General features: G+C 41.5%; 2 protein-coding genes, 2 long non-coding RNA genes, 1 other non-coding gene and 1 pseudogene across 12 annotated transcripts; 4 read left to right on the top strand and 2 right to left on the bottom strand.

Moving 5' to 3' along the window:
• The first annotated feature begins 6,126 nt into the window (after nucleotides 1–6,126).
• IL6 (interleukin 6) lies at nucleotides 6,127–10,494 on the top strand. Of its 2 annotated transcripts, XM_087860977.1 has the most exons (5): nucleotides 6,127–6,292; nucleotides 6,473–6,645; nucleotides 7,752–7,865; nucleotides 8,582–8,728; nucleotides 9,919–10,494. In XM_087860977.1, the coding sequence occupies exons 1-5, from the start codon at nucleotides 6,187–6,189 to the stop codon at nucleotides 10,084–10,086; spliced, it is 708 nt and encodes a 235-aa protein (XP_087717103.1). In that variant the 5' UTR covers nucleotides 6,127–6,186; the 3' UTR covers nucleotides 10,087–10,494. The 2 variants fall into 2 exon arrangements, with proteins under 2 accessions (XP_087717103.1, XP_045648127.2); XM_045792171.2 differs by lacking the exon at nucleotides 6,127–6,292 and having other exon boundaries at nucleotides 6,420–6,645.
• A 56,142-nt stretch (nucleotides 10,495–66,636) lies between these two features.
• On the bottom strand, nucleotides 66,637–74,238 carry TOMM7 (translocase of outer mitochondrial membrane 7). Its single transcript, XM_045793051.2, has 4 exons — nucleotides 74,047–74,238; nucleotides 71,070–71,118; nucleotides 69,816–69,863; nucleotides 66,637–66,856 (listed from the first exon to the last, which is right to left on the bottom strand). Exons 1-4 carry the CDS (start codon nucleotides 74,147–74,149, stop codon nucleotides 66,841–66,843), a joined length of 216 nt encoding a protein of 71 aa, XP_045649007.1. The 5' UTR covers nucleotides 74,150–74,238; the 3' UTR covers nucleotides 66,637–66,840.
• Nucleotides 74,239–81,330: 7,092 nt separating this feature from the next.
• Nucleotides 81,331–82,551, top strand: LOC123788680 (heterogeneous nuclear ribonucleoprotein A1-like; annotated as a pseudogene).
• A 6,039-nt stretch (nucleotides 82,552–88,590) lies between these two features.
• On the bottom strand, nucleotides 88,591–134,182 carry LOC123789180 (uncharacterized). 2 transcript variants are annotated; one of them, XR_015723943.1, is made up of 8 exons: nucleotides 133,689–134,182; nucleotides 131,625–132,128; nucleotides 129,188–129,292; nucleotides 104,861–109,327; nucleotides 104,297–104,470; nucleotides 92,185–92,416; nucleotides 91,474–91,575; nucleotides 88,591–88,768 (listed from the first exon to the last, which is right to left on the bottom strand). It is a non-coding gene; the product is annotated as an uncharacterized LOC123789180 (long non-coding RNA). The 2 variants fall into 2 exon arrangements; XR_015723942.1 differs by having other exon boundaries at nucleotides 131,625–134,182.
• On the top strand, nucleotides 96,430–102,539 carry LOC148110389 (uncharacterized). Of its 6 annotated transcripts, none has more exons than XR_015723938.1 (3): nucleotides 96,430–96,520; nucleotides 98,398–98,431; nucleotides 99,012–99,620. It is a non-coding gene; the product is annotated as an uncharacterized LOC148110389 (long non-coding RNA). The 6 variants fall into 6 exon arrangements; XR_015723936.1 differs by lacking the exon at nucleotides 96,430–96,520 and adding an exon at nucleotides 96,527–97,166 and having other exon boundaries at nucleotides 99,012–102,539; XR_015723941.1 differs by lacking the exon at nucleotides 96,430–96,520 and adding an exon at nucleotides 96,527–97,074.
• Nucleotides 98,489–98,559, top strand: LOC123789694 (small nucleolar RNA SNORD93). The gene has a single exon (XR_006778865.1). It is a non-coding gene; the product is annotated as a small nucleolar RNA SNORD93 (small nucleolar RNA).
• Nucleotides 134,183–144,179: the final 9,997 nt, after the last annotated feature.

Genomic DNA, 144,179 nt, shown 5'->3' with positions numbered 1-144,179 from the left:
AGCTACACGTCCAGCAGACCAAAATGACAGTGGACCACCAGCCCAGCTTCCTGGGAACCCAGGCCTCGAAGGCCACCCCTACAAGTGAGGGCAGCACCTCCTGGAGCCATGGCTATGATCTTCTGGTCAAGGATTCTGCTCTGCCCTGCATACAACCACACCCATACATAGTTATGTAGAACTCAATAGCTCAATAGAAATTACTTACGATTCTTTGACTTGCTTACCTGGATCTGAATTCTTCTGTAATATTTTTAATTAATCCAGGTTATCCTTCTTCAGGAATAATAAGCCCCAACATCTCAGAATCACAGAGTGTGCAATACGTCCAAGGTGTATCATGGAAATTATTCTACCATAAGGACTAGAGAGACTTTCCCTACCTTCGTAGATTCAGCTTGCTAAGTAGAACATACATGAGGCTTAGTTCAGAAAGACAAAGACACTCTCTTTTCAGCAAATAAGTAGGCAAAAGGGCAGAGAAAGGGGGTGAAATACGTCATAGCCAGCCCAGCAGAATCCCCTGATCTTACCATTACACGTGATGCTTTCAAATGGGTTCTTAGTACCTTAATTTTGAGGGAAAGAGTGGAAGGAACCAGCCAATGCTTTTGCATGCTTAGTTTCTCCCTATGACACTGAACTCAAGAGAACTGAGACCTTTGGAGAAACCAAAGATGGTTCAAATGACTCGTGAGAATAAATTAACTCAGTGCTCCTTGCTGACAATTTGACGTTTCCTAATTATAAAGCAGAACCATAAGCCACCGACACAGAAGGCCTACCCCACAGATGGAGAAGAGATGAAGCACTGAAACTGAGCCTGAGTGACCTCCCCAGCCCCAGGGCACAGGGCCAATGGGGCTCCTTCAGAATCAGCAAAGCAAGTTCTCATCACCAAACCAATCGGCTTCAGAGCAGCTGGTTTATTAACATCAGGAAATCCAACCACTCTCTTCTAGGCTTGGAGACCAGAGGAAAGGGGACGTGAGAAGGGGGGCGGTCCCCAAGGCAAGGGGAGTCTACATTGTGGCCCCAAGAGAGGCCACTTCCCTCCTAAAATGCCTGGGATTTTCCAATTCAGTAGGGGAAGGTATCAAGGCAAAACACCCATAGCAAAACAATGAGGGCCTCCTCATTGACCTCCATGTGCAGTTTGGGATCAGCACCGGGCAGGCCGATGTGCCCCCTTCCTGGGTTAGGGAGAGCTAGGCACAACCCCAGCACAGTTTTGCCCTCAGAAAAGCTGAGGCCAAACCAAGAAGTCACCAGGAGCAACAATCGGGCATCAGAGTTGAAACTGTGACGGCCAGGACTGGGATTGGGCCAGGCTGGGAACTGTCCAGAGCTCTGGTCTCTAGGTGGGGCTGTCCTCCAAGATCCGCCAGCCCTTTCCAAGTAGACATACCAAATGTCCCTCATATTCTCTCTCAGCGTAATACCACCGCTTTTCCCAAAGCAGACATTTCCCAGAGACTTACAGGCCTGGTGTCTACTTAGCAGGAGCCAACCTCAGAAGGAGCTGTTAACTAACCAACTGTTTCAGTCTGTAAACTTCTTATGACTTAGTGACAAGTGAAACTACATTCTGACAGCAACTGCAAGTTCCCTAGTACCCAGTGACTTCTCTTTTGTTCTTGGGATACTCCCTCTCACTAGATCACAGACCCACCCATCCCCAGTCCTTGGAATAAAGACAGAGAGGACAGGGGTGCCTTGGTGGCTCAGTCGGTTAAGCGTCTGCCTTTGGATCAGGTCATGATCCCAGAGTCCTGGGATCAAGCCCCAAGTCGGGCTCCCTGCTCAGTGGAAAACCTGCTTCTCCCTCTCCCTCTGCCTGCCACTCCCCCTGCTTGTGCTCTCTGTCAAATAAATTTTAAAAATCTAAATAAATAAATAAAGACAGAGAGCACAACACCATATTTTAACCTGTGAGATGTGGAGAACACCTCTTCTCCTGAGAGCCTAAGGCCAAATAGAAGTTACTTTTTCTCCTTCACCTTGAATGCATTGATGAACTTTCTGAATTGGTCCCCACTAACATGTAGGAAAGTAGTCATGCTTTCTGAGGGGCACAGAGAGGACCAGACAGCCTAGATAAGGTGGTAAACGATGCAAAGCTACTTGGTTTCTCTTCTTCCTGCCCATAGGTTCCCATTTGTCCTGCCTCTCTTGGTCTCAGCTGCCAGTCACTTCAAATCAGCTATGGTGCAATCCAGCAATTGAGGTTATTAATTAATAAATGCTGACAGCATTACCTTTCCTGGTCATTTGTACATATTAAAATATGATGCATAAGTTCTCCAAGTGGAAGATCTGGTGAGATCCAGAGAAAGGAAGCTGTCATGGTGGAGTTACAGATGTTGCATTAGTGCTTTGGAGCAAAAAAGAGCCCATTTCTCCCACAAGCAAATGCCAGCCCAAGGCATTGATACTAACATAGATCTTAGAGGCTCGCAATGTGCAAGGTGGCAGACAGTATCCTCCAATCTCCCCATACATGTGCATTCCCATCCCCACAAGTCAGACCCCCTCACCCTAAAGGGCCACTTTCAAGACTTTGAACAATGATGATGGCCACGGACAGGCAAGGCTGGGGGCTTCTGTCATAAAAACACTTGGCAGAAAGCCTTGGAAATAGTGTAGGAGAAAAATACAAGCTGGGATCAGTATCCAGATTGAGAGACCAGGCTTGGGGATCTTAATGTTCTCAAAAAAGAGGAGAAACCACTTTTTCTCTTCATTTTCCACATTTGCCAAAAGGCATTTTCAACAAAACACAGAATCTCATTTCTTCAGAGGAAAAATAACTGGGAGACCAGCTGATCACTGGAACAGCGGCCTGGCTCATTCATAGCAGGCAGGACCACATTTGGGATGAGAGAGCTGAGCTGAAGGAGCTCTCCAAGGCAGGGACCCTGAGTTCAGAATGTTAAAAGATCAAGTGTTTCCTGCGGCGTTACTGATGAAGGATAGTTGGAAGGCAGGCAGGCAGGGACAAGGGGCCCCGCCCTAAGAGGAAACCACCCTTAAAAGGATCTAATACTATCCTGGAAGGAGCTTTCCACCCTTTCCCATGTGATAAGTACATGACAAAAACCTGATAGGATGACAGGCACAGGGAGGGTTAATCAGATTAAAACAGCCTGCTAACAAGCCCATAAAAACCCCTACACTTAGAAACTCCAGGGGCAACTCTCTCGGGTCCCCTCCCTCTTTGGGAGCTTTGTGCCATCACTCCATAGACCTTGCTTTGCTGCCCACCACTCTGCCTGGTCTACCTCTTCATTCTTTGAAGCGGCGTGACCAAGAATAGTAGGCACCGGAGAAAATCCTGTAACATTACTATGTACCAGGGATTTTTCACACTTCATCTTTCAGTCTTCACAACAGCGATATGGGAAAAACTGCTATTATCCCAGTTTTATTAGATGAGCAAACAAGGGCACAGATCCTTGGGCGAACTTAGCCAAGATCATACAGCCAGTGTCAGAGCTGGGCTTTAAACTCATGCTGTACAACTCAAAAGCCTGTGCTCTAAGATGTAGAGAACTGCCCGCGTGGCATCCACGCAGTGGGAAATTATAGTGTGTGTATATTTATGTACAAATGTGAATGCATGTGGGTACAGTATATAAACCAATCATGTAAATCCAGAGGTGCGTACCTAGGTAGCCAAGAAAATCTTACCCAGATTAGGGTAATGGAGATTTAGTTGAAAATACTGTGGGTCAGGGACGCTTGGGTGACAAAGTTGTTTAAGCATCTGACTCTTGATTTCAGCTCAGTCATGATCTCAGCATCCTGAGATCAAGCCCCATGTGGGGCTCCCCACTCAGTGGGGAGTCTGCTTGAGATTCTCCCTCTCCCTTTCTCTCTGCCCCTCCCCCTGCTCTCTCTCAATCACACAAGGGCGCACACACGCTCTCGCTTCTATCTCTCAAATAAAATAAGTAACATCTTAAAAAAAAAAGAAGAAGAAGAAAAAGAAAATACTGTGGGTCAGGGGCTACCTCTAAGGATAGGAGCTGGAAAGGAAGGAGATTTACTTTTCCCTGTATGTCTTGATGTCCTATTTGAACATTTTATCATGATACGTGTACTTCCTACTTTAAAACCTTTTATCTTTTCAAAGATTTTGTTAATTAATTAATTTGACAGAGAAAGAGAGCACAAGCAGGGGGAGTGGGACAGGGAGAAGCAGGCTCCCCACTAAGTAGGAACCCAACACGGGGCTCAATCCAGGACCCTGAGATTATGACCTGAGCCAAAGGCAGATACTTAACCAACTGAGCCACCTAGGAGCCCCTTTAAAAATTTTTAATTGGAAAGAAAAATCTGTATGTTGTTGAGTCACTAAGTATTTGAAATTTACTGAGTAATATTTTCTAAAACATAGATATCTGAGAACAAGCAATCCCACACCACAGAGGCCTATTGCATGCATCACAGTGGGGGCGAGCAGAGGTGGCTTCATTCAGTTCAGGAGAGAGGACTCGGCTGGGGGTGTCTAGGTTGCTCAAGACCTAAGAAGAGTAAGAGCGAAAACATTCACCCATCCTCTCCCATTTTCATTTTCAAACAAAAAACCCCACTTCAGCCACAGGACCTGCCTCCATTTAGAAAGTCAGTGAAAGAATGGATGACCTCACTTTCCCCAACAGGCAAGTCCTAAAGTGTTGTTCACAAAACAAAACTTGAGCAAATCAGTTCATATTTTAAATACCCTAGCAGAGGTCCTTGTTTTCACAATCCTGATGAGATCTTTGCAAACCAAAGGAGCTGATCATGATAACACAGTGTTTCGTAAATCTTTCTTCTTTCTTTTCTTTTTTCTTTTCTTTTCTTTTCTTTTTTTTTTTTTTTTTTTTTTTCTGATGCTGTACAAGGGTCCTAGTTTCAGCCTGGAGCCAATCTTCTGAGCTGCCTGGGTGTCTGGGAGACTGGTAGGGCAGCTTGGTCTAGAGCCCATTTGCATGAGACCAAGGACCCTCCTGCAGGAGACGTCATTATAAGGGCAGAGGGAACTGTACAAGCTGTGCAGGCTCAACCCAATAAGAAAACCTGGGGCAGGCGTGATTCAGAACCTCAGAGCCTTGTCTGTGTTAGCAAATTTCTTCCCAGCTGCCTCTGAACTCAAGACAAGTCATACAGCAGAAGGGAGCTATGAACACAAGCTCTAGAAAATGTCACAAGGTCCTTCTTTGACATCCCATCAAAGAGGTAAGCGGTATTCTCTCCACTTCTGCCCTGAACCAAGTGGGTGTCACTAACTGGAGGTCTCCAGCAGAGACAATACCCTGGGCGCCTCAGGGTTCCCCCTCAGGAGCAAGATCATCCTGTGGCCAGCAGTGGGGACAGTGCCAGCAGCACAAGGCAAACCCCTTGGCACAGAGATCCAAGTCTTCAGTGGGGGCCCCAGGAAGAGAGCAGGGCTGAGGCTGACCTGGCTGAAGTGGGCTGGAAGAGGTGGGAAAGAAATTGGCAGATGCCACATAGTGGCACAAAGGAGTCGTGCACGTGAGCATGGCACACGGTGCCTGGAGGCTCCCGGGGACAACTGTGCGAGATTTGGGGGGCAGTCAGGCCGTCTGCAACAGCTGGGCGCGGAGACAGCCAGGAAAGGGAAGTCCTGCAGATGGCTCCTAGTGGCATCTTACTTGTAACCCCAGCCGAGTGGGCTGTGTTGCGGTCTGAGGAAGCTCAGGTCAAAACATCTTAGGTTTTTACAAATATGAATTAACTGGAATACTAAACCCTAGCCTGTTAAACTGGTAATTAAAGTATTTTTTTAATCATAGTCAGCCTTAGCTTCTCGCCCTGCCTGCCCCCCCCAAACTTCGTGCTTGACTTCAGCTTTACTTTCCCTCTTAAGACATGCCAAAATGCTGAGTCACTAAAAAATAAATAAATAAATAAGTAGATTTAAAAAAATAAAAAAGCAGAAAAGAAAGTAAAGGAAGAGTGATCCTGCTTCTTAGCGCTAGCCGTCGTAATGACCTAAGCGGCACTTTTTCCCCCTGGTTGTGATTCCTGTGATGCTAAAGGACGTCACATTGCACAATCTTAATAAGGTTTCCAATCAGCCCCACCCGCTCTGGCCCCACCCCCACCCTCCAACAAAGATTTATCAAATGTGGGATTTTCCCATGAGTCTCAATATTAGAGTCTCAACCCCCAATAAATATGAGACTGGGGATGTCTGAGGCTCATTCTGCCCTCGAGCCCACCAGGAACGAAAGAGAGCTCCATCTGCCCTCCAGGACCCCAGCTATGAACTCCCTCTCCACAAGTAAGTGAAGGAAATCCCTAGCCCTGGAGACGCCTGGCAGCCGGGCCTGGCCAAGGGAGGGGTGTGTGTTGGCTGGGAGGGCTGGCAGGCGGCCAGCCGCCAGAAGCACAGCTCCCCCAGCTGTGCAGTTTGCTCACTGGCTGCTCTCCCTCGCCTCCGGCACAGGCGCCTTCAGTCCAGTTGCCTTCTCCCTGGGGCTGCTCCTGGTGATGGCTACTGCTTTCCCTACCCCGGGACACCTGGGAAGAGATCCCAAAGATGAGGCCACCTCAAATAGACCACCACTCATCTCTGCAGACAAAATGGAAATCATTAAATACATCCTCGGCAGAATCTCTGCACTGAAAAAGGAGGTGGGTAGGCTCAACTGAGGGGGATAAAGGGCCTGTGTGGGCATTCATCTCCTGGCCCCTGGATGTGGACAAGGGCTCCTGCACTGGGAGGTCTTTGCTGGGTTCCGGGGCAGTACAGATTTCAGACCGAAGGGGCAGACTCTGCTGTACTTCTCTTCTGCTGCTGGTCTCAGGGAGTTCCTTTCCCTCCTGGAAATTATACAATGGGGCTGAAATCCATGCCCCCTGGCCCATTCCCAGCTCCATACTTGGCATGAGCTGGACCTCACTGTCTCTCAGGACTTCCTTATCCCTAACCAAAAAAATAGGGTCTATCAATCTTCTTTGTGTCTTTTGGACTTTGGAAGGATTAACCAAGTGCCACCTGAAATAAATGTTGAGCTTCTCAGGACAGTCACAGGACTTTTAGGTTATGGAAGTTCAGTGGTTAGGGACTCCCTAGAGTCCTTCCAGCATATAAGATGCATATGTGATAGCCCACCCAAATGGCAAAATCATAGGTAGGTTGCAGCAGCTCCAAAGCTTTAAAGGTAAGATAGTTTGGCTCTGTTTGGTGGAAAGGAAATAACACAGGAGAGAGTATTGGGAGCCCTGAACCAAATCTCGTTCTGGTTCTGCTGAACCAGCTTTGTGATCTTTGACAAATTCCCTACCATCTCTGGGCCTCCTCTGTAAAATCATGAAATTGAACTAGATGATCTCATAGGTCCTTCTAGCTGGAACATTATATAGCTCAAATTATGTTCACCCAATTATCGTCAAAATTGCTGTTACTTATCAAGTACCTACTATGAGCCACACATTTTACATAAATATTATGTCTCATCTTCACAGAAAAAAAAACTTATAAGGGAGGAGTTTCATTATCCCCAATTTGAAGAGATAGAGACACAGACTCAGGATAGGTAACAGGTGTGAAGTCATAGGTGAGCCCAGCATTGAACCCAAGTGTGCCCACCTTCACTAGACCTTGCCTGCCTGGATGCTAATGCAGTGTGACTTCACTTTCCTAGAGAACTTCCTGCCGTGGTAAAACACGAATCGGCCCTCTAGTGGTGTTAGCTTTAGGGGCACTTATATGTAACAGTTCGGGTATTCCTTCCCAGATGTGTGACAAGTATAACAAGTGTGAAGACAGCAAGGAGGCACTGGCAGAAAACAACTTACATCTTCCAAAACTGGCAGAAAAGGACGGATGCTTCCAATCTGGGTTCAATCAGGTATGAACATATCACATTTACTTTTAGCTACTCCTTTGTCAAAAGTTCTCCCTCTTACATGCAGTGTCTGTATACATATAGACAAGTCAGAAAACAAAGAAGGGGATCAATGTAAAGAACATATGTAAATTTCATGAGGAGTCCAACTTAAATCTTTCTAAAGGCAACTTATTTTTCAATGGCATGGTTAGAGATAGCCCTTCAGTGTTGGGATTTTCACAACTGCCAAACATTAGAAGCCTCAGGTTTAGCTAATTCACCCTGGATAAGGTGGTCCTTTTCCTCCTTGGCTGCCCTTAACAGGATCCAGGTCTGCCCTCCCCGTAGAGGTCATTCTCTACGCCCTTCTCCTTCCAGACAGTGGGATACGCTGAACTGACTTCAGAACAGTCCATAAAAAGAGGTTTCAGCCCAACATTGACAAGGGCAGAAGTACAGCCAGAAGGGAGAATATTAAGGGGAGAATCAGAGAAGGACCGCCTTGCCAAATTCCAGCATCTATCAGGCTTCGGGTAAAACTGATTAAGTGATGTCTCTGTCCAGATATTTAAAAAGGGGCCATCTGAGACTGTCTGATTTCTCAAAATATAATGCTCAGAAGTGTTTGAAGTTCCCTGGAAGGGCAGGGGGAGAAGTTGCTGACTTGCAGCAATTTTAACTTTTAAAATTGATTATATTTTCCTAGTAATAACTGATTTTCCCATCTTTCCTCTTAGGACACCTGCCTGACAAGAATCGCTACCGGTCTTCTGGAGTTTCAGGTACACCTGAAATACCTCCAGGCCAACTATGAAGGTGATAAGGAAAATGCCAACTCTGTGTACTTCAGTACCAAAGTCCTGCTCCAGATGCTGATGGAAAAGGTGGGCATTTCCTCATCCCCTCCCTTGGTGTGAGGAAGAGAGGCTCAAAGAAAGGAACCTAGACGACTTGAGTGCAAAGCCAATTCAAGAGATAGCCACATGTAAAGGAAAGGATCGAAGAAATATTTCCTGATAGCTGAAACCGTTTTGTTTTTTTTTTTAACCTTTTGGCTCCCTTCTGCAAAAGACATCATTAACTGTATTTAAAATTATACTAAATGAGGTGGATTTTAACACCAACTTCTACTAGAATAGCTTAAGAAATAGGAAAACAAATCTGCAGAGCCCGAATGAAGCACACCCAATCCTGCTCAGTGATCCATAATAAAAAAGAACAGAGAGCACAAAGATGATTTTAATATTTTAATTATTGCCAAATGATACTCTTGTCATTGTGGTCATTTCAACTCTTTCCCCCTACTTTTTGCCAGAAGAGTTAGTGCAGAGAAATGGTGAAAGGCTGGAAGAGCAGGTACCAAAGGCTTTGGTCACTACCAGCTAGCCATTCAAATGCCACAGAATGGAGGCCTGAGGGCAACAGTGTGTGGATGAGCTGACCAAAGCACAATGAGAAGGTCCCTAGATAGAGAAGCAGGCTGCCACTGCCTTTCCTGGCTGTTTGCCTTAAACCTGTGCTCTCCCCCCTTTAAAATGCACACAGAACCTCCAGAGATCTTGTCACAGGGCACAGTCTGATCAGCAGGTCTGGGGTGAGACCTGATTCACATCCCTAATAAGCTTCAGGTGCTGCAGTGCTCTAGAAGCACACTTTGGAGGTGCGAGGCCTCCCACAATTACCTAGACTCATGTCAGTGGGTCTGTGGAAAGGTGTTTCCTGTCCTCCTTATACCATTAGATCAGTGGGCCCTCAGCAGACGCCAGCTGGATGGGGCTATGTTCCAGGCACTGTTTAGCATAAGGGGAGACAAGATACCACGGCTGCCCTCGATGCTCGTGGTCTAACAGAGATAGAGCAACGAAGGGGTGATTAGAATTCAGTTGCCATGAAAGGCCTGCACACAGGGTGGGCTCGGGTGGGCTCAGAGGAGAGGCACCTCACCCTACCAGGCAGCTGCAGGTAGTCTCCTTCAACCCGAATTTGAATGTCTTCCCACAGCCCAGAGCATCCCTCCACTGCAGAGGACCCGTTCGATATTTAAATAGTTCTTTTTGTTTTCTTTTTGCCTCAGGTAAAGAATCAGGATGAAGTGACCACCCCAGACCCCACCACAGACACCGGCCTGCAGGCTATCCTGAAGTCGCAGGACAAGTGGCTGAAGCAAACAACAATTCACCTCATCCTGCGGAACCTTGAGGATTTCCTGCAGTTCAGCCTGCGGGCTGTGCGGGTCATGTAGCCTGGGGAATCTGAGATTGCTGTAGTTCATGGGCATTCCTTTCTCTGGTCAGAAACCTGTCCACTGGGCACATAACTTATGTTGTTCTCTGTGAAGAACTAAAAGTATGAGCGTTAGGACACTATTTTAATTATTTTTAATTTATTGATATTTAAATATGTGATGTTGAGTTAATTTATATAATAGATATTTATATTTTTATGAAGTGCCACTTGAAAAAATATTTTATGTATTCATCTTGAAAAAGTTAACGTAAAATGCTATGCAGCTTGGATATCCTCGATGTTTTGGAGCCAGGTCATTTCTTGGAATGTGTAGGTTTACCTCAAATACATGGCTAACTTATGCATATTTTTAAAAGAAATATTTATATTGTATTTATATAATGTTTAAATTGTTTTTATACCAATAAACACCTTTCTAAAAAAAAAATCAGCCAACTAAGCCTCTGTGTATCCCGTGAAGTTTTTAACATAAACAACTTTCTGTCCCCAGCACCACTACGAGTCAAAAAGAGCTACAAGCCTCCGGGGAAAGATAGAATGGAGCTCCTACTGCATGGCAGGCACGTGCTGTACACATTGCATCTATGATATTTAATCCCCGCCTTCGTACACTCTTTTATGGAGGTGGGAGAGTAAGGGATTTCCCCAAGTCACCCAGGTGGAAGGTCAGGCATAGGCCCAGATTTTAAATCCGGGTCTAATTGCCGCCGGGGTCCCTACTCTCAACCTTTAGGTCCCACTGCTTCCCAGGAAACCTTTTCAAAGATGTAGAAAATTCCAACATGTTAATACAGGGAACACATTTAAAGATGTGATCAGAAGCCTTTGAAATGACATAACCACTTGTATAAGACCTAGCAATGTGCACTTCCAAACAATAACTGGAAGTTCTTCCTCCCCCACTTGGTTCCTTCAACATTACACATACCTGTCTATCATAGCACCTACCACATTGCACCACGTGGCATTTCTTTCCAGTCAGCCTTCTTTCTTCAAGAAGGCAGACTCTACTATATTCATCTTTGCATCCGGAGCCCATTGCCTAGAACTTGAATGTAGGAGGCCCCAGTAAACATTTTGTTAAATGAAGAAACCATATACATAGATGATCAAACATAAGACACTTCAATTTGGGGGGGACATATACTGTTGGTCAATGAATGGAGAAATTACAAATACTGTGTCTCTATGTATCTTCATCTTCAAGAAAAATAGCAAGTTAGGAAGAAACATTCTAAGAGCTAGAGGAGGCAATGAATAGTCAATATATACATATCTACATCCATTTCCTTTCCCACCAGCAATATTCTTCGTGGTAAGAGAGGCAATCTGAGTAACCACACGCAGCCCCTCTATCCCACCTCAACACTGTGCTCAGAATTTGGTAAAGATCTCCTTTCGGCCCCAGCAATATGAAAGTTCTGTCCTCAGTCTGGTCACCATACACTTCGTCCTCCAGGGGAAGAATTCTGCTGAGCAAGAGAATGTCCACCGAAGTAAGAGCTGTGAGGAGCCCAGCAAGAAAAGAGCCACATATTCTGATTTCCAGGAACCATGCATCAACGACAATGGGTTTCCCAAAGTGGGAGCCAAATCAAAGAACAAAGAGAAATAGCAGTTGACCAATGCATCCATTCCTCAAACAAAAATGTGTTGAGCCCATATATAAGTCAGGCAATGCTGGGATGCAGAGATGAACGAGCTAGACACAGCCCCAGCCCTCACATGGCATGGAAGAGAGATATTGAACAAAGAATGCAAAGTGTGAGGAGATTTACAAAAGAGAAATGTGAGATCTACTGAGAACCTATACGGGGACAAGGGGGGCACCAATAGCAGGGAAACCTAAGCCTGGGGAGGGTACTCATGGAGTCTTAATTGAGGGAGAGGTTTGGACTGAGATGTAGAAGATATGTAGGAGTTAGGCTAAGATGGGTGGGAAGAGCACTCCTGACAAAGGGAACAGCATGTGCAAAAGGCTGAATCAACAAAGAATTGGTTAAGACAATGAGAATTACATTATGTCCAGTGCATAAAAAACAAGAAGGAGGGTAGTTGAGAGGTTGGGGAGGGAGGCTGGGACCAGATCATGGACGGCATCAGAAGCAATATGTGAGGAGAAGGTATTGACACATTTTAAGTAGTAGAAGGACATATGAGATTTACATTTTAATATGATCATTCAAGTTGCAGTATGGAGAATGGATAGGAAAGGGTCTGAAAGAGGATTCTGGAAGAACATCATTAGTCCAGGGGAGAGATGACAATATCCTGAATTAGGCTGGTGTTAATGGCTAGAAAAGAGAAGATGGTGGCAGCCATCCGCAAAGGATAGCTAGGAGCTAGTTCAGTAGGATTTGGTGATTGCTGACCAAGATTCAGGAATCACAGAGGCCACCAAGGCTTTGAGAAAGGAAAGAAGTAGGGATTAGATGGAGGAGTCAGACACAAAGAATTTTGTATTTCAGAGTTTTCATTTATTCATTTATTCAAATGCTCTCTGAGCATTTGTGATGTGCCAGACTCTCTGCTAGACCCTGAGGATATAATGATAAATCAAACAGACTAGGTTTCTGTTCTCAAGAAGCTTACAGTCTAGAGAAAATAATTCAAAGAAATAACTGCCATATGCTAAGTGCTAAGAAATAACTGCTGTATGCTAAGAGACGAATTGTGTCCCCTAAAAAGATTTGTTGAGGCCTTAACCCCTAGTACCTGTAAATGTGAGCTTACTTGGAAATAAGATTTTTGCAGATGTAATCAAGATAAGATGAGGTCATTAGGGTGGGCCTTATAAGAAGAGAAGAGACACACAGGTGAGAAGTCCATGCAAAGGGAAGCAGATATTGGAGGGATGAATCTGCAAACCAAGGATTACCGAAATCAGAAGGCAGGAAAAGACAAGAAGCTCTCCTAAAGTCTTCAGAAAGAGCATGGCCCTACTCAGACCTTGATTTTTAGACATCTGGCCTCCAGAACAGTGAAAGAATAAATTCCTGTTGTTTCAAGCCACCCAGTTTGTGATAATTTGTTATAAAAGCCCTAGGAAACTAACACAGCTACCAGGGGCAGCACACAGTCAACAGGAGAGCCGAAAGTAGAGGGTTTGGGAAAGCTTCCCAGAAGAAAATGACATTTAAGCTTTATTCACCCACATAAAGCCCAGCTCTGAAGGATGCAGGGAGGTTCATGTTCACCATTGGGGGAAAATGGACAATGGGAGATTGAAAATACAAGAAGATTCAGAGAAGTGATGAAGGTGAAACTGAAGGTAAGAGTTCAAAGCAAGAAGTGACAGGCAACAATCCATAAGAGGGAGAGCCAAGAGGAAGGCAGTGGTCCAGAGTCCACTTCTAATAAAACTTCTAAGTTTCCGATGGGTTAAGAATGGAAAGGATAGGATGAACCAATCCACATGCTTGAAGAATAGACTAATATTAATAATGATAATAGAAGTGTCACTGAGCCAACTTACTGTGTGCCACGCATGGTTCAATGTATCTACTACTTCAGAGACACACACGTTAACCAAAGGAGCAGGGGTCTAAGCAACTTGTGTAAAGTCGCGAAGTGTGTAAATTCCATAGCAGACTTTCCATTATCCTTTCAAATCTATTCTCCACTTCTCCAGAGTAACAGAGTTTGAATTGGACTTGTGGCTCCCCATCCAGGGGCTACATTTTCCATTCTCCTTTGCAGGAAGGTGTGACTATGCTGGGAAATCACACGGCTCATTAGAAAAGCCTGCTTGTAAGCTTGGCCCTTGGCTGGCATCTGGAAACTTGACTGGTAAACACTTCCCTACATCAATCTAAAACTTTCCCTAATGGTAAGAGTGTCTAAACTGTACAAACCATATGGTTTATACTAACCACCTGCTTTCCTTCTGAGAATATGAAATTTTAATATGTGCAAAGCAGAGGATACCCCAATAAAAACTATGGGCATTGACTTGTTAATCAATTTCCCCGGTAGACACGTGTTGTCACAACTCATTGCTGGAGGAATTAAGCACAGCCTGTGTGACTCCCCTGGGAGAAGACTCTTGGAAGTCTGTGCCTGATTTCCTCCGAAATTCACCCCATGTGTCTCTTCCCTTTGCTGAGTTTGCATTACATCCTTTTGCTGTAATAAATCACAACCATGAGTATGAGTCCTGTGACTCATTCACACTGAGTCCTGTGAGCCCTCCCTAGTAAATCACTGAACCCGAGGGTAGCGCTGGGAAACCCCGACAGAGTGGCTAAGTTTTTATCAAGGAAACGTAAGTAGAATTGATGTTGTAATTTTACTTTCACTTGCCAAAAAATATATTACTTGCCCTCCATTTCTAGTGTTTCGCCTTTCTGTGGATTAGAAACAAACGTTGTAGTGAATCAGCTTCAATCTTGCTGAACAGAGTAATATCCATAGCTGTAATGTCCAATGTGGTAGACAGTAACCACCAGTGTGCATTTAATTTTAATTTTAAATTCTCTAAAATTATATAAAGTTAAAAATTAAGGCCTCCAACTTCACACTATGATAATATGTGTGAAGTAGTAGATATAATGATAACTTCACATACATGCTAATGGCTATGATATTGGACAGTGCAAATTTCCATCATTGCAGACATTTCTACTGGACCGTCCTGCCTTAGAGGGTTAGTGCAGCAAAGAGATGAACGGAACCTTGATCACTAAATGACCTCACAGAGCTCAATAGACTCACCTACCTGGACCAAAAATTACTGGACTGTTAAGATGATAAGGAAACATATATCTATTTTAAGCAACTATATTTTAGGATATCTTGTTACAGCAGCTTACCCTATACTCTAACGTAGCTCCTGATTTATTCTTTTTTTTTTTAAGATTATATTTATTTATTTATTTGACAGAGAGAGAAGCAGTGAGAGAGGGAACACAAGCAGGGGGAGTGGGAGAGGGAGAAGCAGGCTTCCTGCTGAGGAGGGAGCCCGGTGTGGGGCTCAATCCCAGGACCCTGAGCAGGAAGCCCAACATGGGGCTCGATCCCAGGACCCAGGATGATCCTGACCCGAGCTGAAGGCAGACGCTTAACGACTGAGCCACCCGGGCGCCCCTCCTGATTTATTCTTAACCAAGGATGAAAAACAGTATGAAGCAAAGTAACTGTGCAGGACAGGAGCAGATTCAGAATACCTAAGTAGCACAGCTTCCCTTGGTACCCAGGTCCTTAATCAGTTAACATGCCAGTTGGTAACATTGTCCATATGGGATAGAGTCTGGATCCCAAAAGCTCAGTTCTTGCTCTATCATTGCCCTTTTGTATTACCATTCGGGAAGAACTTAGACAAACAATCTATGTACTTCCTTCTAATGTAAGCATATAGTGCTATAAATTTCCCTGTCAGTACTGCTTTAACTTTGTCCCACAAAATTTCATATGCTGTATTTCCATTTTCATTCAGTTCAGTGTATTTTTTTATTTCTCTTGAGAGTTCTTTGACCCACGGATTATTCAAAAGTGTATTGTTTAGTTTCCCAATGTTTGGAGATTTTTAAATCATCTTTGTGATACCCATTTCTAATCTGGTTACACTGTGGTCAGAGAACATACTTTATATGATTTCAATTCTTTAAAATTTGTTGAGGTTTGTTTTATGGCCCAGGATATGATCTATCTTGGCATATGTTCCATGGGTTCTTGAAAAAGAATACATATCCCGTTGCTATTAGGTGAAGTGTTTTATATGTCAATTAGCATCTGTTAGTTGAGAGCTTCTGTATCTTTGATGATTTTCTCTCTAGGTGTTCTATTGAGTGTTGAAAGGAGTATTGATGTTGCCAACTACAACTGTGAATTTGTCTATTTTTCCTTTCAGTTCTCTTAGTTTTTACTTCATATATTTCACAGTTCTGTGATATGGTTAACACATGGTTGAGATTACTAGGTTTTCCTAGTAGCTTGACCCTTTAATCATTATGTAATAACTCTCTCTGTCCTTGGTAATTTTCTTTGCTCTAAGTCTACTTTATCTGATATTAATACACCTACTTCTGTTCTCTTTTGCTTAAGATCTGCGTGGTATGTATTTTTCCATCCTTTTACTTTTAACCCACATATATCATTTGAACTATTTGAAGTGAGTTTCTCGTATAACACGTCATTGGGTCACATTTTAAAATACACAGTGTGAATCTCTGTCTTTAACTGGTATGTTTAAATCATTTATATTGAATGTAATTGTTGATATGTTAAGCCTCAAATCTGCCATTTTATTATTTTTTTTACTTTGATCTCTATTTTCTTTTTCCTGCCTTCCAGTAGGTTACTTGAGCATTTTTAGAATTCCATTTTGATTTACCTGTAGTGTTTTTGAGTGTATCTCTTTGTAGAGCTCTTCTAGTGTTTCCTCTAGGCATTTATTACATTATTTATCCATAATTGATCAGAGTCACTGGTGTCAACATTTTACCGATTTGAGTGAAACAGAAACTTTCTCTTTATACCCCTTTACTCACTTTCATTTATAATTGCCTTAATTATTTCCTCTCCATACATTGAGAACCACATTAGACATTAGTTTAACATTTTTCCTTCAATAATCCAACATAATTTAAAAAACTCTACAGGTATAAAATCTTAAAAAAGAAAATAAATTCTAGAGGGAAAATCTACTGTATTCAACCATTTCTCTTGTTTCTTTTGCTCTTTCCATGTTCTTTCTTCCTTTTTGATGTTTTAAGATTCCTTCTTTTACCATTTCTGTTTTGTTTTTTGTTTATAGGGTACATATATGAGCAACAAGTTTTCTTAGCTTTCCATCATCTGAGAACGTCTTCATTTCCCCTTCATTCTTGAAGGATATTTTCACTGAATTTAACAGTTCTTTTCTTTCAGCACTTGAAAAATGTCTGTCACTCCCTTCCAGTGTTTTATGGTTTCTGATGAAAAATCTGCTTGTCATTTAAATTGTTTTGTTTTGTTTTGTTTTCCTATAGGCAATCATAGTGTGTCATTTCTTTCTGGCTGCTTTCAATAATTTTTCTTTGTCTTTAGTTTTCAGGTGGGAAAAGAAATCTAAGTCCTTCATTTGTCCTTGATTAACACAAGAGTGGAAGGTGGCCTTTGTTACTATTAGGCAGGGATGGGAGTTCAGCCATCCCACTAGGCCTTCACTGATGCCATGCTGGCTGAAGAGGGGTGCCTCATTACTACTGCCCATTTTGATACCACTAACACAGGGAGGGAAGGAGGTGGCCTCATTACCACTGAGTGTTCGGGAAAGTTCTGATTCTCCATTAAGCCCCCTCTTACATCATGCTAGTGGGGCAGAGAAGGGCCACCTCCTTACCATCCAGTGGGAGAAGAAGTCCTGGCTCTGCTTGTGATCCACTGACACCGCAAGGGCTGGGAGAGGGGAGGTGGGGAGGAGTGTTCATTACTGCCTAGCAGGGATGGAAATCCCAGATCCCTACTTAGCCTTCTCTGACACCACCCATGTGGGGGTGTTGGGATGCCTCATTACAGTCTCATGAGGGTAGAAGCCTGGGCTCCTCACTTGCTCTCAGCTAGAGAAGGTATAGTAGGACCATAGATATTTCTGTGGTATTTGACTGGAGTCTAGTGGCCATTATCTAAAAGTTTTCTGCCTTATGAGACTGTCCCTTCCCTAGTCATTTGGCTAGAAAGATCAAGCCTTTCTCAAGACATTTTTTTTTTTAATCTGCACCCTTTGGCATTTTATGAGTTGCTGGTTTCTTCACTATTGAGTCTGAAATATATGAGGCAGAAAGAAAACCCAAGGAACTCATTATCATGTCATTCCCCAGGTCCTAAGGTCCCTAGGCAATTTGCCTCTTCTCTCTACAGAGTCTTCTTGTATTTGTTTTATACATAATATCTAGAGTTTTAGTTATACCTAGTAGGAGGAACAGGGGACAGAATGTCTATTCCATCTTCCTGGAAGCAGAATATGTGTACTAATATCAGGTACTCCCAGTTCCTAATCCAAACTCAAATTTCAAGGCCACATCTTCATCATGACGAGTCCATGCCAGTGAGCCATCTCTCACTGATGAAAAAAGCCTTCCATTTCTTCACAGTAAAAAAAAAATACCAAACTAAAATTAAAAATCTATAATGTACAATAGGTATTAATCATATGTTACAAGTTCCAATATAATTATTATGGATACTATTTAATATATTAAGCTGGTTTTCTTTCCATTTCTAGTAATTCCTTTTTGTCCCATGACCTTTCCCCAACTCAAACTGAAGATTAAGGCATTTACTACTTCCAAAGAGAAGAAAAGATGTGTAGAAAAGCAGATCATTTTTTTCAGTTGTCATAGCCTGATCTTTTGAGGATATGGCAAAAAAGGATGCATTACCAAATGGATTGGAGAAAATGCATGATTATATAAAATCCAGTTTTTCCTATCCTAGAGGAGAAACAGACTCCCTTAGCTGTGGAAGATAGGGAGTCATAAGATGGAAAAACAGGAGAGTTACTTGTTAATAAATCTCTGAGAAGAGCATCCAAATGTAGTATGTGTGTCTGAAGGTCACAAATAAGAATAGCCTGGAGAGCCCTTCGGTCAGGACAGAGCAGAGATAAGGATAATGTGACTGATGAATGAAGACCAATTTATATTCAATACCTTGGGAACAGAGACAACCACCTGAGGGCAGATAGCTTGTCCCCATCCCCATCTTATGCACTAGGAAGTCTCCACACTCCTGGGACTGACTTTCAATCCTGAAGGTATACAGGCAGTAGGGGAAGCAAGGGCCTGAACTGACTGAAGAAACCTTGATCTGGTTTTGTGAAATTCTATAAAACGAGGGCTTGACACAGAACTTATGTTCAATTAAAAAAAATAATAAAAAGACAGGGCTTACATACCTGTGTTGAGAGCCTAAGATTCATGCCCACTATAAAATAATGAAATAATAAAGAAATGTTGGCAAATTACCAGAAATATTCCAGTAAGAGAGTTCGGCTTTCTAGTAGAGTTGGTAGACGAAGTACATTTTAATAAATAAATTAATTTTGTTTAGTATATCCACAAATGTTTCAATTGCTAATTAAGTTCTATCCCAGTGTAATAATAATTAACTACAAAATGCCATAAAGACTAAGAGGTAGTTCTGACATCATAACAAATCAGGTTTTAGAAATCTCCATCCTTTGAAAAAGAACCCCAAAGAAAAATGAAAATTAAGAGTTTTATAGCAAAAGTCAAATACTCTGTTTAGAAAATGGCAGTAATAACCGTCAAGGGCCCAACACATGATTCGTTTTATGCTTAAAGACGCTGATTAAATTTAATGAGGTAGTAACTGAACCACTGCAGATAAAGTGGTTACAGGAATTTTTACATTTCTCTGTGAAATGCTATAGACCAAAAAAGGAACTACAGACATACCTTGCTTTATTGCACTTCACAGACACTGAATTGTTTTACAGTGAAAATTTGTGGCAACCCTGCACTGATCGAGTCTATTGGCACTATTTTTCCAACAGCATTTGCTCACTTCATGTCTCTGTGTCCTATCGACAAATGTTGTGTGTGTGTTCTGACTGCTCCAGTGCCCAGCCGTTCCCCTGTCTCTCCCTCTCCTCGAGCCTCCCTATTCCCTGAGATACAACAATATTGAAATTAGGCCAATTAATAACCCTATTATGGTCTCTTAAGTGTTCAAGTGAAAGGAAATGTTGCATGTCTCTCATGTTAAATCAAAAGCTAGAAATGATTACGCTTAGTGAGGAAGCATGTCAAAAGCCAAGATAAGCTAAATCTAAGCCTCTTATGTCAAACTGTTAGCCAAGTTGTGAATGCAAAGGAAAAGTTCTTGAAGGAAATTAAAAGTGCTACTCCAGTGAACACGCAAGTGGTAAGAAAGTAAAACAGCCTTGTTGCCAGTATGGAGGAAGTTTTAATGGTCTAGATGGAAGCCACAACACTCCCTCAAACCAAAGCCCAATCCAGAGCAAGGCTCTAACTCTCTTCAATTCTGTGAAGGCTGAGAGAGGTGAGGAAGCTGCAGAAGAAGAGGGTGAAGCTAGCAGAGGCTGGTTCGTGAGGTTGAAGGACAGAGGCCATCTCCAGAACATGAAAGTGCAAGGGGGAGTAGCAGGTGCTAATGTGGAAGCTGCAGCAAGTTATCTAGGAGATCGGGCTAAGTTCATCATTGAAGGTGGCTGCCCTAAACAACAGATTTTCTTTCTTTCTTTTTTTTTTTTAAAAATTTTATTTATTTATTTGACACAGAGAGAGAAAGCACACAAGCAGGGGGAGAGGCAGAGGGAGAGGAAGAAGCAGACTCCCTGCAGAGCAGGGAGCCTGATGTGGGGCTCAATCCCAGGACCCCAAGATCATGACCTGAGCCGAAGGCAGATGCTTAACCTGAGCCACCCAGGTGCCCCAACAGATTTTCAACACAGGTGAAACAGCATTATATTGGGAGAAGATGCCTTTCAGGACTTTCATAGCTGGAGAGGAAAAATCAATGCTTGGTCTCAAAGCTTCAAAGGACAGGCTGAGACCCTCTTGTTAGGGGCCAGGGTACCTGGTGACTTTAAGCTGAAGCCAATGCTCATTCCAAAAATTCTAGGGCCCTTAAGAATTACACTAAATACTCTGCCTGAGCTCTAAAATGGTATAACAAACCCTGGCTGACAGTACATCTGTCTATAACATAGTTTACTGAATATTTTAAGCCACTGTTGAGACCTACTGCTCAAAAAGAAACATTCCTTTCAAAATATGACTGCTCATGGAGTGCCTGGGTGGGTCAGTTGGTTGAGCAATGAACTCTTGATTTGGGCTCAGGTCATGATCTCAGGATCATGAATCTGACCCTGAGTTGGGCTCTGCTTTCAGCGGGGGGTCTGCCTGAGATTCTCTCTCCCTGTGCTCCTTGACTCCATACTCTCTCTCTCTCTTTCTCTAAAATAAATAAATAACATCGAGCCTTACATCGAAAACCGGGGATGTACTGTATGGTGACTAACATAATATAATAAAAAATTATTATTAATAAAAAATAAATAAATAAATAAATAAATAAATAAATAAATAAATAAATCTTTTTAAAAAATATGACTGCTCATTGACAGTGTACCTGGTCACCCAAGAGCTCTGATGGAGATGGACAATGAGATGAATGTTGTTTTCATGCCTGCTAACAGATTCATTCTGCAGGCCATGGATCAAAAAGTATTTTTTACTTTCAAGTCTTACCACTAAAGAAAAAAATTTTGTAAGGCTGTGGCTGCCGTAGATAGTGATTTCTCTGATGGGTCTCGGCAGTGTAAATTTAAAATCTTCTGGAAAGGTTGCACCACTCTAGACGCCATTGAGAACATTGTGATTCATGGGAAGAGGTTGAAATATCACCATTCACGGTGGTTTGGAAGAAGTTGATTCCAGCCCCCATTGAGGACTGTTAGGGGTTCAAGACTTCAGGAAGTAACTACAGATGTGGTGGAAATAGCAAAAGAACTAGAACCAGATGTGCAGCCTGAAGATGGGACTGAATGGCTGCAACCTTTTGATCAAACTTAAATGGATGCGGAGTTGTGTCTTATGAATGAGCAAAGAAAGTGGTTTCTTCACATGGAATCTACTCCTAGTGAAGATGCTGTGAAGACTGTTGAAAGGACAACAAAGGATTTAGAATATTCCATAAACTTAGTTGATAAAGCAGCAGCAGGGTTTCTGAGGACTCACTCTTAATTTAGAAAGAACTTCTACTGAGGGTAAAATGCTCTCAAACAGCACTGCATGCCACAGAGAAATGGCTCATGAAAGGAAGAGCCCACTGATGAAGCAAACCCGATTTTTGTCTTGTCTTAAGTAATTGCCTCAGCCACCCCAACCTTTAGCAACCACCACCCGACCAGTCAGCAGCCACCAACATCCAGGCAGGACCCTCCGCCAGCAAAAAGATTACAAAAAATCGCTGAAAGCTCAGATGATAGTTAGCATTTTTTAGCAAAAGATTTTTTTTAATGAGGTATGTACATTGTTTTATATACTGAGAAGCCAAAAAATTCATTTAACTTGCTTTATTGTCACCCTTTGTTGCAGCAGTCTGGAACCAGACCTGCAGGATCTCGGAGGTGTACCTGTATATGCACCTTTACACATGAAATGCCACATTACAATCATGTGCTAGCTTGCTTTTCCCTTCTTTTCCCAGCCAGCATTTCCCAGAGTGGGCCCTCATGAATGATGCCCAGGAATCTGCTTTTTCACAAGTTCTTAGGGGATTCTGATGATTCAAAAGATAGAAAACAAGAGAGTACTCTAAAAAGACCCTAACTCAGGCCCAATTAAACAGATCAAGGGCCACAGCCCCTGCTGTTTCTGGGAAAGCTTCCTTCCCTTCTCCCCCCTCTAACTCACCCTGTCCTAACAGCTTCTATTTCCTCACAAGTCTCTGCGGCCAAAGCAGACTTCTCAACCTGTAACATTCTAGCCAATTTTGACTTCACCTTCCTTGAAAACTACCGTTCCTGTGGAACTTCTGGGTAAAGGTGGAGTAATATATTCTATTCCACTGGCCTTTCTCAAATTTTCCTGAAAACAACAAAAATGAAAAAACGATGGGGAAAAAACCCAATACCACCAGGGAAGCAGAGAAACAAACACAGCCCCAGGCTGCAAGTACACTGCCCCAAATCTGGGGAGTTTGGATGGAGATGTCGGAGGAATGGATCTCCCACACAGTACATATTCTCCTAAAGGAATTGCCAGCATTCTGAAGGGTCTCTGGGTCAGAGCAACAGTCCTGGGGGTAAACATGGCCCACAGAAGTGAGGTATACAGTCTGTTCAGATATAATATGTGTTTCTTTCCTGAGAACAAATTCAAACACAACTGGTAATTAGGGAGGTGATAGAACACAGTGCAGAAATTGTGTGGGTTCATATATGACCTTTCCCAGTTGCTTTGCAGCCACCAGGAGCAGGATTTCTCACAATTAAAGAGAAAGACTTAATAGTATATAAAATCCTAAACAGTATATAAAATCCAAAAATTAAAAAAATACAAAAGGGAGGACCCAAATTCAGTTTAGTGACTGGTGTAGGGACTTCAAAGACCTCTATATTTTCTACTCCATTAAGTTTTTAAGGGAATTGAGAGTGCAGATGTCAAAACTGCAAAGGCATTTGCCCTGTGTTAAAAAGAAAAAACAAAAACAAAAAACAAACAAACAAAAAATACACAGGAGTGCCTGGGTGGCTCAGTCGGTCAAGTGTCTGCCTTTGATTCAGGTCATGATCCCAGGGTCTTGGGATCAAGTCCCACATCAGGCTTCTTGCTCAGCAGGGAGCCTGCTTCTCCCTCTGCTTGCTGCTCCCCCTGCTGTGCTCTCTCTTTCTGTCAAATAAATAAATAAAATCTTTTTTAAAAAATCAATGAAAAGATACGTGGGTCAGATCAGATTTTTTATTTGGAGACTAATCTCTGTTAGAAGAAAAAGCTCGTAAGGACCTGAACCTCAGTTTAAAGCTGCAAGGATCTACTGAATGATGCCAGATGCAAATGCACACGGAGATTTACCTGTGCTACTGGTTTTTTGTTTTTGTTTTTAAATAGAATTGTTATGGGTTTTGTGTTGCACTGAATACAAAATCACAAAATTGTGAGTAATGTTCTCCTAACTCATCTTTCCCAGAAACCCTATTTTTAGAGTACAACTTTGCAGAACACAAGGTTTTTCAGTAATGTATAAATGGTGCTATAGCAGAAATGCCTTTAGACCTATGAAGAGGTCTAGTTCAACTCCACGGAAAGGCAGAGAAGAAATGATAAAGCTGAAGGGAGAAACCAGGTACACTGTTGACTCCCAGCATCCTAACCAAGGGAACTGCGGCAAAGGGGATCTCCAAATACGACAGAGTGGGTGAATATTGTCTGAGAAGCTGAACACTAAGTCCCTTAGGCCTCATCCTAACTCAGGCTTCAGAATACTGGAAGCCAGGCAGGAAGAATCTTCTCTGGGGAATCTGATAAAAGTGTAAAAATGTAAAAATGCTAATTTCAGGAGCTTCCCCACAAACGGTCCACCCATCATTTTGGCAAGTTTAAGAATGACAAGCCCTGCACACACATGCTCAAAGTTTCCAATCAGCTTTTTAGTTCTTAACTCTTTAACATGAGTAAACAACCAAATTAGACATCTAAGGAAATCTCTAATATAGAAGACAAAAAAAAAAAAGCAATTTTCAGGAAACAGATGCTTTGTAGTGAAGAAAACTTCAAAAGTATCATTAATCTCCTCAGAGAGATACAAGAGGATATTGCATCCATGAAACAAGAATTGGAGGCTATAGGGGCGCCTAGGTGGCACAGTCGGTTAAGCATCTGCCTTTGGCTCAGGTCATGATCCCAGGGTCCTGGGATGGAGTCTGTATGGGGCTCTTTGATCAGCGGGGAGCCTACTTCTCCCTCTACCTGTTGCACCCCCTGCTTGTGTTCTCTTTCTCTCACGCAAATAAATAAATAAAATCGTAAAAAAAAAAAAAAGAGAGAGAGAGAATTGGAGGCTATAAAAAAGGAAACATTCCAAGAACAAAAAGGAGCTAAAACACACAAAAAAATTTAAAAGGCAAGCAGCCTAGGAGATACAACTTCTAAAACAAACAAATAAACAGAAATTACAGAAAGAGAAGGCAGAGAAAATGGAAAGAAGGGAATCAACAAAAATAATTCAAGGTAATTTTTCAGAATGAAAACATACAAGTCCAAATTGGAAGGGTCACACACGATTAATTTTTTTAAGATACCCTACATTTAAAAAAATTATCAAGGCATATTCTTGTGAAATTTCAGAACTGTGGGGACAAATAGAAGATTCTGCATGCTTCAGAGGGGAAAAAAAAAGTCACACTTAAAAAAAAAAACAGGTATCGGAGGCACCAGGGTGGCTCAGTCAGTTAAGCATCTGACTATTGATTTCAGCTCAGATCATGATCTCAGGGTTTTGAGATCGAGCCCTGCGGCAGGCTCTGCACTCAGCTCTTTCTCTCTCTCTCAAATAAATAAAATCTTAAAAAATAAAAAAAAAGGTATCAGACTGCTTTAGACTTCTCAACAGCAATACTAGAAGCAAGAAGACTGAAGAATAAGAAGCAATGGAGCAATGTCTTCAGCATTCCTCTAAATTCAGCCAAATAATCAAGTAGGAAAAAAGAATGAAGACATTTTTAGATACTCCAGGACTCCAAAAATTTATATCCCATGCATTCTTTTGGAAGAAACTACTGCATGTTGAGCTTCACCAAAGAAAGAGAGTAAACCAAGGAAAAGGAAGATATGGAACAGAAGAAAGAGGACAGAAATGAAGGTAATCTCAAGGTAGATTGATGAAGGAAGATCCTGGGTTAATAAATGTGCACCAGGTTTAGAGGATAGCAGTCTGGATTGAAGCAGTATCACCAAAAGAAGCCAAGTTGAGGGCTGTCATCCCACAAATACCAGCTGCCTTGTATTACCTTTTTGATCCATGACAGAATACCTAGTGAGCCTGGCTCATATTATTATCTATACTCAGCCTATCTTGACCATATGCTAATTAACTGAGTTCCTTCTTTCCTTTCCATGCCCTACAACCTGGATCAACTGAGGATATATGCAGAGTATATACTTCTATCCAAAGCATCGCAGTCTTTAACATGTATCGAATCACTGATGGAACATAGATTGCTGGGCTCCAGCCCCAGAGATGTCTATTCCATAGGTCTGTGCTAGGACCTAGGAATTTCTAACAAGTACTCACACCATACTGATGCCACTGGCCAAGGAACCATACTTTGAGAACCACTGCTTTTTACCTATCCTTGAGTGCTGGGGTTGATCATGGTGAGCTGGGAAGCAACAAACACAAAAATCCCATTCTCTCTACCCATTTTTCCTCTGGACATCCCCAGCCCACACTCCTGGCCTGCCAGATGTTTTGACTTTCCCAGGACTCCTTTGAGCCTTTGCCCAAAGACTTCTCCAGAAGGGTCTCTTGTAAATCACGGTCAAGAAACTCTATCCAGCTTATTTTCTCTCAGGAGACTTTTTCTAACAATAGCAATATAGCTCTTTCCCTATTCAGATAGGTTTGTACTAACTAACTGTGTTTTTATGTATGCTTAGACATACATACATACATAGGTGATTTTAAAAATTGTTTTCAAGTGAGAATATAATGAACACAAAAGTCAGCAAATGGTCACCACCAGGGGAAGAATGGTGTGAGCAGGGCAGGGCACACAGAAGATTTCTAAGACACTGGAATCTTCTATTTATATGTGAATGTTCCTTTTATTATTAGCTTGTAGAGACTAATAATCATATATCTTATTTATTCTTCTCTATGAATTATACAGTCCATAATCTCTTAAAAAGAGGAAATAACACCTTCCTCTGGAACAGTCTCTCTCAATAAAAAGGTCTGGGGGAGGGAAGACAACTGACGGAAAATGTTCCTCTAAGATGAAGATGGTAACCAATTTGACGAGAGGATGTTGAGACAATAAACCCAAGCTGGGGTACAGACTACCACAGTTCACTACTCTACCCACTCCCTTCATTGGTGGCCAACCCATTCAAAGATGTGTAATAATCAGATATCAATCAACATAGAACTATATACACTAAAAACTACAAAAACATCAATATAGGAAAAAAGAAATGTAAGCAAAGAATTGATGAAGAACACATGTCACAAAAGGAACTACCCAAAGACTGCTGTTACTGGATAGACTAAGTAGAATTGCTGACGCTGACAGAGCTTCTTGAAAATCATTGACCAAGAGTCCAGGAATAGGGGCAGGGACTCACTTAACTTCCCCAAGCAAAGAGTGGAACAAAAATTCACCAGTGTCTTTAAAGGAAGGAGGAAAAAGAAAGCAGCTCAAAGCTGAAATACCCTGTGGTAGGTACTCTGTGGGGGCTGCCTGCCTCGCTTCTCCAGGGGCTGCCAGGGTTGTGTGAGTTGGGTGCCCAGCAGCACTGTCTGGACTCGAAGATGCTACCCTGGGCCATAGTTGACTGGTCCAAGGATAAACTCAAACAACGGCTCAAGGCAGGTCTATGAAATTCTCCAGAAATGAACTGAGACTGTAGTTTGCTGAAGCAGAGCATGCTGATAGCAAAATTCCACCAACTCCTGCTACTGAACCCTCAGTCCCTGTTCTCACCAAGTTTGCCTGGTCAGTGACTTCTTAGATGAGTGAGAGAATTCTGTGTCTATCCAACGCATTTCCTTTTTGCTTAAGCTAGCCAGAGACTATTTTCTGTTTCTTACAACCAAATAATCTTAATTCATGCAGCCTTGTAACTATTTTCAGGAGAAGCCTCCCAGAGCTTGACTTCTGAATACTTGTGTTAATTTATTTTTTTAAAAAAATATTGTAAGCCAAACACTTGGGATTCCTGGAAACTGTATGACACATACTGTTCTCTTTGTAATGAACTCATTTTCCCCTAAAGAGAAAGCAAATCAGCCTGCACAGCTGGCCTCCTGGGTAATGTGATAACTCAGCTTGGACAACCTCACTAGAGTCTGACCACCTGAATCACTCAGAGGCACACTGGAAATGGCATGCAAACAAGTATCATTATTTATGCCATGAAAATATTCCCTGAAATTCGGTAAACCACTCAATCCAACTTGCTTGTTTTTATTAATTTTATCTTCACTATTAATATTTTCTTTTTATTATAGGGGTGGAATGGATTAAGTAAGATACAGTAGTGTTTACAATTAGCTGGTTGAATAATTTGTTTTCAGATATTATAGTCTATTGATATACTCACATAACTCACAAATGAACCATGTCAAAGAAGCCACAAATTCAATAGTTGATAGAGTAGTCCTTCGTATTTCAGCATTTGAGCAGTTTGGAAGTCTTAATCTAAGAATCATTCCTCCAAACCCTTAAGTCCCCAGTCTAGATTGACCAGTGATTCAGGGATTAGTGTATATTAAACCACACCCCATCACCCCCCACAACACACACAGAAACACATACCATACCCCCCACGCACACAAATACCTTTCTCCCTACTAGACTTCAAGGGCACTTCAAATGTAGAACAGGTTACGGATCAAACATACTGGAAAAAAAATATTTCACACACGTAAGCCACTGTTGCAGCTCACTCTTCTGTTACACCTCTCAAAATGGGTACCCTTAATAAGAGGAAACTGAAGACAATATATACTTTATTAATGATGACAGAGATGCTTCCTGAGTGCTCATTCTAAAGTCCAGCACCATGCTAAGCATTTCTCATGCTTACTTTAGTCTTTCCAATACTCTATGAGGTAAATATTACCACCTGTATGAGAAACTGAAACTTAAAGGTCAGTAACTTGCCACACAGCTTGTTAGTGGTGAAGCTGAACCTCAGGCCTAGGCCCCACAGCTAGTAAGTCTCGATGCTAGAATTCTATCTGACTTTGTCCTAGTTCCAAGGTCACCTCTTTCCCTGTCATAGGATTAACTACTCCCAGGATGACTGAGAGAGAATTATAGTTGGCTTCAGAGAAAATGCCACCCTATCACTTGAAAACCCCATCTAAATCCTTTTCTTGTCTTTTAAGTTAAAAATCTTCATTCTTGATGTTAGAAAATTATAATAATGTTATTGTTCAAAAAAAAGTTAGGAAAGCCTATATTGTTATAAAAGATACAAAAATTTACATCCATGGGGGCTTCTGCCAACTTTTCCAGCTCCATGGCCTGTGTGGCCAGTAAAGCAGGATTGGCACACTCAGAACTACCATCAGGGAGCAGTTGATGGCTCTGTCACCAGCACATCCAGAGATCGATCCAGTGAACTAGCCATGTGTGAAGACCTAAATAGTATTTATTTCAGGTAGAGACACAGCTTTCACTTCATCTTAAAAATACAATTTCCTACAGTTCTCATGGTATTTTACAGAAATGTAAATGTTACATTTTATATATACAAAGAGAGAGAGACTTATTAAGTACGGCCTCCTAAACTGAAACTACATCAGCAAGGGCACTTGAAACGTGATGTTCAAAGTCACCTGGGGCACCTGGGTGGCTCGGTTGCTTAAGCAACTGCCTTCAGCTCAGGTCATGATCTCAGGGTCCTGGGACTGAGCCCCCCATCAGGCTCTCTGCTCAGTGGGAAGCCTGTTTCTCCCCCTCCCTCTGCCCCTCCTCCAGCCTGTGCACTCTCTCTCACTCTCTGTCTCTCAAATAAATAAATAAATAAATCTTCAAAAAAAAAAAAAAAAGTCACCTGAGGTCTGAAGCCTTGGTTCATTCCTGCTGCCCCACCTAGAAATTGGAGCATAAACCAGCAGACTGGGATAACCTACATTCCTAGTACCATTCATGCTCCAAAGCTATGCTACAACTGGCTCAGAAACTTACAAACACAGAAATGAAATATACATGTGCAGTTGGGAGGATGAGGTTGCCAATGAATGAGCTGGAAAACCTACAGGAGAAATAATTTTCAGGGGAAGATCAGGAGTCCAGTGCTGAACATGACAAATTTGAGATGCCCATTAGATACCTGTGTGGCGATACTGCGGAGATAACTAGTATAAAATTATTACACTTAATAATCTGCTAACTTCATTTCCACTGTCATGAATTACTCATTCAGTTACCATTCATCTACCTGCTATCCAGCTTCTAAAATATGATTGTTGTTTTCTCTCTCCCTGTTCTTCCTGATCTTGTGGGTCTATGATTATTTTTAAATACCTTTATGTTAGGTCTGGTGAGGTTTTAGGACAGAGAAAATTAAATAGATGTAATAGATGTATTAAAGCTGCTATCATAACACTGAAATTCTCTTTCCTTTCTTTTTTACATGAAATAAAGTTACTTTAGGAAGAGTTAAGATGGCGGAGGAGTAGGAGACACCTTTTTCAGCCTGTCCCCCGAGTTGAGCTGGATAGGTACCAGACCAGCCTAAACAACCACGGAACCAGCCTGAGACGCAGGAAGATGCATCTGGATCTCTACAAATGAACATCTCCAGCGCTGAGTATTGAGGTACGAGGCGGGGAGCCATGAAACCGTGCACAGATATCGGAAGATAAACGGAAGGGGGAGGGAGCCGCCGCGTTCGGGCGCCGGGAAGCGGTAGCCACTTGCAGGGGGAGCGGGCGGGGCTCACGGACGGCACCCGCAAAACAGCAGACTGAGACCGTGAGCCGGGTGCGCGCGCCACCAGGCATCTCACGGAACCCCGGAATCCTGGTGCGCTCACTGGATCCAGACTGAGACCGGGAGCTTCCGGAGCGCGCGGGGCGGCTGGCGGCGTTAGAAACACAAAGGACAGAGACGCGCCGGCCCTGGAAGTGAGGGCTGGGACGCCGGGTGTGGGGCGCACATCCCGGGACGCTGCAGGGTTGAGCAGCACCAACAGTAACAGAGTTAAAGTGGCCAGAACATTAGTAGAGAACAGGCCGCAATCCCTCTGTTCTGTGACAGAGGCTGAAATTCGGCCGCCGCTGCTCTGACTCTCAGAAGAGGCACAGCAAACCGCCAGGGAAAGCCGCCAGAGAACAAAAGCCTGGAAACACCAGCTCAGAGAGTGCCCATCCCCATCCCCCCTCGCAGGGGACACGGAGACTCTACCCAAACAGGGTTGCCTGAGTATCGGCGTGGCAGGCCCCTCCCCCAGAAGGCAGGCTGAAAAATCAAGAAGCCCACAACCCAGGCGCCTGGGTGGCGCAGTCATTGAGCGCCTGTCTCCGGCTTAGGGCGTGATCCCGGCGTTCCGGAAAGGAGTCCCTCATCGGGCTCCTCCGCTGGGAGCCTGCTTCTTCCTCTCCCACTCCCCTGCTTCTGTTCCCTCTCTCGCTGGTTGGCTGCCACATAAATAAATAAATAAAATCTTTAAAGAAGAAGCCCACATCCCTAAGATCCCTATAAAACAAGGGGCACGGCCTGGGACCCAGTCAATAATTTGGGATCTGGACAACCCCGCAACCTCCCCTCATCAGAATGACAAGAAGGAGAAGCCCCCCCCCAGCAAAGAAAAGACAGTGAGTCTGTGGCCTCTGCCACAGAAATAATGGATATGGATGTAACCAAAGTATCAGAAATGGAATTCAGAGTAACGATGGTCAAAATGATGAGTAGAATTGAAAAAAACTATTAACGAAAAGGTTACTGAGAATATAGAATCCCTAAGGACAGAAATGAGAGCGAATCTGACAGAAATTAAAAATTCTATGAGCCAAATGCAGGCAAAACTAGAGGCTCTGACGGCCAGGGTCACAGAAGCAGAGGAACGAGTTAGTGAATTGGAGGATGGGTTAATAGAGGAAAAAACCAAAAGAGAAGCTGCTCTTAAAAAAATCCAAGGCCACGAATGTAGGTTACGGGAGATTACTGACTCAATGAAATGATCCAATGTTAGAATCATCGGCATCCCCGAGGGGGTGGAGAAAAACAGAGGTCTAGAAGAGATATTTGAACAAATTGTAGCTGAAAACTTCCCTAATCTAGCAAGGGAAACAAACATTCGTGTCCAAGAGGCAGAGAGGACCCCTCCCAGGCTCAACCACGACAAACCTACGCCACGTCACGTCATAGTGCAATTCGCAAATATTAGATCCAAGGATACAGTATTGAAAGCGGCCAGGGCAAAGAAATTTCTCACGTACCAAGGCAAAGGCATCAGAATTACGTCAGACCTGTCTACACAGACCTGGAATGAGAGAAAGGGTTGGGGGAGCATATTTAAACCTCTTTCAGAGAAAAACATGCAGCCAAGGATCCTTTATCCAGCAAGGCTGTCATTCAGAATTGATGGAGAAATAAAGACATTTCAGATTCGCCAGTCACTAACCAATTTCGTAACCACGAAACCAGCCCTACAGGAGATATTACGGGGGGTTCTATAAAAGTAAAAAGGCCCCAAGAGTGATACAGAACAGAAAGTCACGGCCAATACAAACAAAGACTTTACTGGCAACATGGCATCATTAAAATCATATCTCTCAGTACTCAGTCTTAATGTGAATGGTTTGAACCTTCCCATAAAACGCCACAGGGTTGCAGATTGGATAAAAAGAAATGACCCATCCATTTGCTGTCTACAAGAGACTCATTTCGAACCCAAAGATGCATTCAGACTGAGAGTAAGGGGATGGAGTACCATCTTTCACGCAAATGGACCTCAAAAGAAAGCTGGGGTAGCAATTCTCATATCAGATAAATTGGATTTTAAACTACAGACTATAGTTAGAGACGCAGAAGGGCACTATATTATTCTTAAAGGAAGTATTCAACAAGTGGATATGACAATTATAAATATATATGCCCCCAACAGGGGAGCAGAAAGATACACAAGCTAACTCTTAACCAGAATAAAGAGACATATAAATAAAAATACATTAATAGTAGGGGACCTCAACACTCCACTATCAGAAATAGACAGAACACCCTGGCAAAAACTAAGCAAAGAATCAAAGGCTTTGAATGCCATACTCGATGAGTTGGACCTCATGGATATATATAGAACACTACACCCCAGAACCAAAGAATACTCATTCTATTCTAATGCCCATGGAACATTCTCAAGAATAGACCATGTTCTGGGACACAAAACAGGTCTCAACCGATACCAAAAGATTGAAATTATCCCCTGCATATTCTCAGACCACAACGCTCTGAAATTGGAACTCAACCACAAAGAAAAATTTGGAAGAAACTCAAACACTTGGAGACTAAGAACCATCCGGCTCAGGAATGACTCGATAAACCAGGAAATCAAAAATCAAATTAAACAATTTATGGAGACCAATGAGAATGAAAATACAACAGTCCAAAACCTATGGGATACTGCAAAGGCGGTCCTAAGGGGGAAATACATAGCCATCCAAGCCTCACTCAAAAGAACAGAAAAATCTAAAATGCAGTTTTTATATTCTCACCTCAAGAAGCTGGAACAGTAACAGAGGGACAGGCCTAATCCACTCACGAGGAAGCAGTTGACCAAAATTAGAGCTGAAATCAATCAAGCAGAAACCAGAAGTACAGTAGAGCAGATCAACAGGACTAGAAGCTGGTTCTTTGAGAAAATCAATAAAATTGACAGACCACTGGCAACACTCATCCAAAAGAAAAGAGAAAGGACCCAGATTATTAAAATTATGAATGAAAAAGGAGAGGTCACGACCAACACCATTGAAATTGGAAGGATTATTAGAAATTTTTATCAACAGCTATATGCCAATAAACTAAGCAATCTGGAAGAGATGGAATCCTTCCTGGAAACCTATAAACTACCACGATTAAACCGGAAGAAATTGATTCCTTAAACAGGCCAATTAATTATGAAGAGATTGAGTCAGTGATAAACAACCTTCCAAATAACAAAACTCCAGGCCCGGACGGTTTTCCTGGGGAATTCTACCAAACATTCAAAGAAGAAATAATACCTATTCTCCTAAAGCTATTTCAAAAAATAGAAACAGAAGGAAAGCTACTAAACTCATTCTATGAGGCCAATATTACCTTGATCCCCAAACCAGGCAAAGACCCCCTCAAAAAGGAGAATTACAGACCGATCTCCCTAATGAATATGGACGCCAAAATCCTCAACAAGATACTTGCTAATAGAATCCAACAGTACATTAAAAGGATTATCCATCACGATCAAGTGGGATTCATACCTGGGATGCAAGCGTGGTTCAATATTCGCAAATCAATCAGCGTGATACATCATAACAACAAGAAAAGACTCAGGAACCATATGATCCTCTCAATCGATGCCGAAAAAGCATTTGACAAAATACAGCATCCTTTCCTGATTAAAACCCTTCAGAGTGTAGGAATAGAAGGTACATTTCTCAATCTCAGAAAAGCCATCTATGAAAAGCCTACTGAAAATATTATTCTCAATGGGGAAAAGCTGGAAGCCTTTCCCTTAAGATCAGGAACTCGACAAGGATGCCCACTCTCGCCACTATTATTCAACATAGTACTAGAAGTCCTTGCAACAGCAATCAGACGACAAAAAGGGATCAAAGGTATTCAAATCGGCAAAGAAGAAGTCAAAATGTCTCTCTTCACAGATGACATGATACTCTATATGGAAAACCCAAAAGAAGCCACTCCCAAACTATTAGAAGTTATAGAGTAATTCAGTAATGTGGCGGGATACAAAATCAATGCTCAGAAATCAGTTGCATTTCTGTACACGAATAACGAGACCGAAGAAAGAGAAATTAGGGAATCCATCCCATTTACAATAGCACCAAAAACCATACGTTACCTTGGAATTAACTTAACCAGAGACGTAAAGGACCTATATTCTAGAAACTATAAATCACTCTTGAAAGACATTGAGGAAGACATAAAAAGATGGAAAGATATTCCATGCTCATGGGTCGGAAGAATTAACATAGTTAAAATGTCCATGCTACCCAGAGCAATCTACACTTTCAATGCTATCCCGATCAAAATACCGAGGACATTTTTCAAAGAACTGGAACAAATAGTCCTTAAATTTGTATGGAAACAGAAAAGGCCCCGAATCTCCAAGGAACTGTTGAAAAGGAAAAACAAAGCTGGGGGCATCACAATGCCGGATTTTGAGCTGTACTACAAAGCTGTGATCACAAAGACAGCATGGTCCTGGCACAAAACAGACACATAGACCAATGGAACCGAATAGAGAACCCAGAAATGGACCCTCGGCTCTTTGGGCAACTAATATTTGATAAAGCAGGAAAAAACATCCGGTGGGAAAAAGACAGTCTCTTCAATAAATGGTGCTGGGAAAATTGGACAGCTACATGCAAAAGAATGAAACTTGACCACTCTCTCACACCATACACAAAAATAAACTCCAAATGGATGAAAGACCTCGATGTGAGACAGGAATCCATCAAAATTCTAGAGGAGAACATAGGCAGCAACCTCTACGACATCGGCCAAAGCAAACTTTTTCATGACACATCCCCAAAGGCAAGAGAAACAAAAGATAAAATGAATTTATGGGACTTCATCAAGATTAAAAGTTTCTGCACAGCCAAGGAAACAGTCAGAAAAACTAAGAGGCAGCCCACGGAATGGGAGAATATATTTGCAAATGACACTACAGATAAAGGACTGGTATCCAAGATCTACAAAGAACTTCTCAAACTCAATACACGAGAAACAAATAAACAAATCAAAAAATGGGCAGAAGATATGAACACTTTTCCAATGAAGACATACAAATGGCTAACAGACACATGAAAAAATGTTCAAAATCATTAGCCATCAAGGAAATTCAAATCAAAACCACACTGAGATACTACCTTACGCCAGTTAGAATGGCAAAAATAGACAAGGCAAGAAACAACAATTGTTGGAGAGGATGTGGAGAAAGGGGATCCCTCCTACATTGTTGGTGGGAATGCAAGTTGGTACAGCCACTCTGGAAAACAGTGTGGAGGTCCCTTAAAAAGTTAAAAATTGAGCTACCCTATGATCCAGCCATTGCACTACTGGGTGTTTACCCCAAAGATACAGACGTAGTGAAGAGAAGGGCCATATGCACCCCAATGTTCATAGCAGCATTGTCCACAATAGCTAAATCGTGGAAGGAGCTGAGCTGCCCTTCAACAGATGACTGGATTAAGAAGATGTGGTCCATATATACAATGGAATATTACTCAGCTATCAGAAAGAACGAGTTCTCAACATTTGCTACAACATGGACGGCACTGGAGGAGATAATGCTAAGTGAAATAAATCAAGCAGAGAAAGACAACTATCATATGATTTCTCTCATCTATGGAACATAAGAACTAGGATGATCGGTAGGGGAAGAAAGGGATAAAGAAAGGGGGGGTAATCAGAAAGGGGAATGAAACATGAGAGACTATGGACTATGAGAAACAAACTGAGGGCCTCAGAGGGGAGGGGGGTGGGGGAATGGGATAGGCCGGTGATGGGTAGTAAGGAGGGCACTGGGTGTTATACACAACTAATGAATCATCGAGCCTTACATCGGAAACCAGGGATGTACTGTATGGTGACTAACATAATATAATAAAAAATCATTAAAGTTACTTTAAAAGAGGATACAGTATAAAGAACTCCTACAACTCAATGACAACAAAAAAACATGTAATCCAATTCAAAAATGGGCAACGGAGGGGCACCTGGGTCGATCAGTTGGTTAAGCACCTGCCTTCGGCTCAAGTCATGATCCCAAAGGTCTGGGATGGAGCCCCATGTCAGGCTCCTCCGCGGGAAGCCTGCTTCTTCCTCTCCCACTCCTCCTGCTTGTGTTCCCTCTCTCACTGGCTCTCTCTCTCTCTCTGTCAAATAAAAAAATAAAATCTTTAAAAAAAAAAAAAAGTAAAGTACAAATAGAAACCACAATGGGATAGCACTTCACACTTATTAAGAGGGCTATTATCAAGAAACAGGAAAACAAATGTTGGTGAGGATGTGGAGAATTTGGAACCCTTGTGCATTGCTGGTAGAAATGTAAAATGGTGTAGCCATTGTAAACAACACTTTGGCAGCTCCTCAAAAGATAAACATAGAATTGCTATATGATCCAGCAATTCCACTCCTAGGCACATACTCAAAAGAACCAAAAGCAGGGCTTGGATGAGATACTTGTACACCCTTTTCAATGCAGCATTGTTCACAATAGCAGAAAGGTAGAAATAACCCAAGTGTCTGTCAAAAGATGAATGGATAAACAAAATAGATAGACAATGAAAGATTATGCAGCTTTAACAAGCAATGAAATTCTAATACATGTTACGATATGGACGGACCTTGAAAACATGCTAAGTAAATAATATGACATGGAGACATGGAGGACAAATATTGTATGATTCCACTAATATCAGGTACCTAGATAGGTAAATTGGTACCAACAGAAAGTAGAATAGAGGTTACCGGGGGCTGGGGTAAGAGAATGGAGAGTTAGTGTTTAATGGCTACAGAGTTTCTGTTAGGGATCATGAAAAAGTTCTGGAAAATAAAGGACTGCACATTTTGAATATACTTAATACCACTGAATTGTACACTTAAAAGTGATCAAAGTGGTAAATTTTATATTATATATATCTGATCACATAAAAAAATCAATTTTTTTTCAATATGATTACATACACTCCAAACAACAGAGGTGATCACAAGGGTACACTGTCAGCTAAGTTAGAGTTGAGCAGAAAGCTTCTTATTTCACCTTTGTTGAAAATCCTTTTTAAATTTATGATCTCACTTTCCTCCTAATGATCCTAAGTGGCTGAGAACCTTCAGCTAAGTAACAGTGATCCACACAAGCCAGCAGTAAATGATTACCTGGTAGCTCAGTCTGCCTGCAGCTGGGTTTCACTGGGCTGCACAGTGTGGTGACATATTTTAATTTGCTGCCAACGTCTGAAAAAAAATCTAATAAAAATCTAGATTTCCAACTTCCCTTAAAAATCAGATCTAGTGGCCCTGGGTTCATAGTCACACCTGGTCTTAGGAACTGAAGGTGAGCTAGCAGCTACCCTATTTAAATACAGCGCCCTAGGCGATTCACCATAGTTCAACCCAACCTACTTCCCTCCTTACATTACCTGACCGGCCCTGTGGGCATTTTAGTTTCAACCTTTCTTATAAGACGGGTCAAAAAATAGAAAAGACAAAGTTACTCTATAAAGTTGCTGGAAATGTAATTATGCTAGGATACCTGTTTTTAACTTCCCGTTTTTCATTCATGCAAATGATAGGGGTGGAATACATTTAAGATACATTGAGAAAGATGAGTAAGGATTTCATTTTCTCTAAAGTGACATTTTATAAGAGTGACACAGAATTTATTTTTCTAATTGTATCTTAGAATAATACATTTAGAGAACAAAATTAACTCTAGAACTTTTTATAGGATCACAAAGATCAACTAACATCTATTTAGAAAATGAATCATCAAAAGAGACTATTCATCCACCGAGGGGCAAGTTGTCAGGGCAAATAGCTAGCTGGGAAACGTAGTAACAGTACACATTATTTAGTTACTTAGGTATTGTGTAGGTATTTAGGAATTGTAGATGAAAGAGCACAATGGACTGGGCGGGGGCCAAATATCGGGGTTTTAAGTCCCTACTGCTGTTTCCTAGGTGTGGGAGATTTGACAGCAGTTGTGAATGAGAAGACAGTGCATGTGACAATGTCTGTAGGCTGTTCTGTACTAATCGAATGGGAGCTATGACATGTTTATAGTGTTCTGTCTATAGTTTCCATTAGCTCAGTGCTACTCAAAGTGTGGTCTATGAAGCTGGCCCATGAACTCTTTGTTACAGGTCTGCAATAAGAAAAATACCAAAGTTAGTTGAGTAGACCTTTGGAAACAGCAATTTGATATTGCTGCATCACCCAAGCACGTGATCAATGGCTCCTCCGAGCAAGATATAGGCCAGTGTTAGTGAATTCACGAGATGAGGTGCATGTGGCATGAGCTACATACAGATCATCTAAATTATTTGATGAATGTACAGCAAAAAATATAGGACCACTTATTTTAAAGTTAGTTTGTCAACTGAAACTCCAAAGTATGTAAAAACCTGAAAATGTAAGCATCATTAATAATTTCTTTTTACAACTAATTTAAATGTTAGTCAAGCCTTTTTATAAATCTGATGGCTAAATAAGCTCCACTGAACATTTTTGCCCCCAAAATAACTTTGTCTGAATGTGGCAATAGTCATTAACCAAATGATGACTGCTGAAGTGATTCCAAAAAGAGAAAGGTTAAGAGTTTGTATCTATTTTATTTGGAATATGATCCCTCATATGCTGGGTTTGTAGCCATAAATGTAGATCAAGGGCTAAAACCACACTGTGTTATCTGTAGAAACATAGCTAATAAAGCAATAGAGCCACCTATACTCCTAAACTTAGGTGGTACCTGCATTAAAAAAAATAAGTTCAAAGCCAAAAAAAATAATCTACAGAAAAAATATTGGATTAAAAAGATGACACAGACAAAATGATTAATATTTCATGCACAAACATTTGTGCTTTGACAGCTTCTTATAAAACAGCACTTCGGGTTGCTAAAACTAATTTACAATTGACATTAGCCAAGGACATTAGTGAAAGACTGAATCAAAGATATTTGCTTCAAACTGTTTGAGGAATATACAACAAAAAATTCATGTCTGGTACCACTTTTTCTAGTGGTACCATAGAATGGTATTTTCAGAAACTGGCTAATAATATGGAAGACTATCAATGAATAAAAGAAAGCTAGCAAACTATTTTTCATTGCAAATTGATGAATGTACAAATGTACCTAACATGTAAAGTCTCTTTTTTTAAGCTATATTTAATGTTTATGACTTGATGAGTTTAGAGAAAAGTATACATCCATGAAACCATCACCACAATTAATGCCATAAACATATCCATCACCTCTAAAAGCTTCCTCTCACCCTTTTTTTTTTTGTGTGATAGAACACTTAACTCTTTTAATACAAATGCAATCTGAACATGGTGGTGATATGAAAAAGGAATTCTTTTCAGCTTCATTACCAACAAACGCAACTAGCTCTGAACTATATAAAACTATGAAAAAATACACGGTCCACAAATGAGCCTAGGAGCTTACATTTCAGGGAGAAGTACATTCTGATGGCACAGCTGCAATGATAGAAAAGCATCTAAGGGGTTAGCCCAGATGAAAGAGCTTGCATAAAAGTCAATGAACTGCTTCCTTTACCAAAAAAATTCTATGAAAAAATGTCAGCAGAACTAAATATACTTAGTGACCTAAGGAAAGTTTAGAATCATTTAAAGTCTAATGCATTAAATGCAATATTAATCCCTTTATTATGTAACAGTATGAAAGCTGATCATAAGGAAGTATTACTGCTGCAGAGGTATAATAGTTAATGAAGGGAACATGGAGAATGTTTGAGCTATGAACAAATTCTTCGTGCTCCTGCAAGATAAAAAAATTTGGCTACAACATTTTACAGATTTGAATTGGATAGTCTTGCTTTTTTGTCTGAAATCTTCAATATTCTTAATGATCTTCCTACTTCCATGCAAAGAAAAAACTGGACATGTTTTTCGATGGCACATAGCAGTAAAGGACCAAAAGGGAAACTGGAAGCTTTTAAAAAAAGAGTTTCTACAAGTGAACAATTATCAATCAAGAGAGATAATCTTGGTATTTTAAATCTGTGAAAAATTATCATGCAATACCTTATAAATTTTGATTTCTTGTTTCGCATGAAAAAAACTTCCATGTATGAGAAATTCAAGGATCCAGAAATCATTTTTCATCAAAATATAATTTATATTTAACAATAATTTTATAGTATAAATTCTTGAAACTCATCACCAGTGAAAGACTTAAAATGTATTTTGAAAATAATTCATTATTTGCTTCGTTGTGTTAAAAATGAGTCCCCTGAGTATGCAGAAATTGTTTTAAAATCTCTTCTTTGATTTCTGTCAACATACATTGGAAACTCCCTACTATTAATGTTATTAAAATAAAACATAGACACAGTTTAGATATATGTTATGAGTAACATTATTAGCAATCCAACCTGGATTTGTCAAGTAACAACTTTAATGCTGATAAACATGGGCACAAAGTGTTCACATATGCATTTAATATGGGGAATCACTATTTCCCTCAAAACTTTGTTTAGCTGTGATTGCATAAGACAGAAGTTTGAGTGTACAGCAACTTCTAAGTTTCATTTACCCACAGTCAGTGGTGGTCAGGAAGCAGCTGATCCTCCTTCTGACATATGGTCAGAAGGTCATAAATAGCCTAACAGGGTGTCGCAATGCCTACATCATTCACCCCACTTCATCTTTCATGTAGACTTTTTATCATCTCATATCAAGAAGAAAGTGAGTACAGAACAAGAAAATATTTTGAGAGAGGCCACATTCACATAAGTTTTATTACAGTATATTTTATTATAAGTTATTGCCATCCCTTTCTGTACCTTATTTATAAATTAAATTTGATCATAGATAATGCATGTACAGGAAAACATAGTGTATATAGGGGTCAGTACCATCCAGTTTCCGGCAACCACTAGAGGTCTTGGAGCGTATCTCCCAAGGATAAGCAGGCAACCACTATAGAGGTACATACTCAGTGAGTATGTATAGTTTTTGTATCCTTTTTCCTATATCATTTTGTTCTGATTACTTTTTTTAAATTTTTTTTTAAGATTTTATTTGTTTATTCGACAGAGATAGAGACAGCCGGCGAGAGAGGGAACACAAGCAGGGGGAGTGGGAGAGGAAGAAGCAGGCTCCTAGCATAGGAGCCTGATGTGGGGCTCGATCTCGGGACTCTGGGATCACGCCCTGAGCTGAAGGCAGATGCTTAACAACTAAGCCACCTAGGCGCCCCTCTGATTACTTTTATTAAAGTGTAATTTTAGGCCTGTGAATCTAACCAAAAAATGGGCTTGTATATTGTATGTATTGTCTTAATTTCATCTTCCTAACAATTCATTTTTATTGTTTTTCACAAAACTATTAGTCTGTTATGGATTGGAAACTTTTTTAAAAATCTGATCTTTCACCTTAATGGTTTGAGAAATGCTGATCTAGCCCAATCAAGTATGATTTAAAAATTAAAATACTAGGTTTAACCAGGTGAAACTGACAATAATTGGCCATTTTGATCTTCTAATGTCAGTTTCATATGGTTTCGCCTAGTGAGTGTCACAAAGTCCATGTTCTGACATTTACACACTTTGATCTCAGCTATGCCCCTATATTCTTCTTCTGGGCCTATTCATACTTGTTTTACATACACACGTATCTCTTGGGCTTGGCTTGGTTTCCCAATATCCAACTAAATTGAAAGTGGGGACAAGAGCTGCTACAGGCAGGCTCCTTGGCAACAGCATGGAATGCCAACTAGGGAAGAGACAGGAAAACTATAAAAACTAAAGAAAAGCTATCTGAGGCTACTTAATGAGGCGCAAATGGCCCAATACCTCTCAAAGGCCCTGAAAGCATGACTGTACCCACTTCTATTTAAAATGCCCAGTAACCAGGGTGCCTGGGTGGCTCAGTCAGTTAAGGGACCAACTCTTGATTTCAGCTCAGATCATGATCTCAGGGTCCTGAGCAAGGAGTCTGCTTCTCTCCCTCTCTCCCTCAGCAGCCCCCACCCCCGCCACTGTGCACGCACTTTCGCTCTCAAATTAATAAATAAAATCTTTAAAAAAATAAAAATAAATAAATAAAATGCTGAGTAATCAAGACACCAATAAATTATACTGGTTACATTGATTAAGGCAGGGACAGGGTGTATATGACACATTTTGGATTCAAAATGTCTAACGCGCAGTTTTTGAGCTTAAAGGAATAAATCGTCAAATCTCTAGAGAATTCAACTATTTGGATAACTTTGTTCCCAAACGGATTAAAGAATTTCTACATGGCAACAGAGCATAAAATTGACAGGATTTACATATCAGACCATGCATTATTTAAGACAGCACACACATGCACACACAAACACACTCTCCCATACAAAACCCTGAGTAGAGCATTAATCACAATTAGCAGTTTCCCTTCTATTCAGATTCAGCCTCCAGGAAGACCAAAACTGTTAAACAAAACTCTGAATAACTGTCTCGTTAGGTCCTGGTTAAGCCTGCTTGAGAGGGTCATATCCTAGCCTTCTTGTACATCCATTGATCCATTTATAATTCTCTTACTATGTCCTTGATGTGAAAAGACATGATGAAGTTTGTTATGATTGAAAAGAATCCGGGGTGCCTGGGTGATTCAGTTGGGTTGAGCATTAGACTCTTCATTTTGGCTCAGGTCATGACCTCAGGGTAGGGAGATCAAGCCCCATTTGGGGCTCCTCACTGGGCACAGAACCTGCTTAAGATTCTCTCTCTCCCTCTCCTTCTGTCCCCTGTCTCCCGCTAGCTCTGTCTCCCCCCCCCCCCAAAAAAAAAAGGAGGAGGAGGAGGAGAAGGAAAAAAAAGAATAGAATCTTATGGTGAGAAGAGGACAATCACATCCAAGCCCCTGATACTCATCCTTATTAATATCCACTTTGGGTGGCCAACTGAGATCTATTCTACCCCAACCCCAACTGAGTGGGAACATGCTACTGGCCTAGAGCTAAGTCATTCTGAATGCTACATTAGGAAAAATGGTATTAGATTGGAAATAAGACTGGAGAGAGACATCACACTGGGTAACTTAAAAAATTCAGGAAAGAGACTATACTGCAGTAGACTAAACTAAGGTAGGTAATGGATTAGAGAGTTCTTAGAAGGTGAAACCACAGAGTATGGGGAATGGGTAAAAGAGGCAAAATGCTAAAATGACCCAAGTTTCCAGCTTAAGCAAATGGAAAGGTGGTAGAGACATTCATGGACATTCTGGAGAAATAGGGTTTAGAAAGAAAAATAAGTTTCATTTTTGGCATGTTCTTTTAAAGATATACTTGTAAGATACCAAAATAAAGATATTCAAAATGGATATGATTTTCTTCCTCAAAAGGGAAATAGGAATTTGAAGAATGTTCAGAATTCCAGTATTTCACAGTTCACCTCTAAATTAGTTTTATCTAGCAGGAAGAAAGCTGGAATTTGCATATCCTGTATATTAGCACCAAATTTATGTTGCAAACTAGCTGTTTAACTGGAGATATCACCCAACCTTCTCAGCTTCCAGTTCCTCATGGAGCTAGAAATCCGACCTCATTCAAAGGGTAGGTAATTCAACAATGAGTATTTTAAAAGTGGAAGAGGCAAACCAATGTCTACAGTTTCTATTGTCTCTTATGCTTCTGGGTAACAAAAATAAGCCATTTATTTTCTTTGTCTCTCTTTTTTTTTTAAGACTTTATTTATTTATTTGTCAGATAGAGAGAGAGAGCACAAGCAGGGGAAGCAGAAGAGGGAGAAGCAGGTTCCCCACTGAGCAGGGAGCCCAATGAGGGACTGGATCCTAGGATCCTTGGGATCACGACCTGAGCCGAAGGCAGATGCTTAACTGACTGAGCCACCCAGGCATCCCTATTTTCTTTGTTTCCATGAGAATATCATTCCTAAAACTGAAAGAGGCAAAAAGAGTTTTTTTCATTTTTAAAAGAAAGAATCTAAAAAAAAAAAGGACCAAAGTTTTAAAAGAGCAATCTTATTGCAATCATTTTAAAAGGACTCATTATCAATTTTTAGAAGTCCAACAAATCATAGATTTTAAATGAAAAGAATAAGCTCTCCTGTGTTGTCTGTTTTATTAAAGCTTTTTATGCATTTTAAGAAATAAACCACTCACCACAGATTTTTCTGTTAGTATTTTGCAAGATGTGGGAAGTATTAAATATAAAAGCTGTCGTCGCTTATGAAAGTACTTTGTAACCCAAAAAAAGGGAGTAGCATAAGAGTTATCTGCATTTGCTTTTAAGTCACAGGGTTGGAGTTCTAATTTCTGTCTCAGCCAGTCAATAGCTGCCAGAACTTGGACATATTATTTAAATACTCTGAGCCCCAGTTTCCTAATACGTAAAATGTGAATAATAATAATATCATCCTAAGGGAGTGGCTAAGAGGATAATATGAAATATGTAAAGCACTTAGCACTGTATAAAAAGGCTTGAGAGCAATTAGATGGATAAGTAATGAAATCAGAATGAAAAATAGTTAGGATATATATGTAAAACTGACCAGCCTCGATAGTAATCAAATTAACAAAGATTTTTTCGTTTCATTTTGTAGTTAATAGCATTCAGTCATGGCAAGGACAGAAAGGGAAGGATTCTATTATTACTAACATGATAATAAATGGATAAAAACTTTCTGGAAAACAATTTCATAATATGGGGTCAAAAGTCTTAAAAATATTGATACTTTTGGACTCATCATCACATTTTTAGGAATTGCTCCTTACAAAAGAATCAGATACAGAGATGAAGAATTATATTTAGAAATCAGAAACTACCTAAGTGTTCAAGTGTAGACGAATAGCTTCATAAATTTTAGTATCTCACCTTTCTGAACTGATGTGCTGAGGAAGTCACAATATCACTTCTGCGATATTTTTGCCCAATTGCATAATCTGAATTTAATCACGAGAAAATGTTGGACAAACCCAAATTGAAGAACATTCTACAAAAAGAGTCAAAGTAATAAAAGGCAAAGAAAGACAGAGAAACTATCCCAAATTAAAGGAGACAGACACTACAATTAAATGCAATGCATGATCCTAGACATTAGCAGAACACTTCGTGAAATTGGATAAGGTCTGGAGATCAGTTAATAGTATTGTATCATAGTTAATTTTCTGATTTGGGCCACTGTGTATGATTATGTAAGATGTTAACATTTGCAAAAGCCAGGTAAAAAATAAATAAAAACCTTTGGGGCACCTGGGTGGCACAGCGCTTAAGCGTCTGCCTTCAGCTCAGGGCGTTATCTCGGCGTTGTGGGATTGAGCCCCACATCAGGCTCCTCTGCTATGAGCCTGCTTCTTCCTCTCCCACTCCCCCTACTTGTGTTCCCTCTCTCGCTGGCTGTCTCTATCTCTGTCAAACAAATAAATAAAATCTTTTTTAAAAAAAATTAAATAAATAAATAAATAAATAAATAAATAAATAAAAACCTTTATACAATTTTTGCAACTTTGGTAAGACAAGTTATTTCAAGATGAACAATTTTAAAATAAAAAATTAAATAATGGTATATTCATACATGATTATGCAACCATTAAAATGTTTATAAATCTTAATGATATTCAAAAATCTTCACCATATAGCATTGTGGGGGAAAAAATCAAAAACAAAGACCAGAATGAGAATTTGATTATAAAGTACAAATTCAGCTACGTAAATTTTACAGTACATGCATCATACTAAAGCCCAAGAAGAATCCACTAAAATGTTAAAAGTGGTCATCTCTCATGATACTCTATGTGGAAAATCCAAAAGACTCCACCTGAAAACTGATAGAACTCATACAGGAATTCAGCAAAGTTGCAGGATATAAAATCAATGCACAAAAATCAGTTGCATTTCTATACACTAACAATGAGACAGAAGAAAGAGAAATTAACGAGCCTATCCCATTTACAATTGCACCAAAAACCATAAGATACCTAGGAATAAATCTAACCAAATTGGCAAAGGATCTGTATTCAGGAAACTATAGAACACTCTGAAAGAAATAGAGGAAGACACAAAGAAATGGAAAAATGTTCCAGGCTCACAGTTTGGAAGAACAAATATTGTTAAAATGTCAATGCTACCTAGAGCAATCTATACATTCAATGCAATCCCTATTAAAATACCATCAAACTGGGTGTTATACGCAAACAATGAATCATGGAACACTACATCAAAAACTAATGATGTACTGTATGGTGACTAACATAACATATAAAATAAATAAATAAATAAATAAATAAATAAATAAATAAATAAATAAAAATTTTTAAAATACCATCAACTTTTTTTCACAGAACTGGAGCAAAAAATCCTAAAATCCATTTGTATGGAACCAGAAAAGACCTCGAATAGCCAAAGGAATGTTGAAAAAGAAATCCAAGGCTGGAGGCATCACACTTCCGGACTTCGAGCGTATTACAAAGCTGTAATCATCAAGACAGTATGGTACTGGCACAAAAACAGACACACAGATCAATGGAACAGAATAGAGAACCCAGAAATCAACCCTCAACTCTATAGTCAACTAATCTTTGACAAAGCAGGAAAGAATCCAATGGAAAAAAAGACAGTCTCTTCAACAAATGGTCTTGGAAAATTGGACAGCCACATGCAGAAGAATGAAACTGGATCATTTCCTTACACCATACACAAAAATAAACTCAAAATGGATGAAAGACCTAAATGTGACACAGGAATCCATTAAAATGCTAGAGGAGAACACAGGCAGTAACCTCTATGACCTCAACCGCAGCAACTTCTTGCTACACACGTCTCCAAAGGCAAGGGAACAAAGGCAATAATGAACTACTGGAACTTCATCAAGATAAAAAGCTTTTGCACGGCAAAGTAAACAGTGGATAAAACCAAAAGACAACAGACAGAATGGGAGAAGATATTTGCAAATGTCTTATCAGATAAAGGACTAGTATCCAAAATCTATAAAGAACTTATCAAACTCAACACCCAAAGAACAAATAATCCAATCAAAAATGGACAGAAGACATAAACAGATATCTATCCAAAGAAGACATCCAAATGGCCAACAGACACATGAAAATATGCTCAACATCACTTGGCATCATGGAAATACAAATCAAAACCACAATGATATACCACCTCACACCAGTCAGAATGGCTAAAATGAACAAGTCAGGAAACACAGATGTTGGCGAGAATGCGGAGAAAGGAGAACCCTCCTACACTGTTGGTGGGAATGCAAGCTGGTGCAGTCGCTCTGGAAAACAGTATGGAGGGTTCTCAAAAAGTTGGAAAGAGAGCTACCCTATGACCCAGCAGTTGCACTACTAGGGATTTACCCCAAAGATACAAATGGAGTGATCTGAAGGGGCACTTGCACCCCAATGTTTATAGCAGCAATGTCCACAACACCCAAACTATGGAAAGAGCCCAAATGTCCATCAACAGATGAATGGATAAAGAAGATGTGTATACACACACACACACACACAAAATGGAATATTACTTAGCCATCGAAAAAATGAAATCTTGTCATTTGCAACGACATGGATGGAACTAGAGGATATTGCGCTAAGCGAAATAAGTCAATCAGAGAAAGACAATTATCGTATGATCTCACTCATATGTGGAATTTAAGAAACAAAACAGAGGATCATAGGGGAAGGCAGGGAAAAATAAAACAATGAAATCAGAGAGGGAGACAAACCATGAGAGGCTCTTAATCACGGGAAACAAACTGAGGGTTGCTGGAGGGGAGTGGATGGGGGAATGGGGTAACTGGGTGATGGGCACATGATTAAGGAGGGCACATGATGTAACAAGCACTGGGTATTATATAAGACTGATGAATCACTGACCTCTACCTCTGAAACTAATAATACATAACATGTTAATTTAAAAAATAATTGATTGATTTTAAAAAGTGGTCAACTCTAAGTACAGGATTATAGGTGATATTTCCTTTATTCTTTTTTGTACTTTTATGTTTCCCAATTTTTTTCAACAAGCATCTATCACTTTTAAAATGAGAAAAACATTTTTAAAAATACACCATGAATTTTGTTATCACTAAAATTCATTCAGACATATTTCTTCAGCTTTGTTTTAATAAAAAATTTTTTTCAATACTTTGAATTTTTAAACTATGATTTTGATGAGCCAGTAGTAATGAATCTTGGCTTATGTTGAGTTCTGAATTTAACATCAGTAGCCAAAGCTTAATGGTTTCGCCAGTTATTTGGAGATGAATTCTCGGCACTATGCAGAAACCCCACTCCTCCCGCCCTGCCTTAAATCCTGTAGAACTCATAAGTTGAAACAGTTGTTTCATTTCCACTAAATAACTGGAACTATTTCCCAGGTCATCGCAGAGGCTCTAACCTATGTGCCTGAATCCTAATCAGGAATTTAACAGAGAAACCTAATCACTTCTCATCAGCCTGCCACAAGTCAAGAGAAGAATGGATATGTGTCAAAGACTTGAGAAAAACAAAAACAAAAAACCCAGATCTTGCTGGGAGACAATTCAAGGAGGTCACCAGATGTCTGGGATGCCTTTGCTTCATGTGACAGCCTTCTAAGTAATCAGGATATTTAGCATGCACTGCTGAGGGAGTATAAAGAATGGTTCCCTATCCCCAAATACGTCCTAGTGAGATAATGTATATGACTGCTCTCTCCATCCAGGCACTGGACATTCCATAAATATCCCATAATAGTCCTTAAATATATTCCATAAATATTCCCCCATCCTTACTCTGGCAAATTTAAGACTAGACCTCAGTTCATCTCTCCAGACTTCACATTTCCTACCTCACAGCCAACTGTAACCACAGTTCTGAGCTTGGTTCACCCCTGCATTCTTACCCAGCTACTCTCAGCTTTCAACTACAACCGTATCCCTACTATCTCTGTTCCAAACTTATCTCTGCAGACCAGACCTGATCTACCAGCTCCCAGGGCATGCAGTACAACTGCTTCATCACTCAGCCCACTGTTACCCTCTTGAACCCTGTTGGCTTCATCAGCCTGACTCCTCTAACGTTTCAGTGCAGCTCCCCTGGCCTATCTCCACTATCCACTTTCTACGCTCTTTCTCAGAGGGGCCCAGTTTCCCTACATGTAACATTCCATGAAATGACTCTTTTATACTATCTCCTATTTTCTGTTTTTATTTATGATTTGTCTTGTTCTAGAAATGACTTAAGATAACACATACTCTGATCCTACCAAGTTTTGTCAGATGGATTCTTAACCCATGTGGCTTTTCATTGGGCTTTTATCTGCCTCATGAAGCATATAATGGGGTCCAAAGACACTTTGTGTTTTCTTTTTTTTTATAATAATTTTTTATTATGTTATGTTAGTCACCATACAGCACATCCTTAGTTTTTGATGTAGTGTTCCCTACACTTTGTGTTTTCTATGGTACAAATTCTTACCCCCCTTCTTAGACAAGCCAACAACAGTGACAGAGGCAATTCTCTCACCAAAAGGCAAAGCCCTGATCATGACTACACACTAGCAGCCAAGTAAAATACTAAAACAGGAAAAGTAACAACACTGCGATCTTATAATGTCTATAGCTCAGACCAGGCAGATGTTGCTCTCCCTCTCCCCCTGCTGGACATCCAGGTCCTGCTGCAACTTATCCAAGGTCCATAGTCCCAGGCTGATCTGACACCATTTATGCCTTGAATTGTAAAAGAATTTTATTTATTTATTTATTTATTTTTAAAAGATTTTATTTACTTATTTGACAGAGAGAGAGACAGCCAGCGAGAGAGGGGACACAAGCAGGGGGAGTGGGAGAGGAAGAAGCATGCTTCCCAGTGGAGCAGGGAGCCCGATGCAGGGCTAGATCCCAGGACTCTGGGATCACACCCTGAGCCAAAGGCAGACGCTTAATGACTGAGCCACCCAGGCGCCCCTGTAAAAGAATTTTTTTTAAAGCAATACTTGCTAATCACATTTCATTAACTTCACTGCCATATAAGAGAAAGGGAGTACTCCACAGCGGAAAAAGGCATGAACCTCTTGTTAGAAAGGCATCCGATGGCCCATTCTGTTACTTTCTAGTTTTATCTAATACCACGAAGGTTATTCTGAGTTTCCCTGGGCTCCAGCTTCCTCATCTCTAAAATATGACTGATAATACACACCCCATATGGTTGCTGTAAGGATTATATGAGATAGTACTTGCAGCAATCCCTGGCCTCTGGCAGGCATCCAGTTGTTTTTTCTCTCCCATGACCTCTGAAAGGCACCTAACTTCTTGGTACCCCAGTGACTTCATCTATGAAATGATGGTAATACTTGCTTAGTCTACTGATGAGGGTTGGCGGGGCCAAATGAGAGAACAGAGGTGTGTCAAAGAACTTTGTAAACCATGTGGTGCTATGCTAATTAACTCATCAGTGATAACAACACCTGCTGGCACTTTGAAGAGATGAAGATGATAATCTAGTTTCGATCTTGTGGGGTTTTATAAATTTGTGGATGAAAGAAGCCTTCACAAGGATAAATATGCTTCAAAGCAGAGACCAAGTGACATATTATTTTCACAGAAAAAGAACAATAGGATGGGGGGGATTGATTTTTGTCTGAGGTAGAGGGTGGGACAAGAATCACAGATGGCTTCATGAGCGTGTTCACACTGGACCAGGATCTAGAGACACGTTTTGGGGCAGCAGAAATGAGGAGAGGGCCTCCCAGACTCAGGATAGAGTGAGTGCAAACATACAGAGGAATGGAGAATTCTAGGCACACTAAGAACTCTAAGTTGGCTGCAGCATGGGATGAGGTGCCACAGAGGAAAACAAGGTTAGAGAGACAGGTTGGAACAACATAGTGTTCTGTTGGATTAAACCTTGTAGCCAGGCAATAATGAGCCATTTAGGGTGTGTGAACAGCGTATCTCAGGAAGTTTACTGAAGACAATGTGAACGATGGCTGAGATGGGAAGAATGAAAGGAAAGAATCGTGATGGACAAAGAAAGGTGAGGGCCTGAAATAACTCAGCAAGGGCAGGGGGAAAGAAACGATTAAAAGGAAGGGACAAACATAAATGGAAGATATAACAATCACAGTACTGAAGACAGCCACATATTATCACTCAGGTTTATAGAAACCAAAGAAAAAAATCAGAAAGATCTCATGAGCTCAAATTGGTCCTGTCCTTGAATAATCTAAAAAAGACAAAAGGAGTGAGATAAAGTTATAAAGTGCTTCTCTACAGATTTCTAGAATTAATAGAGCACAAGCAGGAGTGTTGTACAATTAATTAGCATCTGTGTACGTGAGTTTCACAAATAAATCTCAGCAATACACATGACTTTGATACTTGCTTTTGACTAAAATTTCCATAGGGTCTTACAAATTATATTATTCTTAAAACAGGTTTACCTGAGGGGAGCTGCATATCTGCCTGTACTTCTCCCCATCATTCTGCATAATGAGTTTACCTTGCTTTTTCCAAATAGACTGGAAAACAACCAACGCAAGCCAAACTTTCTCACTTCATCAAATATTATTCACCCCACTGACTAAACTGAGACAACAAAGACAAACACTATATGGAATGGCCACCTTATAACAGCAACTTATAACAGCAAAAGGCTCCTACTTCTTCAGCACAGCATCTAATATGGTAGTAGTAATGAACAGGTACTGAAATAAGCCACCTCATTAAGAATATGCCTCAAATTAAGATGGCTGGTTGCTTATTTCATAACAACTCCACAGGAAATCATACTCTTTAATATTTTGCAAGTTCTTCTTTAAAGTCATATGTGCTCAATGTAGAAAATAAGGGGGAAAAAACAACAAGCATCACCCAATATACCATAATCAATATGCATTCATCATTAATATTTGGGTATACTTCCTTCTAGTCTTTTTCCTGTGCTTTTTAAAGCAGCATGTTAAGATCAGATTTTGTACATATATACACACATATGTGTGTATATATGTATATATGTGTGTATATATACATAATCCTATTTTGTTTATCATTATAACAAATATTTTCCCATTGTTGAAAACTGCAAGAGTCCACTCAGCATCCATATTGCTTAAGAACATAACCTAAGAAGCTAAGCGTTTTTCGGGTTTTTTTTTTAAAGATTTTATTTATTTATTTGTCAGAGAGACACGGAGAGAGAGAGAGAGAGAGAGAGCATAAGCAGGAGGATGGCAGGGAAAAGGAAAAGCAGGCTCCCTGCTGAGCAAAGAGCCTGATGCGGGACTCGATCCCAGGACCCCAGGATCATAACCTGAGCCAAAAGCAGGCACTTAACTGACTGAGCCACCCAGGCATCCCAATAAGAAGCTAAGGTTAAAAATAGTAAACACAGGGACGCCTGTGTCGCTCAGTCGGTTAAGTGTCCAACTTGATTTTGACTCAGGTCATAATATCGGTATTGTGAGATAGAGCCCCACTGGGCTTGGAGACTGCTTAAGATTCTCTCTCTCTCCCTCTGCCTCTGCCTCTCCCCTGATCTCCCACTCTCAAAACAAAAACAAACAAACAAAAAAAGGCAAACACAGCCTAACTCCTAGCCAGATAAACAAACCTAACACTGAAATCCTATTAACCTTGGTTACCTTTATCCTATACATCATGTCCAACTATCAGCTAATTATAAGACATATTAAAAGGCAAAACACACTGTCTTAAGAGACAAAGTAAACATCAGGATCAGACTCATATATGACAGATTTTATAGATAATTTTGGAATTATCACATAGGAAATTTTAAATAACTACAATTAATATGATAAGAGCACTAATGGAAAAAGTAGACAACATGCAAGAACAAATGGGTAATGTAAGCAGAGAGATGGAGACTCTAGGACAGAAGTTATAAATCAAAAACACTGTAATAGAAATGAAGTGTGCCTTTGATGGGCTCATTAATGAACCAGACATGGATGAAGAAAGAATCATTGAGCTTGAAGATGTGTCAATAGAAACCCCTCATACTGATAATGAATGAGAAAAAAGAAATGAAATAAAGGGAACAGATTACCTAAGGACTGTGGAACAACTACAAAAGGTATACCTTTTGTACACATACATACATGTAGTGGGAATACCTGGAGAAGAAAGAGTGTGGAAGAAATATTTGAATTAATGATGGCTGAGATATTTTTCAAACTGAGTGACAGACACCAAACCCCAGATCCAGAAAGCTCAGAGAACCACAGGGTAAATACAAAAATCCTAGACATAGGCATATCATATTCCGATTGCAGAAAATCAAAGACAAAGAGAAAATCTTAAAAGAAGTCAGAGGAAAAGAACACCATACATATATTACACCAGTAATAAAATTTGGGGGCCCCCAAACTCAATAGAAAAACTCATAGAACCCAGAAAAGTGATTATCCTAATGGTTATGGTTTATTACAGTGAAAGTATAGTGATTAAAATCAGCAAAGGATAAAAGCACATAGGGCAGAGTCCAAGAGAAACCGATACAAACTTCCAGATGTTTTCTCCCAGTCGAGTGGGGCAGTGCTTGATTCTCTCAGAAATAATGTGTGACATGGGTGAAGTATTGCCTACCAGGGAAACTCACCCAAGGGTTGATATCCAGAATTTTTATGGGGCACCCACATGACTGACCTTAGCTACTCAGTTTCCAGTGCCCTTCAGAGGTCAAGCTGATACAGTGAGGCCCAGGGTCCCTGGTGAAAAAAACAGATACTAAATCACATTGTTAGTATAAATTATCTGGCCTGGCCCAAGACCCCAAGTATACAAATACACTCTTATCAGGTAGGATATTCCAAGGGCTTAGAGATTATCTCTCAGGTGATAGTCAAGCGTCAGTCCTAAATACCTTTGGCATGTATGGGGTTTGAACAACCCAGGCCTGATGAGTTAACCGTTTACCACACAAGAAGCCATCAAGGAAACAGTTGCCTAGATAGGAAGAAGCTCACCAAATACTATTGGAATTGGGCACAGCATTCCTTGGTTCTGTGTGCCCCCTTCTCATTCAGGCAATATGCCCCCAGTAGAACATATACTAGAATATGGCCAGTCAAGCAGGAATGGCATCAGTATTCCTATTGACCATCGGTGGGAACAGGACTTCACGGAAGCTTCAAAGCCCAGGTAGTGTCCAGTAGAACGTGAGATTACTCTCCTAGGAAGGCAATGTGATGTAGAAAAGGGAACTGTAGGCTCAGAATGTGGACTCCTGATCCTATGTCATTTTGTCTAACTGGCTTCAGCATGTTTAGCCAGAATATTTTCCAGCTTAGAGGTGGGAAGCAATATTGCATACTGGGTAAGCATGTGAGCCAGGGCAGGCTTAATGGGCAAGCAACCTGTGTAGTCACATAGAACCCTACACTCAAAAAAGCCCTAAACTTGGTTTCATGCTCTGCAGTTACCATCTTAAAATTCCTAACAATTTTTAAATAGGAACCCCACGTTTTTGTTTTTCATAGAGCCACACAAATTATGGAGCCTGTGTTGGTGCCAGGTCTGGAGTAGGCCTATGGATTCAGATCCCCACTTAGTACCTTTTAGGACTATGACCTAAGGCATTTATCTAACCCATTTTAAACTTTGTTTCTTTTCTGTAAACTCCTCAGTTTAAAACAGGTTGCTGTGAGAATTAAAGAGGATAATACATGGAGTGGCGCCTGGGTGGCTCAGTTGGTTAAGTGTCTGCCTTCACATTAGGTCATGATCCCAGGGTCCTAGGATCAAGTCCCGCATCAGGCTCCCTGCTCAGCAGGAAGCCTGCTTCTTCCTCTCTCACTCCCCGGGCTTGTGTTCCCTCTCTTGCTGTCTCTCTGTCAAAAAAATAAATAAATATTTTTTTAAAAAAAGAAGATAATATACGGAAAGAAACAGCATTGTACTACATATGGCTAGTCCATAAGTGGTAACTTACTCTCAACAATGAGAGTGTATTAGCTTCTCTCATTGTGTAGTTTGCAGAGAGTATAACAAAAGATATATATTATTTTATATTATAACAAAACTCAGTGGCTCAAAACAACATTTATCATCTCACAGTTTCTATGAGTCAGAAATCCAGTGCAGTTCAACTGGGTCTCTGCCTCTGTCTCTCAACAAATTGCAGTCAAGGTGTTACTGGAGGCTACAGTCATCTCAAGGCTCAACTGAGAAAGAATCTGCTTCCAAGCTCACTCATGTGGCTATTAGCAGGATACAGTTCCTACTGGGTTATTGAGCAGAGGGCCTCAATTCCTTGCTGGCTGCTAGCCATAAGGTATCCTTTATTCCTTGCCAAGTGGGCCTCTCCACAGGGCAGCTCTCAACTTGGCAGCTTGTTTCCATCAGAACAAACAAGCAAGCAAACAGAGCGAGAGACAGAGATTGAGCAAGACAGAAACAATAGCCTTTTGTAGTCTAATAACAAAAATGACATATCACTTTTGCCATATTTGATTTATTAGAACCAAGTCACTAGGTCCATCCAACACTCAAGGGGAAGGAATTATACAAGGGCATTGTTATGGACTGAATTGAGTTACCCTAAAATTGGGTCCTAACCCTCATTAGAATGTGACTGTATTAGGAGATAGAACCTTCAGAGAGGTGATAAGGTTAAGTGTTATGGTGGGGCCCTAATCTAATATGACTGGTATCCTCATTAAAAGAGGACAAGACACCAAGGACAGATGGGCTGAGGACAGATCCTATGAAAATACTGAGAAGATAGCCATCTACAAGGCAAGGAGAAAGGCCATAGGAGAAACAAAACCTGTCAAGACCTTGATCTTGGACTTCCAGCCTCCAGAACTCTGAGAAAATACATTTTTGTGTTTAAGTCACCCCGTCAGTGATATTTTGTTATGACAGCCCTAAGCAAACTAATATAGACATGAATACCATGAGGCCAGGATCACTGGAAGCCATTTCAGAAACTGCCACAGAGGATATTGAACTAGCTCATAGTCAAGGCCCTTTTATGCAATAATCTTTCAGGAGGATCCTCTACTTTTGCAGAAAAGGACACATTTGACAATCTCCAATATGCAACAGTAGCCTGACAGCCATTAAAGCAATCTTAACCTGCACTCAGGAAATTGTAAGCTCTGTGATTTACACAGTCATTTGCCGAGATGTCAATTGCTAGAAGTAACATTCTTAAACATTCAGAACTTTTAAGTGGTCTCGGAGAACAGAACATTAAAAAGACTTTTAGCTTCACCCCCATGTGTCCTGATTTGTTATATTTCAAAAAGTCGTTTTGAGATTAGACCTATTTCATTTGCCATCATTCTTAGATACGCATACCCTAGGCATTCTCTGATCTAATCAGAAAGCAAACCACAGTAATACGCTTGCTTCCAGTTGAGTTCTTTAAAAAGGACTGACATATGCTGAATTTCCTACAGCTACAGTCTTATAGAGAGGAGTCTTGCTCTGTAAGAAAAAGAAATTAACAGTTCTATGGAAACCTTTTCAATGTAAAATAACTTGTGGGAGTTGTCTTCAAAGTATTTGAAAGTTCTAAGAATCCAGCTATCCACCCACATCAACACTGTTAATTAGAGCCTCTTTTTACTTGAAAGGAGGTATAACCAAAAAAAAAAAAATCAAAAGAAAAATAAGATTAAGCCAAGCATATGTACCAGCTCCACCTCTCATTGACACAACTGTATCAACTGAAAATTTAAGTTGTCTTGGACTTTTGGTTCCAGCCATGACAATGACTGGTATAAGGCTTGGCCTTCCTAACATAAAATAGACAAAATATATAACTATATAACTATAATAACTATTTTCAGGATTGGACAACGACCAAAACAGAGCCATGATACTTGAAAGAAAGAAACAAAGTGAGCTTTACATTCACCCTGCTTGGGAAGTAGAGTCCAAGCATAAAGTTACATCCTCATCAGGCAGAGGAAAGAAAGACTGGAGTATAAGATTGCCACAAGAGCTGGGATTTGGAGGTCAGGTGATGGAGAATACTGAAGTACACAGGAGAAAACTTCAGAGGAGGAACTCCTGAAATTTTACAGAAATCTCATGTCCTTGGTCCCAAGCTATTGACCACAGGGTGAGACTCCAGAGGCCTAGCAGAGAATAGCTGCTGAGAGCGTGGAGAGCTGAGCAGAAATTTCAGAGGCTGCACAGCACTGGGAAGATGATGGAGAAGAGTAGAGGGATATCAGTTCCTAGACTTTCAGAGGAGTCACAAAAAGATGTCATGCCCTAGAAATATAGATCATGCTCTAGGAGGAAGGGATGGGTATACCCTAGGAATGAGGTCAAAACTGAAATAAACCCCCCATAACAGGCTAAATCCAATCTTCATCAGAATTTAAGTGAACTGCCAGTGATTTAACTGGCCACTAGAACAAAATTCAACACTTTTTAGAGGAAGAGAACACAATCTAGAACTTCTACAAAGTATCACCCACAATACCTACCATGAAATAAAAATTTACCAGGTGAGAATTTTCAGGGTAAAGTTACTAAGAGCCAAGAGCTAGATAAAGGTACAGAGATGATCCAGACATTGTTGTTAGCAGAGAAGATTTCAAAATAATTATAATGAATATGTTAAAGAAAACTGAAGTAAAGATTGACAATGAGGATGACAATATGGAGTACATCAACAGAGAATTAGAATTTTTGGGGGGAGAGAGAGAGTGTGTGTGTATGTGTGGGGGGGAGGGGGACGAGGGACAGAGGAAGAGACAAAGAGAATCTTAAGCAGACTCCATGCCCAGCATGGAGCCTGACCCAGAGCTCAATCTCACAACCCTGAGAACTTTACCTGAGCCAAAACCAAGAATCAGATGCTGAACCGACTGAGCCACCCAGGCATCCATAGAATATTTTTTAAAGAAACCAAGTAGACATCCAATAATTGCAAAATAAAATATCAGAAGTCAAGAATTTATCAGATGGGTTAGCAGCATAACAAAAAACACAATTAATGGATTTGAAGACAGGTCAGTAAAATGTATCCACACTGAAGCAGAGAAAGAAAAAAAGTAATAGGAAAAAACAATTCATCTTAAATCCATTATTGGGAAATACTCTTATTTACCTTTCTTTTTTTATGCTTTCTCCCAAACCAGTTACTCTTCTAATAAAAGAAAAAGTAGGGTTAGGAGTGGGATTTAAAATAATACTTACCTAGTACAAAATATCTAACATAATAATTAAGAATTAGCCTTGGTTCTGCATAGTGAAGGAAACAATAAAACTAAAAGGCAGCCTGAAGAATGGGAGAAGACATTTGCAAATGACATATCTGATAAAGGGTTAATAGACAAAATACATAAAGAACTGATACAATTCAACACCCAAAAAAACCAAATAATCCAATTAAAAGATGGGCAAAGACATGAACAGACATTTCTCCAAAGAAAACATACAAATGGCAAACAGACACACGAAAAGATGCTCACCATCACCCATCATTAGGGACATGGAAATGAAAACTACAATAAGACAACATCTCACACCAGTCAGAATGGCTAAAATAAAAAATACAAAAGCAAGTGTTAGTGAGGATGTGGAGATAAAGGAACCCTCTTGCACTGTTGGTGGGAATGCAAACTGGTGCACTGTGGAAAACAGTATGGAGTTTCCACAAAAAATTAAAAACAGAACTACCCTACAATTCAGTAACTGCACTATTGGGTATTTATTCAAAAAATACAAAACACTAATTCAAAGGGATATTTGCACCCCTATGTTTATAATAGCCAAACTATGGAAGCAGCACAAGTGTCCATGGAGAGGTGAATGGATAAAGAAGACGTGGTATATATAAATGGAATATTATTCAGCCATAAAAAAGAATGAAATCTTGCCATTTGCAACAACATGGATAGAGCTAGAGAGTGTAATGCTACGCAAAATAAGTCAGTCAGAGAAACACAAATACCATGTGATCTCACTCGTATGTCAAATTTAAGAAACAAAACAAACAAGCAAAGAAGGAAAAGGGACAAACCAAGAAACAGACTCTTAACTGTTGAGAACAAACCAATGCTTACCAGAGGGGAAGTGGGTGGGAAGATGGGTGAAATAGGTAATAGGGATTAAAAAATACACTTATTATTATGGGAGAAAAAAAGAAAGGGGAAAAAAAGAAAAAAAAAAAGAATTAGCCTTGGGCACAGAACTAAACAGAGTGTCTGGACAGTTCAAATCTTCCTCTTTCCACCTTTTCCACATCCAAAAGCCAAACCATTCCTTCCTCTTCAACAGGTTTAGGTCCTCTACTGGGCTGCCTGCTCTCCCAAAATTGGGTCTTAGACCCTCCATTAAAATGGTACCCATCTTGTGTCATATTCCCTCAAGTTTTGGCTATGTAGCAAATGGCTATACCAATTAACATAACACAATTAGCCTTTTAGCCCCTATAGATTATCATTTAACATGACAAACCTGGAAATACAATATATAACCTAAAGGAGTAAATTACTGAGGTTGGAATTTGATACTCTAAGACATACCAGTAAAGGATGGCAAAACTTTAATATAGAAACTTTAAATAATAATGGTAATGAGGATGAGAATGATAATAAAAGTGGTAATACTTCCTCTTTCACTATGCTAATTCCATATAAACTCTTGATCCATGTGGCATTTGAACAAATCACTAATATCAGAAAAAATGTAAATGGCATAATCTTAGGTATTTCATTTTCCTTCCTTCAATCTAATACTCAAAAGACCCAAATAATAAAAGAAAAAAAATAAACTTTGGAAAATGGTCCTATTAAAGATATTCAATATTAATGTCCTATCACAGGGAAGGAGTTCTACAAAGACAGTAAGTACTTTCAATCTGTTGAACAAAGCATTTCATGGACAGTTTTACTCTAGTTCTAACAAAACACACTTGCAGCTCTTTTTTAATTTGTAATAGATAATAGCTCTCCATCATCTATCAGAAGACATCCAGACTCTTCTGCCATCCTAGATCCCCCATTTTCCACTTCCACGTAACTCACCCATGTGTCTCTAGCTACAGACCCCCATATACAGTTCTCCTCACATTAGCACTGTACCTGTATCTTGCATATACTACTTTAAAAAACGTATTCAATGATGAATCTTTATCAAGACCCTTCTCCAATCCTTGGTCTTGAGCTGTATGAGCACAGGGTGAGACTCCCAGATGCCCAACACAGAACAGTTGCTGGGACACCAGAGAACTGAGCTGAGCAAAGATTTCAGAGACTACACAAAAATGGATTTTCAGTAGGCGACTATATTCCATGCCACATCTACTTCTTTGCCTACCAAAGATTAAGACCCCACTATGTGCCATGCACAATGCTAGGTGTTAGGGATATAGCAGTAAACAAACTGACTAGGTCCTGGTCCTTATGATGAGAAATCTAAGTAAATGGGTAGGGTTGGGAGAGGGATAAGAAATAGTGAGAAAGAATTAATGGTCATTTGTTGAAGCCCAAAAGCGAGAGACAGTATGATGACCACAAGAAACTAATCTGATTCTTTTGAAATTTATTACTAAAACCTCTTCTAACGTCTCTGTGCCCACACCTTCTCTAATTGATCCTATCTGTGCTAGATGATAGATTTGATTTTATCTCCTCCCTGGAACCAGAAGTCAAGGTAGTAGGTAAAGATCATTAAGAGGAGTTATGGTGAAGTAATAAGAGAAACTGTCTTTGTTATAAATTAAAAATGGAAAAAATGAGACTCCTGGGTAGCTCAGTTGGTTTAAGCATCTGCCTTCGGCTCAGGTCATGATCCCAGGGTCCTGGGACAGAGTCCCACATTGGGCTCCTTGCTCAGTGGGGTGCCCACTTCTCCCTCTTCTGCTGCTCCCCCTGCTTGTGCTCTCTCTCTCTGACAAATAATCTTTTTTTTTAAATGCAAAAAAAAAAAAAGAAAATGTAAAAATAGAAATGTAAAACAAAATATAGCAAAGTTTGGGAAAATAATTTTTCTAATCTTGAGACAGAAAAAGACTTTATAAGTATGATATAAAATTCTTAAGGCATTTTAAACAGTCAATAATCTGATTAATAAAATTCAAAAACTTCTACGTTTGATGAGAATGGTCATAGCAAATTCAAATGACAAACTGGGGAAAATATCTACAACTCATATCGCAGATATAAATTCCCTAAATTATAAAGTGCCTATAAATCAATATGGAAAAGATCAATACTCCAACAGGACAATGGGCTAAAGGAATCACGAATGGTCTTTCAGTATATGAAAACATGTTCTACCCCACTCTTAAGAAAAATGGTAATTAAAACTCCCAAACACCATTATTTCATTTGTTTGAAAAGACCAGAAAATCTGAGGACACACGAGTCAGGGAAAATGTGTAAAAAACAGGGCTTTCTCATTAAAGTCTTCAGAGACCTAAACTCCTAACAGCACACACCCTGCCATTTCTAGGACCTGGCCTTTATCTTCACGGCCCAGAGTAGCTGTAAGCCTGTCATTTCATGTGCATTCCAAGAAACATACTTCCCTAAGGAGACTTCTCAGAAGTACTACACAACACTTCTGCTTACATCTCGATGATCAAGTATTAGTTATGGAGTCACAACTAACTGCAAAGGAGTCTGAGACCCTTTTAGCTTGATTTCAATGAGCAGCTAAACATGACAATTTGAAACATAAAATGGATCTTTGATAGACAACTAACATTCTCTGATACATCTATTTCTTTGCTGACCGAATATTTATACATACTAATTGTCATATATAAAACACAGTAGAGGAGTCAACTCTCAAGCCTCATCTAGACACTGCGTCCAGGTCAAAGTTCAGAAAGTGTGGGAAATGTGCGCCTCCCATCTGCTCCAGACGGCTTTCCATGGTCCAGCAATCTAAGAACTTAAAGACAAGTTACTTCCCCCAACTTACCCGGTATACAAAAAGGAGGCATACGAGCAAGATAACCACACTAAAACTGTGATTCAGAAAAAGAGAGAAAGGAAAATCTGCTGTGGTCACTGGTCTGCAGCAATATGAAATTCCATGAGGCAGAAATAGAAACTTCCTGTCCTGGATGTTTCTGGGGGGGGCCTTCAGTTCTGCTTTCTAGGAAACTCCTTCTGGGGCCTCTAGTTTTGCTCCGTGGGAGCTTCTTTCTAGTCTCTGGTCTTACCCGCAAAATGCACTAGGGAACACCAGGGAGCTGCTGGTTTTCTGTTAGCACTACAAGTCTGTTTTCCTCAGGAAAAAAAAAAAAAATGCCTTTTTTCCGTTTCCATACCCTCTTCCTTACTTCCTCCTTTGGACTGTCCTTGACACAACAGGGAAGAAAATGCTGCGGTACCTTTCTTTTCCATCAACCCGGTTTTGAGTAAACCTCGGATTATTTACCTTTTAATATCTTTTCTTCTTACAGGAAAGAAAGGGAACAGCAATTCTAACTTTCCTATTATAATTCATCTGTCAATCTCAGAAAACCTTTATACATTTTATTCAAAAACATCTGTTGAGCACCTACCACGTGTGATACACTAAGGATCCCAGGTTCAAGGAGATCCTGATCCCCATCTTGGTGTGGTAGTTACAGGGTATATATAATCGACAACACTTATCAAAATATACATTTAAGATCTGTTCATCTTATTGTATGTAAAATATACCTCAACAGAAATGGGGCCATTCAAGGAAAGATAATACAAAGAAATGTTTAAGGTTTGTTGTAGCTGACAGAGTAATTCTGAATAAGTTAAATTTAGGATGTGAATGTGACTACTCCATGTGCTGCTGTGTACAGGGTTCCGGATATTGGGTAAAGTACATGGGTCCTCTAGGGAACTTGAAATGTTAACACTTTACAGTTGTTTTAATTGTCTATTGTATCATTTCATCAGTTGCAAAAGTTATTTTTAAATGTGGCATGTATCAGTACCAAAATCATAAGGGTTTGATTCTGGGTTCAAATACAAGCTTTCTCTGTGATTGAGGGGAAACAACCCCAGTCTGTATCATCTGCAAGTGGAGAGAATGCCCTACTTCACAGGATTGTTGTGGCAACTGATTAAGGGCCAAGGGAATAGCAAACATTCCCTTTCCCAGGTTACCTCCTCCCAACATCTTTTGATGTCTAGTCCTTGGCCAGGATTGTATTACCAATTATGGCTAACACAGAGAAAAATACTGGTCCTTTACAATGATCCATGTAATGCAAGTTTCCAGTTCTCAAAGCATTTTAAACTTAATACACACAATCCTACAATTCATTCATTATTCTTATTGAATATCTACTATACTAGCACCTGCGCTAGGCTCTAAAGATACAAACACCGTCCTGCACTTACGAAGTTTACAATCTAGGAGTCGATTATTTATATGCACACACATACAAAATCAGGTGGGTTAAAAGTTCTCTGAAAAAGCTAAGATGAAGATAAGGAAGAAAATGATGGGGGAACGGTGTAGAGTTTGCTATTTTACATAAGGGTGTAAAGGGTCCCAAACAGGTATAGTTTGCTATTTTACATAAGGGTGAAAGAAGCCCTTTCTGTCAAGGTGACACACGGGCAGAGATTAAAGAGAGGAAGCCAAGCTTGTGGACATCTGGGAAAAGAGTTCCAACAGAGAGAAGAGCAGCTCAGACACTAAGGTACATACGTGTCTGGCCTTACTGAGGAACAAGAGATCAAAACAGCAAGAGTGCAAGTGAACATAGAGGGAAGAGTCCTAGGCAATGAAGAGATCAAAGGTGTACAACACCAGACTGCAGTCTCATAGGTCATGAGAAGTAAAAATTTAGAATTTTATTCCCAGTGATAGGAAGCCACTGGAAAGTTCTGATGAGGGTGTGATGTAATCTTTTAAAAGGATCACTCATGGATGGTTCAGTTGGTTAAGCATCCAGCTCTTGGTATCAGCGTGGGTCTTGATCTCAGGGTTCTGAGTTCAAGCCCTGTGTTGGGCTCTATGCTAGGTGTGGAGCCTACATAAAATGATGTAAAAAATTTTGAAAAAATTAAAGGGTCACTCTGGATATGAAGTAGAAAACAGACTTTAAATGTGTAGGGGAAGGAGGAAGACTTTTGAGAGTCTAGGGCAGCAGCTCTCAAACCTGAGTTGTGTCAGTCTTCTGGAGGACTTCCTGAAAAACATACTGATCACACAAAAAGCTGTACACAAATGTTTGTAGCACCTTTATTCCTAATAGCTAAAAACTGAGAACCCAGATGTCCTCCATGTACATCCATACCATGGAATACTACTCTGGAATAAGAACGAATATGCTGATAACACAACCTAAATGACTCAACAAATGAACATGCTGAATGAAAAAAGCCAATCCCCAAAGGTTATTTATTTATTGTGTAACTCCATTCATGTAATTTTTTTGAGATGACGAAGTTATAGATACAGACAACAGATTACTAGTTGCCAGAGATTAGGGATGGGGGCGGGGGGTCGGGGAGGAGGGTTGACTATAAAGGACACCATGAGGCATCCCCGGGGTGATGGAAAAATTGACTCGTCAATAATCAATACCCTGATATTGCACTATAGTTTTACATGTCACCATTGAGGGAAACTAGGTGAAGGACATAGGGATCTTTCTGTAACATTTCTTACACTGCATGCAACTCGACTATCTGGAAATAAGTTAATTCAAAATAACCGCTGATGTAATTAAATCGCAGAGACTGCTAGGCCTCACCCTGTTTCCAGACCTGAAAATGTACACTTATAACAAATTCCTAGGTGATGCTAATCTGGGAACAGCTATAAGAACCACCAATTTAGGAAATAACACCTTGGGGCAAATACTGTTATTCCTATTTTATGGAAGAAACCGAAGCCTCAAGATTAGGTGACTTCACCAAAGGCTAGGAACTAAGTGGCAGGGCGAGGACTCAAACCAGATCCTATCAGCCCAGTGTTTTTGCCTAAGCAAATCACGGTGAGAAATAATCTGAATTTTAAGGACTCTCCAGTGTCTAGCAGAGAAGAGACCAATGCTTGTTGGATTGCACTGCCCTAAAAATGAAAATTCCATAAAATGTAGCTTAGTTGTAAACATCTCACAAACTTTAAGATACACACACACATTCAAGTGTGTAGTGGTCTTAGATCTTACCTGTGCTTTGAACAAGTGCTTAAACTCTGTTCCTTCGCTTCCCCAGATAGAAGATCAAGGAACTGTCCCTCCCTACTTAACTCTGGATTTCTCACTTTAAAATCTGCTGGGTTTTTAAAGACAGCTACAAGTTAACCCTCAATGAACACAAAACCAGTTACGTTTGCTATCCATGTTAGTATTTTATCAAAATGGACACCTGACATAGTTTTACTTTCTCAATCTCAATTTCTGAAAATCCTGAGCAAGAAAGGGAAGTTAATGTGCACCACAATTCTAACTAAACAGGAGTTCATGAACACTAGAATTTAGCCAGGGCCGGGGTGGGGGGGCACATTCTTAAGGAATTCTATGGAATTTAAAAGCTAGTAAGTTTTTAGCAAAATCATCACGTGCCTAGATTCACAGAGACGCTGAAGCAATTACATTAAGTGCCTGCCAAAAATGACTTTCCTGCAGTTAGCTTTCAAGAATTTCACTTTAAAATCCCCTTATGCAATGAGCCTCCATAATAGTCTCCTACATTTCCATGGTAAAGTTAGCAAAACTTGAGGAAATAGGCTTAGTTAAGAGGGTTTTACATTAGAAATAAGGAAGAATTTTCTGGGAATGACAGCTCTAGTCACCTGAGATTACATTCATGATCATTGTCTACTTAAACACTGGATGTTTAAAATGTTCAAGCCAATGGGCTCCTCCTAAACGGTATCACATCTTATTTCAGGCCTACTTTCCTCCATTAATTACAATCCCCAAAACTAAGTAAATAGAGTTATTTTGTTAGATTTATGGAAAAATCTAAACTGAAACAGGATTCAAATAGGTATAGGTATAGGTCCCAGGAAACCAGATCTGGTATGAAAACAAATTCCCATTAACTGCGTTAGTAGAAAGTGCTACTATTCTATGTTAACTATCCATGGGCTCTTGCCCAGACAGCTCTAGATTCCAAACACCAGTGAGGGAAATCTTAGACTCATTTAACTGACAAATAAATCAGACACACAACTCCCCAAAGCCATCCCCATCCCCTACCAACAGAGCCACAGAACCTGTTTCAGTGACAACTTTACCCCAATGACATGCAGAAAGGGTCAGTTCACCACAAACTGAAAACTGTCTCTACTTTTACTACCTTAGAAAGTCCCAGAGGGAGTTATTAATTCAACGCAAAAGTAGAATCCACTTGTTAAGTGAATGGCCAGGAATTAACTTGAAAGTTCTAATTCTTAAAGTAGCATCTAGGCATATATATAGATTCACTGTTTTGAAAAAGTACAAAAGGCTAAATTTTTACCCAGTAGCCCATTATGTTTGATTCAAAAAGGACTCAAGACATAACATTGTTAAAAACATTTATTTTGATACAATCTATGATAAATAAGTCAGTAGAGGTTCCACTCTGCCACAGATTCATCTGAGAAGAGCCCTGTGCCATTCAACTGGTGAATGTCTGAACGACGTCCCATCTCTTATCCCAGCCAGAGCGCACACCTTCCATGTTGTTCCTGTCCATTGATTGCTTCCAAATCCAGATGACCTTTATCCCCAAAGTAAGCTAAAATGTTTGTGAAGAGGAGAAATAAATTAAACCCCAAAGTAAAAATTTAAACACAGTTTAAGAACGAGAAGATTTTATACATTTATGTTTGTGTTTACTCATCAAATTCAGAGATACTGTAAGACAAGGATCAATCTCATTGAGCAAAAGAATCAAGAGATATATATTTAAGGAAATACAGGTTTGTTGCTTTTGAGTGTGGTTAGCTATATAAACAAAAAGGAAAATATAAGCTGAGGTCTGTCAAAAGATAAATGATTAATGATTTTCATTAACATGAAGGACTGACGAACCCACAATGTAAAACTATATCATTATTAGACAACACATCAGTAAAACTGAAAATAACATTTACTGAATGCTTTCTATGGGTCAGTACCATGTAGAAAGTTCCCAACTCCCAATTACGACCTTTATTTTAAATACATAGAAACCAAGGCTTTGAGATGGTTATCCATCTTAAGTGGCAGAGTGATGTAACAAAGGTGCATTTTTTTTTTTTTAAAGTAGGGTCCACGCCAGTGTTGAGCCCAATGTGGGGCTTGAACTTATAACCCTGAGATGAAGGCCTGAGATGAGATCAAGAGTCAGATGCTGAACTGAGACACCCAGGTGCCCCTGACCCAGGTGCTCTTAAGCATTACGACACACACATCCCAGGAGCAATTATTAGTCTTCATTTCAGCCTCAACTCTTTACCTCAAAGATTCCAGCCACTAACTAGCCCAAATTCCCAAACCATTTCCCTACTAAGCAACAGGATTCTGGAGGAAGACAAGAGGTATTTTATTTCCAAGTCTTGCTGATTAAAAATGTGGTTTCTAGTAATACGTCACGTAAACTAAAACTGCATTACAAAATGGTAACTTGAACATTCTATGAATTTTTTTTTTAAGTATCTGCCTTCGCCTGGGAAAAAGCCCAGCATCCATCTATCTCCAATTTTCAAAAGTGTATTAAAATCTACCATTAAATGCCAAGTATTTTTGCAAACAGTTAAGATATAAAAATTAACTATTCATCTGTTAAGGTCTCCTTCTCAGTGGTAATGAGCATCCAAAATAAAGACAAAAGAAGATCTTCCTTGGCCTTACACAGACAATGTGAACAAGGATTCTCTTAGTTAACCTCAGTGTTCATATATTTTGCCTAAATAATGTTTTACTAATTACTGCCCCATGTTCATTAAAGTACTGCATTTTGTATATGGATTCATATCAACCAACATTTGCTGACCACAGATAATGCACTATCTGTGTGAAAGAGGACGCTAAAACCAATATGGTTCTAATCCCCAGGAACCCAACAACTTAGCAAGGGAAGCAGACCAGTAAATCACAAACTATATTTAGATAAGTATTATATAAGTAAATTTACATATAAACAATAAACTGGACATTAATGAACAATAAATTTTATATTAACAAAACACTCACATTAATAAAAATCCTAGCAGGTATCATTCTCTCCCTTTCAGGCTGCAGTACAGGCAACCCAGGAAGGCCTCTCCAGTCAGTCTCCACAGCACAAGCAGCATGGTATATGAAATTCTAGAACTGAATAACCCTTGCCAGGCACTCAATCGATTCTTCCCTAAATTGCAAACACCCCTGGAAGGAAACCAGAATATGCCCCTAATGACAGAAAAGAATTTAAAGAGCACCAGAGAGGACAGCAGCACTAAGAAGACATATGGTGAAGAAATTAAAAAGCAGGAGGTGGCTGCTCCATCCAGACTGCAACTTTGAAGCATCAACTCTTGGTGGGATAACTGAAGCCAAAAAGAAGTACAATAGAAGGGCACATTCTATTCCCACCTCTGGAGCCTGGATCACCTGGTGCACAAAAAATGCTATTTCCCAGCTCGCAGATCCTGTCTAAAAGTCCTACCACAAGGTGCAATGCTGTATTAATTCCTATCCAAAAAACCACCAAGAGGTCAGAGTCATTTAATTAATTCAACTCCTGTTGGCAGCTACTTTAGGTGCTTATAGGATATAACGTAATGGCAATAAGCATAATATAAAGCAGAGAACGATGCACACAAACGAGTATTATGGGAACACAAAAACTGGAGAGGTGTCAGCTAGAAGGGGGAAAAGATTTAAGGAAGGGATGACATTTGAGATTGGGCTTTTCTAGACATAGGTTTTCATCAAGTGGAAACAAGGGAAAGAACATCCCAGGCTAAGGGAACACAAGCACTGGGACAAAGGTATGAAAATATAGTTTATTCTGGGATTAGCATGCAGTATCTTGTAGCTGGAGCAAGTTCTCACAAGAGAAAGAAGTGAGGTAAAGATGACACAGAAAAGACTAAAATTACTATTAACAGTTTATTACATATTACTTGCCACGTACTCATTATACTTTATATACAATATTCTTACTCAATCCTCATGAAAACTTTATGAAGTAGACATAATACCCAACTTATAAAAGAGGAAACTTCACTCTAGAAAGGCTAATGGCCTTTTGGGAAAAGGTATTTGATGGTAATCTGCAATACTTGGAAAATGTTCACACTGCTTGACCAGGTAGTACCTTCTCTGATGTTTTCTGAAGATTTCACTATGAAAGTAAGTGCTCTGAGGTCAACCAGGTAGTAAAGAGCAGATACATTACCTCAAGTAATCATTTTACAGTTCAAAAGGGAGAGGCTAAGAAAAAAGGAACTTACTAGAGATCTCTGAAAGCAGTTTTAAGAAGCCACACCATAAATGGTTAAAGGGAGAGGAAAATGAAGAAAGAAGCAGTGAGTGAAGACCATTTACTGAAGAACTTTATCAGGGAAAAAGAGAGTGACTTCAGAAATGGACAAACTGAAGGGCACCTGGCTGGCTCAGTCAATACAGCGTGAGACTCTTGATCTCCAGGTTGTAAGCTTGAGCCCCAGACTGGGTGTAGATACTACTTAAAAATAAAATTTAGGAATGGACAAATTGAGGGCACATACCGTGGAAACTTATGAGAAGAAAACCCCTTCCTCTGAGAAAGGAGAGGCCTGTAAGGCAGAGGGGGTGAAGGAAATTCATATCAGATGGCACTGTGCTAAGAAAAGAGGTAAGATTATCTGGGGAGCCCACATAACCCAGTGGAAAGAGCGTAGGCTTTGGAAACAGGCATATCCCACCATCTTACCGACTTCGTGACCTGCTCTGAAGTACGGAAGTGACAATTAGAGATACTGTATATAAAGCACCTAAAACGGGCTAACCCATTGTAGGTAACTGTTATAGATATTACTATTACTTTCTGCCCAGTCTAGAAAAAAAGTGGCTTAGAGTAGGAGTTTGAAGAAACAGAAAACCTAGAACAGCCAGTGCAAAGTCTATTAGGGCAATTCACAAGAAAGGTCTGGAAGACAGAGGACCAAGACGAAATCGCATAGCACTTGTGCAGGTCCTGGTCATCATCGTGCCACAAATATCAGTCCTTCCTAAAGAGCAAACCTGCCTGTTCAGATTCTGCCTCTCTATATATGTATATGCACACATACAGCTTTCACAAGCATACATATATACATACACTTGTGAGTTACATGAATATGTATAGTGTGTACGTGTGTGTATGAGGTTTTCACCAAGTGCTTATCTAACAATGGCAAGGCTGTTTCTGAGAAAGAAATCTGACAATGCATTTTCAGGGTCATAAATGTTCATACACTTGACTTATTACTCCCATGAGAATATGTCATAAGTAAATACACCAAAACCTATAAAATCTATCTAAAAATGTTCACTATACTGTTACGTAAAAACTACTGAAAAACTTAAGTGATCAACAAGTTAAAAATATATGGGATATCAACTGTAATTTTAGGTGAAGAAAACAAAATTCTACATATTCTTGTCAAAATGATCTAAAAGGCTATATTTATCTGAAGATAAAACAGAAATATGAGTAATTAAAAAGAGTTCATCCACCTTTCAAAGTGGTAGGATGATAAATTTGTTGTTTTTCTTGTACATGTTTCATTATGGTTGTAACATGGTATAGTAAACGCAAATAGGAAGCGGAGAGAAAGCAATTACCTGATAAGACAAGCTAGACTGGTCTGCAAACTGCTGCAGTTTCCCAACAGCCCAAAACCATACTGACTAGTACAACTCCATGACAATGCCTACCACTACGACTCTCTTGCTTCCCGGTGATTCAGCACTAAGAGATGAACATTTGCCCTGAAATGTTTATTTGTTAAGAGCAGTACCTCAAAACAGTTGGTTCAGGCATTCCAGGATCTGCACCCCTCTTGAATCCTAGGGGGGGAAGGGGAAGGGGAAGGAGGAGAAAGAGAATAAATAGTAATTAAAACCCTAGCAGATAAAATATTTATCATCAAGACTTTCTTTCCAAATCAACCTAGGGTAGCTAGAATGATCTACTAGCACCATCTAAATGTATCTGTGTGTGCTACAGAACAGTCTTGAATTTTAACTAGAGTATGAGATTATGCCCAGGACTAATCAGTAGGGAGGACAAATAACCTGATTCTTATTATATACACAATTAGCACCACAGCCCTAAGCATGCACTTTCACTCTTAGTCATCACCCAGAAAAAAAGATGATACAACTACTAAATGATACTGGCTAAAAGACTACAAAGAGCAAAAAGATTTTTTTTTAAACTACATTTTTAAAAAAACAATTGAGGATATCTTATTTTATCCCCTACAAACCTCTTTTTATAAAGCACTGAAAGATCGGAAGAAAAAAGTGAAAAAAACCAAGTTATTGTTTAACAACTCAATTAAGTCAACACTTTTATTACAAGTATGACTAAATAAGTCTTTTACCATTTAAAATACATTTATTAACTAACTGGATAACATATATGCTAATTTGCTGATTAAAATTAGTTAGCATCAAGAACTGTGGGGGTATGAAATTTTACTCCATTTTCAGACAACAAAGTAGACTGCCAGTTTCACAGATGCTGGTAGAAGATACAAGATCCTGAGTCAGAAACAAAGGAGAGTTTATTACTCCCAGCAGTAACGACAGTCAGAATGTCATTTTTAGAAGAACCCTGAGTTTAAAGAACCAGTTTTTTGTAATGGGCAGTGAGCACTGTCTAAAGTGCAGTGAGCACTTTGCTCTAAAAGGAAATACTATTTTCCAAGGCTGTTCACTCCACAAACATCCTTAAAAAGATAATATGGAACAAAGAGTGGTCAGAACCTCTGCTCAAAAGATTCGTAGAAATTCAAGACACCACGGAGAATGGTCTTCCAAGAGGTGATTCATTAAAATCTTGTTTTGGTCAATGTCCAAACACACTTTTTATCATCATGTCACCATCTGTTCTACTTTATAGCACTATTATTTCCACGTACTCCCTGAAGCCCTGAAAGTTATGTATAAACCTAAATTACACAAGAAATTCAATCCAGTTGTAGGTTTTTGTGAGAGCTAAGGTGGAGAAGAAAAAGAAACTACCTGGGAACTAGATTAGACACAAAATTAAATTTCTATGACCTGAAAAGAAAAAGACAATGTTTAACAAGGAAGAAGTACTAAAAAGATAGCTCTAACGTTACTTCCGAGCTGGAAGCTAGGGTGAAAATCACCATAATGGTAGTCCTAAGAAAGAGAATACAGACAGTGTGCACAAAAAGAAAAATAAACTCTCAGGTGGGGAAAAAAAATTCTCTTCAAACCAGAGCCCTTGATACACAGAATGTAACAACTAGCTACACCTTTCTGCCTGTAGACAAGGAATCACAAAAAAGGGAGAGGGAGGGTAATGTAGATGTAAAGAATTATAGAGCAGCGAAGAAACCAGAGGGACCAAGAAGGCAAGAGTAGGCTAAAAAAGGACCTCCCCTTTTTGTTGTGTGTACGGGATTCCCATACACACAACAACGGAAAAAGGAGGCACAAAGAAGGGGAAGGATCAAAGCCCCCATATCTTTCTTGGCTAAAAGGAGAGCTAGACCTAGTGTTTGACTAGCTAAACTGGGCCCTTCTACCATTACCTGAAAGCTTGCAGAGGGGAGAAGGAGAAGGGGGAACACAGCCTGTAAGACCAGGCTATCATAATTAATGTGTGCTAACCCTGGACACCTACACAAAGTTGCTAAAATCTAGGCGAATAATGTTTAAAAAAAAAAGCATTTGAAATAGATAGGAAGAAGATCTTTTTAAATCCTGATACTGAAGTATCCCCAGATTACCAGTTGGCTTGCATTTCATGGGGAAATCCGAGCCACAGCGACCCAGAAAACATCCAGCATAATCAAAGGCTCTGTCAAGACTAAGAGTGACTGTACTTTATCTTGAACAATGCATGACACCTAAAATAAATAGGAAGCAGCACCTTGTTAAAAATCAAAGTGTTTTAAAAGTGTGCAATTTAGTTTTAGAAAATTTCAAACTTTATGCCCAACTGACAGAGCTGGGGCTTTTTCCTTTCCACTGTACGCCTGAAACTAACATTGTGTGTCAACTATACTTAAAAAATATTAAAAAGGAAAAACTACTGTAGGTTAGAAATAGGATAAAGTCCCAATGTGCAGCCTTAGGTGAAAATATTTGCCTGAGCACTTACAAACCTTTGTGGTAGGGCATGGCATAGTGCTTAAGAGTAAGTGCCGTTATGTTCCATTACTTGAGTTCAAAGGTCCCCACTTAACAGTGGGGTCTTCAGCAAGGAACAAAATTTCTCTCTGACTCGATTTCCTCACCTATAAAATGGGATCTATAACAAAAATCATCGAAAGCCTTCATTGTACAGCCGAGAAGCAGAGAAATCCAACAACTAATGTCAATCATACTTCAAGGTAGTGGCATACCCACGAGGTCTACAGGCCTCTTTCCACTTACGACCACCTGAAGAGGTGAGGACAAATGCCGCGAAAACCCACCTAATGACAGGGTGAATGAGTCGCTTTCAAATACATGAGGTCGTCTAACTCTCCCAAAAATCCTCAAAAGTAGGTCACCTCCATTTTACAGATGGAAAAACAGAATGGGAGGGATTACGTGACTTGTTAAAGACCATAAAAAACAGTAAAGAACAGACGAAGGCGAACTCAGGTTAGACCGACCCCACTAACTACACAACACCAAAGGACGTGCACGGCGTGGTCGGGTCTTGCTCTTCCGCCCTAGAAAGCCAAAAATGGAGACAAGGCCTCCGCACACCCTTCCTCCCGGCTCCTCCCAGGTTCTTCTCCTACTGACCCAGGTAAATCACGAGAGGAATAAATCCCCAGCGGATAGCAAACTGGCCGCCCTTAAAAAGCTGCTGCAGCCTCTGCTTGGCCTCCTTGCTCAGCTTCACCATAGCGACGGCCGGGGCGGCGCAGCGAGAACTCTCAATAACCGCCAGCAGCGTAGGGAATCCGAATAAGAAAGGAGATGCGCACGCGCCGAGCAGGGCATTTACGGCAGGAGTCGTGAGCGTCGCCAGCAGAGGTCGTAATTCACCTCCCGTCCCGACCTGCCTCTCCCCTCTACGGCGCCACGTGCGGACGGCGCATGCGTGTCTGGTTCTCCCCGCTCAGCGTCTCATCTTTACTTTCCCTACGTTTTTGGAATCACGTGTTTTTGATGATTGCGGGATCCTGAGGGTAGTGCACTTCAGCTTCTTTCAGCCTGAAACGCCCTTTTTCCTCCCACAGTCTTACCCTTTTTTAAAGTGCACCTCCAGGTGTTCCTTGCCTGACATAGGAGGAACATTAAATTCAAAAGGAGTGTGTTTTAGTCCTCTTAGCTGACTTGCTATGTAATCTTGGACAAGTCACTTAACCTCTTACAGTATCAGTTTCTTCAAGCGAAGGCTGAACTGGACCCTGTCCATGTTTTCTTTGACTCCCGCGGTGTTTGGTTGTTTTTCTTATTTGTTTTGTTTTGTTTTTTAAAGATTTATTTATTTATTTATTTATTTGACAGAGATAGAGACAGCCAGCGAGAGAGGGAACACAAGCAGGGGGAGTGGGAGAGGAAGAAGCAGGCTCGATCCCATAACGCTGGGATCACGCCCTGAGCTGACGGCAGACGCTTAACCGCTGTGCCACCCAGGCGCCCCTATTTGTTTTGTTTGAACATTATAAATTACTTGCCAACATTTTAAAGTTTGGGAAATTACACATGGAAATCTGCACTTTTAAAGAAGCTGGCAGATCATTGCAACAATCAGCGGGAGTAATTGGGAAATGACACACCTGTTCACCCATCTTGTCCTCATTGGTTTAGAATTGCAGTGGTTCTCACCCGTGGCTTCCCATAAAATTCACCTGAGGAGATTTAAAGACATACTCCTAGCAATTCTGATTACTTAGGGGTAGGACCTGGCCATTGGATTGCCATTGAAGTTTCCCAGGTGATTCTAATGTGTAGCCAGCATTGCCAACTTTTGATTCAGTAACTGCCTGACCACTGTTGTTATTTGAGCTTTTGACCTAGCTAGGACTTCTTCATTTCTAAAGCTGTAAGAGATTTATAAGGCCTTGTCCCTGAGGTTTTCCTGGATTATCCCCAAGATACATTATATCATTTTCTGTCAAACTCAGACTGTGCCCAGTGGCACCTGAAAATTTCCCCTGGCTTTATGGCTATTCCTGTGCTTGGCTCATCTTCATGATAATAACCTGTGACTGCTGTATGTGTAAAATGAGAACTACTATATATATATATATATATACACTATATATAGTATATATACACATATATATACACATATATATATAGTATATATATATACACACACACACATATATATATATACACACACACATATATACACACACACACACACACACACACACACACACATAAGGAAACTTTCTAATATTTTTATCCAAATGCCTGATACATAAGTAGTAAAGATATATTTCTGTCAGTTGGGCTTAACAAAACCAAAGTCATATGCCTTCATCAAACATACATTGAGCCTTACCGAATGCTAGGAACTAGAGATATAAGATTGTGTTTAAAGGCATCCCCCTTAAGAATTTCATACTTGAGTGGAACAGACAAGAGTAAACAGATGATTCCAGGGTCATGTGAATGTGCTAAGTTCCATAATAAAGTTATACACAACATGATGGGAAGACAGATGAATTTTAGGAGGGGAGAGCTAGCACTGTGAGCTGAGATGGTCAGAAAATAATTCAAAGAGAGCATGGAACTTAGCTGGCCTTGATGAGTGTTTGCAGGTCCAGAAATTCAACTTTATCTATGGAGGTAGAGATTGACTTCCTTTCTTCAGACTTGGCCTCTCCAGTTTTCCCTCCGAACTTAATATCCTGCTGCAAAACTTCAGTACTAAATCATTAAAAGACATATAAAAAGCACTCATAAGAGATTCCTCTCCTGTTATAGTAATAATCACCCTCTATTTGTTACTATATGCATAGAGAGAAAGAAAAACAGAGAAATATACTCCAAACTCTTTGCAGTAATAGTTATTTCAGGGGACAAGGGAAGGAATTATTGGAAATCTTCAGTTTCCATGTATATATCTGTAGTGTGTTCATTGCTTTTCATAATATGCAAATGCGACTTTTATCAAAAGAAAAAACAATAAAGGTAGATTTTAAAACAAAATAAAACCCCCCAAGGACTCCCCATTGCCTTTAGGATAAAAGATTCTTTGCACAACCTATATGGTCCTTGAAAGTATCATATTATCTCTCATCTCCGCTATTACCTCGAGAGACATGCTTTCCCACAACCTTTTCTTTTTTAAGAGCCAGTCAAGTATCTCCTCCAAGAGTAATCTCCTTTGACTTGCTCCTGCTCCTGTCTAGGGCAAGTCGAACACTCTGTTTTTCTGTGCTGCCACTTTTGAGTTGATTTATTATTATTTAAATGCCTATCTCCCCAAGTAGATCATAGGTAGAGACTCTGTCTCATTAATCTTACATCCCCAATGACTGTATTATAAACACTTCTAGAATTGGTGAATGAATTTCATCAGGAACTAACAGCCTTAGTTAATCACGCTGCTTAATCAGCCACAGAGCGTGTATCTAAAATGCTTATTTGTAAATTTACAATTAGAGATATCCTTAGCAAAAGAACTCACATTCTCCTTCCTAGTGAGCAAGAATACTCAATTAGAAATGGTAACTTGGGCACCTGGGTAGCTCAGTTGGTTAAGCGTCTCAGGTTTCAATCTCAGGGTCATGAGTTCAAGTCCCATGTTGGGCTCACGCTGGGTGTGGTACCTACTTAAAAAAATGATAACTAATACTTAGCAGGCACTTACTATATGCATGCACTGTGCTAAGTGTTCACATGCCTTAACTCATTGAATCCTCACAGCTCTATGAGGCTGTATTTTCATTCTCATTTTATAGATGAGGAAATTGAGGCAGAGGGAAGTGAAGTAAATTTCCTCAAGTTCAGATGGCTGGTAAGCGGTAGAAGTAGGGTGTAAATCCAGACACTCTTAATCCAGAACTTGAATGTCAACCACAACACTAGATTGCCTTATAGAAGAGACATAAACACAATATTAGAAGAAAAAGCCATTGTATATTCACAAAGAATACGTTCCTTAAGCTGTGATAGATAAAAGAACTCTTTCCATTGTACTGGAGCAACACATATGATTAGACCAAAACCTAAAGGGATGACCAGTAACTTAAAGGAATGCTGACTGGCTGAGCCAGATCAGATCCTCCCTAAGTGAGATTTGAACTCAAGACGGAAAGAAATATCAGTTTGACTGAAGCTGGTAAGACAGAGAGAATAGATGGCATCAAGCAGTAGAAGGCATGAGGAGGCAGAAGCCATGAAGTAGAGAATATTGAATTATAACGACATCATAGTCCTCAGATTGAGAATAACATGATTTCTGGTGAGAGGGAAACAAGCTAATGCCACCTAGAGTTTGTTGTATGCTGAACAACCTTCCCTTCCCAGCTTTGTTTCAAAGTTGGTAAGCCTGGCCATATCGTGGTTCCTGTTCTGTGATGTAGAGGAAAGTGGAACTAATCAATTACATTGTAACCCCTGTGACCTCAGCTAATTATAAAATAACAGAAGAGAGGTGAAGGCATAATGGTAAGAAAATAAGGGGGGAAAATTGTCAGGGTTTCAACAGCACCATCCCAAGAAAAGATGCTACTGACTCCTTTCTTAGGGGAGAAAAAACAAACAAACAAAAAACCTCCAGAAAGGATGAGATGGTTGAGGATTTTTTTTTGGTTGCAAGGAGGGAGAAACCTATGGAAATATGGGTCATCAAAAAATATCTGACAGCACAGCCAGGCTTCCTGGAAGAACAGGACCATTTCTTTGAATATCTATCGCCACATTAGTAAAATGGGAAGAGTAACTATCATTATGGACTGAACTGTATCCCCCCAAAATGCTTATGTTGAAGCCTCAACCCTAGTGAAGGGGTGTGGAGGTAAGGCCTTTAAGGAGGTAATTGAAGTGTGGGGTCCTCGTCTGATAGGGCTGGTGTCCTTCTAAGAGAAAAGATGCCTGAGCTTTCTCTCCACGTGCAAGCATAGAGGAAAGGCCACATGAGGACACAGAGAGAAGGGAGCTATTGGTAAGCCAAGAAGAAAGGCCTCGCCTGTTGGCACCTTGATCTGGGATCTGGAGCCTCCAGAACTGTGAGAAAATAAATGTCCATTGTTTAAGCCGCCCAGTCTGTGGTGTTCTGTTATGGCCGCCTGGGCGGACTAATGCACTACCTAACAGGGTTGCGTGTGAGAAAAATTAAATCAGAGAGTATAAATGTATTAATTAAGTACCATGTATTGGGTATCTCCCTGTGCCAGGCATTTCACAGACCTCATTTCTAGTCTTCTAATATTCATGCTCTTTATAGCCCCCTCACACTGCCCGGTACATAGTTGATTTGTTGAATTTCAAATCTGAATATCAAAGTCTTATTCGCATCACATTTATAAGCCATAATAGTTTTTTATGCATTTTTCCATATATTTTTCTGGCATATTGAGTACAGTGTGCAGTAACCCCTGCTGTGGATAATTATGTGTGGAGAAACAAGAAAATAAGGTACAGCCTTCCACTTAAAGATTTTATGATCTACTTCGAGTAAGGCAAGAATATTAATAAGTTATTTGTCCATGTGACTAATTTGCGGAAAAAGAATAACATCAAGTCAAGATGAAACAAAAGGATTCGAGTGCCAAAGCTCTGTATTTGGATCCTGGCTCTATCACTCTGTTGTGTGATCACCGTCGTGTTTCTTATCTCATCTGCAAAAGAGGGTCACAAGAGTGCAAAGATAATATGAGAGACAAGATGGCTGAAATATAGTATCTAGTGAAGATTTAGTAAAAAAAAAAAATAAGCTATTACTGTTCATTGTTTTCTTCCTCATTCTTACTGCTTCAGATTCAAAGACTGATCTTTTCCAGAAGTTTCTCTCTAGCTCTAAGGCTACCCATGAGGAGCCTCCTGAGATCTGGTGGCACCTACTATGTAGGCAGCCATAAAATGGACAAAGGACACACTGATGCAACACGTGATAGCGTGTAAGCTCCTGGAGGAAGAGGTTTTACATTCTGTCTTCACTAAATCTAAATACAGTGCTTTGTAATGGAAGGAAGTTAGCAAACATCTCTTGCTATGAAGAAAAGAATGTAGGCTAGAAGTCAAGCAGCTCTGAGTTCCGACCTGCCAGGATTTGAATCCAACTCTGTCACTTACTCAAAACGAGAACCTCAAAAACCAGCTGATAACATATCAGAAAAGCTAATTAATTCACCATGGTTACCAGGAAAATAGGGCCTGTTTTCCAAAATGCAGCCAAATATATGAGCCAAAATGAAAAAGACAAATCATTTTTTATCATGTATCTTGTTTTCCAGAGATGTTATATTAAAAAATATATCAATATTTGGGGCACCTGGGTGGCTCAGTCAGTTAAGCCACCAACTCTTGATTTCAGCTCAGGTCATAATGTTGGGGTCGTAAGATTGAACCCCTGCAACGGGCTACGTGCTCAGTGTAGAGTCTGCTTGAGATTCTCTCTCTCCCTCTCCCTCTGCCTCCCCACTCCATGCATGCTCTTGCCCTCTCTCTCTCTCTCTCTCTCTCTCCCTAAAATAAATAAATAAGGCTTTTTAAAAACCCCACAGAATTGGAAAAAAAAAAAAAGCATCACTGTGATCACCCTAGTGTAAGATTCTGCCAGGAAAAGGGAATTTTAGAAAACTTACATACTTAGCCACTGTCCACAAGGAGTTGGTAATCTTATTTGGGGATAGAGTATGCATACCATTTACAAGACAAGAGAGTATGGGTTAAGAGCAAAATGTATAGGGCAGACAAAACATTGTTACAGGAATTTGGAAGAGAGAGAAATCCCAGAGGGCTGGACTGTTGGGGGACAACTTTCCAGAAGTGAGCCTGAGCTGATTTCTGATGGCTGGGGAGCAGGAAGAGAAGAATAAAGAAATGCCAGAAAGTACATGATTATGAGGAGAGAAAATGAAACACAGTAGGTGAAACAGAAAGCTCTAGGCAGGAAATAATGAGACCAAGTTATAAAAAGAACCTAAATGTCAAGGTAAGAAATTTGGATTTTAGCCAGAGAGTAACTGAAAAGCCACTAAGTATTTTAGAAGAAAAAAAATTATAAGGTAAAACCAATTTATTTTTAGGGTTTATTTTTTTTTCAATTTCCTTTATTTTGTTGCAAAGGAAATAAATTCACACAGTCTAAATTTAAAAGGTACAAATTTCAAGGTAAAAAGGTCTCCCTCCCACTTCTGTCTGCCCATTTTAATCCCTGGAGGCAAACCAATGTTACCAGTTTCATATATATCCTTCCAGAGAAATCTGTGCACTTGGAGGCAAAGACACACAGCTCCTCCCCTCCTCTTTTTTGTAAAAGAGCTGCTACACACTTATTTACCTTGTGTTTTTCATTTAAAAATGTAACTTAAAGATTATTTTGTATGAATACTCTGAAAGATTTCTCATTTCCTTTTTAAAAATAGATGGATTGGTACCAAAGAACACACAGTTCAAATACTCTCTACCTCTTTGGCACCCTGCTACCTACCCAGGTCCTCCTGCATGCAATGCAATGTGTCTGATTTCCATATATCCTTTAAGAGATAGTCTAGGTATTTGGAAGCAAATAAATACATATACATCTTTCCCTTCTTTTTAAAAATAAATAGGATGCATACTATACACTCACTATCTCAGATATTTGAAACTATTTCTTAGAAACCCAAGTGAAGTATTTATATGAATTAATAGTATTGTCCCAATGTCAATTTACAGTTATGTATAAAGCTATCATTTACAGTTACATATAATGCTATCATTGGGGAAACTGGGTGAAGAGGGAATTCCTGGCACACAGGAACTTTCTGCACAATTTTTGAAACTTTTTGTAGTCTTAAAATATGTCAAAATGGTAAGTATTAAGAATATTCCTGAAATACATTCGTTGGATGACTCCTTTCTGTCTGTGGATGCCGCCAAGTGAGCATTGCTGAAGTCTCCCCTCCCACTGCCATCATGTCTAAGTCAGAGTCTCCCAAAGAGCCTGAACAGCTGCAGAAGCTCTTCATCAAAGGTTTGAGTTTTGAAACAACTGATGAGAGTCCGAGGAGCCATTTTGAGCAAAGAGGAACACTTATGGACTGTGTGGTAATGAAAGACCCAAACACCAAGTGTTCCAGAGGCTTCGGGTTTGTCACAGATGCCCCTATGGAGGAAGTGGATGCAGCCGCGAATGCGAGGCCACACAAGGTGGATGGAAGAGTTGCGGAACCAAAGAGGGCTGTCTCAAGAGAAAATTCTCAAAGACCTGGTGCCCACTTAACTATGAGAAAGAGTTTTGTTGGTGGCATGAAAGAAGACACTGAAGAACACCACCCAAGAGATTATTTTGAGCAGAATGGGAAAATTGAAGTGATTGAAATCATGACTGACCAAGGCAGTGGCAAGAAGAGAGGTTTGCTTTTGTAACATTTGATGACCATGACTCTGTAGACAAGATTGTCATTCAAAAATACCTGGGTGGCTCAGTCAGTTGAGCATCGGACTCTTGGTTTTGGCTCAGGTCATGATCTCAGGATCTCTGGAGCCTCCACCCTGAGTGTAGAGCCTGCTTAAGATTCTCTGTGTTTCCCTCTGCCCCTCCCTCTCCCCACTCATGCTCTCTCTCTCTCTGTCTCTGTCTCTGTCTCTGTCTCTCTCTCTCTGTCTCACAAAAAAAAAAAAAATCCCATACTACGAATGGTCACAACTGTGAAGTAAGAAAAGCCCTATTTAAGCAAGATATAGCTAGTGATTCAACCAACCAAAGAAGTCGAAGTGGTTGTGGAAATTTTGGTAGTGGCTGTGGAGATGGTTTTGGTGGGAATGCTAACTTTGGTTGAGCACCCTTCAGTGGGCGAGGTGGCTTTTGTGGCAGTCGAGGTGGTGGCAGATACGGTGGCACTGGGGATGGCTATTACGGATTTGGTAATGATGGAAGCACAGCTCTGGAGGCAGTGGGAGCTGTAATGATTTTGGCAATGACAACAATCAAACTTCAAATTTTGGACCCACGAAAGGAGGACATTTTAGAGGCAGAAGCTCTGCCCCTGTGCTGGTGGAGGCTAATACCTTGTCAAACCGTGGAACCAAGGCAGCTCAGGCCGTTCCCATGGCAGCAGTAACTCTGGCCGTGGCAGTGGGGTTCATGACTGCCAGGAAGCAAAGCTGAGCAGGAGAGGAGGGCCAGAGAAGTGACAGGGAAGCTGCCGGTTACAACAGACTTGTGATGTCAGCCTAGCACAGTGGTGGCACAGCCTCACTGCAAAGAAGACAGGTTTCAGACAATACTCATGTGTCTGGGCAAAAACCTCGAGGACTGGATTTGTGACTAATTGTCTAACAGGTTATTTTAGTATCTGTTCTGTGGAAAGTGTAAAGCATTCCAACAAAGGATTTTTAGGTAGATTTTTTTTTTTTTGCACCCATGCTGTTGATTGCTAAATGTAAGAGTCTGATCATGATGCTGAATCAATGTGTCTTGAAAAAGAAAAAGAATATTTCATCGTGATCATTCCATATCGGTACATAAATACCTTCCCTTTTTAGAGAGGCATAGTAGCACTTCAGTAATTTATTTTACTTGCCCCTAGGAAGGCAAAATATGTCAGATTTCCTTAAAATTACTAAACATTAATAGTGTCCATCTGAGTGTGTGCAGTGTTTGACTCCGTGGTTAAGAGTGATCTATGTACTGAACTATGTAACCATGATAAAGATTCAGCAGGAAAGGCCCAGCCAGGCGATGAGCAGCACCAGCTCTCATCCTAGTCCTGCTGCTCCCTAGTTGTTTGACCTTGAGCAGGTCACTTAATCCTCCAGTCCTGGCTCTCTTATCTGCAACGTTGGGATTACCTGTCATAGTTACCTCCCAATTATCTTGAGGTGAGATGAGATAATAGATGGAAACTTACTTACTTACTTAAGTGAACCCACTGTGCAAATAAAAGGTTTAGCAAGCATGAGTATTACCTACAGCCTATATGGTAACTCTCTGTGTACAGTCAGAAGTGGGAGTTCTCTTACGGCAGATTCAATCTCAGTTTGTGTGTCAAAGAGAGCTGCATCTGAGCCCACATTATTTCTCATTTAAGACAGAATGACTTTCCAAGCCCTTCTGCTTTCTAATCCAGTCATTAGCGACCAGCAGAAGGTGTAACACACAAGAATAACAGGAAGGGACAGAATTCCAGGACAGGAACTGAGTGGGGAACATTCATCTTAAGCCCAGAGGAGAGCTGCAGCAGGTCAACAATGGTGGGAAAGGGCATAATGGAGAAAACCCAGTGCTCAATAGCCATTCAGGGCCTAAGAAGCAACCTGGTTGCTTAGCAATCCCAAATGGTACGCTGGAGTTAGCGTCTTAGAGGGAGAACTTGCTAAGAACTATGCAGGCCCTGAAATTTTACCCTACTTACAAGCTGGCAAGTTGGTCTTCCATGGATGCTGGCAAAAGTCATGAGACCCTTGGGTCAGAGACCAAAGTGCTATTCATTATATATGGCCAAAGAAGTAGCCAGAGCTTGGTGTTGGTTTGCAGGGTTTCCCTGTGCCTCCCCAAACTCCGTATTGATGACACCACAGACCCATCCAGGATGCTTGTACATGCAGAGCACTGTGTTATGTGAGAGGAACACTCAGCTGGGAAATTCACTGTTTCTATATGCACAGAAGCAAGCCTGGTCTTTGTCTGGGAGGAGGCATTACCTCATCCCTCATGGCTGCTTGCTGTGAACATAGGCCTGAATGGCCAAGGTGAAGAACCATCAGGGCCTTGCATTCTCATCACACTCAGAACATGCAGGGATGCTCGATGCCTATGGTAGACTGTCTCTCCCAACAGTACTTTGAAAGTAGCAGGGAAACATTGGTCAAGGTTGATTCACAAATGAGGCTGAACTACGTCAGAAGGAAGGAGATTCCAAGAAGTGCGAAAGTGAGGAGCTGGAAAGAGCAGGTGAGTCAAGGGCGGACTTTGGAGCCAAACAGAGATTGAAGATAGGGATGTGGGATTTATGTACGGTAGAAGTATGAGGAAAGAGAAAACCTGTAAGGCAGACAATATGGAAAGATAATGTGGCCAGAAAGCACTCAGATAAAGTGCCCAATCGAGAGAGTAGGACAAGCTGGCAGAGGCAGGCAGGTGCGCAGAAAGGGCAGGCAGGACGAGGACCAGCACTGTGTGAAATTAGAGTCTGCACACTCACACTCAGACGTCCAGGGACACTTTCCCGGCGCCAGCCCCAGGTCAGGCGAGGAACCCCTCCTGCACACTCCCTGAGTACCCTCTGCCCCTCAGCTGCCAACCTCCCCCCCCCCCCGCCCAGGACTGTTACTCGTGGCACGGGACGTGTGTGTGATTCTCCTGCACACCTAGCATCTGCAGCGGCACCTGTCCATGGTTGGCACTCAGCGTATGCGCTTGAAAATAATGAGCTAGTTAGTTGTGAGGTAGTCCATTGCCAGCAGCATTATGTGGCCCACCGTGTCAGATTCTGTAGAAAAATCCCTGTAGGATGAGGACTAAGAACAAAGCCATTGCTTTTGGAAATCGGCAAGTCATAGGTCATGATTCCAGAAGGCAGATTTGTCTACTTAAAGGTACACAAAGCACAGCTCCAGCAACTGGGTGGGGGGCAGGAAAGGCCAAGGCAATACGCTGTTATTCTCTATGTCCTCCGCCCAACCCTTTGCCTTGTATGTGACTATAGACAGCTAGGTGAGGCATTCACACTGCCTCAAAGAGAAGCAGGATTGTTATAGCTAAAATGAAAAGACATGGAGACAATTTCATCTTTTAAAAAAATTTCCACAAGTGGCCTTATGAATTAAAATTTCAGGGGTGGGGAGGAGGGGGAAAGCAAGGTACACAGCTAACACCAAAGCAATGGCTTCCAGCAGAGAGAAGAGGAGGAAGAGGCCCCGCTTCCCAGAGATTTGGGGGAGTGCATGGGAATAGGAAAAGAGGTCAGAGATGGGGGCCCAGAACCCTGATTTGGAGAGAAGACGGCCTGCTCCAAGGCTCCAAGTTGGGGGAATCATATCAGGAGATCACCATGCTCCCACCTTCTCACCTCAGGGCCTTTGCAGTCACATTCCCTCTGCCTGCTTTCTCATCGCTCAGTCCCTCACTACCTTCAGATCTCCTCAGAAATATCAGCCTCTCATAGCTGACCATCCTATCTAAAATAGGAACTCCTTTTCCCCATCTCTCTCTGTTCCAGTTTCCTGATCTTACTTTCCTAAAGCATACAGTACACACCAGGGGATACATGACCACCAGAATTTCTATGATATTCTTTTCCTAACAAAAATGGTAAGAAAAAGAAACAAAAATGTTAATAGTTCTGCAATATCACTTACAACCTTTTGCTCTCTTTTGAAGAATTTCGTAAGCTTGCTATAGGGTAATGTTTCTACTGTAAGGTAGAAGTTCCCCTTTAAGGACCCCAAATGAAAAAAGAAAAATTGAAATTAGATGTCATTACAGACAATAGCTTGGGTTTTAAAAGAGAAGGTTGGGTCACCTCGTCCTTTTGGAAACAGCAGCCAAGTCATATCCACAGAGCTCGCCCACGGAAGACCCTATGTTTGCCTCTCCTAAGAAAGGGGTCTGATGGAGAGCAGGGATTCTCCACCATCCAGACTTTTGAAACAAAAGTGACCTCAGCAGAGGGCAAAGAATCGGCGTGGTTAACATCTTATTAAATAACCATTACTCTAATTTCTAATGGAAATATTTCACAGTAGCAAGTATGCATAATCCCTCAGGAAAAAAATAACCATTTTTTTAATTGCAGAAAATTTTATGTATCTTTTTCCCAGAGAGAATCCCTCTCTTACTGCCTTTTAAAAAGAACCAATTAATGAATAATATAAAACTCTAGCAAGCAGAAGAGGGGCTCTCTTTACTCCTGGCCACATGAAACGCCAAGCCAACATCTAAAGATCAGCATATGCCCTTGGGAGCACATAGATGGAGAAGTCACTTTCATCATTCTTTTCTTTGCTGTCGGGTGAGAGCCTTCTGTCAACAGGGGCTTGCAGGATGCCTGTGGTTTTCCCAGCAGAAGAAAACCCACTTACACTTCAATTCCAGCCATTCCAAACTTTGACATGGGAACACATCATTGGTGCCCCAGGACACCACTGAACAGAATCAGGACCCTTAATATTCAGAGGGGTGGAGCCCTAACGCTTCACTTGGGTGGGATCAGACAGTGGTCAAACCCTCCCCTGCAACATGTGGGGCTGACTTCTATGCCTTGTGGACTGATTACAAACTCCTACTTTATTTTTTAAAAGATTTATTTATTTATTTATTTATTTGGGGGTGGGGGAGATGCAGAGGAAAGAGAGTCTTAGGCAAATGCCACACTGAGCGCAGTGTCTGCATGCGGAGCCCCTAGTGGGGATCGATCTCGCGACCCTGAAATTGAGTAAGGGACAAGCAGGGTTAGGTAGGGAGAGATAGATGGGGGCTAAGCGATCAGGCTCACAGAAATCCCAAAAATGCAGAGGTGTAAGGAAATCAGTGATAAGGGAACACACCAGACCACCCTGCCCCTAGGTGTCTGGGCGGGGTGGGGAGGGTCTTATTTATGACAGTCTCCTGTCCTCAACCGAAAATAACCAGACCCTAAAAAGAAGTAAGCCATTAAAGATATTATCACTAGTCTTGCTTACACAAAGGTGCCGTCAACAAATTAAAAAGATTTAAGTTCCCTGGTTAGCTTTCAATAAAAGACCAACCCTAAAAGCCTTCAGTGGCAACCCTGTCGGGACCCCTCTCACTCTTGAGAGCTTTTCTTCCTGTACTCTTGCTTAATAAAAACTCGAAGGCTTTACTCACTCTCCTTAGTCCACGAGATTCATTCTTGGACTCCGTGAGACAAGAACCTAGCTCTCCCGCTTCAAGATCATGACCTGAGCCCAAACTAGGAGTCTGACGCCCAACTGCCTGCAGCAGCCAGGTGCCCCTACAAACTCCTATTTTAAAAATTACATCCAAGTCATCTTGAGCGAAGTCCGGCTGAGGGGTGTGCCATGCCCTGAGGAAGCAGCGAGAGGAAAGCCAGCAGAAAGCAGACTGAGACGCGATTAAAGGATTCATCACAATTCAAATTCGGTTCAAATTCAAAGAGATTGCTTTGGATTCTGAGCCTCTTATCAGAAATGAAGCTCATTTCCATAAGCAGCACCCCTTACCAATAATGGGGTGACCTGGGGCATGTTTGGAACAAGAGCAGCCACTGGGATGTTCTGAGGGCACAGTGGTAGATGCCACAGAGCCCTGGGGAGAGCTCGCTCGGCCAGGACCGAGTCTCTCTCCAGCCAGACACAGAAGACCAGGAACTGGCAAGAGACCATCGCAGGAGGAAAGAAGGCATGGGTTTGAAAATGGCTGCTGACAGGTAGTGAGAGCTGCTCGTTGTCGTCTGCCTTCCTCACTAATACACAGGCGCAGATGCGCACAGGCGAAACATGACATTCTAAGCACCCGGCCCCCACTCCCCTCGCAGTAGGAGAGAACAGTGTTCACGCTCTGTGAGGAAATGTTAGGAGTTCGTTGGACAGTGAGGTAGTCAGGACCAGGGTCCCCAACAAGAAAATATGGAGTCAGAACAGCTAAGATAAAACAGCACTTACATCCTGTTTTGCAGCTTAGACAGGACCACACTAGTATTCCGTTTTACAGCCTTTGCAGAAATGACTTCTGCAAAATGTCCTAAAATAAGACAACCACAAAGCATCTGTCACTATCACGGGCAAGGGACAGTTAAGACATAAGCCCCCAGATATCAGCCAAAAAAGACCATCAGCAGATTAGCCCAAGAGGTAGACAGATACGTGACCAAAGCCCTGATTGGCACGACTCAGCCCACTCTGATTGCTTAAGATAGTTCCGCAAAGGAGCGCATAAAAACCCCTAAACTTAGACACTCCAACTGCGGCCCTCTCGGGTCCCCTCCCTCTCCGGGAGCTTCGCACTATTGCTCAATAAACTTGGCTTTGCTGCCCACCACTCTTCGTCTGGTCTACCTCTTCCTTGTCCCAAACAGCGTGACCAACAACAGTGGGGAGTAAAGGCTGAGAAATCCTGCAACAGAAAGAGTAGGACTCCTGAGTATCAGGGGGTGGGACTTCCCCAGACCCCAGGCTGCCCACCAGGGGAAGGGTAATTTGGAGATACGAAAATTCATTAACCACTAAGATCTAGTTCTCACCTTCCTAGGAGAGCACTAAACAGGAGGAGATAATCTTGAGGGTGACATATATCGTACCAGGGGGAGTTTCATAGGGTGGTAATGTTTTGGGGAATATATTGTGTTTTTCTCTTTTTTGTTTCTTGATACTTTCGTTTATTCCTTCATCCCACAAATGGTGATGAGGTGCCTCTTCGTTGCACAGGGATCTGGAGATAGAACAATAAAAAAGACAGGCAAAGCTTCTGCCTTCCTGAACTTTACATCCTAGTAGGAAAGGCAGTTGGTAAAACAGCAGCAAATACTTCCATGGTGCTTTCCGTGTGTCAGGCCCTCCGGTTAGGAACTTATGTGTTTCTCACAACCTATATGGTAGCCACTTTTATCCTCCCTATTTTACAAATAAGGAGAGCGAGGCATAGGGGGACTGAGTAACTTGCCAGGTGTGCACAACTAATAGTAGCAGAACAAGGATTTGAACACAGGAAGGTAGGTTTTAGAGTCCATGATCTTAATCGATATAGATTGGTACACATATAGGTCTGGGCCCGGAGGTGGGGATAGAGACACAGACAGAACTAGAGAAGGATGTAACTGTCCACATCCCCAGGGGACAGGAGACCCCTAAGTAAATAATCTTGAAAGGGACTTGAAGTTTTAGTAGAGAAAGCCAGGCAAGAGACAGGTAGATGGATGCATAAGTAAGTGCGATGAAGAAAGCAATGTGGTGGCCGTGGGGGTAGACAGGCTGGCCAGGGCAGGTTCCCAAGGCCTGCCCAAAACAAGAGCAAGTGTGTGCCGTGAGCTGCCAGGCCCCAGGTTTCAGCCGCAAACCCCGGAGAAGAGCCAGACCGGAACAGTCATATCGCAGTGGTCACTGTCTGAGGACAGTCCCCACTGCAGCAAAGACCAGCTGGAACACGAATGATCAGGGTTACCCTGTCTCCCCTCCAGTGCCCTATGCACCTCTCTCATACCCTCACCAGATGCCATGGAGAAGGGAAGGAAGGGAGCAGGAACCTGAAAGACTGGGCCCTTTACAAAAATAGACCAAACGCTTACCTCAAAGGCCTGTTTAAATTATTGAACCTGAATAAATTTACCGGGCTCACTAAGCATAAAGCCCTCCGGGCACCTCAGGCCCTATCTAGCAGAACGCAGATACAACATTTGGGATCTCACTGCCTGCCATAAAGACTACATCTGGTGAGGAGAGAAGAGAGGACACAGGGTGATGGATCTCAAGAGAAGCTGAACAGACCCCGTCACTTCCCCTCAAGGTGGAACAGTTCTGGTTGCACGGATGGTTAGTCACATCGAGGGTGAGGAATGAAAAACATGTATTAGGGGCATCTCTGGAGAGAACAAAAGGATTATTCATTGTTTCAGTATCATTTTTTTAAAGCTTGAAGCATGATTTAGGAGAAGCCATTTGCAGGATTGCTGCATTCAATTACCCAGCACAAACTTGGATGAGCCTGGCAGCTATTTCCAGGCTTCCGAATGTGGGTCATAAACACACGTTCATCAAAAAGGACAATGCAATCAAGCGGCTTCACATGTTTATCATCATTTCTGGGAAAGGCATTTATTAGCAACTGCCTGTACGAGGTTCATGCAGCTTGGGTTTTATATACAGAAATTAAGCAGTCACAATCCCTACCCTCTCGAAATGTAAGCCTGGCAATGCTGATTTGAACAATCACATAAAAATACAACTAAGCAAAACTCATCTGCAATTATTTTCTGTCCCACATGCTCATGTTCCGTGGCTCTTTCTCACTGTCCACTCAGAGCTTCTGTACCTGCTGTTCTCACTACCCTAGAACTCCATCTGGATTAAAGTAGGAACATGGAACATGGGGTTGGGGATATATTCTTTAGGTCTGAAAATTGGGAAAATTGCTTTTCTTGTGCAAAAGGAAGAGGCTCACACTTGAATACCTACACAATTTCCATTACTCTGCCACCTCTTTTCTGCAAAAGCACCCCACTTTTGTTCAGGGTGGTAATATATCCAGTTGTTGTTGTTGTTGTTGTTTTAATGCATTTGCTACTATCATTTGCAGCTAGAGGAGGGCACGTAGCACATTTCTGGCCAATGAGATATAAGTGGAAATCGCTAAATAAGGCGTCTGGGAAAGTGCTTTTTAAAAAAGCTACTTTGTGGCCATTTGCCTTTGCCCTCTGCCCTTTCAGTCATCTTGCCTGGAATGTGGATGAAATGCTGGATGTGCAGGAGCCATCTTGTGACCACGAGGAGTCATTCAGAAGGGCTAAAGCCACAGACTAAGGATGGCTAAACACAAAGAAAGAAACTGGGCCCCCCACCAGTTCTGAATTGTTATGTGAGGAAAATAAGATTGCCATTAAGTTGAGCCCTAGTATATTTATTTAGTGTATGTAACCATGTACAATCCCTGATTGATTCTAAGAATTATGCAGGTGAGGCTGTATAAGTTAGGTGGCCATTGTGACTAGAGCTCACTTTTTGATAGTATTTTCTTCCTTTTTTGAGGACTGGCAGTTGTTTGGGGAATTTGAAGCAATGTTAGCACGGGCAGAGTTTGCTCCAGTTCAATCTTGAGCATTGAACAACCATTTCGTGAGGGTCTAAGATGTGCCCCACACAGTGCTGGGTGCTGGTGGGCACAAGTCTCTGCATTTACAGCACTGAGACTCTATCCAGCAGAGAGGAACAATAAACAAACAAACAAGAAAAGGAGGCTAAAGTACTGTAAAGAACAAACAGTAAGGAGGATAGGCGTGCTGGGTGGGAGAAGGGACACTGACACTTCATGCAGGGTGGTCAGAAAAGGCCTCCCTTCTAGGGTGGTGCAGTCATTGGCGAGGACCACCATAACCAACTACCCACAGATTGCGGAACTTCAACAACAGAAATGTATTTTCTCACAGTTCTGGAGGGTCCAAGTCCAAGATCAAAGAGCCATCAGGGTTAATTTCCATTAAGGCTATAGACAGTATCTTCTTGCTGTGTCCTCACATGGCCTTGCCTCTGTTCATGTGGACATAAAGAGAGAGAGTGAGAGAGTGAGAGAGAGAGAGACCTGGTGACTTTTTCTCTTCGTATAAGGACACTAGTCCTGTTGGATTAGGACCTCATCCTCATGACTTTATTTAACTTAATTATCTCCCAAAAGGCCCTATCTGCAAATACAGTCACACTGGGGATTTGAGCTTCAACATGATTTTAGGGGAACACAATTCTGCTATAACAAGCAGCTTATGACAGTTGAGATCTGAGGACTGAGCCCTGGAGAACTCTCCAGAGTTAAGGTGGACAAATGAAAAGGATCCAGTAACAGAGCCTGAGAAGAAGCATCCATGAGGTTGGGAAAAACAAACAAAAACAAAGTGTGGTGACCTGGAAGCCAAATGAGAAGTATTTCTAGAAGAGGGTGCTCACACTTGCCACTGACAAGACAACTAAGGTCAAGACTAAATGCACTGTGGCCCTTGCAAAGAGTTGCTTCCATGGAGTGATGGATTGGTGTACTAGTTATCTAGTGCTGCATAACAGATTGCCACAAGCTACAGCAGTGTAAAGCAGTACGCCTGTGTTCTCTTACAGCACACGTGGGCCAGGAGTCTGGGTGTAGCTTACCGGGTGCCTCTGGCTCACGGTCTCCCACAGGACTGCCATCAAGATGTTGGCTAGGGCTGGAGTCTTTTTGAGGTTTAATATAGGAGGATTCACTTTCAAGCTTGCTCATGGGGCTGCTGGCAGGCTCAGATCCTTGTTGGCTATTAGCTTGAGACATCTATTCCTTGCCAAGCGGGTCTCTCCATTAAAGCAACTCACAACATGGCAGCCTGCTTCCCCTCGAGCAAGGAATCTACGAGAGCAAAGGCAAGAAACAGCAGCCCAAGATGGTAGCTTCAGTCTCTTATAGCATAATCTCTGAATGACATCCCATCATTTTTTTAAAAGACTTTATTTTTCAGAGCAATTTAAGGTTCACAGAAAAATTGAGCAGGAAGTAGAGAGTATCTGCACTACACTACCAACATTCTCTGCCAGTGCAGAATACTTGTTACAAAGATGAACCAACCTCAGTCCATAGGATTCACTCTGTGCTGTAGCTTTTATGGGCTCTGAAAACTATGCAATAACATGTATCCAGCCTTATAATATCATACAGAATAGTTTCATTGCCCTAAGAATCACCTGTGCTCCACCTATTCATCCTCTCTCCCCCAAACCTCTGGCAACCATTGATCTTTTCACTGCTTCCATAGTTTTGCCTTTCCCAAGATGTCATATAGTTGGGATTATACAATAAGTAGACTTTTCAGATTGGCTTCTTTCACTTAATAATATGCATTTAAGTTTCTTCTGTGTCTTCTTATGGCTTGATAGCTAATTTTTCTTAGTGCAGAATAATATTCCATTGTCTAGATGCACCACAATTTATTCATCCATTCGTCTGTTGAAAGACATCTTGGTTGCTTCCAGGCTTTGGCAATTATGAGTAAAGTTCTGATAAACATCAGTGTACAGGTTTTTTGTAGACATAAGCTTTCAACTCCTTTAGGTAAATACCAAGGATCATGATTGTATCATGTGGTAAGAGTATGTTTAGTTTTGTAAGGAACTGCCAAACTGTTTTCCAAAATGGCCTGCCATTTTGCATTCCCACCAGTAGTGAGTGAGAGGTCCTGATGTTCTACATCCTCACCAACATTTGGTATTGTCACTATCTGGAACTTAGCCATTCCAGTAGATACATAATGGCATCTCATTGTTTTAATTTGCAATTCCCTAATGACATATGATATGGAGCATCTTTCCACATGCCAACCCCTAACTTATGCTATATTCTATTCATTGGAAGAATTCACTAGGTCCAGCCCACACTGAAGGGGAGGGGACTACACAAGGGCAGGGATAGCAGGAGATGGGGCCCTGGGGACCATTTCAAGGGGCTGACCAGCATAATTAGACTGAGAAATGAATGGAGGAGAGGAATTAAAGACAAATAGAGACAACACTTGGAGTTTTGCTATAAAGAGAAGTAAAGAACTGAGAGGTTAGTTGTAGAAGTACGTTAAAGATGTTTTCATTTTCTTTGTTTTACAACAAGAGGTTAGTTGTAGAAGTACGTTAAAGATGTTTTCATTTTCTTTGTTTTACAACAAACCAGATCATTCTTACCAATTAAGGTGATACATTAGATATATTGATACATAACCAAATAAAATTCTATTTTATACCTTTATTCATATATTTCCTAAAAGTATGGTGAACAATGATGAAGTTTGTAAATAAGAAACCTGAAAGGGGATTTTTTTTTTAAAGATTTTATTTATTTATTTATTTATTTATTTATTTATTTATTTATTTATTTATTTATTTGACACAGAGAGAGAGAGAGCTCATGAGTGCACAAGCAGGGGGAACAGCAGAGGGAGAGGAAGAAGCAGACTCCCCACTGAGCAGAGAGCCCAACGTGGGGTTCAATCCCAGGACTCTGGGATCATGACCTGAGCTGAAGGCAGGCCCTTAACCAACTGAGCCACCCAGGCACCCCGAAAGGGGATTTTTTTAAATAGTCTGTTTTGTACCCAATGGGGATCAGAAAGCAGCACATTCATATCCCAGTGCTCCCAGGACACTTACAAGTACACCTTCTAATTGCCAAAATCAGCCACACAAGTTTATTTAGGCAGATGAAACCAATAGCCTTTAGTGTGGGCAGACATTCTCACTTGGCTTGAAAACAAGCCTACAGCTGCTTGGAAAAGGCAGGCTGCTGGGCACAGACCTGCTTGTGGCAAATGGCCCAACAACCAATTAAACTGTTCCTGGACTGGAGTGATCATTTAAATCATGAATAATGCCTGCAGTTCCTTTATCTTCTGACTCTCCACTACAACAACACAATAAAATATGCACTCAACACAGAGACAAAAGCAAATAAATGGGCCAATTAATTTGTGAAAGCAAATGCCCTAGAACTGTGTCTGATGTCAGTTCATTGAGAACAAGTAAGTCTTAGGATCTCCTGGGTATAGGGATCCAGCAACTGCAGGGTTTGAGGAAGGTGATAAATAATGTGCTTTCTCCCCCTTCCATATACAGATCCAACGCAGAGACAAAACACAGAATGGAAATTGAAGTGTTGGCTTCACTACTGATAAGATTGCATCCTCGGAGTTCAGTCTGTTTTACTTCCATCCCAGTCTAGACCTTGAGTCCCCATTGCCTTACACTGATCCTGGGCAGTGAGGGAAGAAAAAGATGAATCCTCAGTTTATAGCCTTCTGGTGGATTTGCTCTTCTTAGAGGAAGATGAGCCACTGGATGTTACCCGCCATGATGTACTTGGGGGCCAAAAATTTTAAATGAGTACAGTTACTGAGAAATCTGATATTTCATTTATTTAGGACTAAAAGCAGAAAAGCACAGAGGTAAAGGTAATGACACTTAAAATGTACCCAACTGACTGTGTACTGAACCAAGAAAAACCTCAATGACTCAATGACAAAATTCCAAAATTCATGTTTGCATTGGATCTTATTGGAATTCCTTCCTCTTCTGGAAGGGAATGAGGAAATGGTGGACGGAGGCTTGGGGCATTATCCAACAGAAGTTTCTCCACAGAGAAACATGGCAGGGGGAGGGTAAGGTTCCCCTCTAGCAGCAGCAAAACTAGCCAGAGAAATGCCCAACACTTCCCGAGGCCCCAAGATGCCTTCTCTACAAGTGTATGTGAAAGGCAGGCCAAATACAGGCCAAGAGAGGAAATTCAGCAGGTTTTATCAAGTCCTTAACAGCGCACCAAGCCGTAGGCCATGTACTGGGAAGGCAGGGAAAAATTCACACTCAAGGTGACCCAGGAAAGTTAAAGCCTAGGATAAGGCCTCATCATTGCCACGACTATGAGCCTTCAAGAGTTTGATAGCATGAATATTCAGCTACATTGGGGGATAACCAGTGAGTATCTTTTCCTGGAGTCATTTCGCCCTTACCCAAACATATTCCAGGCACTATGCTGAGTTCTGGGAACCTAGCAGAGAAGAAAAGAGAGTCCTCGTGGAGCTTATATTCCACCATCATGACAACTCTGCTTTTGGAGAACACCCTAAGGCTGGTTCTACTCCACCAGAGAAAATTCTAGCTGATCTCTAAGGTGTCTTCTACTCTAGAATTCCTCTTTAATTCTCTTGGCCTCTGATTTTTACCTCTCCAATATATATTTGATGTGCAGTCACCTTCCTGCTGGTAATGCTAGACTCTCAGTAGGTACCCCTCCTCCAAGGAGCCTTCCCTGACCCCTTAGCAGGCTGGGCTCAGTGGTTCGTGCTGTGCCCTTGGCACACCATGTGGGCTTCTATCAGCCAGTGAATGTCATTTTATGTTCCTTGAGGGCAGGTGCAGTTTCTCATTCCACTTTCTGCCCCCACTACCAATCACATTGCCTGGCACAGTCAGCACTCAGAAGATACTTGTGTTAAACAGTCCTTCCAACCAAAATAATCTCAAGTGTCCCAGTTTCTCGAAGCCCCAAATCTCAAAATTCCAAAAGCAGATTAAGGACAAGGCTGGGGGTGCGGGTTCCGTGCAGCCGTGCTTTGAAGACTTGCAGACCACCCTGAGGGAAGGCATGGAATATGGTGGGGGGGGATACCTACGTAACATTATCTGATGCCTGGAGCTTCATCTAACCCGCAGCGAGGTACACGCACACCACGCCCAGAAAGGAGTTCGGGCAGGTGTGCCCTCGACTCCACAGGCTCCGAGGCCCGGGCTGGGGGACGTGGGCTGCCGGCAGGGGGCGTGCGAGAGCTAACGGGCGCCCCTGGCGGGGCGGGTACAGGGCCGGGAGGGGCGTTCGGGTAACTTTTTGGTTGGTTGCCTCAGGGTGCCCGACCGCCCAGGCCCCTTTTAAACTTAGTCTCTCCGGCGCCCTCCCTTTTCCACCGCGGTGCCTGACTCGGTAAGTGTCTTCCGATCGGCTCGACGTCGGAACAGGCCACGTGGGCGTCTCTGGTGGCACTGACTAGACGCGCCCCTCCTCGCCCCCGTGCCCGACCCGTCCGGGCGTCCGTGATCCCGGTTCGGCCTCAGCTCGGCGCCCCCTCGGAAGAGGCCCCCCGATCCCAGGGAAGAAGCCCCCCGGGGGGCACCCATAAGGGCTTCTCCTAGGTGGGTGCGTCCTCGTGGAACCGGGGACCCTTAGTCCCCGGGAAGCACCCTTGTGGCGCCTAAACATCCCCACCTCCCCGCACCTCTCGTGCCAGTGGCCCCGACGCTCAAGGGCTCCAGGCCACAGGGAGCTTCAACCTCCTATTTCAACGAAAAGAGAACTTTTTGATAACGCAGCTGGTGGGCGCCCCCCCCCCCAGCCGGCTTGGTGTCGCTGTTCTCTGCGCACTCGGGACTTCCGCCTGGCGGCTCCTGGCAATGACCTTGACATCGCCAGTTTGGAGAGTGAGCGAGACCGTGGATCTGAGCGCTTGCAGTTTCCGTGCGGAGCCGCGTGATTACGGGGTTAGACAAACCGAGGGGATCCCGCTCGCACAGCCGCTCACCACAGGCGCCTTTCCGTTGCCACTTTGCAGGGTAGTTGGACTTTTTAAAAGGTGTGGGGTGAGTCTTGCGGGAGCTGATAACTGCTGTGAGTCCTCATGAGGGGGCCTGCAATGTTCTCCCCCAGGGTCACCTTTTCAGGAGTGACCCATGCCTTATGCAGAACGGAACCTGCCAGCATTTTCACGGTGTGAGGTCCGTCATGGTTTTCTGTCTTGGGGAAAAAATCTGAACCACTGGGGTTCTGAGTTGTGTCCACTAAGACGCTGGCGCACCTTGGCTGTAGAAAGGGTTATTCTCCGAATTTAGTAAAATTTGTAAAGATCTAAATTTAGAGTTGAATGAATGAAGGAATCATTGTAGATATCTTAGGTATCACTTAGTTATCTCTTGAAATGTGAGGCTTGTGGGGTTCACAGGTTTGCCCTAGAAAGAGTTTTTCACTTATTATAAAATATCTAATTTCACTGATTAGGAAGCCGAGTGGAACATCCATTTTATCACACTTTAAAGGGGGGGCGGGGAGTAGCGTTGCAAGCTGTGCTGTAGGTACGCCTTTTGCGGCCATATATCTGCACCCAAAGCACATGGCCGGTTTTCTCTGCCCTGTGCCCCTCAGTCTGGCGATTAGCACTCGCACACCGGGAAACAGCAGTGGTCAGGCTTTGTTTTCCAATTGCTTTATGTGTTGGGGATTCCTTTTGAGCCAAACTGTTTCAACATTTCCATCTGAGACAGAAACATGGGCTGAGAGAGCCAGGCAGTATGACAAGGAAGCAGCAGCTTGAGCCAGTGTCTATTTAAGGATCGTGGAAACTGAACAGGAGCAGGAGACTGTTCTCAACTTGCCAACTCTGCCCCTGGGTAAACAAGTCCCAGGCTTCCTTTGGTTTTTAAATCTGTTTAGAGTTTGTTTCAGTGTTTCCTAGGTACAAACTGTTGCCAGTGATATTTACTTTTTTTTTTCTTCTAAAATTGGTACTGTTCCAGGCTAATGTAACAAAGAGATTAAGCTGCCACTGACATTATATTCTCTGGAATCCCAGAGGCTAGAAACTTAATTCACTCTTCATTTTACCCCTGGCTGAAAGTTACCAAGGAGGTTCCCAAGTGAGGAAATTTTAGAGAATGTAGCCTTTTTACAGGAATTCTATTCAAAGGTAGCTTTTTATTCATCAAAGGTAGCTAGTAGATAACTACGAAACTTTACAAAACAAAAAACAAAGCCCCAAACCATAAAGTGACGTGGTATTCCTAACGTGGTCCTTCTCACTTTTCTCTCAGGCTCAGTCCAGTTCAAGATGCTGACGAACTTCAGGTATGGACCAAATTGAGAGAATTTGGCTTGAGTTATTAAATAGCTGAATTGAATTCTTGGCCAAGGATGAGAACCCTAATCTGATTAGATATGCTTCTCTGATGGGTTAAAGGATTTACCTGAGGCCAACGAAATAAGAACTGGTTACATGATCACGTCCCTCCCTTTAGAAAGTATGTTTTAAATAGAAGGGGGGAAGCCTCTAGTATATAGGTAATACTTTATTATGCCAAGAAAAGGTTATTTTTTAAATGGATTTTTTTTAAGTAATTGACATTTAATCTTTCAAAGTATCTTTTCCAATGGTGGCCATCTTGCATTTGAGTCTTCCAGAAGGTTGAGGTAAATTGTTAGCTTTAGTAAAATAGGGTTTAAGTGAAACATTCACTTTTACATCAGAACATGACTAAGTCTGAGTTGTGAGCCCTGAGTTGACAATGTATAGTATGACGGGGAATTCTATTTACTTATTTGCACAGTTTCTGTAAATGTGGTCTAGAAACCACTGTTTATTTTCTTAATAGCACATCTTCTTTAGTACTTGCTGATCTAACTACCTGCTGTGATACTTCTTTTACAGGGCTGGTGCTTGAAAGCAGCTTTTCAACGAGATAAAGTGTATTTGAACATGTGGTAATTGATACATAGGGAATAGATGCTTTTGCTTTCTTTGTCCCTTTTGTGGTAGTAGCAGGGGCGAATTCTGAGAAGGTGCCAAACAGCTGTAAGAACATACATCTACCTGCCCCATAGAGAATTTTATAGAAGGTAGTTCTATTACTTAAAGTAGTCCTTCTACCAACCAACCAACCAGCCCCAGACTGAAGCTTGACACCGCTATCTTGACAACTTTGTTGATTTGCAAAGGTTATTTTTAAATCTCATTCTTTTGACTGTCCTAAAGATACGTTTCACAGTAGCCTCTTAAAAATTTGGTTTTAGCATATGCTTACAAATTTTTCCATAATAGATCATTTTAATGATTACATTTGATCCTTTTGACAGGAGACAGATCAGTGGATTCTTAAGGATCAGTGAGGGGCTGGTTGCAAAGGAGCATGAGGAAGTTTTGAGGAAATGTTTTATATCTTGTTTATAAACGGTGGTGATTGCATTTGTCAAATTTCAGGGTGAGTTTTGCTAAATAAACTACACTTCAATAAATGTGACTTTAAAAACTTTTCTGGCATCTTAATGACCTTTCCAGTGAAATCTATGGCAAGACAGTTTTGGGTCAGCACTTGAATGATTTCCTGAGGTGTTAAAAAGTGGCAAAAACATCAAAATCATTTTGGGGGTTTAAGTCACGTAAGTGACTTGTGCACGCAATAAATACCTGGGAAAAACAGGATCAAAGGGTATAGGTTGGCTTACCCGTCGGGGATATAAAATTTCTCTTTATGGATATTTTGAGCAACAACACATATTCCTTGTCTTGACAGCTGCATTTGAAGTCAGCTGCCAGGCATTTTGCCCTCAGTCTCTTGACAGTCCATTCTAGTGGCCATACGGTGGCAGAATACAGAGTGGGAAGTTTCTGTTACCCTTCTATGCCCTGTAACTTGGTTGGCAGTGCTTAGGGTTGGTTCCTTGTAGCTTTGCTTTCCACACTGGCAGTCTCCCGTTCCAAGAAAATGTAGAATGGCCTTGACCGACACCAGCCAGGAATTTGGGAAATGAAGTGAGGTTTTAGCTGCTGAGTAACAGGGCTTGGGTTGATCTCAAAGCTTGATGCACCAGCCACATGGTTTACTCCTGAAAAAAATCAGTCTGAACTCTCCCTTTTTTACTCTTGGGATATTCAAGGATGCTTTTGCAAGGAAGGATGGGCCAAGTATGTTTATGAGTCATTGTTCTTTACTGTAGGTAATAAGTAGGTCTAACCACAGAGCCTGTTGAGCTCTGCCCCATGACCATGTGTTCTGACGGCTGCGTGATGCCATCTTGCTCCAGGAACAAGCAACGCCCTTAAGATGCCTGCATGTTTCTGGGTTGGATACATTCCCTGCTGGGTCTCCCCCAAACCCCCTCCATGATGCCAATAGAACAGTTGCCCAATACCTTGGTTAAAGAAGTCTAGCAAACAGCAAAGAAAATGGGATTAGGAGTTGGAGCCTGCCCCACAGTTCTGCACAGTCAGCTTGCCCTCCTTGGCATGGCACACTCCTGCATGTTGAGCAGAGCTAAGGCAAGAGTGGGAAGATGCCAGTAGGACTATTCAACTACTAGCCATTTTGGGCTCAAGTGCCCTGAGAAGTGAAGCAGATCTGGAGTTGAATGAAATGTTTCCAAAGAGGGCTTATTAATTCCAAGGGAGGAGGTTGCGCTTGAAGAGAATCTTTATGACTATAGAGGAAAATGTAATAGGAATATCACTTTATGCTAATGGTTGTGATTTCATTGAAAATGTAAAATCTTAAGAACTCCAGTCACTATCTTCCCCAGATGTGACTTGCCCAGTATCACGGTTATGCTCTTGCTCATGTCAGTTCAGGTAGATTGAGTCATGTAATTAGATTTCAAGAATGGGCATCTCCCATTTTTGACGTAGGCGCTCTACAGTATTCTCAAGCCCTGACTACAAGTAGTTTCTCGTTCTTAAAAGCAAGCAAATCTTTGTATTTCAAGTGACTATTCCGAACTAAAATAAGTATTTTTGAGGTTTCTAAAATCTTATTTTCATAATTTGGCAAATATTCCCTGTGTTTCTCTTGTGTGTTAAGTCCTGTGATAGATGACTCCTGCCTTTATGGGGCTTGCATGGTGTGACTTATGCATATCACTATGTAAGATGAAGCTGGTTAAAATATGCCCCAGTCAACTTCTGTTAGAAGGAGTAACTTCACTTAATGTCTGAAAGATCCGATTGTCAGGACAAACTCTGAAGAGACAATTCTATCTATTTCTACACACACACATACTTCACTGCCACATTCCCAGAATGATTCAGGGCTTCTAAACAAACAGTAAACAATACAATAATTAGAAGAGGGGATAAAAGCTCAGCAAGAAGAGAGCAGGATTATAAAACCAAGCCATTAGACCTCATGCATTAGGGTCCTGCCAATTTGGCTCTGAGCCTCCTAGGGGCTGGCAAAAAGAGCCTGTTGGCAAGTTTGTCATTAGGCACTTGAATATGTATTTAAAATGGAAAAGGAGGAGAAAGTGGGGTCGTTTGTGTTCTCAGCTCCCTGGAACCTAAGTGAAAAGATGTTTTCCCTTCATGATCTCAAGTAGCTTGAAGGATGAAGTAGAGCAGAAAAGGTGTCTGTATAACTAAAACAAGGCTCTAGAGATCATGGAGACTGATGGAGTTGATGCAGAATAGTGAGGTCAGTGGGCCAGTGACCCCAACTCATTGTCAAGTCAAAGGGATAACCCCTCTTGAGAAAAAGGCCATGTTGAGATTGTGTAAACAAACAGCCAGATAACGTGTTTGAAAGGCTTATTTTCATTTTGTACTCATAAAGGTTGCCTTTCCAAAATTTACCGCATATTCATGAACTAGAGTCCTGATTCCAATACTGTTTTATGAAATAGTGATTTATCACAACCTGGGACTATGCAACTATGACTAGAGGGCCCCCTCGTGGAGCTTATCTGCACTGCACTGCACTTGTACTCTCGCCATTGCCATCTGCATTTCCAGAAGGACAGCTCCACATCTCTGTTTCATAAATAAAGAGATAAAATCCAGTCAAATCAGTTTGATCTATGTCACAATGATTTGTTTCTAGGAGCAGAGCAGCACAGTGCAGTAGATGGATCAGAGCCTAATACCATTGATTTTCCAGTTGGACCAATGCCCTGGCATGTTACCCCTATGCAGAATAGAGCACACTGTATCATTTATAGACCTTCTCTGGTAGAGAAATATGGGCAACTTTGGGAATCATCTTGGGTCCAAATTACACTCTTAAATACAGCAGGCACTGACCACAAGTCACTTGAGCACTTGAAACCTGGCTACTCCAAACTGACATGCACTGAGGTATAAAATTATCAGCTTTGGAAGAATAAAAACAAAGAATGTAAAATATCTCAATTTTATATTGACTATAAAGTTAGATGATACTATTCTGGATACTGGGTTAAATAAAATGTACTACGAAAATTATATAAATGCTATTTGCATCATACTGTTGGGCAGTACTAATCTAAAACAAGAATCAGAATATTCATGGGAACATGCAGATTTCCACAGTCCAACAGAGAGAAAGGTGTTGCCATCCTACTATAGGACCTGGAGGAGAAGCAAGAATAAAATTAGATTAGTACTCACAATACAGAATTTCCAGGTAAGCGGCTCTTCTTTCTGGGGTGCGGGGGCATGGAAAGAGTGCCACGTAGAAGACTTGACATAAATTCTACGCTCATTGTGGTTTTCATTTGTGTTTCCCTGATGCCAAGTGATGTTGAGCATTTTTTCATGTGTCTGTTGGCCATTTGGATGTCTTCTTTGGAGAAATGTCTATTCATATCTTCTGCCCATTTCTTGGCTGAATTATTTGTTTTTTGGGTGTTGCGTTTGATAAGCTCTTTATAGATTCTGGATACCAGTCCTTTATCTGATAAGGCATTTGCAAATATCTTCTCCCATTCTGTTGGCTGCCTTTTAGTTTTGTCGACTGTTTCCTTTGCTGTGCAGAAGCTTTTTATCTTCGTGAAGTTTCAATAGTTCATTTTTGCTTTTGTTTCTCTTCCCTTTGAGATGTGTCTCATAAGAAATTGCTGTGGCGAGGTCACAGAGGTTGCTGCCTGTGTGCTCCTCTAGGATTTTGATGGATTCCTGTGTCACAATTAGGTCTCTCATCCATTTTGAGTTTATTTTCGTGTATGGTATAAGAAAGCGGTCCAGTTTCATTCTTCTGCATGTGGCTGTCCAATTTTCCCAACACCATTTGTTGAAGAGACTGTCTCTTTTCTATTGGATGTTCTTTCCTCCTATGTTGTTGAAGATCAGTTCACCATAGAGTTGAGGTTTATCATTTTGTCTTTTAACAGTAAGTGGTGGATTCTTCCCTTAGTTTTCACATTTCTCTTAAGCAGTGATTCTTTGGAGGGGATGGGGTGGGAGAGATAATTTTGCCCTCCTTGGGGACCTTGGATTGTCTGCACACACTGTGGACCCTCACACTTGGGTGGGCAGGGCCAGGGATGCTGCAAACTACCCTCTAATGCACAGGATGGCCCCCACACCAAGGGACTATCGGACCCAAAGTGCTAATAGCGCAGAGGCTGAGAAACCCTGTCCTAGAACATGTCATTCCCAGCAATGCCAACCTGCTCAGGTGCTACTAAGCATGCTCAGGCCAGTCCCAAACTGTGACTTCCCCATGCACAGAAATGTTCTCTGGACTTTGAGGCCTGCAGGGGCTTATTCGCCAGCTTCGTTGTTTTCACTTCTATGTGAACTTATTTATCATAGCACTTACAAAACTGTAAACTCACTATTATTTGAAGCAAAGGGCTATATGTATACGGATTTTCTTCTACACCTCTCAAAATCTAGTTTTAACATTGATTGTAAGTGGCCAGAAACTCCAAATTTGTTCATCACAAATTTGTGGTTTTCTTTTCTTTTCTTTTTTAAGATTTATTTATTTTAGAGAGAGAGAAAGAGTGTGTGTGTGTGTGTGTGTGTGTGTGTGTGTGAACGCACGTGTGCAAGGGGAGGGGGGAGAAGGAGAGAGGCTTAAGCAGACTCTATGCTGAGTATGGAGCCCAACATAGGGCTCGATGGTACAACCCATGAGATCATGGCCTGAGCCGAAACCGAGAGTCAGACACCCAATCAACTTCACTATCCAGGTGCCCCAAACACATAGTTTTCTTAACCAGAGTTGGTCGAACTGGAAGTCTTACCTTGATCACTGAGGCAGAACTTGCCCAAGTCTGCTGACGGGACTGTCAGATCCCTAACCAGGCCTTAGAGTCCATAAACCATCCCAAAATGGTTACAATGATCTACTTCTGTGATAAATAACTTCAGGCTTCTTGAGGAGCCCTTAACACATCAAAAGAACATTCTCGATCCACCTGTGAAACAAAAACCCATACCCAAAGAATTGAGACGAAACATCACTGACCATGTTCCACCCTCTCTAATTTTAACCTTGACCAAAAGATTCTAATTTTAGAATCTAAAGAATGATAAAAACCTGAGACCATTGAATTACTCTGTTGGCAAAAGTAAAACAAGCCCCTTTAAGTTGTCTGGGGTGGAATTTGGGTTCGGTTAACGGGCCTGCCATGAGCCAGAGCCCTTTCAAACTACCCATCACTGCAAAGACGCATGCAATGCAGTTGCTATGAGATGTAGCAGCAGCAGAAGGCGCTCAGTAGCAACGTGGGGCTGTGGCCGCCAACACTCAAGGTGAGATAGGGCCAGGGTTACTGGAGCTCTGAGCAGTCAGAGGGGCTGCCTACCTCTCAGATTAAAGTGCCTTCCTTCGCTGTCTTCCGAGCAGAGCCATTTGTCATCTTACACTTTCTCGCATAAAAAAAAATACAGCACGTGCCACTGGTCACAAACAGTATGGAGATGAAGACCAGCATGCCAACCTGCTGGGATTGTAGGGCCAGTGTTATGAGGACAAAGTGGATGAGGTCCAGAAGGTAGTTCAGGGAGCACTGCACACCATTCACTGCCCATCGCCCCGCTTCTGGAATGTTCCCCTGAAGAAGCTGGGTCATGGTGAGGTCAAAGGACCAGAGGCCTACAGGGCAGCAGAGTTGGGAGAGAAAAAGTATAAACAGAGACCTTGGTGAGAATTTCAGCTCCGGCTCTGAATGACATCGTCACGTCAGGTGAACGAAGCTTCTGTGGCTCAGTTTCCTCATCTGTGAAATGGGAACATTTAGAGCACTGTCTCACTGGAGGATTAGATGAGACAGTGTTGTGAAGTGTGTAGCATCATGCCTGGTCATCTCTGCATGGTAGTTACTGTCATAATTTGTGGTATTATAAGTATTTTTTTTAATGACCATCACCACGCCATTACCACCTAGCAATATAACTTCATTCGGGGTGTATTTATGCCTCCACTCCAAAAATGTTGAGGACACAGAGCCACGTCTTGAGCTTCCAATCTGGTTCCAATTCCAGACTCTCCCTCTTTGCTCCTGGTTTAGCACAGCAGGAATTAGCCTCCTCTCTCCCTGTACTCCCCCCTTTCAACCACATAAAGAGGCTCTGTTTGATTATTTCAGAAGCAGCCTCAGGACCTGCTTCAAAGGCATCAAATAGGGCAGCAGCCAGCCATGTTGATGAGTGGCAGCACTGGGCGCTTGCATCCTGCCTCACGAGCACTGCTACCAGCTTAGTTTCTGTCTGCCTGGTTGGCTATCCAGTCAGCTGACCTGCTGGATTCTCCCCAAGATCCAGCGCTGGCCCTACCGAGGCCTCCTGGTTGCCTCTGTCCTGATCCCTGGACTTAGGTCTGAACTCAAGAATTATTTGGACTGAATATGCTTGTGTCCTCCAGTATCTGCCTTTGCAAAGCACTGGCCAGGCCTTCCATCCTCCTGCTCTGGCCCCTGCCGTCCTGCCATGGCCACCCCCTGGGGGCCCTGACCAGCCCTCATCCTCTGGGCTGTGCTGACCACCCAGCATGGTCTCTCAGTCTGTAAAGTCTTGGCCTGCCAAAAGCCTTGCCCTGCACTAGACTCTGACACGGAACTCACCTGTCAAACCCCTGTACCTGGCCCTTAACATGCAGTGCTTGGGAAGCATTTGTAAAATGCCCCAGTGGTACAATGGGAAGAGCCCAGAAGTGAAGGCTAATTAAGGCACTGACAGAATTTATTTCTACATTGAAGGCGTAAAGAGTTACAGTTCTTAGATTTTTAAAAAATATTTTTTTTATGTATCTTAGAGAAAGAGCATGAGTGGGAGGGGCAGAGGGAGAGGGGGAGAGAATTTCAAGCAGACACTGCCCTGAGCACGGAGTCCAGTGTGGGGCTCAATCCCAGGACGCTGAGGTCATGACCGGACCGGAAACCAAGAGTCAGATGCCCCACTGACTGCACTGCCCAGGCGCCCCTACAGTTCTTAGATTTTAAAAGGCAAAGCGACTTTCGGGCAATGTGCCAAATCTTGTTGCTACGAGAGTTCTAGAACTTAGTTTCCATCAGAATGGAAACAAATTATTTACTGAGCCAATACCTAGGATGAGCCTGGCCTGGGGGAGGCCTGGTGGAATGCCAAGGCAGGCCACAGGCCACTCTCCTGGTGAGAGAGCCAGTCACCACCACCACCAGACCTGACCGTGCTGACCACGCCAACCAACACGCAAGATAACCTCGTGGACGCTGGTGCTTCGGCCGTGTGCAGTCTCATCAGCACACACGCGCCAGGTCCTCTGTACGTCTGCCAGGGGCAAAGACAAAGGGCACCTGTTGGCAGGGGGTGCGCAAGAGCCACACAGTGTCCATGTCGCTTGGCACTGTGGGTCTGTGTCACTGCCCAGCCCACACACCCCCCCACACACGGGGGTGCTTGTGAAAGCACCGGAAGTACAGCCAAAACAGAATAATGACGGCATCTGGAGAGGAGAGTTAATCGTCATTCTTCGCAAGCAGCTCCTCTGCTTTGACTTCCCTGACAGTTAGCATTCTCGTTATGACTCCGTCTCACTGAGCAGGAAACAGTGACACAGGGAGCTTCGGTGACTTGCCAACATCATCAGGCAGCCTGGCTCTAGGTCCCGAGCTGTCTCCTTCATGAGTGTCAAGAGTGTTCTGTGTCGGGGCGCCTGGGTGGCACAGCGGTTGGGCGTCTGCCTTCAGCTCAGAGTGTGATCCTGGCGTTATGGGATCGAGCCCCACATCAGGCTCCTCCGCTATGAGCCTGCTTCTTCCTCTCCCACTCCCCCTGCTTGTGTTCCCTCTCCCGCTGGCTGTCTCTATCTCTGTCAAATAAATAAATAAATAAAATCTTTAAAAAAAAAAAAAAAAAGAGTGTTCTGTGTCTCTGGAATCCTCATCAAGGATCTTGCAGCAGAGCAAAGCCGGAAGCTGGTCATGCCGTATGGGTCTCTGGGTTACAGGCATTGCCGGTGACATTCCGTGTTCTCCGAATGTGATTATTTCCCTCATGTCAGGAAGAGTCAAGGTGGACTTTTCCCCCCCTTTTGAACTGAAGAGTTTATTATCACATTGTGAATTGCATAAATTTTAAATGGCCAATCTGCTCTCAGTTGTTGCGGCAATTAAAAGCTGGAAATACAAGCCAAATAGCCTAATAAAAAGTAATCTACCTGTCAGGTACTTCGCTTCAAGTATTTTAGAAGTTAGATAAACTCCAGATGAAAGAACAGGTTTCTAAACCAGTCATTTAGAATTCAGAGCACAATTTCTCTGGACTGACACATACACTTCATCAGAGGAATGAGGTTCCCAGGCCAGCCCATGGTTCTATAACCTCTTGAATCGGATCTACAAAACTCTCATTTCCCCTCTGCCAATGTTCCAAAGCTTCTGTGAACCAAAAGGTTCTGGGTCTCCATGGCAGAAATAAGGAAAACACTTCCCACCCCCATGCTCTCACCCCACTGTGGCTCCATCAGTGAGAAGGTAAAGCTCTGAGCCCCTACAGGCCAGGGACCTCGCTGAAGCCCAGGACCTAGAGCACAGAGGACGTTTACAGGAAGCCTTGTTGAATGAATGAAAAAGATAGATTTGGTTGTTGATCTACACCTTCCACCACCCACTACCACACTTTCCACTTCCTCCATTTCTCACCTGGGCTTGGGGAATCCACTGGTTCTGAGCTGTGGCCTCAGGAAGGGGCTTTGAAGGTGGTGACTTTGGATTTAAGGGAGGGAGCAAGGCTTGGGTGGATACCTGATCTCAGGGACTCCATGTCTACGAGCAAGGCCCAGATTCTGGCCAGGCTGGGAATCTGCAGGTCTAATCACTGGGGCCAATAAGCTGTTGAGTGACTTCTATATCCATCACCGTGGTTCCCAACACATCACTGTTGGATTCACCTTGCATCAACTGACCAAACTTGAAACAACAACAATTAAACAGCTTACTAAATCAGATAAGTGCTCAATGCCACGTATGAATGACACGTGGTTAGTGGCAAAGTTCCAAGACCAAGCTCTTAGGGTAGACAAGATTGGAGACCTTCAAAGTTACACACCTTGTCCTGGGAAATGACTTCCCTCCCCTCTCCTAAGCAGCTGAGGAAGGTTTGGGCCCCACCAAGCTGTCCTCTTTCCCGTCTCTCCATCCCAGTTCCATAGAGAAAGGATCCAGGTCAAAATGCTCCTTTAATGTAGATGCCAACTGTAGCACTGACATGCTTGACTCCTAGGAAATAATTATTCTCACTTCTCCAAATTTCCATGTCTTCACATTTTAGCCTTTGTACAACTATCTGTGTAGCCTAGAGCACTCTTTCTTCAAGTCACCTGCTCAGTTTTTTCTTCAGGGATCTCTTAAATGTGCCTCCCTCTAGAAAAGCTTCTCTAACTCCCAAGACCAGGTTTGGTGTCCCTCTTATATATTCTCAATCCTCTGACTGCCACCCCCTCCCCCTGACCACACACACACATAGCTCCTCTCACTTTGTATTGTTGACTGTTTACTCAACAGCCTCCCATCCAGACTGTATGCTCCACGGGGCTAAGACTTTGTGTGATGAAAACACTCTCTATCCCCAGTGTCTAGGACAGTTTTTTTCACATAACATGTTCTACGTGAATGAACAATAAAGACTTACAATGACACAATGGTGAGACCATCAAACGCTTCCAAGATTACTTAGCGCCATCACAGTCTGCAGAATCCCATGTCACACCGGACCCACTACTCACCGATTCTTTCCAGGAGCACACCCAAGAACAGCAAGATGATGGAGATGTAAGACTCAGGAGGCTTGGGATCCTGCAAACAGAGCTGTGCTGTTGGTCCAGTGGATGGAAGAGCAGTTTGGGAGGATAGGCTGGTTCATGTTTCTTTCAAAGACATAAACATGTACCTTGTCCTCTTTTAGCAACTCATGGTTTGAGGAATAGTTTTTGCTTCATGAAAGTGAGAAAACAGCCGGATCAGTCAGGCTTCCAGGACCAAAGACAGAAAATACGCGGAGTGTCAGCCAGCCTACATGGAGCCAGCTGGACCTGATTCCTGTGGTGACCAAGCCGTAGCACTCCCTGAGCCTGGTGAGGGGCACTGAAGCCGTAGTAGTGCTCCCTGAGCCTGGTGAGGGGCACCGAAACCGTAGTGCTCCCTGAGCCTGGTGAGGGGCACTGAAGCCGTAGTGCTCCCTGAGCCTGGTGAGGGGCACTGAAGCCGTAGTAGTGCTCCCTGAGCCTGGTGAAGGGCACTGAATCCGTAGTGCTCCCTGAGCCTGGTGAAGGGCACGGTGCCCATCAGGCCAGACAAAGCTGACAGGGCCGTGAGGATGCTAAGCAGGGAGCCTCCGACCCCTTGGGTGTAGGCGTAGCCTGTGGTGATGCAGTCGAAGCCCAGCACCGTCATGTAGAGGAAGGCCAAGGCCAGGCCCGCCAGGATACCTCCCCGCCCTCACGGCACATGCGCAGCAGCCTTCGGGGGCTTGGGAGGCAGGAGGGGAAGCCCTGTGGTTCTGGCCTGGTGTCCTTCAAGGCTAGACTTGTGGTCCTTCAACCTTCCCAAAGTTTTGGGCTTATTGGTGAATCCAGCAGTGGTTTCCCAAGAGTCCATTTCACCTCAAATAAAATCCCATAACCTTTGCATCAGTGCCCTGCCCCAGTGCCCTCAGCCCCACCCTCATCTGCTGCTTTGTTGGGCAGTACCTGTGGGTGACCATGGCTTCCTATCCCCAGCACCCATGTCTTTCTGAGTCTCTCTCTAGCCCCAGGAACACAAGGGCAGGTGGTACTGCATGTGCCCTGGCATCACACCTCCGAGAACAGCACTTGGTGGAGAAACTCCCCAGTTTCCTTAGCGTTGGTGGGACAATTCTGAGGTAAATCCTACACATTGTCTCCCAGCCCTGGCAAGACTGAGCCCCAGTCACAGTAACCTATATGCCAACACACTCTTTATTGGCTCTTCTCCTTTCCCTGTCTCGTTTCCCATCCCCACTTCATGCTTCCTAGGATCACCTGCCAAGTAGATTACATTTACCCCAAATACTCCTCTCAAGAACTGCTTTTGAGAGAACCCAAACTAAGACACACGGTGAGGTTGGGAAGGTGGCCACTGACAGGAGAGAAAATACAGCAGAGCGTGAAAGACAAATTTTCACAGGCTTGAAACATGGTAACGAACTCTTTTTTTTTTTTTTTTAAAGATTTTATTTATTTATTTGACAGAGATAGAGACAGCCAGCAAGAGAGGGAACACAAGCAGGGGGAGTGGGAGAGGAAGAAGCAGGCTCATAGCTGAAGAGCCTGATGTGGGGCTCGATCCCATAACGCCGAGATCACGCCCTGAGCCGAAGGCAGGCGCTTAACCGCTGTGCCACCCAGGCGCCCCTGAAACATGGTAACGAACTCTTAAAAACAGTGATGGATATTTCCTTTGGTTATGTTTCTGAAGAAAAAGAGACTTGTGAAAAGAAAATGATAATAGCTTTCAGTCTTCCAGCATGCAATAGGCAATGGTTGTAAGCAGATTTAAAAAGAAAGAACCCTTTGTGAGAGGCGTTTAGCACAGATGAAGACAAGCTCTGGAAAAAAAAAAACAACAACAACAGGAATCAAAGAGGGCTGTGAAGGAAGGAGAGGGGCTCAGGCCAAATCCATTGCAGCCCAAGAACTATGGGGAGAGGGAAGCTCCTGGTTGTAGAAATGAATTTATTGCCAGAGCAGCTTTATTTAAAAAAAGAAGAAAGAAAAGAAAAGAAAAGAAAAGAAAAGAAAAGAAAAGAAAAGAAAAGAAAAGAAAAGAAAAGAAAAGAAAAGAAAAGAAAAGCTAATAATAATAACCACACCGATGAAAACCCAGCTAACACTGACTTGTTTCACTATATGCCAGGGAGCAAAATGGGGCTTTGCAGAGGCGATCTTTCTGCCACAGCATTCCTGCAATCAGTCCTGTCATTGTTACCCTTACTGTACAGACAGTGAGACACAGAGTCGGAGTCAAATGACTCTGCCTGGTTACACAGCTAAAAGGGACAGATGGAAAGACACAGCACAATTTATCTATTTATCTGTCTCTCTGACCACTTACCTACCCATCCATCATCTAAATGCATGTATCTATCTCTATAAATACATATATTTTATTCATACAATGAGATCTGGTAGGCTTCAATTACAGAACAGCTTGAGAGAAGAGATAATTAATTATAAGAAGTCCAGGAAAAGAAACTGATCTCAGAAGCAAGGCCTGAGCTCTGTTATGCCAGGCAAATGGGCAACACTGTCAGCAGGCAGGGAGAGCTCTTAATCTTCAGACCATATCTACTGGCAGGTCCCCCTCCCTCCCATCCCCTAATGTTAGGGAATCTTTGCTTTATAAAACACTACTGAGGGGCGCCTGGTGGCTTAGTCTGTTGAGTGTCCGACTCTTGATTTGAGCTCAGGTCTTGATCTCAGGGTTATAAATCCAAGCCCCACAATGGGCTCCATGATGGGTGTGGAGCCTACTTAAACAAACAAATAAACAACAAAACAAAACCAAAAAACCCCACTGCTGATAGCAGAGATGGTCAATGCATTACACTATCTTGGCCAAAGAGCAGCCCATACTATCTGAGATATTTGTCTTTCTAACTTAGCATCTTTAAGGAGGAGGAGGATGAGCGAGAGAGAGGAAGAAGAAATTTGCCCCCAGGACCATGAAATAGGTTGTACAGGTTAAATACTGCACAATCCCATGGGAATGCTACTCACATCAGAGTCTCTCTAAATAAAGCCCCTGGAATGGGGCAGTGTACAACCTGTGTAACTGCACATGATGTCCCCACCTGCCCCCACCAATGAGATCAGCCATATGAACTATATGACCAATGGCACAGTTGGAACCTTCTCATTTTTTCACTGTTTCTAGGCACATCTGCAGACAAAATGTGGAGATTATAATCTGACACAAGCTCTGAAAAGAAGAAATGAAATACTGACATAAAGGAGAGATAAAGGACAATAGCTGCCTCTGAGTTTATCTTACCTTGAAGGTTCACGGCATCCTGTCACCTTTCTTGGAAGTGCCCCCCTCTTTGTTGCTGGGGTTTTACAGCCAATTGGGGAACTAGCTGATTAACCCTGGACAGAAATAGAAACTCCACAAGAAGTGAAACCAAGTTCCATCCAAGAACAAAACCACAACCGATCACATGAGATGCCCATGTCATCACCTGGCCCACGGACAAGGGAGCAAATACATTAATGATCTGGTCCAGCTGCTGGACCACTGCATTCATCGCTGTGAGGGGAAGGGAACACTGCAGCTCAGTGGCTGAGTCCTTCCTCCTGGTGAATTTAACCCCATACACGTTTGCTAGCCGTGTATGGGGTGAACTGCAGTGGAAAGAGAAAAGTTCCCTTTCAGGCTAACTATGGATTCATCACAGGATTTTCAACCTGAAAAAAGCCTTCAAGATCAGTTCTATTGAACTTGAATAATTAACAGAGGAGTAAACTGAGGACAAGGTCCCTTGGAGCTAATTATTCTAACTTCGGTCTCCTGTCTTCTCTTTTCTATCACATCCTGCTATCTTAACAACAACAACGATATTAACTAGTCATTATGTTATTATGACCAACATGTCGATGAGGGGGAGGAAGAAGAAGGACAGAGCTAGTAGAAAACTTCCTAGTGCCAGGCACCTAGTTCTAAGCCTTTTCCACACAACTGGCTCACTGACCGCTCACAACAACTCTAAGAGACTGGCAATAGCTCCCTTTAACAAATTAAGAAGTAGAGGCACGAAGAGGCGAACTTTTTTGCTCAGGGTCACAGGAAAGGTAAGTGGGGGAGTTGAGATTCAAATCCAAGCAGGCTGACTCCAAAGCTTACTCTCCTAACTATTCCACCATTGCTGAAGAACATACTTGCAGGCTCACTTAAAAAATCATAGTGAGCCTCGAAACAGGATCTGTGTTTTATTTTAGATTTCTTTAAAAGCAATTAAGAGAGGCTAGGAAGATTTTCTTTTACCCAGAGACAGAGGACACTTTCAACACCATGTCACCCAGCTTTTACCCGCCTAGCTGTTTTATTTTGGGTGGTGTTATTTAAGCCACAGTACCATCCAAATAAGTGTAGTTTAAGAGAAGACATGATTATAAGGGACTTCTACTCTTTGTAAGGAGTATATTTTAATAGACTTCTCCATGATAGCTTCCTTTATCTTGGCTACCAACTCACGAACATTTTCTAGCAGAGAGTACCAATTCCACAAATATAGGGTTGGACAAGATCTCCAGTTTTTAAGCTGGCAATTTGAATATATCACAACGTGAATGATCCAAGTTTTATAAATGGAAGAAAAAACAAAGAAGATGCCAGATTCTCCCATTTAGCTCCATTGTTGAAAAAAATTCTACCTCTCACTATAAGTGATAATCAACAGTCACATTCGCTGACGCATTTTTTGCAGGGGATGTAGAAGCTTATCACTGGCCAGAATGAAGAAATCTTTTAATCCACTTATGTTGCAGGTCTAAAATTGCCATGGGACTTCTCTGCCATATTTTGAGGGGCTTCTCTCCTGAAAGTACAGTTTATGTATCTCTTTGATAATAACAATGGCATCCATTTCTCCCTGTGTGCAGATGTAGGTCCAAGTGCTTTACAAATTCTGCATCTCACAGAGTTCTCCAAACTGAGCCGGCATGGCGTGTGGGTGTGAGGTCTGTTTCTCCCGTTCTACAGATGAGGAAAGTAGAGTCTGGAGAAGTTATGTAAATTGTAGCTGGTAAGAGCCATGGTTTGTTTTAACTGGATTCAAATCCAGGTCTGTTTGACTCCAGATGCCTCTCTCTTAAAGGCGACTTTACTGCCCCTCTCAGAGCCCTGATTGACTCATCAATTGTGTTCACTGAGCCAGGCCTACTTCTCGACTGATTAGAGGACCATGACCCAGATCACCAGCCAGCTGGCCTCTGTTGTCATGTGTGAGGCTCACAATCCAGTCCTTCTGAATGCCCAGTGTGGTGCTGGCCAGGTTCACCAAGGCTGCCAGGAGTATCACAGCCGAGTAGCAGGCCACCTACAGCAGGGTGGGAAAGGGAGTGTGGAATCCAAAAATGGACTTTCTCAGCCCATTGTGGTACATACCACAGTTATTTCTCTGACAGCTCAAGGAATATCTACAATGAACACAAAGACCTTTGAGAACAAGAGTTTCGATGTAGGTTTGAAGCACAATGTGACTGTGTTGATTCTACCCATTTTCTTCTTGCTGCCCCATCAGCGCCAGATCTGATGCTAATTTGTACCTTGTAGACACTGACTCTGCTGTTCTACTGCCTTCGTGTCGGTGGGATTTAGGCTCTGATTCACAAACTAGGGGTGAGGAGAACACTGACTAAAGATGAGCCAGATCCCAAACCGGTGAGTGGGGCCGTGTGGAGATGACTCACTGAGAGGCATTCAAGGCTGGTCTCTGCCACTCACTCTTAGGGCACAGGAGGGAGCTGAACCAGCCGCATCAGACCTGCGCCATCTCCCTTCTGGGACGAGCCGCAGGCCACGACCAAGGCATTCTGAGTGAAGAGCAAAGCATGAGCCGTTGCGAATGGAAACAATGTTTCCTCTTGGCTTTAAGACACAGGTCATGGCTACACTATCATTTAATGCAGAGTAATTACATGTGACCAAATCACCGGGCCAACCAGGGTTATGGCTTTCAACAGCAATCAAGGGCTTGAGGAGGAGGCGAAGAGCAGGCTCATATGCTCACTAAAGGCAAAGCCTTCGCAACCAAAAGAAAAAAAACAACTGAGCTTTATAAGTAAATGAAAACATACTTGAGAGGAGAATTATAAGAAAAGCAGGACACTAGACAAATCAGAGAACTTAAAGGTTTCCTACTGATACATCCCACTCTTCTGGATGTACTCTGTGACTGAAGTGATCAATATGGCCAAACGACTGGGGCACCTGGGTGGCTCAGTCGGTTTAACATCTGCCTTTGGCTCGGGTCATGATTCCAGGGTCCTGGGATCGAGTCCCACACCGGGCCTCCTGCTCAGCTGGTAGTCTGCTTCCCCCTCTGCTACCTGTGCACCCCCCACTCGTGTATGCTCTCTCTCTTAAATAAATAAATAAGATCTTTTTTAAAAAAAATATGGTCAAAGAACCAACTTTACGTAAGTTAGCTTTTCCAATGACATGGCTTCAAAGAATGTCTTTCCAAGCCTCCTAGGTGGAATGAAATGTTGACGAGCAATCAAAATAGGAAAAACTTTAAAAATCCTACATTCTTACTTGGCATAAGAGGGTTAAAAAGATATTAGAGCCAAAAGCTAAAAATATATCTACACTTGAATGACTAAGTCTCCAGATATTAGTTCCGAATTTAGACAGATTACTTGGTACAAAAGATATCTTTTACACATAGAAACTGTCTTTAATAAAAAAATAACACAAGTATATCATACATAGGTTATATCAAAGGATTAAAAAGAAAGCACGTTTTCAAGAGTTTAATATTAAAAATCTGTGATGGGAAGAATCTAAAGACTACAATAAAATGTTTTAAACATAATACCGAAGAATGGTATAAAGCTATACGCACTTTTTCTAGTTTCTAAAAGTTATGCTGTCTTTCTATTAAGTTCATATCTGTATTTTATTTCACAAAATAATCCCAAAAAAGTCTAGTGAGATCATAAGTTACCTCATAATTGTGTGTCAGAGTTAAGAGTATTACCTTTGTTTCTTGGTTTCCTGACGATCCAATCACCAATTAAGACCCCAAACATTAACACAGAGCCAGCCACCACTAAGTCAAACATTACTGTTAGGAGAAGATCGTGTTCATATAATTCTATCAGGAATGCAGAAATGGCAAAGTGTCAACTTCCATCTCCCTACAAGGCGATGAAGCAAAGCATGTTTTAATTACTGACCTAAAAGATGAAACAAACTTAAAATCCAGAAAGATGCCTTTCTCCCAAAGGACATGTCATATGCAAGACATAGAATCAGAAAGTCAAAATTATACATTTATGCAGCACAGTTGTGACATTTTAAAAATGCAATGTAGTTCTACTTTAGAAAGCTGGACAGAATACATTTTAAAATCTTGAAAGCTTCAAAGGGCCAAGAATCCCATGAGAAGACATCAGATAAATGCTTTTGAGAACATGAAAGCCCCAAGAAGCAAGCCCAGGTCACCCTGAGACATCTGCTGACTCTGTCAGCTCTGCAGTTTGGGTCATATCAGAAAGTCAGATGATAGAAGTCCATGCCCACCGAAGGTGAGACATAGACAAAACAGTTCCTGCTTTAAGCTGAGATCCCATATAACTCAACCCTAGGGTGAGACAGGGTAAACCACAAGTAAGCCAATCCTCGCCTGGACCTGGAGTCCAGCCTCACCTCATTTGGATGGTCCAGAACATCACAAGCCTGGATCTTGCATTAAACTGGTCCCAAATGGCTAGTGCCCACTATGTATCTGGTAAAAGCCACTTTCCTCTCTAAAGAAAGACACTATCATCTTAGGCTTCAAAATATTCCTACACTAATTTTTAAATACAATACCCAGGGCATGATCAAATGTAACAAGTCATACAAGGAAATGAAACAGCATGAGCAAGATCTATCATAAATAACAGACAATAGAAACAGACCTACTGAGACTTCAGACATTTAAATTATCAGACATGGGCTATAAAATAATAGTGATTATTATATTTAAAGAAATTAATGCCAGGCCTGATAATCTGAGCAGGGGATTGGAAACCATAAAAAGTGACAGAGCCAGTTTGAAAAGAACTACATAGAAATTCTAGGGCAGACAGGGGAAGAGAATCCTCACCTACAGAGGGAGGAACATCAGAATAACGTCAGACCTGTTTACAGAGACCTGGCAAGCCAGGAAAAGCTGGCAAGACATATTCAGAGCTCTAAGTGAGAAGAATATGCAGCCAAGGATCTTTTATCCAGCAAGGCTGTCATTCAGGATTGATGGAGAGACAAGGACCATCCAAGACCGGCAGAAACTGAAAGAATATGGGACCACCAAACCAGCCCTACAAGAAATATTAAGGGGGATTCTATAAAAGTAAAAAGACCCCAAGAGTGATACAGAACAGAAATTTACGATCTATAGAAACAAAGACTTCACAGGCAACATGACATCATTAAAATCATATCTCTCAATAATTACTCTCAATGTGAATGGCCTAAATGCTCCCATAAATGACACAGGGTTGCAGATTGGATAAAAAGACATGACCCATCCATATGCTGTCTACAAGAGACTCATTTCGAATCTAAAGATACATCCAGACTGAAAGTGAGGGATGAAGAACCATTTTTCATGCCAATGGACCTCAAAAGAAAGCTGGGGTCACAATTCTCATATCAGACAGATCAGATTTTAAACTAAAGACTGTTGTTAGAGATACAGAAGGACACTATATTATTCTTAAAGGATGTATCCAACAAGTGGATATGACAATTATAAATATCTATGCCCCCAACAGGGGAGCAGATAGATACAGAAGCCAACTCTTAACCAGAATAAAGAGACATATAGATAAAAATACGTTAATAGTAGGGGACCTCAACACTCCACTATCAGCAATAGACAGATCACCTAAGCAGAAAATCAACAAAGAAACAAGAGCTCTGAATGACATACTGGACCAGATGGACCTCATAGATATATACAGAACACTATACCCCAGAACAAAGGAATACTCATTCTTTTCAAATGCACATGGAACTTTCTCCAGATTAGACCATATACTGGGTCACAAAACAGGTCTCAACTGATACCAAAGACTGAGATTATTCCCTGCATATTCTCAGACCACAATGCTTTGAAACTGGAACTCATCACAAGGAAAAATTTGGAAGAAACTCAAACACTTGGAAACTAAGAACCATCCTGCTTAAGAATGATTGGGTAAACCAGGGAATTAAAGATGAGCTTAAGCAATTTATGGAAACCAATGAGAATGAAAACACAATGGTCCAAAACCTATGGGACACTGCAAAGGCAGTCCTAAGGGGAAAATACATAGCCATCCAAGCCTCACTTGAAAGAACAGAAAAATCTAAAATGCAGTTTTTATATTCTCACCTCAAGAAGCTGGAGCTGGAACAGAAGAACAGGCCTAACCCACTCACGAGAAGGCAGCCAATGAAGATGAGAGCAGAGATCAATGGATTAGAAACCAGGAGCACAGTAGAGCAGATCAACAAAACTAGAAGCTGGTTCTTTGAAAGAATAAATAAGATTGATAAGCCACTGGCCAGACTTAGTCAAAAGAAGAGAGAAAGGACCCAAATTAATAAAATTATGAATGAAAGGGGAGAGATCACGACTAACATCAAGGAAATAGAAACAATCATTAGAAACTATTGTCAACAACTACATGCCAATAAATTAAACAACCTGGAAGAAATGGATGCCTTCCTGGAAACCTATACACTACCAAGTCTGAAACAGGAAGAATTTGATTATTTAAACAGACCTATTTATTATGAAGCAGTGATCAAAAACCTCCCCAAAAACAAGAGTCCAGGGCCTGACGGATTCCCCGGGGAATTCTACCAAACATTCAAAGAAAAAATAATACCTATTCTCCTGAAGCTGTTTCAAAAAATAGAAACAGAAGGAAAACTACCTAACTCATTCTATGAGGCCAGTATTACCTTGATCCCCAAACCAGGCAAAGACCCCATCAAATAGGAGAATTACAGACCGATATCCCTGATGAATATGGATGCCAAAATTCTCAACAAGATCCTACCTAATAGGATCCAACAGTACATTAAAAGGATTATACATCACGACCAAGTGGGATTCATCCCTGGGATGCAAGGGTGGTTCAACATTCACAAATCGATCAGTGTGATAGATCACATCAACAAGAAAAGAGTCAAGAACCATATGATCCTTTCAACTGATGCAGAAAAAGCATTTGACAAAATACAGCATCCTTTCCTGATTAAAACCCTTCAGAGTGTAGGGATAGAGGGTACATTCCTCAATTTCATAAAAATCATCTATGAAAAGCCTACAGCGAATATCATTCTCAACGGGGAAACGCAGAAAGCCTTTCCCTTAAGATTAGGAACACGACAAGGATGCCCACTCTCACCATTATTATTCAACATAGTACTAGAAGTCCTTGCAACAGCAATCAGACAACAAAAAGGAATAAAAGGTATTCAAATCGGCAAAGAAGAAGTCAAATTGTCTCTCTTCGCAGATGACATGATACTCAATACGGAAAAGCCAAAAGACTCCACCCCCAAATTACTAGAACTTATAGAACAATTCAGTAATGTGGCAGGATACAAAATCGTTGCTCAGAAATCAGTTGCATTTCTATACACGAACAATGAGACTGAAGAAAGAGAAATTAGGGAATCCATTCCATTTACAATAGCACCAAAATTCATACGATATCTTGGAATTAACCAGAGAGGTAAAGGATCTATATTCTAGAAACTACAGATCACTCTTGAAAGACATTGAAAAAGACACAAAAAGGTGGAAAAACATTCCATGCTCATGGGTCGGAAGAATAAACATAGTTAAAATGTCTATGCTACCCACAGCAATCTACACTTTCAATGCCATCCCGATCAAAATACCAATGACATTTTTCAAAGAATTGGGACAAACAGCCCTTAAACTTGTGTGGAACCAGAAAAGACCCCAAATTGCCAAGGAAATGTTGAAAAGGAAAAACAAAGCTGGGGGCATCACATTGCCGGATTTCAAGCTATACTACAAAGCTGTGATCACAAAGACAGCATGGTACTGGCACAAAAACACATAGACCAATGGAACAGAATAGAGACTCCAGAAATGGACCCTCGGCTCTATGGGCAACTAATCTCTGACAAAGCAGGAGGAAACAACCAGTGGAAAAAAGACAGTCTCTTCAATAAATGGTGCTGGAAAAATTGGACAGCTATATGCAAAAGAATGAAACTTGACCACTCTCTCACACCATACACAAAGATAAACTCCAAATGGATGAAAGACCTCGATGTGAGACAGGAATCTATCAAAATCCTAGAGGAGAACATAGGCTGCAACCTCTTCGACATTGGCCACAGCAACTTCTTTCATGACACATCTCCAAAGGCAAGAGAAACAAAAGAAAAAATGAACTTGTGGGACTCCATCAAGATAAAAAGTTTCTGCATAGCCAAGGAAACAGTCAAAAAACCTAAGAGGCAGCCCATGAAATGGGAGAAGATATTTACAAATGACACTACAGATAAAAGACTGGTATCCAAGATCTATAAAGAACTTCTCAAACTCAATACACAGGAAACAAATAATCAAATCAAAAAATGGGCAGAAGATATGAACAGACACTTTTCTAATGAAGACATACAAATGGCTAACAGACACATGAAAAAATGTTCAAAATCTTTAGCCATCAGGGAAATTCAAATCAAAACACATTGAGATACCACCTTATGCCAGTTAGAATGGGGAAAATGGACAAGGCAAGAAACAACAAATGTTGGAGAAGTTGTGGAGAAAGGGGAACTCTCTTGCACTCTTGGTGGGAATGCAAGTTGGTACAGCCACTTTGGAAAACAGTGTGGAGGTCCCTCAAAAAGTTAAAAATAGAGCTACCCTATGACCCAGCAATTGCACTACTGGGTATTTACCCCAAAGACACAGACGTAGTGAAGAGAAGGGCCACCCCAATGTTCATAGCAGCATTGTCCACAATAGCTGAATTATGGAAGGAGCCAAGATGCCCTTCAACAGACGAATGGATAAAGAAGATGTGGTCCATATATACAATGGAATATTACTCAGCCATCAGAAAGAACGAATACCCAACATTTGCAGCAACATGGACAGGACTGGAGGAGATTATACTAAGTGAAATAAGTCAAGCTGAGAAAGACGATTATCATATGGTTTCACTCATTAATGGAACATAAGAAATAGCAGGGAGATCGGTAGGAGAAGGAAGGGAAGAATGAAAGGGGGGGGGTAAACAGAAGGGGGAATGAACCATGAGAGACTATGGACTCTGGGAAACAAACTGAGGGCTTCAGAGGGGAGGGGGGTGGGGGATTGGGATAGGCCGGTGATGGGTATTAAGGAGGGCACATATTGCATGGAGCACTGGGTGTTATATGCAAACAATGAATCATAGAACGCTACATCAAAAACTAAGGATATACTGTATGGTGACTAACATAACATAATAAAGATAAATAAAAAAGACAAAAAAAGAAATTCTAGGGGTGAAAACTATAACAACAGAAATTAAAATTAAAATGTAATTGATATGTTCTATAGCAGATTATAACTAAAGAAAAATCAGTTAACTGGAGATATGTGGAAAGAAAAATCTACAATAGAACACAGAAAGACAAATCGAGGGGGAGAATGGTAAGAACAGAAGATGAAAAAGAAGAAAAAACCATAATGAACCAAACAGAAAACACAAAATAACATGGTATGTTTAGCTTAAATATATAACTAGTTATCATTAAATATAAATGAATTTAAATGTTCCAGTTAAAGGATAAAGATGAACAAACTGGATTTTAAAATATAACTAGGGGGGCTCCAGTTGAGGGTCTGACTCTCGGTTTCAGCTCAGGTCACAATCTCAGGGTCAAGGGATGAGCCCTGCATTGGGCTCCAAGGTCTGTGCAGAGCCTAGCTTAGGACTCTATCTCTCTCTCCCTCTGTCCCTCCCAGCCCCTCTCTAAAAGAAATAAAAATATATCTTTAAAAATAAAATAAAATACACAACTAGATATTATTTACAAGAGACACATTAAAACAAAAAAAATCAGATTGAAAAAATGGATAATGATATACTATGCCAACATTAACCAAAAAGAATTCTTGTCATTAAATTAGTATCAAAGTAGAGTTTAAAAGGGGGGAAAAAAAGAGCATTGCCTAAGAAAAAAAGGATCACTTCATAATGACAAAGGCTCAATCCACTAGGAAGATATAAACATTCCAGTTTTGTATGTACTTAATAACAAGAACTCAAAATACATGACTCAAAAATGTGTAGAATTAAAAGAAGAAAAAGACAACCATTGTGGAAGATTTTTAACTCACAACCTGCCTCTTGGGAACTGACTGAACAAGACAAATATATACAGTGTGTGTGTGTGTGTATTCTACTTAAAGGTTTTAGAAAAAACACCGTACCCAGAAATATCAGAATACACATACTTTTAAAGCACGTGAAACATTTGTAGGAATTGGCCACCTAACGGATTGTATAACAAATCTTAATTTCAAAATATTGAACCACACAGAGGACATTCTCAGACATCAAGACAAATAAGCTGAAAGTCCGTTAGAAAAACATCAGAAATTCCTCATCTGTTTGTAAATTTTTAAATATATTTAAAAATAATCCATTGGTCAAGCCAGCAATCACAGAAGACATTACAAAATATTTTTAACGAAACATATCAAAATTTGATAGAGGCAGTTGAAATACTGCTTAAAGAGAAGTTTATAGTCTTAAATACAGATATTAGAAAAGAAAGGCTGATTTTGAGCAGCCAAGTATCTATATTAGGATGTTAGAAAAGGAACAGCAAATTGAGTCCAAAGAAAATAGAAGAAAAGTAATAATAAAGGTAAGAGCAGAAATTAATGAACTAGAAAAATGAAGGTACAATAAAAAGGCTTAATAAAGCCAAAATTTGGCTCCTTGGAAAAACTAATAAAATAACTTGTGGTTTATTATACAGTGAAATACTATATAGCAACAAAAGGCACCAACCCAGGGCTAATTGTAACAACATGCATACAACAAAAATAATGTTAAACAAAAGAAGACACAATAGAGTATATATGGTAGGATTGCATTTACAGAATGCTCAAGCCAAACTTGAATTACACCCAACTATCTCATTTAGGGATGCCTACAGCAGTGGTAAAACCACACCGAAGAGCAAGGAAAAGTGAGGCTCCTGGCTCTTTCCTGTTGGTGAAGAAGGAATGTGATTGCGAAGGGCTCCTGGAGGGACAAATCTTCCATGCAGGCCCCACCCTAGTATTGGATTTGAGGGCTGGTTTCATGTATTCACTTTATAATTATTTATTATAAGCATTCCTTATACATGTATGTTTTATGCACTTTCCTCTCCATGTGCTATAGTTGGCAATTCAAAACACTTCCTAACAAAAATACACAGGCATCTTGTATCAGATATTTTGAGACATTCTAATGGCCTATTCCGGTTCCCTTACCCATTCAAAATACAGGAATTTCAATTTGAATGATCTTACCCATATTGATAAGGCATAGCTTACATAAATCAAAAATCTTGGACTCATGAGGTAGATCAAAGTTGCTCCTAAAACACTTATATCCAAATGATAAACATTATTAACTAGTAATATGTATATATATATATTTCTTTAAATAACATCTGGCTGTTAACTCAGAGAAAGTAAAATCCTGTTTGGTGTGAATTTGCTTTGAGAGCATAGCCCAGTGCTAACTAGTAATACAGGCAACAGAAGAGCACCTGGTTTTACTAAACACGTTAGGGGATTCTCAGGGCTTCTGTTTTTTCAAAGCAGTCTTCACTCCCCTGAGTGACCACTAGGGGAATATTTAGTCACATCCCATTTCTCAGGTCTAGACATGGAGGCAGAGAAGGAAGTGTGCCTTCACACTGCAATCCAGGCTTTAAAGCACGGGGTCTGGAGTGTAATGGAGGAATATGGAAATAGCAGCAACTCCAGCTGGTAAGGCAGAACAGTGGCTTTGAGTGGATGTCACTCCTAGGCAAAATCTGAGTGCCAAGTGGGAGTTGAGCTCATGAGGAGGTTCGAGGGTAGAGATAGCTTTTTAAGTCGGGAGAACCACGGACATGAAAGTCTGGAGAAAAGAGAAAGCATAACTGCAAACAAGAAAATGCAGAGGTTGGGGTACAAAGCATGAAAGTTAGAGTAGGAAGTAGGGAGGATGCAGCGGTCCAAAGGGACCACTTTCCCAGAGTCCAAAGGGACTCTTTCCCAGAAGGAACAGGGAGGAGAGGTGAATTGTCAACTGTGCCCTTCTGTGGATTCTCAGCTGCAGGGGGCCTCATCTTTGGCCTTTTCAACACACCCATTATACCCACAGAGCTGGGGGCTGGAGCCTGCCACAGCTGTTCACCTAGGAACCCTCTCCACTTCCCTTCTGCCCATCTTGACCATCACTGATCATTCTGGTCTTTCTGATACTCTCTCCAAAATGGCAGCTGATCCCCCAGCCCAGTCTTCGTGGTCTCCTCCTGCAACCTCCAGTGTGTCTTCTTTGTTTTAGAGAGCTCTGTTGAACTCCCACCAACACTCTACCTGCCTGCATTGCTGTATTTTCTATAGATGCTACCACCAAGTCAGATCTATTTTTGCAAACACCACCCAGCATATCCCCGGTAGAGTGGCAGGGATTCCAAGTCTATTCCTTCCCGCCTGCCTGCATACCTGCCCTCTTTTATGTATTCTTGCATTCAAAATTTAATGAGCATCTACAATCTTCCAGGTATTTTGCCAGGCACTGGGTAAAAAAAAAAAAAAGGTAGAGTTCTTACTCTTCTGTTATTTAGAGATAATAGACAATAGACAATGAATTATAACCCACTATGATGAGCTTCAGATTAGATGGGGCTGGGTACCATAGAGTCATCCCACAAGCCAATCATGGAGGAACTATGATAGGTCACTTAAGAGGCCCTCTGGAACCCAAAGGCAGCATAAGGCACTGGGGAAGGACATCAAAGTTGAACCCACCATCTCCTGACACAGGAACACTACCCAGCCACCCACCCCAAAGCTAGAAGACTAGGACCTTGGCCCTTCACACCTTAGAGACCACTAGCCCTGTGGCCTCTCTCCAGGTTCATCCCAGTCCTTCAGCACCTCAGCAATGCCTGAGGCACCAGGATTTTGCTGTCCATTTCCCACCCCAGCACTGGACAAATTCTCCAGGAACCATTGAAGAGTAAGGTCTCTGGCTGGTCCCACAGCCTATTCCAGGCCAGCCCCATGGCCCCTAGCTGGTAGCAAGAACTTCCTAGGAGATGACCTCTCACATCAGGAATTCTCTAGAATGTTTGCAGATCTTCCATCTGGCCCAGCCAGGAGACAGAGTCTACACAGTGGGATATTACCCATGCCCGGCTGATCTCACTTCAAATTCAAATCACTAACCATAAGTGGGTCCTTTCCCACTCTCCTGAATTCTCCTTTTTCCTGAAATCCTTCCCACCCTCACTGTAAGCTGGTGATCTTGCTTCCTATGTCACTGAAGATACAAAAGCAATGGAAGAGGACTTCTTTGAGTTCCCATCACCACACCTGCCCACACCTATGCTTTGCCTTCCTTCCTGTTCCTATGACTGCCTGTCTGCTCCCAGCAAAGTCAACTCCTCACGGCACCTCTCTAGTCTCCTCTCCGGGACATCAACCCTTATTTAAAAAGTGATATATTCATATTATATTAAGATTAAATTAAAAGGAAATGTTCCATATAAAAGATTGGGGCAAATCACTTAAAATATCTATCCTAAGGATTAAATCTAACTTTGGAGGTAGAACAGTCATGTGGTTTCTACTAGAGACAGGACGGCTCCAAGGGGTCACTGCAGAGAGACGGGTAAGCCACAGGCTACTGGTGCAGCCCCAATAAGATCCTTGAGTCAGGGAGCCTGGTAGGCCTGGTTGATGTAGTAAAGACGGGTGCTCTTGGGCTTGCTCCAAGCCAGCCCTGCAGCAGAACCCCCATGTAGCAATCAATGTCACAATCACATGGCAGAGAATACCCAGAAACGGGACAGCCAGCCATGGTATACTCGAGCACAGTGCCGGCCATCAATATCAGATGCTAAATCATCAGGCAAATGGGCCATTGTAGTGAGGAGGGACTTCTGGACACTAAAAGACCTTCTGAGACCAGGCCATGCAATTCTGCACCTTCCAAGGATGCATGACGATTGATCCCAGTGGTGGTTAGGTGGCTATCACTGGTCTGGGAATTCATTCGAATGCATTTGCAGTGAGTGTGCCCATCCTTCCTAAAAAGAAAACTTACTGTTGTACAAAGGGATAGGGAAGAGGACAGGAGGGAACTCTAGTTATAACGATTATTTGCTATGGTCAATAAGTGGGTTTCCATTTGAAGAACCCAGATGTCAAGAGTATCCTATTATATTGGCCTCATACAGACTGTGGAGAACGTAGAAATTAGAACAGTTGCCAAAAGCTTCCAGTTCTCTCCTTCTTTCTTAAGTCTGATAACTCAGACTCAATTGGGACTTTTCGTAACAGCCAGGCACATCCTTCCCTCATGAACGAAAGAACCTGGGGCCCACCTATTACAGAGCCTGCCATGTAGAGGACACTGGGTCAACTCTGGCTAATAATATAATGAGTAGTAGATATTCTATTCTGCTGCAGAGTGTCTATCCAACAAGAACAACATTTAAAAGTACACTGTGCATTGAAATTTATTATCAAACTTGAAAGTGAAACGAAAGATAGTTTTCATGTATGGTTAAAACGTTTCTGTCGCATTGGGCTGAAGAGACCATGTGCAGAAAGATAAGAAACCTGAAGTCTCTTTTTAGACACCAGTTATCTTTCTCTTAAACAGCAACATGATAGAGTGAAGAGTGAGTGGTGGTTTTACTTTCATCTAAAATCATTTCTGTTACCTACTCAAACAGAACACTTTCCCCTCTAGAGAAAAGGGTCATCTGTTTAACAAATAGAAAGTTGCTGCCATTTTCCCTTTCTTCTTGTTTACAGGACATCCGTTTTGTTCAGGGAGACAGAGCAAGGGGATGAATCACAACGGATGAAGTCACTCACTGTGATGCCATTTCCCGGACTCCCTGTAGCTAGGATTGGTCCCTGGCTGTTCCAGCCGCTGAGGTGTAAGCTGAAGTTTCTGGGGGGGCTTCTGGGAAAGATTCCATATTCTGATAAAAGAGGCAAGTGCAAGACGAGAGCTTGCGTTTGCCATTCCCTACCCACCCCCTTGTCTTTGAATATGGCTGCGATGCCTAGAGCCACAGAGGCTGCCTCGCAATCATGAAATGACAATGTCAGAAAGCAGCTGGTGGAGGGTCACAAGGCAGATGGGTGGCTGGGATCCTGCTGCCATCTCTGAGTTGCTGGACCAACCCTGAATGGATGACTTCTGGAGTTCTTATTCAGTAAAGGAATAAATGTTCTTAAAGTTTAAGTCTTTGTCAGTTGAGCTTTCTTGTATGAGCAGCCGGAAACATTTCCAACTGATACACAGACCTTTAATTACAGGTTCAATGACTGCCCATATACCGGGATCTAAATTTAACCACCGCTAATATTTACCACATTTGCTTTATCTCTTGTGTGTCTTCAATATATATTGAAAATAAGTTGTTGTAACATCATAACACTTTACCCCTTCAGCACATATCTCCTAAAAATAAGCACATTTTTCTTCATGAGCACAATGCCATTATCCCTCCTAAAAATATCAGCAATTCTGTGTTATTATCTGAGAGCTAATCCACATTTAGTTTCCACTACTTTCTTCTTATAGTTGGAGAAAACTTCCATTTAAATGGTACAAGTGGGGGCACCTGGGTGGCTCAGCCAGTTAAGCAGATTAAGCATCTGACTCTTGGTTTCAGGTCAGGTCATGATTTCAGGGTCCTGAGACGGAGACCCATGTCAGGCTCCATGCTTAGCACAGAGTCGGCTTGAGATTCTCTCCTTCTCCCTCTGCCTCTCCCCCCACTCGCTCATATGCTCTCTCTCTCTCTCTCTCTAAAATAAATAAATCTTTAAAAAAAATAAATGGTACAAGCAGGAATTGGTATTTTGTTTTACCTTTTCTTCTTTAAAAAAGATTCACCACTTCCTCCTCTCGTAAAAACAAAGTTTCATTGTCCAACCCATTATAGCTCCCGAGCCCAGAAGATGTGAATAAAGGCGAAGAAGATGTGAACAAAGCTCTGGACACTATAACCAATCACCTAAAAGCCTCAGCCAAAAGTGTTGTAAGAATTTCCATTCGGAAACTTATTTGGGATTGAGCTCCTGGTGAACAAATGCTCTTCTGAATTAGCGAGGCAAAGGACTAGAACATTCAGTGTGGAGTAAAGCGTCCTCTCTGTGAGATAAGCTTCTCTAGTTTGGGGACCTAACTTTAGCCTCCCCTCCCCAAATGACCCTACACTCCACAATTTACACGTAACTGTAAAAAATGGACAAGAGATGACATTTTTTTTTACCCACAATGGTGGTAATTATAACACTAATTGTGTACTTGAAATATCAATACTCTTTATAAACATGATGAGGAAAAATTAAGATGCACCCACAATTTGGGAGAGAGAGATGGGAAAGCAAAGCTAATTGTTTTGTGACACTTAAATTAGTGAAATCAATTGAGATTTTTGTGGAACACTGTCACATAAAAGGACCCATGTTGCTTGATTATCTTTGCTTATTTTCTTAACCTCCCATTTTAATGGAAACCACTATGGCTCAATGGAACTATGCGATTTCAGATAGATGATGTGACAGTTGCAGTATTCCCCACCCTCCAGCCCCCCAGAGGTGATGTGCCCCCTTTCTGCCGCAGAGCTTACTAAGGGAACATCTACCCAGAGACTTACCTAAACGACTCTTCTCTTCATTCATCTCGTGCTTGCAGTTTTAATCTGTTTCCCCTCATCTTCTGAATTTTCAGTGTCATTTAATTCTCCAACCATCATGGTGTGCTGCGAGAAAAAGATTTCAAATAATGAAAAATACATTTAAACTAGTATAGTATGGTCATAAACTGGAAGAAGTTAATGTGCTTTAACTTAATTTCAATTGGAGTCTTTTAAACCATTAATATTTCATTTATTTCAATGGCAGAAAGTTAATTGTGTAATCTATTATCAGGGCCTTACTGCAGTTGAATAAAGTCATAGCAATTGCTGTTGACAAAGGCTTATTATTAATGCTCAAAACTAATTATTTGGGGGGGAAACATTCAGCCAGCTATAATCAGAGACTCACGAATTAATCACACAAAAAAATGGTTAAAGCTATGTTTGACTACATTGTGCTGCCATTCAACTCAGGAAAAATGGTGTAAATAATTTGTTCTCCTTTAACACGTGATTTTTCCAACTTTAATTTTTCAAAAGGGCAAATTTACAAAGCTTGGCATAACTGATACAAATCCTAAAGAAATGCTTTGATACGTTTTCCCAAACACGTATCCGCAAGAGTAAATGCTTGCTTCTGCTAACACTATTTTACTTCTAAATAGAGTTTGGGTGTTTTTTTTTTTAAGGAATTTCTAAAACTTAAACATTTTGCTTACCAAACAGAGGCAGCAGGAAGGTTTGGATCTTTCACTGGACTCGCAGAGGACTTACAGAAAGGTGAATTACAAAGTAGGGCAGGGAAGAGCTTCTGAAGCCCACAAGGGCATTGCTACCATGGACCGCTTTGTGCAGAAAGTGCTAGAGGTGCGAATGTTCCCTGTGGGCTGTCGAAAGAGAGGCCAGCAGTTTCTGTCACCCGTGACCTCCCAGCACAATATGCTCTGGCGGGGGGGGGGGGGGGGCCTTCCAGGCCTGTAGGTCACCACACTGGGAGAAGCTGACACACCACCTCTCCTACCTTAGCTTGGACAAGGACAAGTGATGTCCAAAACATCCGTATGGACACATGCGGAAGCCTGGGACAAGATGCATTAACATTGGTTAAGATTCTTAATGAGGGGAGTTATATTTTGCACTTTGGCATATGTCATAAATCGCTTAGAAGCAACAAGAGCTGGCCCCCTGCAGAGTTAAGTGGCAAAGGGCTGCAGATCACCTCCACCCTAGAGAGCGCCCCTCAGAGCTATAGTTCTCCAGATCTTTCTCCCCCCAGGCTTTGAGGCATTGATTCCCATCTGCGGTGCCTCATTCCCTCAGCGAACTGCCGGCCAGGCCCCTCACAGATGAATCCTACTGAAGGTTAATGCCAAGCCCAAGTCTGGGCCTGGTCCTCCGAGGCTGATTGACCTTCTTTCCAACAGCAATGCCAGCCTAACCGAAAGGATTCCATTTTTTAATGACAATTTCAGGAACCAGTCTTTCCTTTTGGGTAGAGAAGAGTAAGATTGGGCAGGCTTCCAGTTCTTTGGATAACATTTAGTAGCAGCTGTGGCCCAACAAAATCTTTTCTTATGTTTTTTTCAGTTCCAAGGCCTTAGAACATTGGGTAGCCCTGAGGCTTTGTTTCACTTCAGTGATGATCTCAAATATTTCTCTCAGACTCTGATTCTCCAGCCGCCTCCATGTTTAGTCCATACATCTTGTGACACTTAATGGCAGACAGTTGAGAAATCTAAGATAACAAAGCTTTTACTTTCTAAACGTTCTACCAAAGAAAGCCAGAAACATATCCTAAAACATTCAATCTGACACATTCCAGATAAATTATTTAAATTTTGCTGCCAATGCTTCCGCCTAAAATAAATGGCTTTGCTTGTAGAGACACGTATGGTACCACACACATTTGTCAAAACTCTCCACCCTCTGAAGGGGCTGTAGTCCTGGTAACTGGAGAGCCCCGCGGAGCTGAGAGTCCTGCAGGCTGGCGGGCTGTGACACAGACCCCACGAGGCCGTTCGCCGCCCTGTCGGGGTCCCGGGCTCCGAGCCAGGCACCGAGCGGCCGCCCGAGAAACGAGCCCGTTTGCTGCATTTACAAGGGTAATACGGTAGCCGTATACATACATGGCATAGGCATCAGGATAGCCACATGTATCTACACAAAAATGCCTGTGGCTTACCTCAGGCCGTCGGTCATGAACTAGAAAGGCTTTGCTCACAGGAGAGGAAGAAGGAACTAATCCCCAAAGTTCAGACAGAAGTGGGGGGAGGGGAGAAAAATGGTTCCTTCTTTAGCGTCAGGCGACCAGCTTCCTGAAGAGCACCTTTCTCTACATCAACTGTAAAAATCATTTCAAAGTTTACCACTTTCTGGCTTTTCATACCTTTAAGGAACAAAACTGACATAAACACAGCCAATATTTTAAAAAAGAGGCAAGGGGTTGTTCACTGACCTCCAGGAAGCCCGGTCTTCTCTCTCTTCAGAGACGTTTTTACGCTGCTGTTCGCAGTAAGAGGAGCTGGCAACTCAGAAATTGTTGTGAGGCTTGTCCATGATGGCAGATGAGACTTCGCGCTCCGGAGGAGGAGATTTTTCCCCTCGGTACACACTGCCCGATAGAATCAGGCACCTGATGTGGTAACCCAGCGGCAGCTGACACCTCAAATTGAAAGGCTCAAAGGAGCACGAGGAGGAAGCAACGGGGAACCAGATCACACAGAAGGTCTCTCCAAAGGCAAGCGCATTCTCGTTCAGACCAGTTCAATTTTCCAGCCTGGACGCCCTGCTCCCGCAGACACTGGCGGTCAGCGTTTCTCCAAGTACAAGAAACGCTAACACCTGTGCCCGAGCGCAGACTCAAGTCAAACACTCTGGGTTCCGGTCCAGCCTCCTCCACTCACCAGCCAGCTGGCTGCAGTCCGGCTCACTGATTCCTTCAAGCCTCCGTTTCTCACCTCTAAAATGGGGATAATAATAGTACCTACCTCAGACTGGTGATAAAGGTTAAAAAAAGAATGATAATGCATGAAGGTGCATAGGAGAATATCTGGGGTAGAGTTCATGTTCAAAATGGCATAGCTATTGTCATTTATTATTAGCAGGATTTCCATTATTCAGTTTTCATCATCATCACCATCATCACCATCATCATTATCATTATATTCAAGGAGTTTGGGCGGACCTGAGGTAAAGGTGTGTAACGGCAATCATCAGGAGGGAGAAGGTAATGAGTAGTTTTGAGGAAAATAAAATTAAATCCACACTCTCCCCTCTCTCCCCCATGTCAGACCATCCTCCCTAAAACTTTGGGATTAATCTAGATGTTCCACGGGGATTAAGGTAACAAACTGAGTCCCTCTAAGCATGATCCATACTGGTAGAAATAAAGCCATCAGGACGACATGGAGTACAACAAAATATGTAATTTTACTCTTTGGAATTAAGTTTTAAGTGATTACTCCCTAAAGAGTTTCTCCTCAAAAAATTCAAACAATACAGATACAGAAAGACAAACTTTCCTTTGACCACTATCCTCTACTTCTAGGGCTCTCCCCAGAGGTAAGTATTGTTATCAGGGTGGAATGCATCCTTCAGAGTTTTGTCCATAGAAAATACTCTATTCATTTTGGTTCACATAAATGAACTCATACTCTATGTACCATTTGGTAACTGCTTTTTTCATTCAATAATGTCTAGAGAGGTTTCCATGTTAGCATATATAAATAGCTCTAACTTTTCCACTCTTCTCAGAGTGTGTTTATTCCTAATAACTGAATGGATTGCTTCAAAAGGTCTGATGACAACCCATCTCTTGCCCTCTTCTGTCTGTTCTTTGTGGGAGACATGACCCTAGTTTGAGAGTCTGCAGATTTGTTCTTTGGTTCTAGTAGTTCTAACTAAAAGTGAGACCTTCACATAATCATTAAGGCACCCTGAATTTCAGGTCCCTTATCTATCAAATGAGAGAATTGAATTACATGGGTTCTAATTTCCAGTACAACTACAATCATCAGGGTTTGGGGCACTGGGACAGAAAAACTATTTCTTCCAGTAACAGAATGAAGAAAGTTGTGATAGTGGGCAAAAACTGATGATTTCTGAAGACATTCTTCCTGCAAATAGGTATATGATTTCCACAAAGTTAGGTCCATCCCTAAACTAAAGTATGGTTTCCCTCATTTGTTTAACGCACACATGGTATTCAATGGTATGTGGGCTTTGTTTGACATCACAGGAGTCAAGATATTTTTGAGTAGTCATGCATACACAAATTAGTCTGGCAGAATTTGGTTGAAAGTATTTGCATCTAGGCTATTTATTAGGAATGGAATTAGGATGTGAGAGGCAGGTTTGGGGAAGTGAGTACTAAAAGGGAGGGATTTGAGTACCCTAAAAAGGTTTGTTCATTTAGTCAAGAGGTAATGAACACCATGTCCAGTGGTGAGGAGATTAAAACAAAGAGCCCAGATTGTTAGCCTTTGTGCTTCCAAAATCTTAGCCAGGGCCTGTTCCTCACCTGAAGGGTGTCTGCATTATGGAGTAATTCTCTTGCTCTCCAGTCCATCACCAAGATACTTTCCTGCTAGATGGCTCAGATGACACCTTAAGAGCTGCTTGTCAGCATGTCTTTTTAATGAGGTTCCCTTCAACTCACCCATCAATATTTAAATCAGTAGAGAAGAGAGGGATGGTTGACAATAATCATTTTATTACTATCAGGGTTTCTGGAATGTATAAAGCAAATATCATTATTAACACCAAAAAATATTATCTTTCACTAGAAAACAGAAAACTGAGACCTATCATGGCCTGGATGAGCAGTGAGAACATTTGGAGTGTGTGAGGAGGTTGAATGTGAGAGCTGCAGCGTTAGATGAGCAGGAGAGAAAGACACAGCAAGCCATCACCTACATTTTCCCTTTATCCTCTGAACTGCAGTTGGTTGTAAAGACTTGGGGTGTCCTTAGTATGACCTGCCCCACACCCCCTGGTGCCGAGCCCACAGGGAAGTTAAGTTCCACTCCTTTGCCCCCCCCCCACCCCTCCAATATTCTTTTGGACCAGCTCACATCCCCAACCATGTCTCTACTCCCTAGATGCAGCCCCAGAACTCTAAGACTGGGGTCTGCGGAACTTATTTCTTACTTTATTCCTAGGACCAGCCTTGTCAATGGAGTTAGAGAGACAAAGCACAGAACCTGTCAACCCCATCTGGTTCTCTAGTTGACTAAAGAATTCATTTCTTAGCCTCCAGCCCTTAGACTTCCTGCGTCAAACAGAGTTATAGTTAAATGAGCATTGGAATAAACCCTCATTTTTTTTTTCACAGAAAGCTAAATAAACATAAATCCATGAAAAGCTAAGCAAACCTTTTCTTCCCCCAACTCCCTCTGCCACCCCCAGCCTCTGCACACTATTCACAAGTTTAGAGCCTGCAGAGATCAAGGCCAGTCTTAGGCAAAGCTGTAAGGTAGCCTCCTATCTGGATAGTTTTTTGTAACCCCTTTTCCCTTGCAGTGACTTCCCTTGGTGCCATCCCACTGCCCCTGCATGCAGAAGACCCCTCTCAGGCTCACCAGTCATCACAGTGCTCCTTCCAGGGTCCTTGGGCACATCTGGACTGCAAAGAAAAGGATGGCACACACGCACCCTCATCTCCCAGCCCTGGGAACGGAGGCCTACCCCACCCTGCCCACGGGAGTGCCGTTGTATAAGACAGTCCCTGGAGGCAACAATGTTTTTCAAAATTTTGTCTTTAATCGTATATTTCAAACACTATCAGGTGAAAGGGAGTTGGAGTTTTTTAGGTGGTGAAGCCCAGCGTATCTCCCCACGTTGCCTGCTAATCATGGAAATTCATTATTCTGTAAGTTTCCCTGATATCTCTCTTCATCCTCAAAACTTGAGGGCTAACGTGAGGGAAGGAAATTGCTATCCACCTATAGTTCAGCAAGAGACAATGCCTGCAAGCTATAAATGATCTTTTACGTAAACTGAAAACAAGCTAATTATCAGCCCATTAAAATGGGATTATATGGGGGCACCAGCTAAACGTCAGACTCTTGATTTCAGCTCAGGTCATGATCTCGGGGTCATAAGATCGAGCCCCAGGTCAGGCTCCGAGCTCAGCAGGGAGTCGACTTGGGATCGTCTCCCTCCCTCTCCTGCTGCCCCTCCCCCCATTTGCACTCCTTCTCTCTCTCTCTCTCAATAAAATCTTTATTATTTTTTTTATTTTTTAAATCATTTTTATTTACTTATTTTTTTAGATTTTACTTATTTGACAGAGAGACAGACAGCCAGCGAGAGAGGGAACACAAGCAGGGGGAGTGGGAGAGGAAGAAGCAGGCTCCCAGCCGAGCAGGGAGCCCGATGCGGGGCTCAATTCCAGGACCCTGGGATCATGCCCTGAGCCAAAGGCAGACACTTAATGACTGAGCCACCCAGATGCCCCTCAATAAAATCTTTTTTAAAAAATGGATTATATGGACACTTTGGCAAAAATACTCAGGACTTTAAAAAGCAGTCATTAAAACTACTATGTCTGTGTTAGACTGAAATTCTCAAAAATACTCCATAAGTATAACATGCACTCCTTTTCTGAGAAATAATTCCATTCATATTAACTTCATGTCAGAAAAAGCTCTGACTGGATTAATCTTGGTATTTCCCTTCTAAGCGAAACTATTTGAATTGCTGAAAACAAATTTCATTTTAGATAGTTAAAAATGCATGTTTATGTTGTGTGTGTGTATTTAATAATTTCTTTACAATTACAATTCATTTCCACTGTGACTAAGTAGAGCATTCTAGGTATGATGGAAAGATGAATATGTGAAATTAAATAACAGATCTAATGTTACTTCTTCCTCATTTTTATTCATTTGCAACCCTTAGTACCAGTCTCTGTTAAAATTTAGTTCTATTTGAGTCATTTATATGTAAATGCTATCTTGCCAAGACATCTCCAGAGGTGCTGGGGAAATGACAGAAATGTAAAAGCTCTGCAAAACAGGCCCGCAGGTGCTGAAGCCCACCAGGTCATCCCTCTGGAAGCCCAGACCCCTGAGTCCCACAGGTGTGTGGGCCACGTGAGGTCAAAGGCTTTCCTTACGCCTTTAACCCTCCCTATGAACTGCTGTGCAGTTTTGTCTTAAACACCATGTGACTTCCAGGCACTCATCACTTTTTTCCCCTCACCTAAACTTTGTTTTGCCCTGCACAGTGAGGCAAAGAACCCCGGAAGCATCATTTCCATATTGCAAGTCCTCATACTGTGTCTACTGAAATCCATTCATTGCTTCTGAGCTAGTCATTGTGTTTTAATAGTCTACCCTTTAGATCTCTTGTGCACACTGCTATTTCTCTAAACAGTGACATGCAGGAGACGGTGTAGGACAAAGACAGCACCGAATACCAGCAAGGTAGAGAGGCTGTTTTTATTATTTTGATTTCCTCATGTTGTAAACTCTGTGATATCCAGCCAGATGAGCTCTGTGGTTAATATTATATTTGAAATGAAAAAGATTCCAAGTTCTTCAAAATTTGCATTCTCAGAGACTGTCTTCTTTAATTTCTACATTTTAAAAGCAATCTTCTGACAACTAAGATCATATTTAAATCGGCTTTGCAAATTCCAGCAAGAAACTGAGTCCACATCACTTGAGGATCTATTCTGTCGACTTGCCTTGCTTCCCCCTAGCCAAAAAGATAAACCATTTAAAAATTTGTAAAATTAAAAAAAAATTTTTTTTTTAAGTATTCAACATAGAGCTACTTAGGCTCCCTGGAAATTACGGTATAGAAGGAGAAAGGGACAAAAAGATAGAATGCCAAGAACTGGAAGAGAAAAACTCATAAATTGAATATAACTCTAAAGCAATAGAACAAAGCAAAAATTAATGGGCAGACTGCAATTCTGGTTTGGTTATTTTTGAACTAAGCCTGAATTTATTTGTTCAAAACGACCCCTAGAGAGCTGTTTTAAGGGCACACAGCTCCCAGTGGCACGCATTCCTTTCATATAACAATTAAGCAGCAAGGCTAAAGCACACAGCTATCTAACAAAATGCACAGCCCAGAAAGCGAAATGGGCTTTAGTTTCAGTTTACTTGCAGACTCCTGACTTGAAGTCTCTGTGTCTATACCTTAGTTTTGCCTTTTGTACAATTCTCTTTGGTTATTGCATGGACTTTAAAAAAAAGAAAAAAGTTCCTCTGAACGTTCTCTGGCAGAGAGGAGACCTTGTTCTTTTCCCATCTCCCATCCTAAGCTTCTCTGCCATCTGTAGTTTTTTCCTTCCCAAAGAAGAGTCTTCTCTGACATTCTGGGAGTTCATAGTGTAAATCTACCCCTTATTAGCTCTGACTATCCGGCAAGCAACTTGACTGCTCTAAGCCACATGTATTCAACAAATATTGAGTTACTATATACCAAATAATTTTCTAAAGGGTGAGCAAGACAAAGCTCCCACTTACTAAGCTCCCATTCTTATGAAAGGAGAAACAATGAGCAGATGGATAAAACAGCAGTTAATATGTCAAGTAGCACCAAGAGCTGTAAAGAAGAGTAAAGAAGGACGATGGGAAAAGAGTGAAGGAGGGAGGCAATTTTAGAGAAAGCCATTAGGAAAGGACTCTGTTGGGTATGAGGTTGGGTCAGAGTCTAAATGCAGTAAGGGAGGGCATCATATCTTGGGGAGAGAACAACTGCAGACAGGAACAAAGCTTTGGAGAAGGAGCTAGTGTGGCTGGAGTGAGGTCCATGTGAGGCAGAGCAGGAGGTGAGGACAGGGAGGGGTGCGGGGCAGGGCATATGCGCCCATGGGCCACTGTGGGACTTTAGATTTTATTGTCTCAGGAAGTAGTTGGAGAGTTTTAGCAGAGGAGTGACATGATCTTTTATCATGTTATAAAAATGGCTCAGATTGATTTTGTGGAGAATGGACTACATGGGAGTAACCACGGAAGCAGAAAGACCAGAAAGGAGGTTATAGTAATGGCTACGGCAAGGGATGACGGTAGCCTACTAATCTATAACACAAGGATAATGGTAGCAACGACTGTGTGGCACTGTTGGGAGAATGAAATCAGATAATATATGTCAGTGGCTCATCACCATAGCACCAGTACATAGAAATAACTCAATGTCAGCATTATTGTTGTCATCATCAGGATTATTTTGGGGTGATTCCTCAACCCCAACTGGTAACTCCTTTTCTAATCCTTGGCACTTCTTTGCTTGAGGGATTTCAAATACTCTTTATTCCCTGTAAATGTGTCCTCCTGGGTCCTAGAGCAGCCTTGCATACAGGAGGGTATACGTGTTTGGTCAAAGATGTTCAAAATGCTTCGTCAAGACTATTTTTATTCATTGTGGTTGCCAGTCCTGCCATTTATGACAACAGAGAAGCAGCCTGGTGGAGAGTTCTGGAACAGTATTACTTCCCAGGGGGCATCTGGTAATGTGGGGGCCATTTCTGGATGTCACGTGACAGGGGGACAGTGTTGGCACTTAGTGGGTGAGGCCCAGCAAAGCTAAATAAGAAAACCCTACACAGTAAATTATTTCCTACCTAAACTGCTCATGCTGTTGCTCTGGGAAACGCGTAGGTGGCAGGAGAGTCTCCATGCGAATTGTAGCAGCCCAACTCCCGGGAAGTTTGCAACAGGGGAGGGGTGGCCTGAGGATGCTAGGGTAGAGGAAAGAGCATTGGGCTGAGGAGCAGATCTCAGTCTCAACTAGAACAATACAAGTCATGTGATTTAAATTTTTCATTCATTGTTGAGACTCAACTTCCCTATCCATCAAGTGGGAGAATTTTCCTCGACTACTTCCTTGGAAGGTTAAGGAAATTCAATAAGATAATGTCTGTGTATGCATTTATTTAATTGTAGACCATCCCGAGGCTGAACAACCTGTCTCTCTGCACGCACAAATTGTTAATGAGATAGAAGATACAGTCTCTGCCCTAGAGAATTCATAATTCAATCATCATTAATAAAGAGCTGCAAGCTCCCATTAGAGAAGAAAGTAGGAAATGTGTTTTCAAAACCACAGTCTTGTTTTTCACAAGTCAAGCATTTTATATTTAATTAAACTTTGCAAATGCCAGTTCTCCCCCCGTCATTAAGCTTATTTTCTCAAGTATATCCATATTGTACTAAAACATATGAAATTAAAAATATTAGCCTTTTAAAAACAAACTCACAAGTAACATTGTTTATGACACCTACCTTCCTTTAAAAATGGGAAAGAAAACAACCCAATGGCACAAATTAAGATTTTTTTCAGTTTTGTTTTAATTATGATTGTCTCCTTTATGGCAAAATAATCTCATTGGAAGAAATTCTGATCCTCTAGGATAAATTTGAACTGACCTTTTATCAAATTTTATTTTTACAGTCAGAAAACAGCTACTTCTATGCATTCATTCATTATTCATTCGACTCATTAATAGTTTATAATTATTATCTACCACAGGCCAGTTTTGTGCAAACTTTGTCCTAAAGGGCACGCCTAACCCAAATAAACAACAATATGGGAATGGTAGGTATAGTGGCAACAAATACTAACAGCTAGAGTTTGTATAATACTTTGCAGGGCATAGCTTTCCTTAGTAAAATAAATTATTAATAACAAAAAATAACAAAAAAGAATTGTGTTAAAATGTACTGGGATTAAAAATTTGGCAAACTAGGTATATTACATAAGATTAATCATTGTGTCAGACACTGACTGTTGTTCATCCTATATTCACTCCCCTTTTTCCTGTTAATAAATACCAATTCGTTCAGGTAGCAGGCAGAGACCCCTCTATTTCAATGTAGATGGATTTCTGTGCCATTTCCAGAATATGAATCTTAATTTGTCTAACTCTGTCACTACCTGTGGACAATGATTGCTATAAAGGTAGAGATAAGAACTGGTTTTAGTCAATGAGATATAAATAAACATCTGTTGTGTGGGCTTCTAGGATAGCTTTTGATCCACTGTATTATAAAAACAAACTCTGATTAGGGATGTATATTCTAATGCAAGAGCAACCACTAAAAATTGCAGTAACATAAAGGGGCACAGCCTAAATACCAGCAGATAAATTAAAATGGAACACTAAGAAAACTTTTTAAAAAGTAAAAGCGTAGGAATAGAAGAACAAGAAACAGAGGCTACAAAGGATGAGATATTGAAATTGCAGAACTAAATCTAACCATACCAATAATTATATCAGGTTTATGATCTAAACACATCATGAAAAAGCAAAGATTGTCAGAGTGAATAAGAAAGCAAGACTCAACTATATGCTCCCTACAAAAGGCATACTTTATTTTTTTTTTTTTTAAGATTTTATTTATTTATGCGACAGAGAGACAGCCAGCGAGAGAGGGAACACATCAGGGGGAGTGGGAAAGGAAGAAGCAGGCTCCCAGCAGAGGAGTCCGATGTGGGGCTCGATCCCAGGACCCTGGGATCACGCCCTGAGCCGAAGGCAGACACTTAACGACTGAGCCACCCAGGCGCCCCCAAAAGGCATACTTTAAACAAACAGACAAATAGGTTTGAAGGAAAACAGAATTTCTTAAAAATGTGGTGAATTCTAAAACAATGTTTAAGCAACCCAGACTAAGTCAGAAAAAAAAAAAAAGGAAACAAAAACAGAGGAAACTGATAGAAAACAAATAGAATGTCAGACTTGAGCCCCAACATGTCAATAATTACATTAAATGTAAATGGTGTAAACATGCCAATTAGAAGACAAAGATTGGCAGAGTGAATAAAAGAACATGATCCATCTCTATGCTATCTACAGTGGGTGCAGAGCTCTGGATAAAACCCAGAAATGCTGTTAAACATCCTACAATCCACAGGATAACTCTTACCTCTTCCACAAAGAATTATTGAGGCCAAAATTTTAATAGTTCCGAGGTTGAGAAGCTCTGAGCTACAGTAATCAAGACAGTTTGCTATTGGCAAAAACATAGTATATAGACCAATGGAACAGAATACAGTCTAGAAATAGAACCTTACATATACGGTTAGCTGATTTTTTCTTAAGCGCCAAAGTAATTCAATGAGATAAGGAAAATCTTTTCAACAAATGGTACTGGAACAATTGTATATCTATACGGAGAAAAATAAACATGAACTCTTTCTTCGAATCACACACAAAATTAAGTCAAAGTATATCACAGAACATAAATGTAAAACCTAAATCTATAAAACTCCTAGGTGAAAACAAAGGAGAAAATCTTTTTTACTTCAGGATAAACAATGTTTCTAAGATAGAAATACTAAAACATGGATCATAAAGGGAAAAAAATAAATTGTACTTCAACAACCAAAGATGTATCAATGGCCATTAAGCACATAAGAAGATGCTCAATATCATTGGTCATCAGGGACCTGCAAATCAAAACCATAGTAAGATACCACTTCACATAAACTAGGATAGCTAGAATTTTTTAAAAAACAGGCAATAACAAGTGTTGGTAGGAAGGTGAAGTAATTGCAACTCTCATTAACCACTGGAAGGTGTGTAAAATGGTGCATCCACTGTAGAAAACAGTTTGGTGATTTCTCAAACGGTTAATCATAGAGTTACTATACAATCCAGCAATACCTCTCAGCTATGGTCTACGTGATTCTGTATCTCCCCTGCCTCCCCCCCCATTCATCTGTTGAAATCTTAATGCCTGATGTGATAGTATTAGGAGGTGGGGACTTTGGAAGGTGCTTAGGTCCTAAAGGTGAAGCCCTCATGAATAATAGTAGTGTTCTTGTAAAAAATATGCCACAGAGCTCCCAAGACCTTTCCACCATGTGAAGACACAATGAGAAGTCTGCAACCCTGAAAAAGTCCCTCACCTAATCATGCTGGCATCCTGAGCTCAGAATTCCAGCCACCAGGACTGTGAGAAATAATTTTCTATTGTTTCTAAACTACCCAGTCTGTGGTATTTTGTTATAACAGCCCAAACAGACTAAGACACACTCCTATGCATATACCCAAGAGAAACAAAAACATATATTCACATAAACACTTGCATACAAATATTCAGCTTTATTTATAATATACAAAAACTGGAAACAACCCAAATGTCTATCAACAGGTGAACGTATAAACAAATTGTGATATATTCATACACTGGACTACTATTTAACTATCTTAACTACAAAAATGATAAACTATTGATTCCCATCATAACAAGGATGAATCCCAAAACAATTATGCTGAATGAAAGATGCCAGGAAAAGTATATACTTTATGATTCCCTTTATATAATTCTAGAAAGTGGAAACTAATCTTTAGTGACAGAAAGCAGATTAGTGATTGATTCCTGATGGAATTGGAGGGCATGATACATTTTTTTAAGATTTTTTTTTTTAATTTTTAAGTAATTTCCACACGCGACATGGAGGTCAAACTCACAACCCCGAGATCAAGAGTCCCATGCTATACCCAGTGACCCAGCCAGGCATCCCAGGAGGGATACATTTTAAAGAGCTACAAGAAAAGTTGTTTAGTTTTCCTTTACGGGAAAAAAAAAATGGTACAGTAACAATATTTAAGCTTACGTAGAAATGGAATAAGGTGAATGGAAAGGAATTGGTTAAAATGAGAAATGAGATTTGGCTAAGCTTCCTTTTAAAAAAAGATAAAATATTTCACACTCTTATGTTTATTGCAGCATTGTTTACAATAGCCAACATGAAGCAAACCAAGCATCCATCAACAGATGAATGGATTGGGGCACCTGGGTGGCACCCAACTCTTGGTTTTAGCTCAGGTCATGATCTCAGGGTGTTGGGATGGAGCTCCCCATCGGGCTCTGTACTCAGTGTGGAGTCTTTTTATGATTCTCTCTTCCTCTCCCTCTCCCCCTCCCCTCTGCTCTCTCTCTTTCTCTCAAAAAAAAAAAAAAATAAAGAATGAATGAATGGATAGAGATGTCATGTATATATACAATGGAATATTACTTAGTTATAAAAAGACAAAGATCTTGCCATTTGGAATAACATGGATGGACCTAGAGGGTATCATGCTAAGTGAAAAAAGCCAGACAGAGAAAGATAAATACTATATGATTTCACTTATATGTGGAACCTAACCAAACAAACAGCAGCAACAAACCTATAAATACAGAAAACAAACTGATGGTTGCCAGAGGGAAGAGGGGTGGAGGGTGGGCAAAATGGGTGAAGGAGAGTGGGAGATACAGGCTTCCAGTAATAGAATGAGTAAGTCACATGGATAAAAGGTACAATATAGTCAATGGTATTGTAATAACATTGTATGGTGACAGATGGTAGCTACACTTGTGGTGAGCAGAGCATAATGTATAGAATTGTTGAATCACTATCTTGTACTCCTGTAACTAATGTAACATTGTGTGTCAACTATACTTCAGTTAAAAAAAGATAAATATCTGGGTTAAAAAGAAATCCAATAAATCTGATACTTTTAAAGGGCATCTTAAAAACAAAAATACATAGAGGAACTAAAAATTAAGATGATCTAAATTGAGGATGAAGAAAATTGAACGTTTTTGATACAAGGATAGGGATTACTATCATGATAGCGAGTAGAAAGGATTTCTTACCAAAAGCTTTACGAAGTAAACAAGCTCTCTATATGATTGTATAAGGTATATTAAAAAGCGAGGGGTGTGGAAAAGAGAGGCAAAGCAAGAAACAGAGTCTTAACTATGGAGAACAAACTGAGGGTTGCTGGAGGGGAGGTAGGGGGGAGGGAAGGGTTAAATGGTTGATAGGCATTAAGGAGGGCACTTGTGATGAGCACTGGGTGTTATATGTAAGTGAGAATCACCGAATTCTACACCTGAAACAATATTACACTGCATGTTAACTAACTGGAATTTAAATAAAAACTTGAAAAAAAATAAAAAGAGAACACCTAACAATATTGATATTATATATCCCAAACAACACAGCAACAAAAACATGAACTAGAAATGCCTGAAGTGCAAAAAGAAATGGAAATAAAAAT

This window comes from Ursus americanus, chromosome 3 (genome assembly GCF_024610735.1).
Source record: "Ursus americanus isolate L20-20 chromosome 3, mUrsAme1.1.p, whole genome shotgun sequence".
NCBI classification, from domain to species: domain Eukaryota; kingdom Metazoa; phylum Chordata; class Mammalia; order Carnivora; family Ursidae; genus Ursus; species Ursus americanus.
The sequence above is the reverse complement of the archived record's forward strand: the minus strand, read 5'-3'. Positions and strand labels throughout refer to the sequence as shown.

Bases quoted from the DNA above. Each gene is read 5' to 3' on its own strand.
- IL6 (XM_087860977.1), top strand. From the start codon at position 6,187: ATGAGACTGGGGATGTCTGAGGCTCATTCTGCCCTCGAGCCCACCAGG. The intron at 6,293-6,472 runs GTAAGTGAAGGA...CCTTCAGTCCAG, and splicing joins TATGAACTCCCTCTCCACAA to TTGCCTTCTCCCTGGGGCTG. The intron at 8,729-9,918 runs GTGGGCATTTCC...TTTTTGCCTCAG, and splicing joins TCCAGATGCTGATGGAAAAG to GTAAAGAATCAGGATGAAGT.
- TOMM7 (XM_045793051.2), bottom strand. From the start codon at position 74,149: ATGGTGAAGCTGAGCAAGGAGGCCAAGCAGAGGCTGCAGCAGCTTTTT. The intron at 71,119-74,046 runs GTCAGTAGGAGA...TTCCCCCCCTAG, and splicing joins TCCTCTCGTGATTTACCTGG to GATTCAAGAGGGGTGCAGAT. The intron at 69,864-71,069 runs GTACTGCTCTTA...TCTGCCTTACAG, and splicing joins CCTGAACCAACTGTTTTGAG to GCCTCTCCTTTCTCAGAGGA.